Genomic DNA, 144,179 nt, shown 5'->3' on the forward strand with positions numbered 1-144,179 from the left:
CCGTCATACACTCACACACATTCTCTCTCAGGGCTGAGAATAGCATGCCTTCTCAAGACCTTCTGTAGCTTTCTGGGTCAACGATCATGCTCGGTTCAACACCAAATAAACATGCGAAATCTTCACTAATTTCTCCATATTATCCCAAATATTTTATAGAATTTATATCACTTATTGTTAGTAGTTGAGACAAATATATCGTGCGTATCGTCATAAAATAACATGGATCAGTAGGACATGGATTTCAGGGCCATTCCACCTCCTCTGGTGAAACTGCATACGCCTTGTGAGGTGCATATTCGGGGGGGAAAGCGGCAGGTCTAAGCAGCACTGTTCTGTGGAGGCGGAAAAGTGTAAACAGAGGCCTCATATGAAGAAACTAGGGACATGCGTGGTATAGCGCTATTGCAAATCATATTCTTTGTTATCGTTCAAATGATATGAATATCACAGGTCTAGAGACACTTTTAAACATGGCACGCTACAGATTTACGTGACTGCAGCATACATCTTAGGGATAATGAATGTAGGACAAAAGGAAGCGGGGGAAAAAAAAAAAACCCCCCGTTTTTAGGATCAGACAGCTGCAGATACTTAAAATAAAGAGGGCGACGAAAGAAAAAAAAAGCCACGTCCAGTCATGCCTCGTACACCCTGAGCTAGCGAGCTTGCCTGTACACTTGCTGTGTGTGTTGACACAGAGCCAGTGAATGCTAGGTAATTAACTGGCTGGCACTTGCATTTGGGCTGCTTTCAGCTCTGCTTGTGCTCATAGCTATCAAGGAAGGAAGGAACTGGTTAGCTCGCTGATATTTCCCTCGTTTTATTCAACACATTTATTTAAGTATGTGTTTGTTTGTTTGTTTCTTCATGCGGGGTGAGGTGAAGGGTGTGGGGCATACAGTAGTGGGGTATAGTGGCCCAGCTCCAGGGTTCTGGGTTCGATCCAGAGCTCATATTACTGTCTATATAGAGTTCCGCGTGTTCTTCATGTGTTTGTGTGAGTCCCCTCCGGAGTGAAACGTTTCCTTTAAAGGTAATTTTATCTACAAAGTTTATTCTATTTCCTTCGATTGTGCAAGAGCTCAGCAGATGAAAGTGAACAGGAGACTGCTCAGCGCAACACTTGACCTTCTCTCTGCTAGCCCTGTGCCTCCTCAGGAGAGGAATAATTTTCCAGTTTAAAAAAGGAAAGGAAAAAAAAAAAGGTCCCATGGTTAGCACGTAGCATCCAGAGTTCGATGAATTTCCGAGAACGTCCAGCAGGACAGTGTTTGGTATTATAACGTAAACTGTGAGCCATTAATGGAATAATTTAGGCCATTTGAGGAGAAATGTTTTCATTGCACGTTCTGCTCGTTACGTATGCTGCCAGATTAATGGAACATTTCCTCCCAAATGGTGGTTAACAGTGAAAAAACACACGTGAATCATCTGATTGTTTGCAGAAAGACGATCAGTATGCCAGACTGAATGCATTATTAACATGCTTAGATGTTTGTTGTTGTTTTTTATGTTTCAGCTATTGGGTGTAACTACTTGTTAAACCCTAAATCCTACCAAGGACTCTGCCATAACTGCAGATAATTTGATTAATGGACTTAATTAGGTTAGAGACAGTGTGATGTATCACACTGGGTGCAGAGGGCTTCCTGAAATATAGGCAATGGGATGAACTGAATTATTCAAAAGAAACATTTGGAAATTTATATTCAAGTGCACCTATTATGGTTTTGAAACGTGCCTAATTTTGTTTTAATGGTCTCGTACAATAGATTTACAAGCATCCGAGGTCAAAAAATACTCAAACGTGCTCATTATTTAAACTGCAGTGTTACCTTTTTTCCCCCCAGTGTCACAAACGACTCGTTCAATGATCCGTTCTAAACGATTCATTCGCAACAATTCATCCTCTGTTCTGATCGGTCAGATGTCCCAGTCTGTTGTGATTGGTCTACCGCTGTCAGCATGTTTCGAAAAGGAAACGCCCACTACCGTAACGAGTTTCAGCTCCGTCTGTCAGCGAGCAGCCGATGAAGACCAGAGGCGGGGCTTTATGTTATAAACCTACGTAGGTTAGGACAGGAAGTAAAGTCTGGAATCACTAACGAGTCGATTCAGCTGTTCAGAATCGGTTCCTTCTTTTGGGAGTCAATGACTCCGTTTGTCGCGCGCTTTGATTTGTGAAACTTTGCAGACTTTTTGCATTCACAAACAGCTACGTATATAACACACTACATGAAAGGGAATATTTGAAAAACCATAATAGGTGCACTTTAATCATTACTGGTTGATTAAATAATTAAATTTATTATTTAATTTTGTCCAAATATGCTCAATATGCATTGACCAAAGAATTAGCATCACCAGCCTGTTTGCCCAAAGCTCCATAAACGACATACATCCTTAATTATTGTGTGTTGCATTAAGTGCCAGAAATCTAGAATGTTTTGTCTACAATAAACACTGTTAATGAGCATAATTAAAATGGTATGCCAAATTTCCAGTCCTGCAAAAACCCTCAACACTGGCAGGAAATGTGGATAAGTCTGATATGCTGGAATAATTTGTGAATTGACTCAATGATGTGGCCGCTAACCAAAAGTGATTCGTTTTCTCTAACGTTAATGTCGCCTCAGAGATCACAAAAATCACTTTGTACGTTCAGTACAGGAACATTAATTCGTTAACCGTTAGTGACTGAGACGGATCCGGAGGCTTTTCCAGGAACACGCTCTCAATAGGACGCCGGTATAGTGAGGCAACAACTGCACGACTATGCTGTCCCTACTCCAATTCAAATGAAATAATGACTCTTTCATTGACTATACAGGTTAATTAATTTCTTTACCAGGGCTGGGTAATCTGCTTCGAAGGAGCCCGTTTATCCGTTCGCCCTCATTTCAATTCTGGCCGTTCCTTCATTCTGCCTTTGAAGAAAGAAATGATAAGGCGAGAGAAGAGGGATAAGCAGGAGAAAGCTTGAGAAGCGCTGAGCAAAGAGGAGACACATGCTCAGGAGAGATGTGCAAGTTAATCCAGTTTAATGCTTCCATCTCCACCATTAACTACATACATAGCATCATCATCATCATCATCATCATCATCATCATCAAGGCAAATTTAGAGATTTTCATACGTGACTGTATTTCACCTGTTGAAGACTCCTAAGTTATTAACCAAATTGTTTATTTTCCTTTTAACAATTTTACAGTGATTAGATACTGAGAACCGTGATTCCAAAGAGTAATACACAACTGATTGGTACTTGAATTCACCACACATTACACAAATTGCTGATTTTATTCATGCTGCTTTTTAGCACTTCTTTTTTTTTCGTTTTTTTTTTTTTTCCTAACTCGCTGCTAACAACACAAAGTCTTCACAAGAAAATTAACAGGATAATAGGATATCCTAGATAATTATATGAGCGGCTCAATGTAAACGTTTTCCTGTCAGGCGACATGATAGCACATGTGTGGCAAGAATCTGCCTAATGAAAGCATTTAGTGAAAAGAGTTGTACTCATAAAGCCATTTCATTGTTTATGCCTTAAATACTTTCTACAGATCTGAGGTAAGAACTGCTGTGCAAATCCAGAATTATCCTGAGGGTGGACCTGAAAATGTATTCTCCCTAATCTAATTCTAATCTCAGGTTTGTTGGTTTGTTTGTTTGTTTTTCACACCCTTTTATACTCCTTAGAATCTGCCCTGTTGCTGACACGCGTCTTCACTTAACCTAAACTTCTCGGACTTTGCTTTCTTACGTAAATCTGTACGTTCTGTCAATGGAATTAAAGCGCTAAATAATCGACTCAAGCTAACCGTTAAAAAAGAAAGAAAGAAAGAGAGAAAGAAAAGAAAATATGCTGATACAACTGCAGTATCTGTTCCTCACGAAGAAAAGAAAGAATTCGAAATGGTGTAACGTTACATACACATGGTAGGGAAATTATTATTATTTTTTAAATCCCTTAAAAGGCATAATAAAAGTGTGTGGCTGGAGACCAGACACAGAAATTGCCTCATGTCGCTATCAATACATCTCATCAGGCTTTACTGAGCAGATTTCAGGCAACACCTTAATCCTTTTTTTGTCTGTGTTCCATAGCCTCCTGCTCAGAGTTCAGCCCTTGATGTGCTTTGGCAAGAAGGCAAATCCCCCTTCTGGTGTGACACTTTGTGCTTAGTTAGAATTACAACAGCGTGACGCGAACGTCTTGTCTTATGAACGCACGTGGACTGCTGTGGATTGACAGAAACGAAAAGCACTGCAGATCGTTCGATCTTCTTGCGCCGTAGTGGCAACTGTTGCTTATTTACATGCAGTGGCATTGCAGATTCAGAACGACGTGCTTGTCTAACAATCAAACAGATTTGCTTTAGGGTTCATACGCCTAGCCTGTCTACCTGCTGGTTTCCTAATGGCTTGGTCCAAAAATATTTAGCTTAAGATTACAACGACTTGTCATTACAGAGAACCAACATTCAAGCAAGCCGTGAACGTCCACTTATGTGATGGACTGATGAGAGGAATGCCATTGTTATAGTTTGGTGCAAAGGCTACTTGGAGATACAGAGAGGCCCGTTCCAAGCCCTTTCTGCCGGCCTTGTGCCAGTTTAAAAGCAACAGAACGCCACGAAATTGAAACCCGACAGCATGACAGAGTACTTCACGAAGGCCAGAAATGATTAGACATGTATCAGGAGCTGTTTCTAGCTGAAGGGACAGAGTTGGTTTGAAGAGAGGGGAAGTGACATGAAGTATCAAGGGCAAGTCTGGTTGGAGGTTTGGTTTGGGATGGTGATCTAGAAGCATCTGCATCTAAGGGAGCACGTTCTCAGAGAGAGGCAAGTAGGTTTGGGAGGAGAAGGGTCAGGAACACAGGTCTGGTCTCACTCACGGTAGAAAACGTATTCCGTGTAGCTGGTCCAGATCTTGTCATCAGTTTGGTCATGTGTGAATGCGCACGTGCCTGTCGAGTTGCAGGCCACCATGTGAAAGCCAGCATCAGCCAACTTGTCGAAAGCTTGTTCGAGGAACGTGAATTTCAAATAGTAGCGGCAGGTGTACCGCTCCGGCGGCCGGTCGGGGTCACGGCTTTCGTTCAGGGTTTCCCCAAAAACCTCTTTGGCCAACGACGTCTTCCCGCATACCATGATCCGGGCCACACGGCGGAACTTAGCGTCGGTTTGGCTATCACGGCCCAGCGTGTAGGAGCCTCGGTAGCCAATTGTGATGAACCCGGTGCGCTTGCCGTCGCCGGCTACTAGACTGCTGCAGGTCGCGGTTCCCAACGCCGCCAGGTTTCGGCTAGCGTCAGCACTCGGTGACGACTCCTCCGTGTCACTCTGGCATCCGTCGTCACCCAGCGAGTTCTGCTTGCTGATCTTCGGAGCCAGAAGCTTGGCTAGCTCAGGAAGGTTGAAGTACTCGGCCTCTCGCTGTAGTCTCCCTCGCTCCGGGAAATGGTCAGGCAGAACAAGTTGCTGGTCTCGCATGTAGTCCAGGATATAGCGAAACAGGAAGCCGTCGCGGTCGACAAAAAAGCGGCCCTTGGTGTCACGCGCCAGGCTCTTGACGCTTTTCTGGCTGAACATCTCCCATAACAGTGACTCAGGGACGCTAGTGAGAGTCGAGTAACGAGTTATGTATACCTGACCCCCTACGTTGAGTTCAATAATCTCTGGAAAAGCCAGCTCGTCTGAAATGCCACTGGAGTTATCCGGTAAAGCCATGCTGATGATGACACGATGAGCTGAGGCAAGAATTCAGGAGGAAACAACAACAAAAAAAAAAACACAAAACTTTGCAGTGATGGGTATGAAAGCCAAAGCCTCTCCACTCCCAACACTCCAGTCACAAAGTGGCGCAGAATCTCACACTGAGCCGAGGAATAAACGATAACAGGGGTGTTCTTTCTCCTTGGGTTGCAATGCAGAAATGAAATTAGGATGGTGCACTTCACAACAGCAGATTTGACAGTATCTGAATTCAGTAGTCCTTTTGAGAGGAGAGATGAAAAACAGACGCGTTTCCTCCGTCCTTCTGTCACACAGTTTCAATCAACCGACAAGAAGAAAGAGATGGTTACATACGGCTCTCTCAGAAGTCCATTACTATTCCCTCGTTTTCACAGGTCTCTTCTCATAACTGTTTTCAACTGTGTCCATAGCACAGCCTTCTCAGCCTAAACCCACTTAATTTGTGGTCGCACTTCAATTGTGGACAACATGGCGAGAAAGGCAAACCTAGTGCTGAAAAACATTCTGAACGGAAACCGTAAATAAACAAATGTATAAACAAATACGTCGGGATACACACCTTCCATAACTGATACTAAAGCGCTGTTTGCTTTTCCTTTCTCTCTCTCTCTGTCTCTGTCTCTCTCTTTCTCTGCTACAACATTCATGTGATTAGCCCCGCCCACGTAGCTTTACGTCACGCACATAGTGTACATCTTAATTTGACTTCTTTAAGCTTTTAGAATAAATGTTAATAAATGTAAGGTTTACTTCATTGGATATGTGGATTATATATATATACATTTATTTATTTGTTATTTAATTCATAATAACAAATAAAAATTATTACTACCCGGTTTTTTTTTCAGGTGGGGGGCTTTCAAAGCCCATATGCATAGGCCTACAAGAAAGTGATAGCGATCACAATGTGATCATTCAATTTAGACTCTTTAATTATCACATACGTATTTCAAATAAACATCTAAAGACAAATGGTTTGCTGTGTGTGTGTGTGTGTGTGTGTGTGTGTGTGTGTGTGTGTGTGTGTGTGTGTGTGTGTATTCTATATTGGTTTATTTCTCTTCGCGTTTTTCTGTGTAACACTGACATCTAGTGGCCAAACAGAGTGGTGCGTGACTGGTTATTACTAGGCAGTACTGTCTGTGGACGTTGAGGAGTGTGTGGATGGATGTTGTAGAGTAAGTGTGAGAGGTGTTGTTAATTCATTCATTCATTCAGGTACTGAATCTGTATCTTGCGAAGGGTTGCTGTGAATCTTGGGAACCCTCGGCGTGAAACGGGAATATGAACACGGGATGGGACGCCGGTCTCAGAAGTGGCATGCACAGACATTCACACCTAGGGAAAGTCAACATAGCCAGTCCACCTGCTGGAATGATTTTGGAAGGTGGAAGGAAACCGGACATCCCGGAGGAAACCAAGGCAAACACAGACAGAATCTCGAGCTCAGGATCGAATCAGGGCCAGTGGATTCCTACCTGTGTACACGGATACAGAAGGGACTTGTTTATAATTGTTTACAATCTGTTGTCACCCAGATGAGGACGGGTTGCCTTTTGAGTCTGGTTCCTCTCAAGGTTTCTTCTTCATATCGTCTCAAGGAGTTTTTGTACACATACAACAAATAACTCCCTGTAGCCATATTAGCACGACTTTTTTCTTGAAAAAATGCTACAAAACTGCAGGTGTGGAAATAATAATCAGCACTTTGTAACAGTCAGAGTTAAAGCTGTTCTTTTAAGAAGAAAAAAAAAAACTTCAGGATGGAGGAATGCGTTTTGCGGTTTTCCACAATAGGAATAGGTTAAAAGTATGACGTCACTAATTACCAAATAAAAATAATGTAATCATTGGCAAATTGCTGTAGTGTAAGAGGAATAAAAACACGTCGGGATGCTGTAATTGGGAAAACAGTCAATGTTTGGGGTGATAACAGTAATAATGCTTTGCATTGGGCCGCATCACACCACTCCATCAACGATTATTTTCCCGTAACAGCACGTCCTGTCGTGTTTTTTAATCCCTACGTGTCATATTTTCCTCAGCATGAACAGCCATTGCAGTAGAGGGCAGATACCGGGGTAGATAACAGTGCAAAGGATTGACTGCTTGATTGAGTTTGTCTTGTATGAAAAAAGTGTTGAGATATTGTTATCACTGTCCTTGGGCTTAACTGGTGGGGACATCTTAGAGATAGAGAAAATGCATGAGGGGAAAGCTTGAAAGCTGCTGACACTAATCTAGATAGCACCGTTAATTATTCATTATACATTATACATTATATGCACTGTTTCTGTAATCTAATCACATTGTAATCACATTCGTACAATCTAATTGAAAATAATTTCTTGATGAATGGCTTAGCCATTGCTAAGAAGCCAAACCTCTTGACTATATATGGTATATCTGGACTCATGAGCTGCACACTTTGCTTAGCAAATGAGCATGAATGTGAAGATTGACCACCTATTTGTTTCATTCTTCTGTTTCTCAACCTACAAAGTCCATCCATCTATCCATTTTCTATACCGCTTATCCTACAGGGTCACGGGGAACCTGGAGCCTATCCCAGGGAGAATCGGGCACAAGGCGGGGTACACCATGGAGAGGATGGCAATCCATCGCAGGGCACACTCACACACCCATCCATACACTACAGATACTTTGGACATGCTAATCAGCCTACCGTACACGTCTTTGGACTGGGGGAGGAAACCGGAGTACCTGGAGGAAATCGAATGTGAATCGGCAGGAATCGAACCCCCAACCCTGGGGTTGTGAGGCGAACGTGCTAAACACTGCGCCCACCTACAGAGTGAAACGGGGGTGGAATGGAGATGTCTTCTTAGTGCTTACACATTAAAGATGGCACAGATGGCATTTGAATTTCTCATTATTTTCAGTCTTTATATTGCATTTTGATTTATCCGGAAAAGGAATTACCCTAAAGAGGCTGTAATCTTCCTATTGTTGATTCCTCATGTCGAACATTTCTCATCTCGCCTTACATTTAATATCCAGCACAAAACAATACAAAATACATTTTTGGGACCTTTGGTTTTTTATTCGTCAGTTCAAATACAAATCCATTGTCTCGAAAAGTATTCTGCTATTTAAAACGTAGTCCTGTGTGTGTATAATGTTATGTCTAGTGGATACCATTAAGGACCAATAATAGTAATGGAATAGTAATGGTAATAGTAGTAGTAATGGTTTTAAAGGATAGCTGATGGTTTGTAACAGTATTTTGAAGTTGTTTTTTTCCTTTTCAGCGGGGGTGGGCGGATCTTATAACTTTAGAGGCGGGGTTATCTGCTGACAGACAGGTGACAGAGGTCGTCGCATGATTCATAGCCAATCACATGCCACGTTTTTTTTTAAGCTCCTAAATAAAATGTCCCGACAGTCAGATATCCTGGTGCATTTGATGCTGGAGTCAGTAACACCACTGTCCGGTGCAAATCTGGTCCTGTGTTGTCGTGGGAGAAGCGCGCGAGAAGGGAACCCAGTGGGAGGTCGCGTGACGTCATCGCGCAGCCTCAGCAGCACCGCGCGCGCATGTGTTTGTGTGTATGTGATCCCGCGCGCCATCGGAGCCCCGAGAGATCAACTATGGCGGAAAGGTAGGGAAGACGTCCACTTAACAAGGGGATTCAGCATCAGCTAGCTACAATCTCACCGACACACCAGCCTCCATCCTGCTCAACCGGAAGTCGTTGTTGTAGAGCAAAAGGCTTTCTGTCCTGACGCTGTTTGATTGTACGCAACGCCAGGCCCCGGAACACGAGAAGATGCCGAATATTAAGATTTTCAGCGGGAGCTCTCACCAGGATTTGTCTCAGAGGATCGCCGACCGGCTCGGACTTGAGCTGGGGAAAGTCGTCACGAAAAAGTTCAGCAACCAAGAAACATGGTAGGAAGAAAAGAAAAAAATTCAACCACCTCGCTGTTTTCTAGAATTATCGCACGTTACTTTTTCGTGCGTTGGCTGTCGTTAACTGGGTGCTCTTGGGGGTTGTAGTTCCGATCCTGACATTGGTGCTTCCATGTTTGACTACGGATACTACAACTCCCAGAATGCTCAGCAGCACAGCCGCTCAATATGGGAAATAATAAACGCAAACCGTTTAGTAAGCGCGTGCGCTTTAAATCTCTGTATTATTGTCGTATATTAACCTGGTCTCATGGTTGGGAGTTCTTAAGCGATTTCTGCCGTGAATTCACACGAAAAAATAACCCCTTAGTGAATAAAAATTCGGTTTTAACGTCTGCGGCGTGCTACGTTCAGCTCGCGCAGGAAGTGCTATGAATGTCACGCGCAGCCGGTGACGTGTTTTAAAGCAATTAAAGCTCAAATTTTCCACAAATATGATACCAACCTTTTAATAATAATAATAAAGACCCCAGTGAACAATGCTCTTATTGTAAGTGCACACTCCTGTGTGTACTGACTCTGATCTCATCCTCACACTCAGCATGTCCACATGTTTATGGCATAAAATGTCAGTTTCAAACCAGTTTTGGATAGAGACATGCCCAACTATTTAAAAACAAAAAAAAAACTTGCAATGCTCAAATGAGAGAAATGTTTTATGCATACAACGCAAAGCCCTTTTACAGAGATTTAAAAGTGCCCATGATCGTTTAAGATTCTTCTTCTTGGTTGACGCTGATAGGAGTGGAACCTCATGTGGTCTTCTACTGTTGTAGTTCATCCACCTCAAGGTTCAATTCAATTCAATTCAATTTTATTTGTATAGCGCTTTTTACAATAGACATTGTCTCAAAGCAGCTTTACAGAAATATCAACATGGTATACAGATATTAAAGGTGCGAATTTATCCCAACTGAGCAAGCCACTGAGTGGCGACGGTGGCAAGGAAAAACTCCCTAAGATGTTTTAAGAGGAAGAAACCTTGAGAGGAACCCGACTCAGAAGGGAACCCGTCCTCATCTGGGTAACAACAGATAGTGTGAAAAAGTTCATTATGGATTTATACGAAGTCTGTATGGCCTTAGGAGCAGCCGTAGTCCCAGCAGTCTGGAATTAGAGAAGATTTGAGCTCCATCCAGAGGCAGAAAGGATCTGGATCTCTAGTATCTCCATAAATTCATGTGGGGCTCGGCGAAAGGAGAGAGGGAGAAAAAAGATTATTATGACTGCGAAGTAGTAGAACAGAATCTAGTCAGGGTAGGCTTGAGTAAACAAATACGTTTTAAGCCTAGACTTAAACACTGAGACTGTGTCTGAGTCCCGAACACTAATAGGAAGACTGTTCCATAACTGTGGGGCTGGGGCTGAAGACTGTTCCATAACTATAAGAGAAAGCTCTTCCCCCTGCTGTAGCCTTCACTATTCGAGGTACCGTCAGATAGCCTGCATCTTTTGATCTAAGTAGGCGTGGCGGATTATATAAAACCAAAAGGTCGCTTAGATATTGTGGCGCGAGACCATTTAGTGCTTTATAGGTTAATAAAAGTATTTTATAGTTAATGCGAGATTTTACTGGGAGCCAAGGTTCACTGCTCTGTGCATGCTGAGATGCTTTTCTGCTCACCGCTATTATAAAGAGTGACTACAGATGTCCTGTCTGGTCATTCTCCTCTGACCTCTCTCTTATCAACAAGGTGTTTCAGCTTACAGGATTTCCTCCCCCCCCACACCATTCTGTGTAAACTCATGACTGCTGTGTGTGTGTGTGTGTGTGTGTGTGTGTGTGTGTGAAAATCCCAGGAAATCGTCAGTTTCTGAAACACTCAGACCAGCCCATCTCGTACCAATATCTGTGTGTGTGTGCGTGTGGAGTTTTTGTCTGGATGATTTGCATCTTGCCATCGTTCTCCGATTCCACTTGAGATTACGCAGTCCCGAAACGGACGATTTCGATAGTTTTCCCATGCTCAAACGTGCAACTTTTGTTACTACTGCTGCTAAATACTGTAATCTTAAGCTTTTTGACGCTGTGTTTTGCGCAGCGTGGAGATCGGAGAGAGCGTACGTGGCGAGGACGTGTACATCGTACAGAGCGGCTGCGGAGAGATCAACGACAACTTGATGGAGTTGCTGATCATGATCAACGCCTGTAAAATAGCCTCAGCGTCCCGTGTCACCGCAGTCATCCCCTGTTTTCCTTACGCCCGTCAAGACAAAAAGGACAAGGTGAGGCTGCTCGTATCGCGTGTAGAAAAGCCCTATGCAAATCCACTCGCGCATCCTGCTGTTTGAGCAGCGTGTCCATTTTGGGTGTTGAAAAGCTTTCATTAGGACTGTCTAATCCATACGTACAGCGGTTATTGGAAAATAATCAACGACTTAAGTAATTTGGAGTTAGTTTTACCACTCGAATTGATTTAGTTTCCAATAACGGTACATCCTGAAGTGTTGGATTTCTCTTGAACCAGGGGTCCCCAAACTGTTCCAGGGCAAGGCCCCCCAAATGGCATTAACATTTGACCGAGGCCCCCCTTTTGCAAGATGTCTTTAAAACACATTAAAAATACAGACTTCTGAATATATCCCCCTTTTTTTTATTAATAATTACATCTTACATCTTTACATTAGGAATTGAGTGTGTGTGTGTGTGTGTGTGTGTGGTTGTCAGAGTGAGAAAGAGAAAATATACTAGTGAGAGGTATGGGCTTGGTGGCTCTGACTAAATTGTTGAGGCCCCCCGGCGCCCCCTGGTGGCCCTCACTTTGAAAACCATTGTCTTAAACCACACCAATTTGCCAATGATAAAGTTGTAGAACGTATGCGGAACATGTCGATTCCTGTTCTCCAGCTATAAACAGTAGTTCCCCTTACTTTGTCTTGAAGTGAGTGAAAACAAACCGTCCTCGAGACTTTCCCGTGTCTGAAAACTTTACCTCTGACTGTTACGAAGCACGGATACTGGAGACTCCTTCCAGAAATATTATCTGTAATAACCGTCTTCATACAGAAAAGCATCACTATATAAGATTTTCATCGGTATGTTATTTTTTTCTTCGTTTAATAACGATCCATTTGTTATGCGTCGGCTTAGGTTACGTGGCGCCGTACAAGTCCGTATAAATGTTATTATAGATGCTACGCTAACATAATCGCACATTAATATTAACCTTGCGGTTGGAACGATCGTCCGAGCACGTTACGAGCTACGGAATCGCTGATGTCAGACGGATAGCTTATTAGTCAGTAACTATCCTCATGAGCAAGGCTGTATATTTGGATTCAATCTAGTTGTGCTTTGACGTCTTTCGTCTAAGCCGCTTTGAACGTATAGCACATACCAAGAAGTAGAAAGTGAAAGTATAAACTGGTGACCGTGGACAACCAAAATAACTCAAACGATCAGAGGGATTTACAGGAACCGGGCGCTTGGAGTGTTGCGCCACTCAGGCCTGGGTCATTTGCATAAAATTAAACGCATTTGTCTCTTGTTGCTGTTGGTAGAATCACAGCTGCACTTCAAGAGGAAATAAAAAAAGCTTGCTGTACGGACCGTATATGGACGGTAGACGGATCAGCCGTTATATTGTGTAGGTCCCCCATTGTGCCAGCAAAACAGCTCTGACCCATCGAGGCATGGACTCCACAAGATCTCTGAAGGTGTGCTGTGGTATCTGTCTCCAAGACATTACCAGCAGACGCTTTAAGCTCTGTAAGTTGCAAGGTGGGGCCTCCATGGATCGGATTTGTTTGTCCGGCACATCCTACAGTGGTCAGGATGCAGATTCGCAGGCCCGTACGCAGCAAGCTGGGATGTTCTGACACCTTTCTATCATACCCTGCGTCAACTTTTCCAGCAATCTGTGCTACAGATCGGACCAGACGGGCTATCCTGCGCTCTACGAGTGCGTCAACAAGCCTTGAGTGCCCAGGACCCTGTCTAACCACTGCGTACAGGGAATACCCCACAAGGCCTGCTGTTTCGGACATGCTCCGATCCAGTCGTCTAGCCACCACAATTTGTCCCATCTCGGAGTCGCTCAGATCCTGTACACTTGCCCGTTTTTCCTACTTCCATCACATCAACTTCATGAACTGACTGTTCGCTTGCTGCCTAATACAGTATATCCCACCCCTCCATAGGTGCCATTGTAATGAAATAATCAGTGGTTTTAATGTTCTGGCTGATCAGTGTATATCATATTGCAATTATTATTATTAGCAGTATGTTGATGATAAAGTAAAAATTCAAAGTATTTTTTTAATAGGTTTGTATTTTCACTGGTTCTACCACAGCGCTGTGGAATGGTGGACTCTGATTGGTCAGATGGCGTTTCTATAACAGCAGGTCTGACAGTAATGCAGTGTAATTCAGTTCACAGGACTATAGTAACCTTGCTGTGGTGTAAGAGAAATAAAACACTTCAGGATTTGTAGTTATCGGAAAATACTGTTTTTATTAACCCGAACATGCCGTGAACCTTGGAAACCTAGTAATGATGCCCCCTTCTTTTTTGCTCTGCACTTTTGTACAGAGAAAGGCATTTTATTCATTGAAAGTATTTATCGTTATTAGAGCCGAGCGCCAATCTCTGCCAAGCTGGTGGCCAACATGCTGTCGGTTGCTGGAGCAGATCATATCATTACCATGGATCTGCATGCCTCTCAGATACAGGTGAGCCGGAACCGATTCCACCGGATCCGATCTCCGTGCGACCTTTAATCTCTTTGACCGGATCTGTTCAATCCGGTGCTCTAAATCCGGTGTTTTTAGGGTTTCTTCGACATCCCCGTGGACAACCTGTATGCCGAGCCCGCTGTGCTGAAGTGGATTAAGGAAAACATCCCCGAATGGAAGAACTGCACCATCGTCTCGCCAGACGCCGGAGGAGCGAAAAGGTCTGCGCAGCTTTTCCGTCTCGCCATGACACTAAATTCAAGAAGGTTTACTCCACGTTACATTTGCATTCGTTTTTATTTATCTACATCTCAGGACATGCAGTGAGGTCCAGCTCTTCCCTGAATAACCGCAGTAAACGTGTTAGAAACGTTCCCCGTCACGTCTATTTCGAGGCTAGGTCGTGAAAAAATATTTGTCTGAGAGCTTTTAAAAGTAATATAGATGAACGTGTCATTTTGTGGAAGTTTACTTTGCTCCTTTACTCGGTGTTGCAAGTCATAGAAGGCAGGTATCAAAACCTTAACGGAAGCAAAGACTCCAGTGCAACCGTTAAATAACACACGCTCATTTGCACGCAGATGGATTCCGCATTATTTTCTGTTCATTCACCCGTGTGCTCTTTTTGCTACGTCAGTGTGGTCGTTTTGTTTTTCTTCTTGCTTTGACGTAATACTTAACTTTTAAAGTGTTTTTCCACCGGCAGGGTCACGTCTATAGCAGACCGGCTGAATGTTGACTTTGCCCTCATTCACAAGGAGAGGAAGAAGGCTAATGAGGTGGATCGTATGGTGTTGGTGGGAGACGTGACGGACCGTGTGGCTATCTTGGTTGACGACATGGCTGACACATGTGGCACCGTCTGCCATGCGGTTGACAAGTAACTCACTCTTTTCTGTGATTTTATATATATGATTCATTACACATAAAGTGAAATATTTCAAGCCTTTTTTTTGTTTTTATCTTGATTACAGCTTACAGCTCATGGAAGTCAAAAATCCAGTATCTCAAAATATTGGAATCAAGAATTTATAATACAGAAATGTCGACCTGATGAAAAGTGTGTTCATTTATGCGCTGATACTCGGTCTGGGTTTTAATCCTTTTGCACCAATTACCGCATCAATGCGGCGTGGCATGCAGGCGATCAGCCTGTGGCGCTGCCGAGGTGTTCTGGAAGCCCGGGTTGCTTTGATAGCCACCTTCAGCTGTAAAATAGCGTGCCGTAAATTCAAACTGATCGACGTACTAAGTTTTCTTTCTCTCCCTCTGATGTTTCTGTTTCTAGGCTAATATCAGCTGGTGCTACCAAGGTGTATGCTATCCTTACCCACGGCATTTTCTCAGGACCTGCCATATCGCGCATCAACAACGCCTGCTTTGAAGCTGTAGTTGTGACCAACACCATTCCACAGGAAGAGAAGATGAAGCATTGTCCTAAAATTCAGGTTGGATGCCACACGCGTATTAAACGAGGCTGCAGGAGGAACGCTCAAAATTAGTTGTATGATTATGTGGAAACAAATGAACCAACCATAAAAACAAATTAAAATAAATAAATAAAAACAGAAAAGCAAAGTTAAAGAGATGGAGGCTGTTGCACGCTTGTCTCTACTGGGTTACAACCAGCGACTGTATAGACCACTTCAATGAGAAAAACAGTAACGAGTGTTATGTTACTGCGCGTTTCCTTTCCTAAAACATTTCTATTGAAAACAAAATGCTTAGCTTGTAATCACCCGAGAAACGAACAAGATATATACAGAAATCCGGATCCTTTATACGATGTGAGAAAACAGCTTTTTTTTTCCTCCATGGGCGTTTATTGCTGGTAGGAATGGGAAATTGCCAGCGGACACTGTACGTGTATAGCTGGGCGAGTTAGCTAGCTAATTGTTTTCTTGTTTGGTAAACGAATCCATTACACATTTCAGTATTCACCCGTTTAGGGTTGAAGATGCAGCTTGTATTGTGCTCTGGTTTGAAATGTCTGATTTTATCAGATTAGACTAGGTTTGTCATAATATTGCAGTTCTTTTGGCTGTGCAACAATATGTAAGGGAAGGCTTAAACGTCTTGTTGATCAATGACCTGGGGGAATTTCTGACAACTGTACAACATGGTCCTAATTAATATTTTGAATTATAGCTATCAGTTTGAACGCCAATTGAATGTCCTAGGGCTGAATAGGTCTCCGAGGCCCTCTAGTGGCTGGTTGCAGTAAACGTCTTAACCCCTCCCAGTCCCGTGTTGGTGAAAGGACCCCAGCCAAACTTGGTTTTTAAGTTCCATTTCCACAGATTTTGTTTTTGGGAATAGTGTTCAGTCATATTTACAATTTCAGTTTCCGTGACGTCTCCCCAGTACGTTTCCGTACGATAAAGGAGTTTTCTGAGTTATTTGATGATGACTAAAAAGGCGTGATCGATGAGGTGATGCGTTTTTTTCTAACGTACATCTGAAGCTCCTGGGCAGATCTGTAGCAAAGCCATGTCCTGTTCTGCTGTAAACTGTTCTAACAGACCCTTAGAGGGGAGTTCTGGTACGTTGCTCATTAATTAACGACCCTTGCTCATTGTACCGACGTGAGCGAACGAACAGATGACCAAAAAAAAAAACGAAGGCAGCTAACACTAACTAAATTGAATCATTTATTGACTGTACAACGTAGCTTGGTACGGTTACTCAGTCTGTCTCTTTTTAAAAAATTTTTAAACAAACTCCACCAACAGAAGGACTGGAGCATAAACGAGCACGTCTCCATTCAGATTGGTAATTTACTGGAGGTGTCGGAACTAGATGAAAATCATGGAGAGTAGCATGGGCATACTAACCTAGCAATGCCTTTATCTCAGCCTGCTTTAACTTTATAGACTAAAGAAACCTGACAATTACTAGGCTTTGTTTAATAAAAATGCTTGCTTCTGATCTCGGATGATAACAACGTTTTCCACTTTTCAGGTCATCGACATTTCAATGATCCTCGCAGAGGCTATTCGGAGGACCCACAATGGCGAGTCTGTCTCGTATCTCTTCAGCCATGTCCCCTTGTAACCCCTCCTCAGTGTGTGTCCCTTTAATGTGCTTTACTACCAAAAAAAAAACAAGGGAGACTGACCCCAAGTCCTCAAGAAGTTGTATCTGAGACCCCAAAGGAATTTAACCGTCTGTGAAACCATGGCAACCAAGACACCTGTTGGAGCTGTTCACTTCTAGTTGAGGATTCTAGCAAGACTTTAAATTCTTTCCCTCGAGGTTAAGTTCCTAGTCTTAAACGCCACCTTTTTATTACCTTACACGGATTGCGACTAGATGCTCAGCCATTCGAGTGACAATCTGTTACACTTTAATTTATTTGGGCTTTATTTGTATAAGTAACTTGCGAGATGTGTATCCACACAGGAGGAAAATGTGAGGTAGTTGAGTGAGTTTATTTTCCTTCTTCTGTCCTTTTAGTAGATGCTGGGGGATCGTAACTCGGACAGTCTGTCTGTTTTTTCATTTTGTTTCCCCCCCACTTCCGTTCCTTTTTTTTTTTGTTTTGTTTTTTTTTTTAAATTTGAATGTGTTTTCTGAAATGATTTAGCCACACTTTCTTAGGATCAATCACGAAAGTGCTAATTCTGTTTCTCTTTTATATATGTTCGTTTTCCATTGTTCATTTTCACATCGCTAAATTTGTTCTTATTAAAGAATTGTGACAAAAGAGCAAGGAAATGGACTTGGGTTACTTTTCCTTAAACATAGTCTTCATGAATTTGGATGTAAATTTGAATGTTTTGTCATGCACAGCTTTTTTAAACAAAATTTTTTTTTTTTTTCGAGTGAAGATTCTGGAAAGCTTTAGCTCATTTTTGTATTTAGTAGAGATGCGGCGATACCGATAACCGATTATTCGGAGTGATGTTGGCCGATACCGACAGTTCTGCCTTTTGTGCCTTCTTTTAAATTAATAATAATGAATTCCAGGAGTTCTGAAAGAAATGCAGATAAAAACTTTATTCTCTCCATTTCAACGTTGTTTCACAGTAACTGGTCTCATACAGAGAAAACACATCACTCTAATTAACATTAACACATGAACTAAATTCTGAAGATTAAAGTAAGATTTATTAACCTTTTGAATCTTATTAATTCATATTAACATTAACGGGCCAGAACATCGTCGGTGTACTGGCGCTTTAATTCGGCTCGAGCAGCGCAGCAAAAAAAAAAAAATGTTAGACTCGGCGCTGAAACTCCCGCTTCACTGCCGCAGCGTCCGGTGTAAAATGTTATCGGTGCAGAGCTTACAGAGATCACAGACTGCAGTTTTGTCGTCATTCCACACAAGAGACATCATCTTTACATACAGCATGAAATCGATGTGTTTTCCCGCCCTCTTTTGATTGACGGGATATAATCGGCCCTGATCATCGGACGTTTTTGAGGTGGATTGGGGTACAACAGCAGAAGACCACATCAGGTTCCACTCCTGGGATGCAGACAGGCTCCAGCCGCTCTGTTGCATATGTTCTGGTCGTGTCCAAAGCTGTACACATTCTGGCAATCTATATTTGAGACTTTCACCAAGTTATTGGGAAGAGTGGTACAGCCGTGCCCTCTTACTGCGATGTTTGGGGTGACCCCGGAGAATGCTCCTTTTAGAGGGTGTGAGATCAGCATGATGTCCTTCTGCACTCTTCTGGCCAGGAGATTAATATTGATGAAATGGAAGGATCCTGCTCCACCGGTGTATAGTCATTGGGTCAGGGAAGTCATGTGTCATCTTGAGTTGGAGAAGATTAGATACACTGTAAGGGGAGCGACTGGGAAATTTTACAGAATCTGGCAACCTTTTCTGTTCTTTGTCAGAGACATGGATGCTGACAGTATTATGTGATCATTATCTATAATTTTATTTCTTTTGCTCTCTTCTTTTCTATGGTGGTCTGGCTTTGTAGTATGTAGTATATATGTTCTATGTCTGGCACTGGGTGGAGGGGGGTGGGGGGGGGGTTTGTTCTATTTGTTTGGTTGGTGTTGTATGTTTAATTTGAAAAATGCTAATACAGAAAATATATATATATAGTGTAAGATCCATAAGTCAAAATGAATCTATAAACAATTCATTATTTTACTATTAGTTATAAAATTACTAGTAGCAAAGTAGAAAAGCCTACAGTTTAGTTAAAAAAAAAAAAAAAAAAAGGTGATAAGGAGTATTATTTCACATTATTTTTTAATATACATTATTGATAAATAATTTGTGAGGGAAAAACATTTATTAATACACACTCACCTATGAAGCATAGGAGAAAGAGATATGCCTTCATAATGGACTAGTAGCTAGGGAGCAAGAAGAACATTTTAAGTGATCGATTTACCGTATCCGCACATAACTTTACATTTTCATAAAGAATAACATTAAATACCACATAATACTACAGCAGTTTCAGTTAATGGACTATTATTTAAAACACGATGATTGGCTTTAAGTACTCTATTTAACCAACGCTGAAATACTGTCTTCTGTGGGGGAAAAGAATACCATTAGAAACAGAATTATTTCAGATTTTTTCAAAAATTACGGTATATCTACATTCAGATATGCATGTGCCTTTCAGGAAGCTTTAACATACATATAAAAATGGTCAAAAGAATATGGAGACATCCTGCCATAACCAGAAAAGCTGTACAAATATTAAAGACCGTCATGAAACATCGAGACGTACCTGTAATCGAATAATTTCGGAAAAAAAAAAAATCGCAAAATGATTGACAGGAAGCCTATCCAAACACAAGCATTCCGCATCGGATGTTCAATTTCCAAACGGGTTTTCACACCAGCTTCATACATCCTGCTATGTTTTATTTATTTATTTATTTATTCACTTACTTACTTACCTACTTAATATCGTGTTCTACGTATCTTCCATGTTATTTGTACAAGTGAGGAATAAAAGTAATCGACTTCTGCATTATTGAGTATTGTGCAACTTGTTCGCTCATTAAAGTAAAGTTCAATAAGGAAATCTGTAAGAGAAGTAAATCTGCTGGGGGGGAAAAAAAGGCTTAATTTTGGTGTTGGGCCACACTGTGGCGCTGTTTACCCAATACCTAAACATTCCTCAGGTCCTCGGGTTTCACACCAAATTTGGGATTTTTACTTAAAGCTCACATCATTTACTGTGTGTTTAGTGTTTTTATTCTGTGTCATTCTCCTTTTTTAGTGTTTTTGTCCAAAAGTGTTTAATTTTCTGTAAACCAAACATGTAAAAGGTACGAAAACAGTAATGAAGACCAAATACTTTAATAAATACAATAAACACGTTAACTAGCTGAACAGTTCAGTCGATTTGATTTTTATTTATTTATTTTTTTCTTTTCAAATGTTGCGTAAGTATTCACCCCCTGAACTTTTCCCCATGTTACGAAATGAAATGGCCTCAGCTGGGATTTTATGCTGATTTTTCATAATGTTCTGTCCATGAACAGGTGTAGCGTAGTGTAGCAGTGTGCTTTAGCCCCATGTCTGGGTGGTACACGTACAGTTGAACATCTGTTTGAGTGGCAGATAAAAGCCTAAGAGTCTTAGACAGATGGCTGTCAATCAAACATACTCATTAGAATATTAGGCCACACCCTACCAGACAGGTCACAGGTCACAGTTCACCCAGCTGGGGTTTGATCAGCATTTTACCATGAACAGCAGGATCCAAAAGTCTGAGCGCATTAGTGAAAACTGATTTATCTCGAGCGTTGTCTGATCACACGCTTCAGTAGACGAGATTAGACGAGAGGAAAATCTGACCTTTTGTACAAAGCAGTTAGTATGGCCAATATCACACATCTGCTCACGTTTAAATATGGAGGTAGAAATGGTGTTGAATATATAAGATAATGCACGTTACTTTCTTTGTATTAAATGTTTCAGAATTCTATTTCTAATTTTAAATGAAAAAAAAAAAATGTTCAATGTGGTCTTGGCCGTTTGCGATCTGCTGTATCTGTATTAGGGCTGCAACTAATGATTATTTTCGTAATCGATTAGTTGGCCGATTATTTTTTTTTCTTCTTTCCATTAATCGTATGGGGTCAGGGCAAACTTTCAGTACCCTTTAAAAACAAACAAACAAACAAACAAACAAACAAACAAAAAAAAAACCTCAAACTGAGTGTTACAAATATAAATTTCAGACAAAAACTTTACACAACTGTTTGTCCAAAACAGAAAAGAACCCAATACACACACAAGAATATATGATTAATTTAGAACTGTAGTTTAATTGGGTGCTTTTTGTGCATCCATAAAAATAATGCATAAATACTATCAAATAAATTATATATATACAGTGGCAAGAAAAAGTATGTGAACCTTTTGGAATTTCATGGTTTTCTGAATACATTTGTCATAAAATGTGATCTTCATCTAAGTCAAGGGTATTGACAAATGTAATGTGTCTAAAATAATAACACACAAAAAAAATAAATTCTGATCTTTCATGTCTTTATTGAGAACAACCAAAAAAAACCTCATAGTGCTTGTGGAAAAAGTATGTGAACCCTTGAGTTAATGACCTCAAAAAAGCTCATTGGAGTCAGGTTTTAGCGCACCTGGAGTCTCGTTAAGAAAATGAGTTTGGAGGTGTCGACTACAGCTACTTTGACTGATAAAAAACCCCTCAAATGTTTGGAGTTTGCACTGCACAAGAAACACACGCTTACATGAGCCATGCCTCGCCAAGAAGAGCTTTCAGAGGATCTACGATCAAGAATTGTTGATTTACATAAAGCTGGCAAGGGTTACAAAGTGATAGAAAATAAATAAATAAATAAATAAATAAATAAATAAATAAAAGAGCAGCTCAACCCCAGTTTGTGAGGGATTGCGCAATCCGGGAGGAAGCTCAGAGTCTCCCTTCGTGTCTTTCCCCCGTATTTGAACAGGAAAATACACCAATTCAGCGATATTGACTATAAAAATTATTGGAATGATTGGAATCATACCATAATTACAGTTCTATCACAGATGAGTGGACATATATATTTAATCATTATTTGTTTTTTTACGTTCCATGATGACACAGGGGAGACAGCGCCTCCCCTGGCCGCACGTCACTGGTAGGTACTGTATTTGTCTGTGTTTGAGCGGTGGACAGACGCCATTTTTAATTGAAACTCGCGCCATTTTCTAACACGTCAAAGAGAAAAAGTAGTGCCAATGTTCATCTCACTACCCAAATTGAACTATTCTTCCACTGAAAATAGTACCTTGTCTTATGTTGAAAAAGATTATTTGACTTTTTTAAAATATTTGATATTTTTTAATATTTGAGATTTGATATTTTTTAATATTTGAGATTTGATCTTTTTTAAATATCAGCGCGGATTGATACATGCTGTAGTGGTCAGCCCGACGGAGTTTTTTTTTCTTCAAAGAGAGCTTTTGACAGAAGAGTACAGTCACTAAGTCAGTAAGGATGTCTATGAGAAATTTTATTTTATTTTAATAGTTATGTTTAGAATTGTGTTCTGGTTTGTAAACTAATGTTAGTTAACTTTTTAAAGTTTGTAGTAAGTAAGAGAATTTTTGTTCAACAAGTTTTGTACAGAAAAACAAGTATTAAAAGTGCTTTGAGTATGGAAATTCTATGAATTACGTTTTAAAAAAAAAAACACTTTTGGTCGTAAATGCCTCGTTTTTTTTTTTTGCTCCATCATGTTTTTGTTTTTTTTATCTTTCACACACAAAATTTGTATTCAGTCTTCTTAATGTATTCCCAGTACAATGTTTTTGTTAACAAGAAAAAGCGCTAACAGTCAGGTGTGGAGCACCTGTTTTCACCTGTATTCATTGTTGTTGTTTTTTTAGTGTATATATTTATGGATATATTTTTTGTATTCATTCATAGTTTCGTTGAATGAAAAAGTTTTTAGACCTGTCTAGACAATCCAGAGGGCGCGGCCAACACGGCACATCTCCGTCACGTGGCAGAGGGCGCGGCCAACACGGCACAGCCCCGTCCCTAGCTATTTATTCCGCACCAGCTATTTATTCTTATTCATATTAATTATTAAACTACTGGGGCTGACAAGTGAGTAATAATAATAATAATAATAATAATAATAATAATAATAATACATCTGCTCACACACATTGTAAATTGTCATGTCCACCACCACACCACCAGAGGGCACCCTCACTCAACTTCTTTTTGTCTGGCTGATTTACTGTGTTTGTACTCACCTGAATTGTATTTCTCCTGTTTCTACTTACATTCTATAGTTTCTCTCATTGGTTGCTTAGGATTTGTTTCCCTTAGAAGTCTGTATCTCGTATGTTTTTCCTGTCATAGATTTTCTTGATTTTGGTTGGTTTTGCTAGATTTTAATTCTTTCCCTGCCTTTTGGTTGGTTGTCAGTTGTTTATTTAATAGAGCTTATCTGCACTTGCATCCACCTCCCTGGATTTGTTACAGAAATAAAAGCACACAGAAAACATCAAATATAAAATAACTGCTACTAAAGTGTAAAGTTTCAATGAATTTCATGCCACTGCTAAAAATGGCATTAGCAAATATGAAATTAAACAAAGCAGTCTAATTTCAGGATGAAATGGTCACATGGTAAGCTATACACACCAATGTCTTTTGCTCATGCTGCCACAGGCCTCCGGATCTCTGCTACGAACTTTTTAGCATCAAGACGGATTTCAATGACGTTGTTGAGCAGAGCAAAAAGTGGCACCAATGGAAATGACGCCACAAACAGTGTCACAAAACCAAACTGGATAACTGCACACAATAACAATACACATTACACACAGTTACAAATGACAGCAGTTTATGGTCGCTGAACCACTGGATGTCTGTGCTGTGGATGTGGTGTTCCGAAAACAATGTGGGCTTTAGAAACAATTGAAGTCATTTTGAGTGCAAGGCTGTCCTTTACGGGCAGGGCAGTATCCATCCCACTCTGGAAGGTGCTACTCTGATCTCTCAGAACAGGCTTAGTTAATCAGTGACAATCCAGAGCCAAGGCCATGGAGCAGACAAACAGGCTAATCTGACCCTCTGCTAGCTGCCTTGAGTCATCACTCAGGTTCCAAAATAGTGAGACTGTCTGTTCCCCAGGCTAAACAAAAATGTACCTTTGATCTGAAGTTAGGTTTGCTAAATATTAGATCTCTTACATATAAAGTATTACTGTTCAGAGATGTTATATATGTCTGTGCTTAATGGAAACTAGGATGAGACCAAATTGATACGTAGCATTAAATGAAGCTAGTGTTCCCTAATACAGTTTTATACATCACCCTCGTCTAACTGGCAGAGGAGGAGGCATCAAAGTTATATATAATGATAGTCTAAGCATTCCACAAAAACATGGATATGAATTTAACTCAGTGGAACTAACATAACATATATAGCCACACAAATTACATCTACTCAATCACGTCACCTAATTATTATTATTTACAGACTGTATTCTGAATACGGTTAATCAGATCGTAACAGGACCCACTCATAATGCTTGATTTAACACTAACGTTTGGATTACATATAGAAAACAGTCACACTTCCACAGGCTGGAGCAGATCATTATCTCATCTCATTTAAAATAAATCTTACTCATAATATATGCATCACACCATGCTACCACATCAAACAGGTCAGGTCAGTGACTGTACAGTTTTACAGGTACACTCAGGTTGATGGTGGAGTGGCTGCTTGTTTTATGTCTCAGGACACCCTCATCTCTGTCTTACCTTCTGGCTCTCGCTTTTAGTTTTACTGTCAAAGCTAGTCCTGGGTCACTGTAGAGTACATACCCTTAAACCACTACAGGACAAGAGCGTATATAATATTCTGTTCTCCCTCTCTCTCTCTCCATCTCATGATACAGGATGTTCCTCCTGCAGCCTAATGAGATGCTGGTGATCCTGACTCCTTCTGCCCTTCTGACCAGCCTGATCCATTTTGATTCTCTACTTCCACTTGGAGCCTCCTTCATGTGAGAATCACTCATCGTTGCTGAGGATGGCCCACATGGCTAGTCTAAATGCCTGAATGCTGTGAGATCGCTGTGAGGTTGCTGTGGATGGTACCGAACTGATACCCTGAATATTCTTGTTGATGGTCTCACTTGGATAGCCAAAATTAACAGAAAATAAATAGATTATAGCCAAGTCTCATTCATTGTTCAGTGAATAACTTCACTTGGATACTACACACACACACACACACACACACACACACACACACACTCATCTCCATGTACTCTGGTGTGAGGCCTGAAAATGGTTCAAGGAAAAAATCGGTCTCGTAGTGCTGCAGTGTTTTTTTCTCGCTCCTCCTCCTGAAATGTACTGCATTTTAACTTAATGTAGCGAATCAGCTCTACTGTGATTTACTCCGATTTACTGTGGACAAACACACGCACGCACGCGCACACGCACACAACTGTGTATTTTTCTTTTTTTAATTAAACAGAAAATCAGCTGGAAGCTGATGGGAGACTGAGGAGATGTAACATCAGAATTCTGAGGGTGGCGGAAGCTAATGGATCCAGCTCTACAACATCAGTCTCGGAACTACTGAGAGAAATATTACAGCTGGATAGAGATGTGCTTGTGGACCGCTCTCATAGAAGGCTGGGTCCTGTGAGGAAGGATGGGAAACCACGCGCCATCATAGCCAAACTCCACTACTACCAGGACTGCGTTGAGGTACTGAGCCGGGCGCGCTCTCGAACGCCGCTCCCGCGTAACGGTGAGACGATTGCTATCTTTCCGGATTATACCGCAAGTGTCGCTAAGGCCAGGGCGGCCTTCAATGAGGTCAGGAAGTTGCTCCGTAACCGGCAGGGAGTTCGGTATGGCATCCTGTTTCCAGCCCGTCTCTGTATTACGTTCAACGGAGAGGAAAAGGAGTTCATATGTACAAGCAAAGCCATGAGCTACGTCAGGAAGAATATCATTACTACTGTAGAGGGCTGAGTGAGTAACATTGCCCTGGCTAATTCATCGTCTCTGAACTTTGACTGGATGATAACTGTTTGATCAGACTTTTACTGTAATAAGGAGGATGATCGTCACCGCTGTCTTATTTTCTGTTATATACGCTATGATAGGGTGTATGCTTCTACACTACCTTTTTTTTTTTTTTTTTTAAGTTTACTTTTCATACCAGGGGTTCGGTGGGAGCTTGAGCAGTAGGCTCTATAGAGTTCCTCCACACAAGCACTGAATGTGCGGATTTGTTTCGGGTGGGTACGGTGAGCGCCATGTTCCTGCTGGTGCTGCGGGGGGTGTGGGGGGGTGTGGGGTTGGGGTTGGGGTTACGGGGAGGGTGTGCCAGACTTTGTTGTTTAGTTTGTTTAATTTGCCAGACATCTGTGTTGTGGTCTATCTGCTGTCATTCTAGGTTCCCTGTAGGGCTCAGATACCTGACCTTTTTTTTTCTCTTGTAATGACTGACTTCAGTATTCCCCGAGGGCAGGATGGTAGTATGGTTAATTTCGTGAGCTGGAACGTTAAGGCACTTAATCATCCTTTAAAGTGAAAGAAGGTATTTACACATCTGAAACGGCTTAATATAAATATTGCATTTCTTCAGGAGACACATCTACGGTCATCAGACCATTCTGGACTGGGAGGGGAGTGGTCAGGACAGATATTTCATTCAAATTTCCATTCGAAGGCTAGGGGGGCAGCTATATTAATTGATAGAAATACACCATTTACGATGACGAGTGTGGAAGCTGACCCCGCTGGGCGCTATGTTATTGTCATAGGGCAAATTTATACTTTTCCGGTATATTTTGGCCATTTCAGAGCTGAAATGGGCTTCATGTTCACTGACTTGAACTGTAGTGAGTGACAGGGTCAAATCTGTCTGTGACTTGCTTGCCAAGCGTGATGAAAAACTATAGCTGGGACACCAACTACAGCCTACAAAACAGTCAACAACAACAAAAAAAGATTTCAGTTAAACAGAAAGCTTATTTGGAAGGTTATTTGGAAGTTGTCTGACAGGACTGGCCTAATCTTAGCCTTATATTGGGCTTAACAATTACACAGTGTATGCTAATTTACACCACAAACCCAATTTGCTAGAAAACTAGGCTATTAAGAAAACCACTCCTGATTGAATAAAAACAGGATTAAAAAAAAAAGGATAAAAATGCGAAGACAGGGGAAATATTTACCAAAAATAAATAAATAAACAAAATAAAAATATTTTATGATGGTTTTGGAGTCACACACTTATCTGCTGTGTTGTTAGGGGGGGGTGTGCAACCATACAGCCTCAGGAGCATAGTATAACGGAAATATAGGCTACGTGCTCGGTTTACGGTAAGCGACGGTTCATTTATTTTGAATTTTTTATTATTATTATTATTATTATTATTATTATTATTATTATTATTATTATTATTATTTTGTAATCTGTTGACGGTGATGTAATTTTTTTTTTTAACAACCCTTATAAGGAAATCGAAAGTAGTGATGCTGAATCAGTGCACGCGATCAGAGGAAGACGGCGGAAATCTATAGGTGCACCCTTTTATTTCCTCCGGTGGATAAAATCCGAACGACCATCCACCCTTTCATCTCATCCATCACCCACCTTTCCATCATCCATCCTTCCATCATCCACCCAGTTGTCCGTTGTTTCAAGGTAGGAATATTATGAAATAATATTCAGTATATTTCTATTCTTCCATATGCAAATAAATAATAATAACAATAATCACTGAACCGCTTACAGTTTCTCCTGCACACATTATGATACTCGAGTAGAAATAAAAACCCCGTTATATTGCGTTTTATCACGTAAAATTACTTTTTTATCATTATTATTATTATTATTATTATTATTATTATTATTATTATTATTTATTCTTTTTTTTTTTTTGCACAGACACTGCAGCAACTGTGATTCATTCACATATCTAATCCAGAAGTCCTTGTTGAGGCACTGTCTTTTGACTCCTCAAATAAGAATATGTACAGTGTCCTCCACTAATATTAGCACCCTTGGTAAATATGAAAGCTGTGAAAATTTGTCTTTATACTAACCCTAAGGTTAGAATAGCTTTTGAGTTTTTGTTTAAAAAAATAAATAAATCACAAAGCATGTTCGGCTCACACCTCCAGGGTCGGGGGTTCGATTCCCACCGGGGCCCTGTGTGTGCGGAGTTTGCATGTTCTCCCCGTGCTGCGGGGGTTTCCTCCGGGTACTCCGGTTTCCTCCCCCAGTCCAAAGACATGCATGGTAGGTTGATTGGCATGTCTAAAGTGTCCGTAGTGTATGAATGGGTGTGTGAGTGTGTATGTGATTGTGCCCTGCGATGGATTGGCACCCTGTCCAGGGTGTACCCCGCCTTGTGCCCGATGCTCCCTGGGATAGGCTCCAGGTTTCCCCGTGACCCTTATAAGGATAAGCGGTATAGAAGATGGATGGATGGATGGATGGATGGTTGACATGCACTGACATCTGTAGGGGTTCCAAATCATGTTCAGTCAGCTGAATTGACCACAGATAAACCTTAATCAACGTGTAGAAACATTTTTTTTTGTACATAACTTTGTGAAAACCTGAAAAGCAAGACAGGAAATAAGGGGGGGATGCTGGGATCTGAAGATTAAATGTTTTATTAAATAAAGCAAATAAAGCTAAATGTTAACCTATACATGATATAACGATGGTTTTAAAACTTATTTCATCTCGTGTTTTTTTTTCTTCTGCCCCAGCAACGTGCTATTCACCAAAGAGAGAAATGAAGCAAAATCTTGCAGACAGCAGTGGAAAGCATGATGTCTCTGAGCCAGGTATTTCTTTCCAAAGTTATATGCATGGTGGGATGTCCAGCCTGACCTGCACCGTCATCACTTTCCCCGTGTACAAAACTGTGTTTCGCCAGCAGTTGCACAGCACACTGATCCGTGAGGCTGTGGTGCAGCTATATGAGGAAGGGCTACTGAAACTTTACCGTGGAGTTGTGCCACCCTTGCTGATGAAGACTCTTCAGGGAACCATTTTGTTTGGCTTCCAGAACACTCTCCTGCAGAAGCTATCCCCACGGGCTGAATCATATTTTCCCAGGGCAATGCTTCCCGCCCTGGCCGGGCTCGGGACAGGGTTAGTGGAGTGTTTGTTTTTTACCCCCTTCGAGCGCGTACAGAGTATCTTACAAAACAGTGGCAACGACCGCAACCTTCCCACTCTCAGCAAAATTGTGGGCCGGATGAGGTCTGAAACGTTAGCGAATGGATGGTACAGAGCTTTTTTACCTACTCTTACTCGTAACGCATTAGGGAGCAGTCTTTACTTTGGCCTGAAGGATCCGCTGTCCAGATTGTTACATGAGCAAGATTGTCCCCCCGTAGCCTCATCTTTTGTCTCAGGGATGGTCAGTTCCTTTGTGATCAGCTTGCCCTTGTATCCACTGTCAGTGTTGGTGGCCAACATGCAAGCCCAGGTCGGTGGAGACAACTTGGGGGTGAGGGCCAGCTGGCATCAGCTGTGGCAGAAACGACAGCGAAGTCTGGTATTGCTGTACCGTGGAGGATCGCTGGTCATCCTGCGCTCCTGCATCTCCTGGGGCATCACCACTGCCATATACGACCAGCTGACAAAACGCTCAGGCTGAGGAACACTATCAGCACTTCTCCTCTGGAAGGTGGATATATCGCATCTGTGAAAAGATTTATTTAACCACTAAAACCATTCCTGGCAGCATTTTCTCTTTTTTTTTTCCGAAAGTGTCATTGCTAACGATAGCTGAATTCTACTCTTAAATGAGTAACAGAGCTGATTGTTAGCATAGAATTTGCAAATACTCAACACGTGTTGAACTAGCATCCATACTAAGGACATTAAGGACATCCCAATGATTAACTTAAAGTGTATTTTTTATTATTATTTTTATTAATCATTCACTTTCACTTTGTAATTTGAGTAACAGAGTTGCACCTTCAAAGTGACCTTGCCAGTCAATATCACAAGATCATTTAAAATGAATTTTTAAAAAAAAATAGAACATACTGTTTTTCAAGATCTTAAGGAGATTTGGATGACGCAACTTCCTGCTGAACATGAGACTTGTGGAATATTTCTCATGCATGAGGTGTTAAATGTATTCACATATTATGCATTACAGTATTTTGATGTGTGGTTAAGAGACGTTACAGTGGACTGGGACAAGCAATAGTGCTGTTTTCTAAACTCTGTAGAGAGGTTTGAATTTATTTATCTGAAACATGCACATAAGCTGTTATGAAGGACACTTTACTTCTGGTTAAAATGTATTTTACCTTTGTTTTATAACCCCAATTATGAAGAAATTGGGACAGTATGGGCTCGGGAATACTTTGGTAAACCTTTGTCAGTCGACACTATTCGCCGCTGCATCCACAGATGCAAGTTAAGGCTTTACCACGCAGAGCAGAAGCCGTACATCAACACTGTCCAGAAGCACCGCCGACTTCTCTGGGCTCGGTCTCATCTGAGATGGACGGTAGCACAGTGGAATCGTGTTTTGTCGTCCGACGAGTCGACATTTCAAATAGTTTTTGGACAAAACAGCCGTCGTGGTCTCCGGGCCAAAGAGGAAAAGGACCATCCGAGCTGTTAGCGTCAGGTCCAAAAGCCAGCATCTGTCATGGAATGTGGGTGTGTCAGTGCACATGGGATGGGTAACTTGCACATCTGTGAGGGCAGCGTTAATGCAGAAAGATACGTACACAGTTTGGACCAACATAATCTGCCATCCAGAGCAGGACAACGTCAAACCACATTCTGCCCGGATTACAAGCAAATGATCGTGTAAGCAGAGAGTTCGGGTGCTAGCATGTCCTGCTGCAGTCCTGACCCGTCTCCCATTGAGAACGTACGGCGCATTATGAAGCGCAAAAAAAAGACGACGAAGGCCCCGTACACTCGCGCAGCTGAAGAAACGCATAATGGATGAACGGTGGAAATTTCCACTTGCTAAACTTAACCAACTGGTGTCTTCACTCCCTGTCCAAACGCTTAATAAGTGTGATTAAAATACAAGGTGATGTTACACAGCGGTAAACAGTAAATCAATTCACAAAGTAACACATCAAATAATGTCTTTTCAATATAGTGTAGGGTGAATTGAATTTTCAAATGACACTTTTTTTTTTTTTTTTTTGCGCATTTTCCATACTGTCCCAACGTTTTCGTAATTGTGGTTGGACATTGATATTTGGAAATTATTATTATCAGTATGACACAAATGCCCCAGATTGTGTAATCATCCTATCATTGATGATATTGATGATTAACTATTTTGCTTAACCACCAAATTACAGTGCATTGGACCAACATGCTCAGGTGTTCCTGATGTTATAAGGTGAAGTAAATTTATAAAACGGTGCCTAATAGGCAACGGTGCAGTCAGTATTTGTGTGCACAATATTTTATATGCTTTACATGATTCCCTGCTCACCTGTATGTATTAAGTCTTCTATCTCAGGGTTGCAAACTGTTGTACTATTGTACTTTACTTAGAGGACCAGAATATAATCTCATACACTATTACTCTAATTATAATCATGTAAGAATTGTGGCTTGGTGGTTAAGTCTCTGGGTTACTGATCGGAAGGTTGTGAGTTCAAGCCCCAGCACTGCCAAGCTGGCACTATTGGGCCCTTGAGCAAGGCCCTTAACCCTCTCTGCTCCAGGGGCGCTGTATCATGGCTGACCCTGCACTCTGACCTCAACTTCCTGACATGCTGGGGTATGTGAAGAAATGAAATTCACTCTGCTGCAATGTATATGTGACCAATAAAGACTCATTATCATTATCTACTGTAGGCTTTGCAAAAGAAGAGAGGGATAGACAGACAGACAGGGAGAGAGACACAGAGAGAAGAAAGAAGAAGAAAAAAAAGAGTGTATCACGATTATATTAAGCGAATAATCACCTAATGCCCATCTGACTGATTTCAGGTGCTCACTTCTGGTCAATCTTGGATAATCTTGCTCAAATAAAAGATAGAAATGTATTTTTTGTGTTTAGCTTCGTCTTATCTAGCTGAGATGAGCTGTTAGCTTTGAATCACTGTTTTCTTTTTCAATTAGAATAGGTGCATCACAATTTCCCTTGAAGCTCCACACCAGCCACTGAAACAAAAATCTCTGGTCTTAGTGACATCCGATGTTTTTCTGTGCTCTCCTGTGGTATGTCCTGTTCTCTCTCTCTGTGTGTGTCTCTCTCTCTCTGTCTGTCTGTTTGTCTCTGTCTCTTTCTCTCGCTGTCTCACCCTCTCTTTCTCTGTCTCTCTCTCTCCCTCCCTTTCTGTCTCTCTCTGTCTCTCTCCCTCCCTATCTTTCTCTCTCTCTCTCCCTCTCTCCCTCTCTCAATCTCTCTCCCTCACTCTCTCTCTCTCTCTCGCCACAAGAGTGCGCTGTTGCGCCTTTAGTCACACTTCATCCCGCCTACAGAACTGAAATGATCATCAGTGACCTACAGCATATATAACATGGTGGCTGTAACATCACATGGTTTCGTATAATCAAATAATCACTGTTAGACATCTAGTGCACTATATGGGACAAGTTGGACAAGCACTGTTTCATACAAGGAGAGTCTGGATCTGTTTGGGATTCAGTGTCTGAGGATTTAAGGCTGAATCCTAAACCACTTCCTATATAAACGCGCTACAAACCGGACTCTATGTAATGTATGCAGAACTGAGCTGTTTGGGACTTAACCTACAGGTGCAGGTTTATCCGATGAGGAGGGGAGAGAGGGGGGGGGGGGGCCTCGCTCGACCAATCAGAGTGAGGGATTTAGAGCACAACGCTCACGCAGAGCGGGGCGTGATTTCCTACTTAAACCTCTAGGTTTCGAAGGATTAAACACACACTCACACACACACACTCACACACATAGAGAGACACAGCTTCCTTAAAAGGCAACGCAAGGTAAGCAGATATATTTCTGAATAATTTGACTGCAACCCTAAATTAAGGGCCAGAGACGCAGGATAGGACTTAATACAGCCGTCAGTGATATTATATATATATATTATATATGTGTTTGTGTGTGTGTGTGTGTATATGCATTTTTATATTTATTTATTTATTTATTTATTTATATAATGCATACACACACACACACACACACACATACGCATATATGTGTGTGTATATATATATATTATATATGTGTATGTGTATATATATATATATATATATAAATGCATGCACACACACACACACACACACACACACATTTTTCAGTGCCATCCATCTAGTGTGCTGGGAGCCAGGACTGTCCTGTATTCAGCTCCATTAGCCCCATCAGTGTGACTTCTTCAGCTACCTGCCTTTAAGTCTCAGTGTGTTACTAAACGTTTTACAAACGTTATAACCGTTCTATGTAGTGAATAATGGAAGCACACGGCACGTCCACGTCATTTGGAGCGGTTCCGTTTGTTAATTGCGTAATAGCAGGGCGTAAACGGTGCACTAACATGGAGATAGCATGAAGGAATCATGAAATGAAAAAAGCACTGTATGCATGTTGTAGTGGTACAGATGAAGTGGAAAGATTATAATGTAATATTGCACTTTTTAAAAAAAAAATATATTTAAAAAAAATTATTATTACAGGTGAGATTATTTAATCTCAGTGTTGTATGTCATTTAGTGTCATTGTTTTTTTTGTTGTTGTTGATGTACTGGGATAAAGTGATGCACATGCAATCATATGGTTATCATACTTTTCCTAGCTCAGGTAAATGCCAGTTAGATGTAGCGACGAATCGCCAGGCACTTAAGAACAGGTGAATGCACTTGTTGGGTGGAGTACAGCTTTTTAAAGCAGATCAACAACCTCTACATGCAGTGAATGCAACTCAAGACTGTGTAATTATCGTGCAAGGTGATGAATGGCTTTCTTATGATGTTTACCTTAGCCTTCTTTGACATGGAAAGACACACACAATCCATTGTGTGTGTGGTTTTTTTCCACACCCACATCTTGTGTAAGAGCACCTGCAGATAAGGAACTCTATCAGTAACATTGTTTTATGTTCCTCAAGAGTTTAGTTGCATGCCAGTCAAGCTGGCATGCAACATATCTGCATAGATTTAAAACAGTGGCCTTTTTGTAATGCGTCGCAAACGTGTGGGCCGAGTTGTCACATGACCGTCGATGAAACAAGGAGCTTTCTGAAAACATATTCAGCATGGCTTTTATAGAAAGCCGAATATATATATATATATATATTCCATTAGGAGTCTTTATTCACACATTTCCAATCTTAGTGCAATTCACAGTAACTGATCACACTAATAACAGTTTACGGGTTGTTGTTTTTTGTTTTTTTTGTCAGGACCATCTAATAATATGCCCAAACCTCTCGAAATGTTGTCGAAAGGTTACAAATCCCTTTAGCAATGTCTTGTGCTCGGTTTGTGGAACTTGTGGTAGAATTATTTGGAAATTCTGCTCCTTCTGTGTGTGTGTTTTTTAAAAACTAGTTCTCTATTCTAAAACTGTGCGTGATTGCACAAAAGGTCCGTTGTGTTTTTATTCACATCCCCTCTTCCACCGATAAGAGAAAGTTAATTTCATGGGTGGGGCTTGACGACGTGTCCAGACAGAAGAAAAGTGGCATTAGTTTAAGGCGTGTTGTAACAGAGAGAGAAAACGACCTGGTCTTCGGGACAAACCTGATTTGAAGCTGTAACAATAAGTAAAAAAGTACCCATAATAATAATAATAATAATAATAATAATAATAATAATAATAATAATAAATCAGTTACTCAATATGATTAGATTTGACACGTTAGGTTTGGTTTAAGACCAGCAGGTTTCCCAAAGAGGTTCCTACTAATTTGTTTAAAGACAATCCCTAAATGTGATTAGCTGTAGCTAACTACCAAATTAGCTCATTTCACACCGTTAGGTCAAAGACCCAGTGATTTCCTCAACAGTCATACCGGTGGCCTGAATTTACCTCGCAGTTTCTCCAGTCTGATGTATTGATTCGAATAAAATCATCTCTCTCCAACAGAACATCCAAAATGAGTGATCACCCAGTCAAGCAGGAGGTGCAGAACTTCGACAAGAGGTGTCTAAAAAAGACCAACACCGCAGAGAAAAACTCTCTTCCAACAAAGGAGGGTAAGCCGAGCAGAAGCCTTCATTTCGTTTCCACACGTCCGCCGTGTCCCAGCACGTGTCAGGCATGTTCACTCGCACCTTTTGCGATAATTGACAAGCGGAAACAGAAACGGCAGACTGCGAGAGCAGATATGCGATTCGTGTTGCACTCGGACAAAATGAGAGGAAATGCTGGAAATGGGATGTTTGTCCTCGCTTCACCTTTAGTCCAATCTACTGCCAAGTAAAGGATCCAAAATATAGAAAGGCATGTCCTTTAATTCTGTGATCGTCGAACATCCCTCCAGCTAGGTCTACCTCAGAGCCAGAAAATTCCTCAAATATTTACACATACGGTTTCAGTCCAGCTCTCGATACTCTTTCTGTAGCATGGTGCATTATTATAATACCGTAATAATGATTTGATAACATAACACAATATAATACTAACACTGGGACTTTCCCAGCCAGAGGAAATATCGTAACATACAACAGAAAGAAAATCTAAAAAAAGAAAGCTTGTTATGTTGTGGTATTTCATCAGCGACCACAGATGTCATCTACATTAACAAAATGGTGTCATGTATCAGTGACTGCACTTGTTAGACTAAATAACGCCTTACTGTTGTTTATTCAGCTGAGCACCGATCTCCAGAAAGTGATTGACAGCTCTTTGAGTAGATTTATATTCATATTACGTTTAATGCTGTGGATCTCCATCTCCAGATGATAATTATCTCCTTCAGAGAGTGTGCAGGTTCATTAATATACTAGTATGTTTATAGCATCAGGTGTATATGCAACACTCAAAAAAAAACAACAAAAAAAAAAACCACATGACTGGATTGGGGTATTTGTGTATGCATTATTATACGAATAAACGAGGCTCGTGAAAGCGCTTCCCCAAGTGCAGAAATTCCACAAGAATACCAGAGTTTGGCTTTAGCTAGCGATAATCTGCTTGTGAGGAATTTATCTGATATGGAAAGCTCTGATAAGGACAAGGAAGCAAAGACTGTATCTAGTTTAAAAATAAAAAACAGACCAGACGAACATTCTTTCATTTCTTCATGCAGGTGATCCAAAGTTATCTTTGATTTCATTTGTCCAGCACTTATTATTATTATTATTATTATTATTATGCGAGTGACAGTCATTCGTAGCAATTCGGTAATTCTATATTATATTTATATATCCAGAGGAAGACAGCCTAAACATTCACAGTTTACAACAGTGACACAATACAATGTTTATATCTATATGTATATATTTTCCTGGAATTCTAAATACTGTTTGATTTGCTGTAATAGTAGTAATACCCACTAGCAGTAATAATAGAGCAATAAATGTAACCTCGAGGTCATCAGAAACCTCAGAATGTAACGGCATTTCCAAAAGAGAACACATGACATTGACGTCTCCAGTTCCATGCAGATGTTTGCTCGCTTGGATAAATGTTTTAAAAAAAAACAAACAAAAAAAAACCTTGAAGAAATTACAGTGACGACGGTAACTGTCAGATTAACAGAACTGTAAAGGTCGGCTTCTGCTTTTGTGACATCGATATCTGCTTTTTAAAAAAAATTTATAACACTTGTTGCATCACCGTCATTCTTACATGCACTTCCCTTTTTCTTTAACAGACATCGAACAAGAAAAGAAGGCTGCCGAGGGTGGAAAATGAAGCCCGTCGAGCATGATTCTTCATGTATCTCTCTATCTAACACCCCCACCCTTTCCCTTCTCCTTTTAAGACATTTTACTCGATCACCCTCTTCACCTCCTGCACTCCAAATCCTTGTTTAAATAATATCGCAGTCTCTTCACAGGCAAGGAGACATGCAACCGAAAGGGGCAGATGAGTGGTAAAATCCTGTGTAATTGCACCTATGCATATTTGTAAACTTTTTTTTTTTTTTTTCTTTTCTATTTTGCATACCTGAGAGTGGACTAAGGTTGTATTGGAGCAGCTGAGCAATCAAACACAAGTGTGTATGTCTTATCATCAGCCAGTAACTCTGTCATCTATGCCCATGTCTCTGTATCTGGTAACATTCGTTATGAGTTAACCAGCAAATGACATGTAAAAATATTTTTGTTAAAAAAAAATGTAAAAAAAATAAATAAAATAAATGATGTTTAAAACATACCTTGGAGAGTTGTTACTTCCTTGTTTGCAGCATGGATTGTAATTTTATGTTTTAGGCTTATGAACGTGTTTACAAAAGGCTTTGGTGTTCTTGACTATAATCAGCAATATCATTCATTCATTCTTCTTCAGTAGCTGCTTTATCCTGGTCAGGGTAGTGGTGGATTCAGAGGGGCTTCTGAGCGTGCGGCATGAATACAGCCTAGATGTGACGCAAGTGATGAGTGGCACCATGCACTCACATGAACACACTCATTCACACCTAGTGGCAATTTAGCATAGCCAACCCACCTACCGGCTCCTCCAACTGGTGTCTACAGAGAATAATGTTGCTAGTTGTCTGACTACTAATTTGTTTATGATTTGATTTTTATCATGCAGCTACAGTGCCGATGAAACACTACTGGAATATTTTAGAAACTCTAACTGATATATTTGCTACATTTATTACTGATACTTAAAGGTCTTTGTTTAAAGCTTGCCCAAAGCTTATACCCAATGACCGATCACTGATCACCATTATACCCAATGACCGATCACTGATCACCATTATACCCAACCACCGATCACTCATCACCACAACTGCCAATGACCAATCACTGATCACCATTATACCCAACCACCGATCACTGATCACCATTATACCCAACCACCGATCACTGATCACCATTATACCCAACCACTGATCAATCATCACCACAATTGCCAATGACCAATCACTGATCACCATTATACCCAACCAAAGATCACTGATCACCATTATACCCAACCACTGATCACTGATCACCATTATACCCAACCTCCGATCACTCATCACCACAATTGCCAATGACCAATCACTGATCACCATTATACCGAACCACCGATCACTGATCACCATTATACCCAACCACCGATCACTGATCACCATTATACCCAACCACTGATCAATCATCACCACAATTGCCAATGACCAATCACTGATCACCATTATACCCAACCAAAGATCACTGATCACCATTATACCCAACCTCCGATCACTCATCACCACAATTGCCAATGACCAATCACTGATCACCATTACACCCAACCTCCGATCACTGATCACCATTATACCCAACCACCGATCACTGATCACCATTATACCAAACCTCTGATCACTGATCACCATAATTATTATTATATCTATGCCCTGACTACTCACCACCAGTGTGTCTTTTTGTCTGCATTCTTTTAAAATAATATAATATAATATAATATAATAGTATAGTATAGTATAGTATAGTATAGTATAGTATAGTATAGTTAGTGGATTGGCACCCTGTCCAGGGTGTACCCCGCCTTGTGCCAGATGCTCCCTGGGATAGGCTCCAGATTTCCCTGTGACCCTGTGACCCTGTGACCCTGAAAAGGATTAAGCGGTATAGAAGATGGATGGATGGATGGATAATAGTTGTTTCCACGCTATGTATTGAATATGCAAAAGGTTGATTTGAATATATTTTGTATATATATAAATAGTTTGGGGTGGCGTAACCAAATACTTCCCTAAAAATAACCGTTCATTCTAATACAACTATTCTATTTTATATGCCTTTACAAAATCTTCCTTCTTCATGTAACATGATTTGATGACCATTATCATATCAAATAACCATTATGTTTGAACATTTGCCTATGATGTCATCTGGTAAGTTCTAATGACTTTCTGAAGCTATGTTAGCTGCTTTCCACATGGAAGGATTTGGCAACACAGGGTACTGTCTGATTCTGAAACTCTAACTGCAATACTTCCTGCCGCAGCTATGCCAGACCAGTGAAACATTTTTACTACAACCCTGACATTTTTTCTAAACAGTTTATAGATCTTTATATCGATTACCTGACTTTTGTAGGTCAACAGCCATTGTGTTAATGCATTAATGTTGAAAGTGACTTATTTAAATTTCCTGTATATGCCACTGCAACAAATAATGATTAACTCGAATCTACTAGAATGATTAACGTGAAACTTCATTCATCTGTCCTTTACACATCACAGAACACTCCGAACACTATCACATCACCATCCTGAACTGGATTTATTTGACCAATACAATAATATGAAGTTTTTATGATGTTACTGTTATAAATCCTGCAGGTTTTTTCCGTGGGATCTTTGAATTGCTTGCATTGATTAATGGGTTTAGTTGTTTTTAGACTCACACTGCCAGCACATGAAATTTTCTTTGTTTATCGTTATATAGTTAGGCCGATAAGAGTCTAACCCACACCTTCTTTTCATGCTTCCGTTATCAAATGAAGTCATTTTGACCAAAAGGTGTGGCTAGAGTAAACTTGTGCACTAAAGCGATGATTTCCCAGCTCACAAGAAGAAACAGGTTTCTAGAGACTGAACTGAACTACTCTTTGGGTATTGGGAAATTCTACATAGTTCATGCACCATTAATTCAAGCTCATTAGTAGTATTAGTAGTAGTAGTAATTTTTAACTTCCGGTAAAGGTGATTAACATAAAATATACCTGCGGTTTACCCGCCATTGTAAAATGAGATGAAATGAATCAACAAAATGAATAAGATGGCATGAAAGGAATGAAATAATAACTACCCTCAACTCAGCTAAAAGTACATACATAAAAGAGGTTATGTTGTTTTAGAAGATATTTTTTTAAAAAAAGAGGGAGAGAGGTGTTTATGTTTTAAAATAGCTGTGAAATCTGGGTAAAAACGTAAAAGAGTGAATATTTCCTGTAGATCTAGATGTAGGCTCTGAGCCCAGCAAATGTACTAGCTGCAGAAGCGAGAGAACTGGCTCTAGATCACCTATCTAAAGGAAAGTATTTCATCTGGAAGGCGAGGTAAATCTGAACCTCACGCAGAACACTATTTTTACCCCGCTGCAAACACTTCTCAACACGTCTCAACAAGAAAGACTTGACATTCCTACCCAAGAAGGATCTCTACAAGTATGCTCAAATAACCTCAAGCTGCTTGGTGAAAGTCTCCTATCAAACCAAATGTGTCAATAGGATCAGAACATTTGGCCTAGCCTGAAGGGAGCTGGTGAAGAGAATTCTGTAGGGAGATCAACAATCGCAAGCACTAATACGTCTGTGGGTGCTGAAGAATGTAATGCTCCAACTAAGAATGTCTTCCAGCGCTTCACTGGCTTGAGCATGACGGCAAGGCGTGTTTTTGCATGTAGGCTGCGTTCAGAACTACAAACCATGAGGCATTCATTCATATTCGTCCTTATTCTTCTGAAAATAACAAATATATATCTCATCTCTTGTTAGATGTTAAATGTCTAACGTGTCTAGTTCACTGTTTTTAGGCATTTTTCATAAGCATTGAACATTAAACTGACCGCCTCTTTAGCTATTCCTGAAACAAACTTTTTTTTTTTTTGCTTCACGCTCAGCTAATTATCATGATGCCGTGAAGCCACTGACATCACTGTGGCTTGAATAACACTGAATAGAGTTCATAATCTTCCATTTGCTCCTCCAGTGAGCTTATATGATGTTGTGTCTATCCAGAAAGACAGATAAAGAAGACTGCGGTGTGTAGAAGCACTCAGGGGTCTCTTTACTACAGCCGCAGACCCTTTGCAAAACACACAGTGCAACACAGTCAGTACGTTTACATGGACAACAAAATTCCGATATGAACCCGATTAAGACGATACTCTGATTAAGGAACTAGCATGTAAACAGCGAATATTCATGACCTTAATCCGATTAAAGTCGTACTCGAAGTAAACACAAACGGAATTAAGACGTGTGGAGTATTCCTGTTTTGGTCGCATTATGGACGTGCGTTACAGACATATACACTCCTTAATCACACTGTTAACGTCGTGTGAGAGTTTCCACCGCATTTTGCGACAGGACACGTACACACACGGCAGCGCTCAAGCGTTTGACGGCAAACAAGAGAACGAGGCTGCGTCCCAAACCGCGTACTTACCTGCTATATAGTAGGTGAAATACACGTATTTTGGCTACTATGTAGACGGTAAGTACGCGGTTTGGGACGCAGCTCACGGCTTCAAGCAGTCGTCTATTAGCACGTACAGCACGACAAATAATTAACCGCACTTTCGTAAAATTAAAAATGAAACATCCGAAACTGTATACGGTACCATAACGAAGACCAACCGTATGTCGATACATGAAATCCTGGAGGGAACGTCGGACGGCGTGGCGCGGTGACGTAACGATGTGTGCTGTTAATCGATCTATGTTCTATAACATGTAAAACGGGTACATGAAAGGTTTTCAGACTAAAATATGACCAAATCCCCCACCCCCCCCATGTTTATGGGTTTTATATTATACATGTTTATGGGATTTATATTACACATGTTTATGTACAAGCCTCTTTTGTAAAATGAAGAGTTGCAGAATTTTGGGACACACCCAGGCTTGAACACACCGCAACATCCGAGTGTGTCTGGAGAATGGATAGCTCTCTTGCATTTTCTCTTCACCTTTATCATGCGGCATAGGTAGGTGTGTGTGTGTGTGTGTGTGTGTGTGTGTGTGTGTGTGTGAATCATGTGGCTCAAATTTCTTGCTCAGATAGTATCAGAGCAGCTCTACGCAAATACTTACACAGACAAACACTATTACTAAATCCATAAAGGCTTTCTTTTTTTTATTCTTGTGAATATTCTTGTGAAGTTCTCCATAGGATTTATTTATTTATTTATTATTATTATTTTTACAATGAATTGGGATTGTATGTTATCCTGAGCTATAACCCGTTTTACCAGAGTTATGATTTTCACATGGACTTATAGGCTACATTTGACTTACCTCTGCCGTTTTTTTTTTTTTTCTTGCACTGCAGGTTGGAGGTTGAGATTTTCAGATATATTAGCGCGCTGTATTTATAGTCCTCAGTGTTTAACATGGCATAGTGTATTGTATTTTACAGAATGAAAGTCCTTGTTGTGCTCAGTGAAGTCATTTACTTGTTTTCATAGGGCCATATCCACAGTTGGTGTCACATGTTCAATTGTAACATTATTTACACAGGGAAAGTTAAGCTACACTGTGTACAAAAAGACCATGTAAACAAGATTTATTAATACTGAAAGTCGTGGTATTAATTAACAGAACAAGATAACGAGATGTTAATACTTAACTACAACCTTTATGAAGAGCAAATCATGACTCAGAGGCTGTTCACGTCTACACTTCATTATTTCCCGATGTGCTCGAGCATTAATAGTAAAGTGTTCCTAATGTACGTATTGTATGATGCTTCTTTGTAATTATTACAATATACAGTGGGATCCAAAAGTCTGAGGGCACACTGAAAATCCGGGATTTAAAACAAAAAAAAAAAATTCAAATTGGAAATAAACAGAAAGGTTTTTTTAGAATTTTTAAAAATATTTTAAACAAAGAAAGTAAATGTTCAGTATCTTGAATACTGTGTTTAATATTCCAGATTCTGCGCTATTTTTAAAAGTGTGCAAATGTGTGATATCGACCATGTTAATATACCTTTATACAAAAATTTTCCTCATGTCTAATCTCTTCTATTGACGTATGTGCTCAGAAGACACTGATGGATTTGCTCTAAAATAGATCAGGAGGGGTTTTTTTCCCCACAATCTTGTAGAGTCCATGGCAGCTCAAATGCACACTGTCAGTAAAGTTAAAAAAATAAATAAATAAATAAAAATATTGGGGGGACGTACCAGATACTAAGAAACTCTGTAAATACTGTATTTCAAAGATTCTCAATAATATTGTTGTATTAAATTAGCAAAGAATGCAAAATAGTGGACTCAGACATTTGGCAATGATTTTGGACTTTAATGGAAAGTTTGGGGGGGGGGGGGGGTCAGATTTTAAGTTCTGTTTTATTGGCTATTGAGGTCATGAAGACTTTACAACACAATGACGACTTTTTTTTTTTTTTTTTTTTACTAAAAGCACATCACTGTACAGTACAATTCATATAAAGTGCTTTATCTTGTGAATCTCATGAATGAAAATTTGATGACCACTTTAGTCTGAGGGCATTCGGTTCATTCATTTGACTGGTATTTGGGTTTCGGAAAAGGAAACTACACCGAAGTCCGCCTCGTGCCGCCAAAACAGTTCTGACCCATCAGGGCATGGACTCCACAAGACCTCTGAAGGTGTGCTGTGGTATCTGGCACCAAGATGTTAGCAGCAGATCCTTTAAGTCCTGCAAGTTTCGAGGTGGGGTCTCCATGGATCAGACTTGTTTGTCCAGAACATCTCAGAGACGCTCGATCGGATTGAGATCTGGGGAATTCTCTCTTTGTCATGTTCCTCAAACCGTTCCTGAACAATTTTTGCAGTGTCTCAGGGCGCGTTATCCTGCTCAAAGACGCAACTGACGTTAGGGAATACCGTTGCCATGAAGCGGTGTACTCGGTCTGCAATAATGTTTAGGTAAGTGGGATGTGTCAAAGTAACATCCACATGAACGCAGGACCCGAGGTTTCCCAGCAGAACATCACACTACCTCTTCCGGCTCTTCCTCTATGGGCTTCTTCCCATAGTGCATCCTTATGCCATCTCTTCCCCAGGTAAGCGACGCACACACGCATCCGGCCGTCCACATGATGCAAAAGAAAACGTCATTCATCAGACCAGTCCACCTTCTTCCATTTCTCCATGGTCCAGTTCTGATGCTCACCTGCCCAAGGCTTATTATCGTGTTATGAATACCGAGTACAGCTATCCTCAATGTTGTAATCATTACCAAAAAAAGAAGAACCTTGTGACCAAAATACCTTTAATAAGGATAAACTGTGTGCTAAATTTATATGTAGCAAAGGATGAACAGGAAGTATTTGACATTACTATTCTCCTCTGAACATACCGCTATTCAGATGTGTTTTTATGCTCATACTCTATCCTCGAATATCAGATAAATGAGTTAGGCATGCATTTTCTGGCATATTAAAGGAAACATTTGCCGAGCAAGTCTCGAATGGAAGACTTTTTACCTGTCGCAGCCTGTTAACACTTGCCCATGAAGAAAACAAAGCCCAGATTTTAAGTAAGCCATACAAAGTTTCCTAAGATCATTGCGCAATGCTAAGAGAGTAACATTTAAGGTTTTCTTTGAAGGTTATGATTAGGATTTCCCTCAGAAGTCAGTAACTTTCCATAATCATAGTTCTTGGCGTTGCAGATGTGAATCAGGTATTACCAGGACAATCATAAACAGCCTCTTTATAGAACAGAAGACTTGTTTTCTCTTAGGGTGTGAGTCGAAAGACCTTTTGACCTTGTTAAGGGTGCGCAGCAATCTTCCTGCTGATCGTTAGAAACTCTCTCGTACACAACCACCCAGCATTCTTTGGCTCGCATAACTGAACTGGGTGCTTGCCAACGTCCTCTTGCTTATCTGTAGACACTGGCGACGCGTTATTAACGCTAACGTTCGGGCTGCGTCTAAAGAAAATCCAGACTGTTCTGAGACTCAAAAGGTGAAGCATGAAAATGGCTGTGCATGAGGGTGTGTACTATCGTCAACGTGTACGGAGGTGGAACTAATCGTAAAAAAAATAAAAAAAATAAAATTTATGGGTTGGGTGTAAACTCACAGCCTGAGACTCAAGGTTTCTGGAACATGGTGAAGAAACTCACAAGCACAGACATGAGAAGGCTAAACACATTCATGTGCAACTCCTTACATTCCAAGACAATAGGTCATGTATAATTACCAGGGGCGTTTTCAATTCTTTACAGAACGTGCTAAGGATGTATATTTTATCAGTGGTAAAGTTTTATTTTTGATAAAGGTGGAGTATCGGTTAACTATAGTCACTAAACAGTTCTTACTTCTTACACTAGGCTCTCCAGTCTCTCTTTCTCTGCATTGTTTGGTCTCTAATTCAAAGTTTACTTCCCAGTTTCTCACACTTTGGCCCACTAAACACTGTCACTAATGACAGTAAAGGCATGAGGTAATATGATTCCCTCCTTCCAACACAAACATCCCACCCATACTCGGACATTTGTTTATAAGTTTTTTTTAATTTTTTAAAAAAATTTTCTTTAGACTGCACTCTAACTGAAACTGGAGTATCTACTGCCATCTCCTGGATACATTCGGGCATTTCAGATACCCAGGTTGCCGCTTGCATTCTGGCATCCTGACCTTCTCATATCAACTCAGCTTGGATCATCACTTAAATCTGAATCGAAATGAAACTGAAATGTGCCACCGTATATACCTAGAAACAAATCCTTTTGTCTTTCAGGATACACCTAATCTGTGTTGGATGATCATCATTCTCTGTGCATGTTGCAAACCATACTTGGTCATGTGTGTTCACCTGTACATCAGTAGTGATTTCTCCAAGGAGGTCCATCCTAGCTGGGCTTCCTGGATGTTCTGATAGATCCTTACACCCATGTTCAGTCATATCTCACTCTACTGGAGTAGAGTGCCACCACTGGGTTCATGCTGTTGCCTACATTACATTCAAACCACTAAAAAGGGGGCTTGGCGGTTAAAGCGCTGGGTTACTGATCGGAAGGTTCAAGCTTCCTGACATGCTGGGTTGTGCGAAGATCTAATGTACTACTATAATACTGTAATGTATATGTGATTAATAAAGACTCATTATCAAAATCAAAAATCCCCCCCCTCCCCCCCAAAATGCCCACATCGTACTGTCCACCAAGCCGCAACATCAGCTGGGTTTGACATGCCACCTACGGAAGACAAACATCTGTGCACTGGTGATACAGTATGGCGATATTTTCTAACCAACTTAGTTCATCCTGTTACACACACACACACACACAAACCTCGGAAAAATTCTGTACGGACTGCCGAAATATAAATTTAGTCATTTAAACCACTTTGACACTGATGGTGGTCAGGAGCCTGGAGCCTATTCCAAGAAAGTCAGGGCACAATGTGGGGGACACCCTGGATGGGGTGCCAACCCTTCACACACATTCACACACTCCGGACAATTTGGAAATGCTAATCAGCCTACAATGCATAGCTATGGACTGAGGGAGGAAACCGGAGTACCCGGAGGAAACCCCGAAGCACATGCAACCAGGGCATAGGCGGGATTCAAACCCCCAACGCTGGAGGAGCGAGGCAAGCATGCTAACCAATAAATACAACCTCCATTGCATAACATGACATTTGTCATCGCTGGCTGTTGTATGAGAGGAATACCAAAATCAAAAACAAACAAAAATGATTTGTTTATTTGTTATTTGCTTTATTGACTATATATTATGTTAGGAGTTGGAGTTAATGTTATCCTGAAAATTGGAGGTCTTGCAGGAGCCTCAGCACTAATTCCTGAATTGCCCCTCTGTGTGTGTGTGTGTGTAGGTATGTATATGTGTGTGTATATATGTCTGTGTGTGTGTGTGTGTGTGTGTGTGTGTGTCTATATGGTGCCCTGCGATGCACTGCAGTTAATTCTCCTGTCTTGCGCCCATTATAACCGAGACTGGCTTCCTATCCATCGCGACCCTGTCCAGAATAAAGCTTTTACTTCAGATTATATTTTTTTAAAAAGATCAAAATGAACCTTTTTACAGTTTTTTCGATCAACCCTGACTGCGTAACTTTAAATCATCCAGCAAGGAGCGCTAAATCCCAAAGCACAACAGCGTGTCTTCTTCCGTGTTCAGACACGTCCCGCCTCCTCGCTAGGATTGGCTAGTACAGGAAGACTGCTCGTGATTGGAAACTACTGGCCAATGATATTGCAGGAGGCGGGCTCTGTTCAAATGCGTATAAAAGGCCGCATTTACTAAGGAGCTGTAATCTGGTTCGCGCTCAGGCAAGTGGGCGGGATTTTTCATTTTATTGGTCCACCTAGATTCGGGTTATTCAGTGCTTCATAACAAACTGGCTAATCATTGAAACAGCTAGTTAGCTAACTAGCGACGGTTGCAGTGAGATAATTGAACAAGTAGCGCGGAAAGTAGTTATTCAGTAAATCGATTTAGATGTAAATGTTGCAACTAGGCGCTCGGTGATTCAAGATCTGGACGTATTTGGTGAGGTAAGTTGTTTAACGTTGGCTGTAGGATGGGAAATGTATACTCGACAACCACACTCTTCACCCGGCAACAGTGCCAGCTAGCTAGCTAGCTATCAAGCTAAGCTTTAGCTTGGTTGCTAGGTAGCAGTGTACACCGACTCGATGTTTATCTGGGCAGAAATCTCCACAATATAAAACTACAGTCCTGTATCAATGCGGTGCAATATACATCTTATTAGAATAGAATAGAATAGAATAGATCATTTGCGGCTTCACTACCGGTCTACAGCAGTATTTACAGGCTTCACCCGGTTAGCTTAGCTGCGTTAACGTTAGAGAGAGACAGGTCAAGCGTTATACTTGACCTAAGTGCAGAGTTTAGGAGTTTGGGAGAGCCGTCCTACATTAATCTGCTCTTTCCAGTCGTTTCTATAGTAACAGCTTCACGACAGCTTTTTTTTCCCGGCGTCTCGGTCACATGACAAGCTATATTATTATTATTATTATTATTATTATTATTATTGGATTACTGACTTCATGCGAGAGAGAAGGACTGTTTATAGCTCCTGTAGCATAAGTGATGACAATTTCCACTTGTCTCCAAGCTTTCATCTCTCCTGTAGTTTGTTATAAAGTCAAATTTCCAAGTTAAATCTCTCTGCTTTGCTTGTATTTCCTCGTTTATAAGCCGCTTTGGATAAAAAGCATCTGCTAAATGAATAAATGTAAATATGGTAAGGATAATGGTCAAAAAACAACTTTCCATTATTATGTGTATGGCCGAACCCTTTACCTGGGGTTTGTTTTCAGTCTGTTTCGTGTTGGGGTGCATTCTAAAGCTAAGTAGTTAAACACAAACGAAATAACGCACCCATTCAGGAGAATATTGGTTGTTTGGATTTGATTTAGGATTTGTACTTAGCTTCATTGACAGATTAGCGAAGCAAGCTAACTCTACTAGCTATGGACACTCGCCAGCGACGCCAACGACTTCTGCTACTTCTTTCCAAGCTTTATTTTTGTTCCTGCCCACATGTAATGAGAGGTTGTGTATGACCGGGTGAGGTGGAACCATGCTTATTTGCAAGTCTTTCTTTAGTTGGTAGAGAGATTTGACTCGAGAGAGAGTCAGAAGGGAACTACAGGAGAGCTGAAAGACGTCGGGGTGAGTGGAATAAAATATGACGTCCAGATCATATGCAGAAGGATAGTTTTGATTGGTTCACTAATATGTTAGTGTTGCTGTAGTGGTGGTAGTAGTGCTGGTGGTGGTGGTAGTAGTAATGCTGTTGGTGGTGGTAGTAATGGTGGTGGTGGTAGTACTAGTGGTGGTAGTAATGCTGTTTATAGTGGTGGTGGTGGTAGTAGTAGTAGTAGTGGTGGTGGTGGTGGTAGTGGTGGTGGTGGTAGTGCTAGTGGTGGTAGTAATGCTGTTTATAGTGGTGGTGGTGGTAGTAATGCTGTTGGTGGTGGTGGCGGTAGTAGGAGTAGTGGTGGTAGTAGTGGTGGTGGTGGTAGTAATGCTGTTTGTGGCGGTAGTAATGCTGTTGGTGGTAGTAGTAGTGGTGGTGGTAGTAATGCTGCTGGTGGTGGTAGTAGTAGTGGTGCTAGTAATGCTGGTGGTGATAGTAATGCTGGTGGTGGTGGTAGTAGTAATGCTGGTAGTAGTGGTGGTGGTAGTAATGGTGCTGGTGGTAGTAGTAATGCTGGTGGTGGTGGTAGTAGTAATGCTGGTGGTGGTAGTAATGCTGTTGGTGGTGGTAGTAGTATTCTGTCGATATAAGATTTATAAGGATTTTTGTGTACATCCTGCTTCTTGTACTAGCTTGTATTGTGGAAATGTGGTGTAGTATTTGTTCAATTTATGGCAAGCAGCTTTTGTACACACAGAAAACCTGCATGAGCTTGTTGTTTCTGCCCCACAGAGCGGGAGAATGGTGGTTCCGGACAGCGGAAGCGGGGCTCAGCAGGCAGACAGCGGCACGGTGCCGGGGTTCGAAGACGAGCAGAATGGAGCGGAGCTGGAGGAGGTCCGCAAGTTGCGCGAACTCGTGCGGCGCCTTGAAGTACAGAACGAAAGCCTGCGCAGCCGGGGCACCACGCGTCACCACAGCACGAACGCTAACGAGAGAACGCTCTGCGAGGACACCGGCACCAGCTCAGGCAGGGACTTCCAGACTTTGTCTCCTCCTCAGGACAGTGTCAGCAAGGACATGTCTCCTCTTCCCGAAACCACAAGGCTGGAGGACGAAGAAGAGACGGAAGAGCACGGCCCAGTGTTTCGTCTTCCTTGTGCCGCTCCACCGGGGCACCCTCAAGAACACACGCACGCCAGTTCTTCTCCCGATAGCTACGATTCAGAGACACTCGGCGGGAGCGTTGCCGGCGTGGACCAGTCTGCTCTGGATGAGGTGGACGTGCTCGACTTGGACGACTGCGCCGATATCGACGGTGAAGACTGCTGGTACGTTTCGAACACGATTTTGCAGTACCAGATTCATCTTAGCAAACATTAACCCAGCTACTCTAGAATAGCCGTGTAACGTTTCAAGCAAACAATATGTAGATAAATGCCACATTTATTACACAGCACAAAGGCAGGGGGCCAAATCTTGGAAAATTGAGCTTAATGACATCAAGTAAAAACGTGCGCTAGGATCCGGATGTTACGGATTAAATACTTTTTAAAATATATTATGTATTGGCATCTGCATTTCATTGAGTAAAATCAGTACTGGACTTGTATGGAAATACATGTATGCATGTGAAGCTGATGATGCTGGCTGTGTGGTTTTTCTCTCTTGTTGACATTGAGCGTTATGTTTGAACACTTGTTCTGCATGACCGATTAAATTCTCCAGACTGGAAAGGGCATACAGTAACATCAGCAGCAGGTGTATTAACGTCACTACTGAAAACATGGGTCGTTTCTTTTTTCTACTGTACTTTCCGAAAGAAGAACTGGCTTAAACAGGAACTGCAAGGACATCAATGGGTTAAAACAACGTCAAATCATTGTTCGTGCCACAACTGAGAGAAGGTTTAAAAAACTGCACGGTGGCAGGTTTGCTGGTAAACAGAAGCAACAAACTAGAATATTCTGTGAATTAAGCCTTGGTGTGGTTGGGTTTTTCTGAGTGTTCACACATGCGTATTTGATTATATTTATAGACCAGTTGTCACCAACCCTCTTCCTTGAGATCTACCTTCTTGCACGTTTCATCTCCAGCCAAAATCGAACACGTGCTTTAGTTGAACTTCTTAAGGCGGTGATTAGACCGTCACGTGGACACGATTTCTGGTTGGAGCTGAAGCCTTCAGGAAGGTAGATCTCCGGGAACAGAGTTGGTGAGCGCTGTCGTAGGACATATCGCAATGGATCCTTTCAGACCTGGGAATAACGCACCGTTCGTAACAGGAACTCTCGTTTGTTAGTGTAAAGATGCGTGCAGTCTTTTAAGGAAACCGGTCGTGTAGTCTGACACCATGCAAATTCTTGACTCGTAATATCAATATATTTATAGTATGGATGAGTACTCCGTAGCTGTCGACTATATGATGTGATCTCTTCTCTTCACTTGGAGAAGTGTCTCTATAAATAATGTGAGAAGTTCATACAAAGCTAATTGCTGTAGTAACTGTCTAGAATGACATTTGTGGAACGTTCCTGCAATCGATTCAGAATACAGAATCGATGTACGGCTTCTGCTTTGCGTAAAAGCCGCATCTTGCATCTGTGGATGCAGCGGCGAATGGTGTCGAGTGACAAAGGTTTACCAAAGTATTCCCGAGCCCATGTCAGGATGTCCATTACAGACTCACGACGGGTTTTTAAGACAGTCACGTCTGAGGGATCGGAGATCACGCGTGTTCAGAAGCGGTTTTCGGCCTCACCCTTTACGCACCGACATTTGACCGGATTCCTTGAATCTTTTAATTATATTGCGCGCTGTAGAAGATGAAATGCCCAAAATCCTCCCGATTTGTCTTTGAGGAATGAATGTTGTTCTCAGTGTTGGATTATTCGCTGACGTATCTGTTGGCAGATTGCAGAGCCTCGACCCATTCTTGCTCTTGAAGGACTGGGGCCTTTTTTTTTTTTTTTTGGAGGCTCCTTATATACTATGATTAGACGATCGCCTCACCTGTTTCACGTCACCTTATTTCAACTTGTCACGTCGCTATTAGTCCAAAATTGCTGCTGTCCCAACTTTTTGGGAACTTTTTATCCTTTTATATGTGAATGTATCACGTGTTAATTTCGTTTATCTTCGAAAAACTATGCAGTTGATTAGGTTAAACACCAAATACTTTGTCTTTATAAGTTTTGTTTGTTTGTTTGTTTAAATACACATCAGAGTACATTTACAAGCATTCTCCATACTGTCCCAATTACTTCGGAATAGGGGTTATACAAGTACAGTGAAATTTGGTTTGCGACTGGAAGTAGTGTAGAAAATTTCTTAAACACAAAACGAGAAATAAATGACTGGTTCGGTGGTACGTAGAGTGGTACATGAGTTTGTCGAGGTATTTATGGACAGTTCAATGCTGCAGTACAGGAAATAAGTGTAAATAAGTTCCAGTTGCTGTAGAGTACCTTGTTGTTTGTGTTGTATTGCAGGAACAAGGATGAAAGCAGGATATGTAAGATGTACTATAAAAGAGCTGATATTGAAGTGTAATTGTAGCAGTAGGATGGTGTATAACGCAGTGGTTCACAGGGGCAGTAATAAGGAAGTGTGGTGCACAGATCTGTTGCGGTGAGCTAATCCTCACTGGGGCTTATAGTGCAGAAGCTTGAGGGAGTGTGATGTGTGTGTGTGTAGGGCAAAGGGAGGGGGCTGGTGAAAGACTGATTCAGCAGAGTGATGGACCTGGGGGGGGAAAGCTGTTCCTCAGTCTGGAGGTGCAGGCGTCAATAACAGGTAATGATAGGGGCGAGGTGGGATCTCTGCAGATGCTGGTAGATTTCCTCAGACAGCACGAGTTACAATTTGCGTATTTTGTTTTGTGTGCTTTATTTGCTTAAAACGGCTCGAATCGGTGAATTTTGCAATCGCACGAAATTCTTTCACAGCGACGTTTGTTGGTAAACAAGACTTTTTCACTGTACTCCCTTTCGACACGCGTGAATTCGAAGAGGGCTTTGACGTCGCGTGTCTCGGCCCGAATCTGCAGAACATCTGCAGTAGTTTTGGGGGGAAAAATACCTACAAGCGCCTCTGCAGAATATCTATAGACATAACCGAGTCTAAAAACATCACGTTTTTCATGGTATCATGGGATTTACCGACCGTTTAAAACGCACAGAAGTACGTGGATTGTGTAAACTTTATGTAAGTAGTTTGCTAGTAATTGAAGTAATTACGATTCATTTGCTCTGCGTGTATAAAACACACACAGATGGGCGTGTCCTCGCAGTACGGTCGTCATGCGAACTAAAATCGAGTCAAAAACGACGTAAACAGGCCCAAAGAAAGCTCGTTAATGCTTTTTATTATTACGGAATCCGTATGCAGAAAGGACCGACGTCGTCATGTCGGCATGCCGATACACTAGATCGATCATAACCATTTTTTTTTTCTTCCCCCTAATATGTTGCAATCACAGTGTGTGGCATTGTGAGTGTTGTATGTCCATGTGATACTTTTGTCCATGTCAAACGTATGGCCTACTGACCACATCTGGTAAATCAGTGACATCTGGCCCATGTCAGAGTCGCTCAGATCCTTACCATCATGAGTTACATCATTAGTGAGCCTGTTCCCCAAGCAGCCATGCAGGCCCAAGCCATGGCACTACCTCCACCATGTTTCACAGATGAGCTTGTATGTTTTGGATCAAGAGCAGATCCTTTCATTGTCTACACTTTGGCCTTTCCATCACTTTGGTAGAGGTTCATCTTGGTTCCAGGACTTTTGCTTGCCCATTTTTCCAGCTTCCAACACATCAACTTCAAGAACTGACTGTTCACTTGCTGCCTAACATATCCCACCGCTTGAGATAACCCATGTTGTTCATGTCACCTGTCGGTGGATTTAATGTTAGGGCGGATCGGTGTAGGTAAATATCGCAATCTACTAGCTGCTGAATCCGGATAGAAGTTAGAAAGAGCGACACTGAGAGTATTGACGCCACTGAGTGATGTTTCCCTAACTGTTCCTGAGAACTCATGGTCATATCTCCATTATTTCCCATTGCCTTTGTGTGTCTCTTTCTCTCAAAGGAAGGACGAAGCTCCATCATTGTGTAATGGCACGCATTATTTACTCTCTCCATAGCTCTTAACATTTCATGAACTTTTCTCTGTGTAGCGATACAAAGGCTTACAATAGATTCCCTCAGTGTTTACATTTGAGCAGTAGTAATTGTGAAGCTCGGTGGAATTGCACTGCCTCGTCTACAGCCTGTAGGGTTTGTCTGATAAGATTAAAGTAACGTGATCGCCAAGAGAAAGTGCTGATTGTTAGGAAACTGGGCCACCCTGATTCATAGGCTGCTGGCGTTTTAACCACAACACTAGATCAGTTTGTCCTCTGAAAAGGGTGAGATGATTTTTTCTGACCGTGCTAGTACTGTAATTATGGCATTGTGTATGTGACATAATTGATGCTGTCTCACTGGCTGTGTTTATATGCAAAGATTTTCACCTATGAAAAGCTCCACTTGTGAGGACAAGTGTCTCTCTCCTCTCCCTCTGTCCTCTCTCTCTCCTCTCAATCCTCTCTCTCCTCTCCCTCTGTCCTCTCTCTCTCTCCTCTCAATCCTCTCTCTCTCATCGCGCTCTCTCTCTCTCCTCTCAATCCTCCCTCTCTCCTCTCAATCCTCCCTCTCTCCTCTCTCTCTCTCTGTACTCTCTCCTCTCAATCCTCTCTCTCCTCTCAATCCTCTCTCGCTCCTCTCTCTCCTCTCAATCCTCTCTCCCCTCTCCCTCTGTCCTCTCTCTCCCCTCTCAATCCTCTCTCGCTCCTCTCTCTCCTCTCTCTCTGTCTCTCTCTCTCTGTACTCTCTCTTCTCTCTCTCCTCTCAATCCTCTCTCTCTGTTCTCTCTCTCCTCTCAATCCTCTCTCTCTGTTCTCTCTCTCCTCTCAATCCTCTCTCTCTGTTCTCTCTCTCCTCTCAATCATCTCGCTCTCTCTCTCATTCATCTGTCTCTCTTCTCTCTCTCTCTCGTTCTCTTGCTGGGAGTGGGTGTGGTTAGCGTGAGAGCTGCGTGTGTGAGAGCGTTTGTTTTTCCTTAGAATCTTTAATCTATTTTCCCTATCATTTCTCTTATTTTGTGTGAGTGTTGGGAGTGAACGTGGTGAAATTTGTGTTTTCTGATCCTCTTTTTTCTTAAGGTGGTGGTTTATTTTTGCGTGTTTGGTGGAGTCGGCGTCTGCCGGCGTGGCCGGACAGCATGGCGGCAGGTGAACAGTTTAACTTTCACAAACTGACTCGCCGACACGCCATTAAACCGTCTCCACCTGACGGGTGCTCAGTAGAGGAGTGTACTTTAGCGGTCGGTGAGATTGTTGGTTATGAAAGTATTAAATCTGCATCTAGAATGAACAGCGCTGTTGTGATTTTTCTAGACAATATGGATAAAGTAAATCAGTTACTTGTGAACGGGAAGAACATGCAGACTCCGCACACACAGAGCCACGGGAATCGAACCCCGACCCTGGTGGTGTGAGGCGCACATGCTAACCACTAAGCCACCGTGCGCCCACGAGACAGGTTCATATGATTCTTTAAAAAGAGCGATGAAGAATTGAATTCGGTGTTTAAGTTTAAAATCGATGACTTTGATTATACCGTGCATGTAACATCAGAAATGATGCAATGTTTTGGGTGTGGCGCTTTAGGACATGTGATTCGCTCGTGCCCGGAGAGAGCAGGTGAGAGCCGGCCAGCTGCTAACGCAGAGGAACCGCCGTCCGTTAGAGCCGAAAGCGGAGCCTCGGTACCAGACCAATCGCAGGAGGAAACCCCGAGACGATAGCGATCAGGAGAATGAGGTGACGGGAAACTTAGAGGGTGAACAAAACGAACAAGTTGGTTTAGAAGCGGATGTGAACGTTAGTCACGCCGCGACTAGAGTAGCAGAGTCGGTGTTGGCTAATGAGGAAGGTGTTTTAATGGATGCTGATCATTCCAAATTATCCACCAAGAGGAAAAACCCAGAAAATAAATCAAACACTGAACAAATTGCAAAAGTGTCAAAGACTAATCCAATGGGCTGTTCATCTCAGTCAGAGGATGGTTTTACAAATACGCAAGAGGGTCAAAGTGAGGAAAGTGATGTAAGTGGAGACTCTCAGATGGAGGTCGAGGGTGTTTACTCTTTCACTGGAATTCAGTCGTTTTTATATAGGACAAAAGGCATGAGATCAGTTCAAGTTGATGAGTTGTTTTTTTTTTTCTCCCCAGATTTAAAATGGTTCCTTAACTCTGTTAGACTGTTTATGAAAAACACAGAACACACCGGCCAACCAACTTTTACCGACCAAGAAGTGTTTCGTCTTAAAAAAAGGTGACAAAAATTACCGAGCAAATAGCGAAAGATGGTCAAGCGTCTCACATTTTGCTTTCCCCTATTTTGTGTCAACCTCACGTTTTTGTCCGAATGCAGCTTTGCACATTTGCTATGTGTGACACAAAGCTGGGATCCTTAAATATTAATGGTGCTAGAGAGGATGTGAAGAGAGTGTCCCTTTTCAACTTGTTTAAGGTCAAGAAGCTAAACGTCGTCTTCTTACAAGAAACACATAGTACAGCTGATAATGGAACTGCATGGACGAAGGACTGGGATGGGGAAATATGTCTCAGTGATAAGAGCAGTGACGGCGGTGGAGTCGGCATCTTGTTTTCTAGAGACTTTTTACCCATCTCTTGTGTAACTGAGGAAATCATTGAGGGTCGTTTTGTTAAAAATACAAGCTGTTTGTGAAAATGTCAAATTGATTGTTATAAATGTATATGCTCCAACTGTAGGCCCAGAAAGGGTGGTTTTCTTAAACACTCTAAATACTGTTATTAGTAATTGTGGTGATGGCGGATACACGTTCCTGGGTGGTGACGTTAATTCCACTGCAAACGCAATGTTAAATAGAAACCACCCAGAGCCACATGGAGCTAGTAAGGGATGTCTGGTTAAATTAATCGAGGAGAATGATCTATGTGAGGCTCTTCCACACCACTCAGCGTCAATATACTTGGGCTCATGTAAAAGATAATTCATTGTCTTTGGCAAGGCTTGATAGATTTTACTGCTTCACATATCAAAGCAACATATTTAAAAGCTGTTTAATACACCCAGTTGGTATTTCAGACCATTCCCTTGTACAAGTTTCCATCTTTGTCCAAGATGTGAAATGCAGTAGCGCCTACTGGCATTTTAATGCGTCTGTGCTGTCTGATGATGTTTTTTTAAGGATGTTCTCGTGTATTTTTGGGGGAGTTGTACAAAAACAAGGTAGGAATATAGTTCTTTACAGCAGTGGGGGGACACAGGGAAGGGCAAGATCAAACAGCTGTGCCTACAGTATACTCTGAATATCACAAGGGACATGATGAGGTCTATGAAAGATTTGGAGAGTGGAATAGTGAAGCTGCAGGATTTGGTAGACTCCACAAGAAAAGGAGAACATTTTAAAGTTCTCAAAAGGAAAAAAAAAAAGTCAGCTCTATGTAACCTGTTTGGGTTTTTCTACCCAAAGTGCTCTGGTTCGCTCTCGCCATCAAAACATCGTCAAAATGGACACACCCTCTGACGACTTCTTCGGCCTTGAACGCAGGAATGGAGAGAGAAGCTCATGCACTCTCTGCGGTCCAGCACCGGGCAGCTGCTACAGGAGTCTGCGGAGATCCGTAAATGCTTTTTATGAGAAGCTTTTCGGGAAAGAGTTCCAAGAGAAACCAGAGGTGGTGCAGTCCTTTTATGAGGGCTTACCCAAGGTCTACAAGGAGGTTAATGCAGAGCTGGAAGCTCAGATCTCTGCTGACGAGCCACTTTCTGTGTTGCAGAGCCTAGAGAGCGGTAAGGCACCTGGCATTCATGGGCTTCCTGTGGACTTTTATAAAGTGTTCTGGCCTGTGATTGGAAAAGATCTACTGCTTGTTCTCAGAGACGGTTTGAACAAAGGACAACTACCATCGAGCTGCAGGGGCGCTATCCTTACTCTTCTCCCTTAAAAAGGGGGTTTACAGGAGATCAAAAACTGCCGACCAGTGGCTCTTCTCAGTACTGACTACAAACTTTTATCAAAGGTGTCGGCCATGAGGCTGAGAAACGTTATGGAGCATGTCGTTCACGTCGATCAGACTTATTGCATACCCGACAGGTTGATATCTGATAACATCATCCTAATTCGTGATGTTTTGGACCTCTCCAATTCACTGGGCTGTGAAATCTGTTTGATTTCACTAGATCAGGAAAAGGCCTTTGACAGGATTGAACATCAGTATCTGTGGCAAACGCTAGACGCGTTCGGGTTCAGCTCGGGTTTTATAAACGTGATTCGAGTCTTGTACAGTGACCTCGAGAGTATTTTAAAGATCAAAGGTGGTTTAAGCGCTCCATTTAAGGTTCAGAGAGGAGTCAGACAAGGCCGTTCATTATCTGGCATGCTGTCCTCCTTGGCCATAGAGCCTCTCCTACACAGATTAAGCCGGTCTCGTTCAGGTGTAAACCTTCCTGGTTGTGAAGCAGTTTTTAAATCATCTGCTTATGCCGATGATGTCATTGTCATCACCGAGAAACAAGAAGATTTTGACACCCTTGTAGAAAACATTAATGATTTTGGTGTAGCGTCCTCTGCAAAAAATTACCTCAGGGGGGAAAATGTGAAGCCATAACAATCGGTGATGAGTTAAGCAAGAAACTGGTTTTACCTGCTGGGCTAAGTTGGAACAAGGGTGGTTTTAAATACCTTGGTGGTGATACTTTTGTGAGCAAAAATTGGGACAATGTTTTAGAGAAGGTTGAAGGATGTCTAAAAAAAAAAAATGGAAATGGATCTTGCCACACATGTCTTTCAGGGGTCGTACACTTGTGATTAACAACTTGGTGTCATCTATGCTGTGGCACCGTTTAGCATGTGTAGACCCTCCAGCACAACTGCTGGCTAAAATACAGGCAGAATTGGTGGACTTTTTCTGGGACCGTTTGCACTGGGTCCTGCAGAGCGTACTATTTCTACCCAAAGAGGAAGGAGGGCAGGGACTCCTTCATCTCCCCAGCATGGGTGCTGCCTTCCGACTCCAGTTCATTCAGAGGCACCTCGTTGGGCCCAGAGACCTTGTCTGTAGACCCTTAGCCTGAACCATATTGACTCGAGGCTGGAATTTGGGTCTTGCTGAGTCTTTGTGGTTCATGGATTTGAGTTCTGACAAACTGTACAATCTCCCAAAGTTCTACGAAGGACTATTTACTGTGTGGGGGATGTTCCATAAACAGAGAAGACCAGGCTGTGAGACTCTATCGTGGCTGCTGAAGGAACCAGTGGTGCATGGGACTCGTTTCAACGTGGAGCGCATTTCAGGACCCTTCGTGACGCAGTTGTTCTGTTCAGCTGGGACTGTAACGCTAGGACATGTGGTCGAGTGATGTGGACCTGGTTTGATTGACGCTGCAGGTTTAGCCTCTGAAGTGAGAGTTACATCCACCAGGGTCATAACCCAACTGCTCAACACGTGGAAGTGCGAACTCACAAAAACGGAACTTTCTCTGCTGAACAACTACTGTAACGGACACTGTCAAACACCTGCTGACGGACCCTTTCCTGATGTGACCCTTCCTGATTTTTAAAGACTGTACGGGACAGCTGTTCGAGTCCAGAGAGACTCTCACAAACAGGTTGGACGTCATGGGGGGAAAGCTTATGTATTCTTTGTTTGTAAAAAGTGTTAAACAAAAGCAAACTAAGTGGTAGGGCTGACACTCCTTAGAGAGCTCATCTAGGGCTGGACAGTGAGGTCAGACCTGCGTGGAGAGCGCTATATAAAGCACCGTTGACAGAAAGGGTTGGACATTTACAGTGGAGAATCTCACACGGTATTTTTTGTTTACAGAGGGAAACAGTTGATCACTGCTTTTTAGAGTGCAACAGATTGTGCGCCTTGTTTCACGATGTTGGGAGAAAAGTTTTCCAGGCATTTGTTTATTTTTGGTTTTAGATACAGTCAGAAGGGGAGAGGGAAATGTCAACTATTTAATTTTGTACTAGGACAAGCAAAAATGGCAGTTTACCTTAGCAGAAGAAACGAAATAGAAGAGTGAGTAGATTGCGACGTAGACACGGTTTTTTGCTAGAATGCTAAAGGCCAGATTAAATATCCACTTTGCGTTCTACAGAACTACAAATAATGTAGAGGAGTTCACAGGTATATGGCGTATCAAAGACGTTTTCTGTTCAGTTGTGGAGAATGCTCTTCTTTTCGGGACTGTGTCGGGTTAAATCATGTTTATGCTTTTATTTTTATTTATTTTTAATTTTATCTTTTATTTTACTTTCTTCTGTGTTTTTGGAAACAGAGCATCAAGCTGTAGATAACTCTGTTTTGTTTAAATAAAAAGGTATTGAAATCTCAGAAAAATCTCTCCTCTCTCTTCTCTCTCTGTCCTCTCTCTCTCTCTCTCTCTTCTCTCTCTGTCCTCTCTCTCTCTCTCTCTTCTCTCTCTGTCCTCTCTCTCTCTCTCTTCTCTCTCTGTCCTCTCTCTCTCTCTCTTCTCTCTCGGTCCTCTCTCTGTCCTCTCTCTCTCTCTTCTCTCTCGGTCCTCTCTCTTTCTCTTCTCGGTCCTCTCTCTCAATCCTCTCTCTTTCTCTTCTTGGTCCTCTCTCCCAATCCTCTCTCTTTCTCTTTCTTCTCTTTCTCTTCTCTCTCTCTCTCTTTCACTCTCTCTCAATCCTCTCTCTTTCTCCCAATCTTCTCTCTCTCTCAATCCTCTCCTCTCAATCTTCTCTTTCTCTCCTCTCAATCTTCTCTCTCCTCTCAATCCTCTCTCCTCTCAATCCTCTCTCTCCTCTCAATCCTCTCTCCTCCCTCTTAATCCTCTCTCTCGCTCCTCTCAATCCTTTCTCTCTCCTCCCCTCTCTCTCTCTCAATCCCCTCTCTCTCTCTCATTCCTCTCTCTTTCTCTCCTCTTTTCTCTCTCTCTGTCCTCTTTCTTCTGTCTCTCTCTATCTCCTCTCAATCTTCTCTCTCTGTCCTCTCAATCTTCTCGCTCTCTCTCTCTTCTCTCTCTCTCTCCTCTCAATCCTCTCTCCTCTCTCTCAATCCTCTCTCTCGCTCCTCTCAATCCTTTTTCTCTCCTCCTCCCCTCTCTCTCTCTCTCTCTCTCTCTCTCTCTCTCTCTCTCTCTCTCTCTCTCTTTTTCTCGGTCTCTCAAAGTCAATAAGACAAGCTTCTTTTGTTACTGAGAAACTGCAATTTTTAAACATTTTTTCCGTAGGTTGTACGTGTCTCCGAAGAAGCACGTACAGACGGCGCAGGGTCCCGAGTCTCCACTGAAATGGTGTCGGAAAGTGCTCGATCACCCGAGTCCTGAGACCGAGGTGGCTTGCAGGACACTCCTGAGCCGCCTGGACCAAAGTATGCATCACGCACCTGAGAACGTGTACACAGTCGCTCTATCCTGTGCATTATTATTATTATTATTATTATTGTAATATACGTGTCTAAAAGTAAATAAAGTATGAAGAGATTTAGAATGGGGGCTTCTCGTTGCATATTCACGAAGAAATAGATGTTCCTGTTAAAGTGACCGTATACTTAACCACGTAATGCTAATTCAGATGCGGCGTTTTCACACCGCCTCGCTCTTTTGTTTCTCCCATAGGCTCGAGATGGAGGAACGTGTACAGCAGCCCATCGCAAACCCCCGCGGGCTCGTCAGCCGAGGCTGGCCCAGCTCATTCTCCTGGGTACCACAAATCAACTAACAAAACCCTACTAACCTGTGGCAGCTCAGGTACGGCATGTGTTCAACACGACGCTGCTCCTGCTTTCGTTAAACCTTGTTTGTGTGTATTTACGGGATGTCATGCATAGGGTGTGCCTGCCAGCACTTCAGTCAGTGAGTGGAGTGCAGATTAATTGCCTTTGCATGGATCTCGTGGTAGTGAATTTGTGTTTACCGAGTAAATATCACACTCGAGAAAGAACAGCAAATAAGAGTCAGCGTTTGAAGGGAAGGGCTTGTCTCTTAAACGATAAGGAGGTCTGGGCGGTTTGGACTTTTCTCGCACCTTTTGAGCTTAGCGGTTCTTTACACCGTTGTTCACTCGCACGCAACGTGTCAGTGGACAACCCGCTCTAGCACCTGAGCCACAGCCGCCCCGAGACACCATTCTGTTATCGTTTGCTTCAGCAAGTCCCACTTCTCATAGGGACGGTGCTGTGATGTCTCACTGCACATGAAAGCCATCGACATTAACCCCCCGAGGCAGGGAACTCGCATGTGAAGACTTCACGAGGGTTTTCGTCAGCCTGTGTCTCGCTCGCTCAGCCGAGTAAAGGGGAAACCTCCCTTGTTATTGTGTCTGACGCAGCCACTCTACACATCTGCACTGCCCTACAGGTTCATCGTCTACACCACTGCTCTGGATTACATTCTGTCCTTTTTTCCATTTTTTTCTTTTTTCGCTTTCTTTCCTTTTGCTATGTCTGTCTGTCTCTTTCTTTTCTTTCTTTCCTTCTGTTTTTCTTTCTCTCCTTCATTCTGTCTTTCTCTCCTTCCTTCTGTATTTCTTTCTTTTCATTCTTTCCTTCTGTTTTTCTTTCTCTCCTTCATTCTGTCCTTCTCACCTTCCTTCTGTATTTCTTTTCTTTCCGTCTGTATTTCTTTCTTTTCTTTCTTTCCGTCTGTATTTCTTTTTCTTTCTTTCTTTCTGTCTTTATCTCCTTCTGTCTTTCTCTCCTTCCTTCTGTCTTTCTTTCTTTCCTTGTCTTTCTCTCCTTCCTTCTGTATTTCTTTCTTTTCGTTCTTTCCTTCTGTCTTTCTCTCCTTCTGTCTTTCTTTTTTTTCTTTCTTTCCTTCTATTTTTCTTTCCCTCCTTCGGTCTGTCTTTCTTTCTTTTCTTTCTTTCCTTCGGTCTTTCTCTCCTTCCTTCTGTATTTCTTTTCTTTCTTTCCGTCTGTCTTTCTTTCTTTTCTTTCTTTCCTTCTGTCTTTATCTCCTTCTGTCTTTCTCTCCTTCCTTCTGTCTTTCTTTCTTTTCTTTCTTTCCTTCTGTCTTTCTCTCCTTCCTGCTGTATTTCTTTTCTTTCCGTCTGTATTTCTTTCTTTTCTTTCTATTTTTCTCTCTCCTTCGTTCTGTCTTTCTTTCTTTTCTTTCTTTCCTTCTGTCTTTCTCTCCTTCTTTCTTTCTTTCTTTTCTTTCTTTCCTTCTGTATTTCTTTCTCTCCTTCCTTCTTTCTTTCTTTTCTTTCTTTCTTTCCTTCTGTCTTTCTCTCCTTCCTTCTGTCTTTCTTTCTTTCTCTCCTTCTTTCATTCTTTCACAAGGACCACAGAAATACTTGCCTATATACACTCACCAGCCACTTTATTAGGAATACCGCACTAATATTGGGCAGGACTCCTCTTTTCCCCGTCTTAGGAAAGCTTCAGTTCTTCATAGCATGGATTCCACACGATGTTAGAAACATTCCTAGTCGACGTGGAGAGATCCTGCTCCATTTCGACACCATCGCATCGCAATGCATAATTGCTGCAGATTTGTCAGCTGCACATCGTGCTGCGAATCTCCTGTTCCACCACACCCCAGATGTGTTCTTCTGGATTCATATCATGTGACTGAGAAGGCAGTGAAATCGCACTAAACCCATTGTCACGTTTATGAAACCAGTTTGAGACGACATTGTGACGATCATCATTCTGGGAGTAGCCATTACAGAACTCTGGGGTGTGTGTGAAGCAAATCTAGAGGGAATGTGAAATATGTTACGTATGTAACAAGGAGCTCATTAATATAAACCATATAAATTCACAAGGATTTGGAATCTAAGACGTAATAAACTCAGCCAGTCGATTTTCTTCTACCAAGGAAAAGGTACCGCTAAAAGTACCTAAAAAATTATTATTATTATTTTTTTTTTTAACTTCCTGAATTTTTAATTAACATCTTGGGCATTGGTGTGCATTTTTGTTTTATTTTCAGTGTCTCCACTTAAATATGAGCTTCAAATCAGGTCAGTGTTGGCCATTTCGTGCCAGAAACCAGCTAAGCTGCTTGCTGAAGAAGGACGTTTCTAGCTAGACTTATTTTTATTAAAAAAATAATAATAATAATTTCAGAAATGAATGCAATTCATGAAAGAGAATTGTATAGATAGTACTGGGCGATTATATGGATATAATATCAATATTGTGTATCGCACAATCATGATTGCACCGATGCGCAAGAAGGCAACACGATACATTAAGAGCCGGGGGGTGTGTAAACTTTTGAACAGGAATGATCTGTGTAAATTGTTACTATTTTGTCTTCTGGGAAACACGTAAATATCTTGTGTAGCTTCTGAAGAGATGGTACTAAATGAAATAAGAATTTACACCGATCAGCCTGTTCAAAAGTTTGCACACCCCCCCGGCTCTTAACGTATCGTGTCGCCTTCTTGAGCATCGGTGAACGTTTGCGCCTTTTTGTAACAGTTGTGTACGGGTCCCTCGGTTCTCCTGAGCATGTATATCGCAAAACGTATATAAAAAGTCGTTGATCATCCAGGTAACACCACAGCGTATTACGAATCGAGCGTATGCAAGCTCGAACACGGGTTCTTTGGTTATTAAATTCGGTTATTATCGTGTCTTGTGGACTATATGTAAACATCTGTTATGTGAAATGGCTTATTCCGGGCGGCACTAAATAAATAATAAATAAAACAAAACGTCATTTTTATGATCCCTTTCAACTGTAGGTGAGGGCTAAGCATGGTGCTGTGGTTTCTGCAGTGTTCTCCGGGGTTGACTGAATCCTCATCATGGTTTGTTCGATTGTCTTATCTGTTGTTACGGTGTCATGATCGGTGTGTATGCACTTCTAATCTGAATCCACACACCAGACGTGTCGCATCAAGACCTTAGTCAGTCCAATCCGCTCGTGTCTCAGCATGCGGTTCTGCACACTTTACTGGCAATAAAATTGAGCAATGGTGCGCTTTGATTTTAATCTTTTTTTTTTTTTTTTCTTTTTTCTTGGCAAGTCTGTATTCCAATGATCAGTTATGAGTTGGTGAATTTTTACATTTCTTGTGTTTTTTTTTTTTTTTTTTTTTTTTTTTTTTTAAGATCTAGACATATTAACCATTTAATAATGAACGGCTTATTCCAATCTTTATGGAGTAGAATTACAGGCTGTCTTTTTCTGCCTTTTATGTATTTATTTATTTATTTTTTTATTGGACTGTAGGTTACATGAGCATGCACTCGGCGCTGAGCTCCCAGTCCTCCATCGACAGCGAGCTGAGCACGTCGGACGATTCCATCTCGATGGGCTACAAGCTGCAGGACCTGACGGACGTGCAGATCATGGCTCGGCTACAAGAGGAGAGTGAGTGCTCCTGAAAGATGGTGACGCTTTTTCTAAAGCGCTTATTCGTACAGTGTATAAACCTAAAGCTAAAGACTTCAAAGTAAATAAACGGTCTATTAACGTGCGAGAGAGCAGATTCTCGTTCCTAAACCCACAGGTACCAGCATCACTGCATGACCGGCGTCAACGCCGTGCGGTTATTTAAATCTTATTTTCATTTTAGAAGCACTGTCTTGGGAGTATATTTCTGTATATTTTGCATTCCAGTGAAAGGGATGCGAGGGGGGGGGGGATTTCTGACTCGTTTTCTCTCAAGACTCAAAATCATTTCAGTCCACACAGCGTTCATGAGACACGCTAAAACTCCACCTTCATCCATCCTGCTGTAGCGGCTCGGGAAATATTTTTAATGGTGTTAATGGCGTTAATCTGATCGTGCAGCTGCTTCGTCGTTTTCTAAAAAGTTCTCCCTTCACTGGCTTCATGTAGCTGCCTGCGTCAGACCTAGTTTGTTTGTTTTTGTTTATTTATTTATTTTAGACTGATCACACTCTTAGTCCCCGAGTTGGTGAATTTGCATGAGCGTGGTTTCGGTTGAGACTAAAGATCTTCTGTATGTTTCTCTGGATAAGTGCGTCTGCAGGGTTGGGGGTTCGACGACTCTTGCCCCCGCGCCCCTGTGTGCGAGGCGTTTTCACGTTCTCCCCGTGCTCGAGGGGTTTCCTCCGGGTACTCCGGTTTCCTCAAAGGTCCGAAGACACGCGTCGTACGTTCGGCTTTCCAAAATCGTCCGTAGCATGTGGATAAATTGCGCATTCGTAAAAAAAATATATATATTTTTTTTAAATAGCATCATGGCTAATTGTGCACCAATTACAAGCACGCGACTACATTACGTTACAAGTTCCGATCAATAATTCTGCTTTGTGTTTATAATACAGTGTAGTTGTGTACTTGTAATTGATACACAATTACATCTGATGTTTGATAGACGCCTTTTTATTTATTTATTTATTTATTTATTTATTTATTTATTTATTTATTTGTACTTTCACAGGTTCATGCTTTTGTATTTTGCAATTTTTTTTGCAAATTTTTTTCATAATGAACATTGCATTTATTTTATCTGTAGTAAATGAATATACAGTATCTCACAAAAGTGAGTACCCCCCCTCACACTGTTGTAAATATTTGATTCTATCTTTTCATGTGACAACACTGAAGAAATGACACTTTGCTACAATGTAAAGTAGTGAGTGTACAGCTTGTGTAACAGTGTAAATTTGCCGTCCCCTCAAAATAACTCAACACACAGCCGTTAATGTCTAAACCGCTGGCAACAAAAGTGAGTACACCCCTAAGGGAAATGTCCAAATTGGGCCCAAATAGCCATTTTCCCTCAGTGTTGTCACATGAAAAGATATAATCAAATATTTACAAAAATGTGAGGGGTGTACTCACTTTTGTGAGATACTGTGTGTGTGTGTGTGTGTATGTATATATATATATATATATATATATATATAAAAATATAATATTTAAATAAATAGTAGAACTGTTTAAACATCCCCATGGGGCGTGTGTGAGCGTCTGTGTGTGTGTGAGATTAATTTCCATACCCTCAGCTTTTAGGTCTAAAAACAGTTCATGAAAATTCAAATAACCGTTTTGTTTAATATGCGTGTGTGTGTGTGTGTGTGTGTGTGTGTAGGGGAATAATTTGCATGCCCATATTCAGCTCTGTGACCAAGTTGCGCCTCCAGTTGAGCGTTTTTTTTTTCCTACCCGTAGTGTGTTTTGGCTAACGTCCACAACGTCGTGTTTGTAGGTCTGAGGCAAGACTACGCTTCGAGCTCGGCCTCGGCATCGCGGCGGAGCTCTGCGGCTTCGCTGCACTCGTTGAGGCGAGGCACCTACAGCGACCAGGAGCTGGACTCCTACAGTTTGGAGGACGAAGAGGCAGACAGCATGCCTTTCACGCACCTCCACCGCCGTCACTCGCCTTCTCCTGGCACCTCACCTCGCTGTCCATCACCTGCCGCTGGAACAAGTGTGCCCAGGCGCTCCCTTCAAGGCACGGCCCCAGAGCTCCTCAAATTTACTAGGAGTGAGGGTAGGATGCAACACGACCTTCATTTATATATCACCTGCCTTGTATATTTAAGCCTGGCGGATATTTTGCGTACCACGACATGCACAATATCTCAGATGTTATTACGTGGGGTGTAGAAGACGGGAAACTGTGGGTGTGTCTCAATCAGCTCCCCAGATGTTGAATCAGCGTATCGTTTGCATGAGTTCGGACCCTGGCTCGGACCCTGTAGCTCACTATGCATATTAGGACACCAATGACTACATACTCGCATTGTAAAACATCACCAAAAATAAATATTTAAGTTTGATATGTCATATGAATTTGTTAGCTTAATCACGTGCATTTCTGTCATGGTATGTCAAGCAGGCTCGTAGGCAAGCTAGTGGATTAAAAATTTTTTAACATTTAAAGGGATAGCTCACCTAAAAAATTAAAAATCTGTCATTAATTACTCATCCTGATGTCTTTCCAAACCCATAAGACTTTCATTCATCTTCGGAACACAAACGAAGACGTATTTTTTTAATGAAAACTGGTCTTCCATTTACAATCCAGTAAACGAAACTTTCAAGCTCCAAAAAAGTTCATAAAGGCATCGCAAAAGTAATCCATGCGACTCCAGGGGTTTAATCCCAATTTTATGAAGCGATACGAAGGCTTCGTGTGCCCAAGAGAGCTAAAATGAAGTCTTTATGCGAAAGCTGTGCCGTGTGCATGTAGAAATCGCAGAAGTCACCCGATCACAGAGAACACTCGAGTCTGCGCTTAAGAAATGAGTAGATAAATAGATAAATTACTAGTTTAAAAACGTTTTACGTACCGCATCCACCATTCATTTTTACTTTTTTTTTTTTTTTTTTTTTTTTTTTGGTTCTCTGCCTAAACAAAATGCTCCGAGAAGGGAAAACGGACCAGGGTTTGATTCAGGTGGACTTAACGCTGCATATATGAAAGCTTTCTAAGAAAATCCCGAATGCACATCAGCCCTTTACAGTCCAGTGGCACCATGGGAGAAAATTACAGCTAGCATTCCACACTGCACTCTCATGAAAGGAAAGGTGACTGCATGTAGCCATTTTCCTTTTACAGGAAGTCTGAGTGGTGACAGCTGGTGTGTGTGTGTGTGTGTGTGTGTGTGTGTGTGTGTGGGTTTCAGAGGAGTTAAGACACAGCATGCCTAACTTGGCCCCACGCACCAGCCTGCGCTCGCTGGAGGCAGTGAGAAACAGCCGTAGCATGGAGGCTAATCTGCACAGTTCAGGCAGCCGCATGTCCCGCCTGCCCCAGTCCCCCACAGGTCGGTACCCAGCACCCCCTGCTTCCTCACCCTCATCCACAAACCACCATCCCTCCACTTCTGTCCTTCAGACACGCCCTCGAACAGGTCGAGGCAATCTTTTTTGGGGTTTTTTAGTTAGTTATTTATATAAAGTGCTTATGAAAGGTTTTGGTCATTCACATCATTTTGATGTCAGTGACTCGAGTTATTACTATATTCCGGAAAGTCCGTCGGTCCTTATTCCTCAAACTTGTGTACGATCATGTCTCAACACCTCTAAGGTTTTCCTTTTCTGTCACCCTATCTACGTATCTATCTATCTGCTTGAAAGTTTGTGAACCCTTTAGAATTTCCTATATATCTGCATAAATATGTCATCATGATCAGATTTTCACACAAGTCTTAAAAGTAGACAAAGAAGACCCAATTAAGCAAATGAGACAAAAAATATTATATTTGGTCCTTTTATTTATTGAGGAAAATGATCAAATATTACATATCTGTGAGTGGCAAAAGTATGTGAACGTCTAGGATTAGCAGTTCATTTGAAGGTGAAATTAGAGTCAGGTGTTTTCAGTCAATGGGATGACGATCAGGTGTGAGCGAGGGCCGTGTTTTATTTAAAGAACAGGGATCTATCCAAGTCTGATCTTCACAACACATGTTTGTGGAAGTGTGTCATGGCACCAACAAATGAGATTTCTGAGGACCTCAGAAAAAGAGATGTTGATGCTCATCAAGCTGGAAAAGGTTACAAAACCACCTCTAAAGAATTTGGACTCCACCAATCTACAGTCAGACAGATTGTGTACAAATGGAGGAAATTCGAAACCACTGTTACCCTCCACAGGAGTGGTTCTCTACCGTCCTTCCTTTTTTTTTTTTAGGCCCTAATTGAGCTTACATAAAAATGTTCGTTATGATGATTTGATGACGAAAAGGAAAAACCTCATCCTCGAGATCTATCTTTCAGGTTTCATCTCCATCCAAAATCTAACGTGTTTTAGTTGATCAAGAACTTCTTAAGTCATTTTTGACTACTATGTTTGGAAAATTGTGCAGGTGTCTATATTTACTGGTAATGTGTCGCCCTCTACTGGTGAATTTTGAAACAGAGTTTACTGATTGTAATGGTTTAGTTGCATGCACTGCGTTCTGTATGTAGAGGCCAAAGAGAATATTTTTAAAAGGTTTGAATTAGGAATTGAAATTATTCTTGCTATTAAACCGTATGATCTCCCTAAAAGTGCCGGCTGTCGCTTGCTCCTGTAGGTGTGTCCACCACCCGATTAAGAGGCAGCGGGCAGTCACCGCTCTTGTTGCGGGCTCCTGTGAAAGCTCTCAGCCCCGTGGGCAGCATGGCTGCGGTGCGACAGTCCGCAAGACCGAGTGCTGGAGCTCAGGGACACACTCCAGCAGCACGGCGGGTGCAGTCACCAGGGCCTGCCAATGGAGCAGCTTATTCTGCAGGCAGGACTGCTACGACAGGGCCAAAACAAGCAGCGGGCAGAAGCATGGCACCAGCGTCCTCAAAAAGCAGACTTGCCCAGACCCCTAGAAGGTAATACTTAACCCTTGTATTCAGTGCACTATTCGGCAGAAGATGTACCCAGGCCTTTTTTTTTTTTTTTAGGAACGTATTACAAACGTACAGCAAAATATATCAACTTATATCACAATACTTGATCTTTCTATGATACATGATATCTAACAATATAAAGGTTTGCTCCTAAACTGCCAGGAAAAAGCAATAAGAAGAAAAAAAAAACGTGTATAGAAATAAATTACCGAGAGGGGAAAAAATGTTAATTAAATTAACAACAATTGCTTCCAATAATAATAAAATATATATATATATATATATATATATTCATCTCAGGAAAACATGAGCACAATTTATAACCATGTCAGTATATTATTGTCCTATTGCCCACACTCAAAACCCCTATCATTTTTGTCAAGAACACAAATCCTTGTTCCGTTTCAGACATATTAATACTACTAACTGTATAGCTTTATTTTCCCCCTGTGACTGAAACGATAACATAAACATGATCTCTCCAGCCATTTTTTTTTTCTTCTGACTCAACATCAACAGCACTTGATTTTGTAAACTCATTTTCCTGTTCTTATCACATCTTCTTACAGCAGGTCTCTGGGAATGACAAAAACCTGCGGTCCTATAGCAGACGATTCCTGGAAGGATGGCTGTTACTAAAGCTTTTGTCATTCTCCTTTACACACTCCTAGAAAACATCCATGAAACACCGCTGCCTTTACAAACATCACAGGGACACCGGACACACCGAGGCCAGAGGCAGAAAGGCACAAAAAAAAAAAACCACCACCACAGCAACCCTGGAAAGTTTTACTCCAGCATGAATCTTCTTACCCCCTCTGCCACACTAGAAAGAGAAACGCTAATGGGAAACCTTTGAGACGACATGATTTGTTTCATCAGACTTTAAAATGGGCTTTTTTTTCCCGGTTGTGTTTTGTTTTTTTTGTTGTTGTTTTTTTTAAAATATATGACAAGCTGCTTTATTTTTATGATAACTGGAGAAGTTGCTGGGGGAAGAAAATTGTCGTAGTGTATAAAATACCTGGAACATATGTATATGTTGTTTTAACGATTACATTTCGGAAGTAAGTTCTTAGATCCTTATTCAGAACAAGTGGATGTCCTCTGTTTTGTTCTTCCAGAAATGATGGAAAATATGTATGAGCTGTTTCACTGGAATTTTATCTGACCTAAAAAAAAAAAAAAAACAAGAAAAAAAAAAACCCACCACGGTCTATGCAGTCTTCCATCTTCTCAAAAAGTAAAAAAAAAAAAAAAAAAAAAAAAGCTATAATAAAATTGACGTCACTGGGTTCTGCTTTACCACCGTCTCCAAAATCCCGTCTTGTCTTTTTCTCTTCATCACTATTCTGACATGGAGTCTCTTAAAATGTTCACCAACCAAATCAAATTGTTGGAAGCCAGAAACGTGAATAACGTGAGGTTTAGTATGAGGCTGGTTACAAACGGTACGCATTGTTTAACTAGAATTTGACCTTCCAAAAATAAATCTGACCCACTACATTTAAATAAAAAATAAATAAATAAAATAAATTTTAAAAAATTCTTTTTTTTTTTTTTTTTTTAAGCCTGACAAATCTCTAGGACCATATACTAATATGATAACCACTCATACTTCATTACAAATATGAGCTGCAAAATGCAATTTTATTTCAGGAATCTCATGTTATGGTTATGGTGTGAAGCTAAATTCCAAAATGATCATTATATAAAAATTCTATAATGTTTTATTTTATTATTATAGCCTATATAATTACATGATAATTATAGAAACATTTTCAAAGATTGATTCTTCGGTATTTTTTTCTTTTCTTCTTTTTTCCACAGTACCACCATCACCATTATCTCTACATGGAACACGCTTTCTCTTCCAGTTATTTGTCTCCATTCCACCGCCATTTACTCAATTGATAAACGATTCATATCAAAATTGCAAATGTATAAACTTAATCAGTAGTTTTCTCACTAAATTGGGCTTACTCTCAGCAGGTAGGTCACAGGTAGAAGGTTAGGTGTTCTGCGTACATTTTGATTAAAAATGGCGAGGTTATCTCTCCTCATATCCGTGCTTCTTGATCCTGTTCCCAACAACTCTGTAGGCTATGTTACGCTTCTATACCACATCTATTCTGTATTTACATCTATATACACGCACTAAGAGAGTTTTAGGGCTGTAGTGGAATCTAAACTGCATGTTGTAAACGTACAGCTTTAATTGTAAACATTTCTACAATCTTTTTCAGTGTTAGCCAGGATGTTGGTCTTTCAAAGCAGTTTAAGATCTGGGAAGTTTAGGTAAGGGTGGAATGGTTCTGTCACTAGGATCTGATTAATTTACCACTAGCTACATGTAGGCCCCATAGGCCAATACAAAACACCCAACCAGCAGTCTAAGAATAGTTGGTGTCTTTTTAAGCATCTTTAACAGGTGTTTTTTATTTGAATGATCGTCTAGGGGCCAGTCTTAATAAATAATTCACTTAAGCATTTCTGGGATTTCATGTAAAAAGACCCCTAGAGAATTGCTTCACAGGCCTCATTACAAATCGCACACTTCTGTTTTTAACAAGACCAGCAGTACGGCACGTCATAATAGTGTAGTATGTCATGATGGTTCATTGTTTAGTGCTCTATTGTGCTGTTTTTTGTATCTAACAGATGCTTTAATCGAGTTAATAACATAATAGCTTCGGCTATGTTTCTCTATGGGGTGACGTAAATGGCCCAGGCTCGGCGGTGAGCGAGGCCTCGCGCGCGTTGTCTGCCCCCTCCCGCCCCTGTTGGCGGCGCGCAGCCTGATTGGCCCGGGCCTGCGAAAGCTTGCTCGGGGATTCTGGATGTACAGGCCGCAGACGCACTACGCCTGGAAAATAAAGCTAAAACCGGATTATGATCTCTTCGGTGCAATAAGAAGGGCGTCGGCGTGCCAACGACGAATCAACGGACCAGGTAAATGCGTCTCTATTAACACCGGATGTTAGCAAAATTTGAGCCGCGGCCTGTTTGGGCCTCGTCGGACAGCACAACAAACAAAAGCTCGAGGAAGGGCCTTGCTAGCTGGCTTAGCAACCGGTCGGAGATTCGTACGAGTAAAGATAATCATCGCGCAGATAATTTCCGAGACTCAAAAGAGTACACAAAGTGTCAGTTTATACACTATATACATACTATATACATGTATAACGCGTGTGTGCAGTTGACTCGTTTGTTTTCCTCTATCTTCTTGCTGGGTAAATAATGCTAACTAACTAGCATGAACTAAAATGGCGGAATACAAGATGGCGGATCGCCGACTAGAGCCATGTAGAGAAATTGCGAATATTAAACCATTAGTTAGCAATGTGTATAGTTTTCAACACGTTAAGACCAAAGTCCTTTATTGGCGTTTGGTTTTCTGTTGGTTAGTAATATTGTCGCGGGGAAGAAGGGAGGAAAAAAAAGATGTTTAGATTTCAAGGTTTGACGCAACGGGGCGAAGCAGCGTACGTAATAGCAAGATGGCGGGCAATGGCCATGATTTCAGCTGCTGCAAAGGGCTATGGGTAGACACGGGCAGCAGAGGAGGCAACGCGCAGGGGGAGGGTCTGGAATATAAAACAAAAACAACATTAAATCTTCTAGACATACAACGACAATAAACACGACAACACGTCAGGTTGAAGATATTGTGCTTTTTTTAAATGGTATGTGAGCGCTGGGAAAGACTTCCTGTGTTTATTATGGGCGGCGCCATGACGTCATTTTGGAAATTCCCTCCACAGCGTTAAAACAAGTTTGCAGAGCATATAACATCACACAGATACCCCGAAAGTGTGTCTTGTTCTTATGACACGAAAATCCCAGTCGATTCTAGACAAACCAGTGAAGGTTAAACAGCCCCCATCCCCTATAATAAGGTCTGAGCGTTTGTACTTTTAACTCTGTAAAGTGTGCTGCAGTTTTGTGTTGAGTATTCTTGGTGCTGTCGTTGGTGCGTTATTAATAACACGTTATTTTATTTCCAGGTGTTTTCCTCCCTGATGATACACAAACACACACACACATGCTGTGTTGCTTAATATTTGACACTTTTTATGTGTATTAAATATACAGTCAACAAATGTGAAGGTACGTCTACATTTCCTTTTATAAGGGATAATAAGATAATAACATTTACATTTAAATTACCCATCGCAGTTACTGCCACTCATGACTAGCATATTTCTTCTGCTTATTTTGTTTGTTTGTTTTTTTTTGGTTTGTTTTTATATATATATTTATTTTATGTTTATTTCCACTTTTGGTTAATTTTAGCATTGTTAAAAAAAATAATCCAAGAAAATGGATCGAGGAGGAGGGGTCTTAGAGCTTCACTCCCAGGATTTGAAAATGCCCCACACAATGATAATGCAAGACTTTGGTAAGGGCAAGTATGATCTGTCTGTAATTTGGAAAATACTATAGGATCTGTCTGTCTGTCTGTTAGTTTGTTTGTCTGTCTGTCTGTCTGTCTGTTTGTCTGTCTGCCTGTCTGTTTGTTTGTCTGTCTGCCTGCCTGCCTGTCTGTTTGTTTGTCTGCCTGTCTGTTTGTTTGTCTGTCTGCCTGTCTGTTTGTTTACCTGTCTGTCTGTTTACGTGTCTGTCTGTTTATGTGTCTGTCTGTTTACCTGACTGCGTTTGTTTACCTGTCAATCCAGCCATCCGTCTACAGATGTGTGTGTGTGTGTGTGTGTGTGTGTGTATATGTATGTGTGTATATATATATATATATATATATATATATATATATATATATATATATATATATATATGTATGTATGTGTGTGTGTGTATGTGTGTATATATATATATATATATATATATATATATATATATATATATATATATATATATACACACATACATACACACACACACACACATAGACCATGGTGTGTGTGTATGTGTGTGTGTATATATATATATATATATATAATATAATATAATATAATGTGTTTCATATGTCATTTGGGATTCAGCTTGACTCTGTATAATGTGTATATGCCATTGTTTTTGGACTCTGCGTTCACAGGCATGGGGGGCATGGCCCACATAGACGGCGAGCACATTGTGGTATCGGTACCCGAAGCCGTGCTGATATCGGATGTGAATACCGACGAGGGCATCCTGCTGGAGCATGGGCTGGAGGCTGAAGTGGTGGAAGGGCCTGGTATTGGCAGGGAGGATGTCATCATGTCTGAATCTATCCTGGGAGCAGAGGTGGCCATTGAAGAGGCTCTGGACGCTGACCACCATGTCCTGGCTGCCGAACTTATCGAAGAAACGGTGCCTGAACAGGTGTTTGTGACCGATCTAATGTCCACACACGAGGACAGTCCACTGAGCCCTGAGCTGGTGTCGGAGGAGGTGATGGTCGCAGACACGGAGTCCATAGTTCACGCACACGAGACGACGCCACCCTGTGCGACCCTTAAGACCGATGACGAAGAAGATGGCAAGAGCGCCTCGGAAGACTACCTCATGATCTCATGTTAGTCAGTAGTGATTTTAATAGGTGAAATGTTATATTTGTAGTGTTTTATGGCATTCTTATAAATAAATAAAAATACGCAAAGGTATAAGCCGATACTGTCACTTTTCGTATGCTGAAATATAGTAGATCTGACACGCACTGGAATTTACAGTCATTGATGCTTGATGTTTTTTTCTTCTTTCCCCTTCGCATTGCAGTGGATGATGTTGGGGAGAAGTTGGATATCGGTGACACACCATTAAAAATCAGCACAGAGGTGGGCCAGGACGACGAATCCAAAGAGGATGAGTTTGGCTCTGAGGTTATCAAAGTGTACATCTTTAAGGCCGAAGGGGATGAAGATGTGGAAATAGGTGAGGATGTGTGACGATATCCGAAGATGCGTTGATACTTTTAGGAATCTATTTTTTCACCATAAAATGATGTGTACTGAGAGAGTATATTCTCTCTCTCTCTCTCTCTCTCTCTCTCTCTCTCTCTCTCTCTCTTTTAACAATCCTAAGATTAAAAATCTTTAAAAGAAAACAAGAAGGTTTTGGGAAGATTTCAACTTTTTTTTCTGGTCATGTTGTAGGTGGAACAGAGGTTGTTGAGGAGAGTGATTTCCCCAACGGGCACGCAGTGTTGGAGCCAACAACAGCAAGCACGGGTCGTTTGCCCAGGGAGAAAATGGTCTACATGGCAGTGAAGGATACCAGCCAAGGACAGGAAGATCTGAGTGAGCAAACCTTGTTCTTAAAGCATGGTAATGTTAAACCATTAAGCAGCACGTTTCCTACGTAGCGCTGTCTTAAACGCATTTCTATTTAAGAATGGCGCGTTCATGGGTTCAGTTCGTAGAGTCAGCCAATCATGTGGCAGCAGAACATTGCATACAATCATGCATATACTGGTCAAGAGCTTCCTCTAGTGTTCGTATCAAACATGGGAATTGGGGGAAAATCTTGGTGACCCGTTGCACGGTTGTCGGTTGGGTGTTGGTCAGATCTCCTGGGATCTATAACACAGAGTCTATGGAGTTTACACGGAACTGTGCGGAAAAACAAAACGTGCACGAGAATGGCCAGACTGGTTTGACCCGAGGGAAAGGCTAAGATAAGATTGCATCAGTGCCCTCCATTAATATTAGCACCCTTGGTAAATATGCGCAAAGGCGGCTGTGAAAAATGGTCTTTATTGTTTGATGTTTTGTTCTAAAAATTCACAAAAATACTCTCCTCTCATAGATATCAAACAATTGAAAACACTACACAGGTTTATCAAAAAAGATAGATTTATATCTTTGTTAAATATAGGTGTGCAACAATTATTTGCAGCCTTTTAGTCAATACTTTGTGCTACCTCCCTTTGCCAAGATAACAGGTCTGAGTCTTCTCCTATAATGCCTGATGAGGTTGGAGAATACATGGTAAGGGATCTGAGACCGTTCCTCCATACAGAATCTCTCCAGATCCTTCACATTTCGAGGTCCACGCTGGTGGACTCTCCTCTTCAGTTCACCCCACAGGTTTTCTATGGGGTTCAGGTCAGGGGACTGGGAGGGTCATGGCAGAGCCTTGATTTTGTGGTCAGTAAACCATTTTTGTGTTGATTTTAATGTATGTTTTGAATCATTGTCCTGCTGGAAGATCCAACCACGGCCCATTGGAAGCTTTCTGGCAGAAGCAGTCAGGTTGTTGTTTTTGGCTGAGAGTAGAGGCCTTTTTCTTGAAACCCTTCCAAACAGCTTGTGGTGGTGTAGGTGACTTCGGATTGTAGTTTTGGAGACTTTCTGACCCCAAGACACAACTAACTTCTGCAATTCTCCAGCTGTGATCCTTGGAGATTTTTTGTCCACTCGAACCGTCTTCTTCACAGTGCGTTGAGACGATATAGACACACGTCCAATTCCAGCTCGATTCATAACATTTCCAGTTGACTGGAACTTCTTAATCAGTGCCCTGATGGTGGAAATGGGCATTTTCAATGCTTGTGCTATTTTCTTATAGACACGCCCCATTTTGTGAAGCTCAACAACCTTTTGCCGCACATCACAGCTATATTCCTTGGTCCTTACCCATTGTTATGAATGACTAAGGGAATTTAATCTATGTGTTACCTCATATTTATACCCCTGTGAAGCAGGAAGTCATGGTTAAACAAGTTCCTGGGAATATACTTCAAATATATTTTCCTCATATGAAGTCATAGGGTGCCAGTAATTGGTGCACACCTATATTTAAAAGTGTTGTTTGTTTTTCCCCAGATAAACGTGTTTTGTTTGCATTCGTTTGATGTCCATGAGAGCAGAGTATTTTTGTGAATTTTGGTTTGAACAAAAGATCAAAAAGTTAAACAATAAAGACAAAATTTCAGAGCCTTCTTTGCTCAAATTTAACATGGGTGCCAATATTAGAGAAGTACATCCAGTTTATTAAGAACACCAAACTAACAATGGCTAGTAACCCCTCCTTCTGCTCTCAGAACAGCCTCAATTAAGCTACACGTTAATGTAGTGGACATCTCTGGTTGTTATAAATTGCATAATACTATGCAATAACTGTGATACTAACCTATTTCATCAATACTGTATCATACTCTACAAGGTCAAAGTGTCAAAATACGTCTAATCGTTCCATGTGTCGTGTGAATAGACGTTTCTGAGATGACTGACCAAGTGTACATGGAGGTGATCGTTGGGGAAGATGAGGCTCCTGCCATACAGGAAGCGCAACTGGAGGATTCGCCATCTAATAAGACCTTTGTTCCTGTTGCATGGGCAGCTGCCTATGGTTTGTCATTTCTTCTTTTGAATGTTAAACATCTTATAGTTGCTTCTATGCAATTGTCCCACACCCATCGATTTACAGTAATGCAAGGTTGAAGAATCTGATCAACCCGGGGGCCCAGATGGTGCCTGGAATAGTCGCCAGTGCACCCAACCTTTTTTTATTTTTTTTTTATTTTGCAACTAGTTTCTTTCCTGCCAGTGGTGATGGAAGCCTCCCAAGTAATACAAAAGACACACAAAGGGTTAAGACTTTTGCTCACTCCATCTCACTCGATCAGTGAAAGATCTCGGGTACAGTCATCCTAGCTGGACTCGGTCAGTATTCAGTCATTGCCAGGTGATGATGGCGAAGCGCATCTAATTGAGTTACCTATGCCCTGCCTTCAGTGTGGCTACAGGAGTTATCCAGTTTACGTTCTAAAAACGGGAAAATGCACTGAACCTTTTGTGTTCAAGAAGTGCGGGAGATTTCATAAGTGGTTTAAGTCATTTTAAAAAGAGAAATCGTGAAGCATGGTGACACCCCCCCCCCCCCCCCAAAAAAAAACACAACAAAACACAAGAATGTCCAGGGATTGTCTCATCGCCAGGCCTGCCTCTCATGCCACCCCGATAGCAAGAATACTTCAGTGTACCAATGATAAAGATACAAAAAATAAAGGAGTTGAAAGAATTGAAAATAAACCGCATAATATAAATATAATATTAAACGGCCATTTCCCCGAGATGCTTTTTAAACAGTATTAAAGGAGTTCCCACCGACGCCGGACTCTTATCGGCTGCTTTTCGGAACATTTCGCCCCGAGCCGTCAAATTTTCTGTAAATAAAATGTTAGTATTCTAATGAAAGAAATGAATACGTCGGCACAGTTATATTTTTGTCTACAACACCCGATTTCAAACATTTAATCATACACCTTCAGATCAGAAGGGTTTTAAGATCACGGGAAACATTTCAGTCAAGTGTCCACAAACTTTTGACCGGTGGAGTGTATATATACTTGCAACTCAATTGGGTAGACGTACTGCTCAACAGTTTTTGATTAGCTCATTATCTAATCCATTCCTACTGAAGGAATTCCAACGGTTACCGATGCTTTCCAGTTTCCCGTAGTCCTCCCTTTGTCTCTCGTAAACGCAACTTGACCACAGACTGTCTTTTGTTTCGGGGTCCCTCCGCTGTGGGTCGTAATGCAGCCGTCTCATTGTTATGTTTTGCAAGTCTCCAAGACCGGGTGAGAAATGTGCGAGAGAGAGAGAGAGAATTCCCATCAGAGCTTAATTTCCAGTCCATTAAGTTGCTGGACTGGGAAGATTTTTTCTCTTTTTACTGGGAAGAATTTTCTCTTTACTCATAAGATTGTTGAGGTGATTGATTTATTTATTTAGAAAGTGCTTCATACCACTTGGGTTGATGTACTGATTTTTTTTTTCAAAGTCAGTGTTAATGTTAGTTTGAATTATTAAGTATCATTTTGATTCACTATTTTGGATTTTATTATTACTAGTGATGCACTTGGTTTTGCTTGTATTTCGCCCACATGCTGGCTTTTTAGTTTTTGGCGTACCCTACGGGCGGGGCATGTGTGCGAGGGATTTCCTCCTTTGTGTTCTGTGCTAATCATTATAATAAGCGAGTGTAACAATACTACAAATACTATCTTTCCTACATACTAGTCAAGTTTGTGCACTCATATGCTTCCAGTCGAATCATCTTCTAGATGCTGTCTTTCTGGCGATGAACAAACAACAGAATGTTATCGGTACATAATTAATAGCCAATAAGCCAAAAGTGTGTTCACACCCAAGTCGGCCAACCAGCGACCGCAAAGCCTAAAAATACAAAAAGCTAAAACACTTGCATGTGCTCAGGTGGAGATTTACATCAAACCTGCAGGGCACAGGTAAGTTAGCAAATAGTGGAGTTCCATCAGCGTTGCCGAGTCTTTCATCTGTCCAACTAACTCGCGCCAAATTCACACGGATCGTTAGAGCGGCGCACTACGACCTTCCTGTCAGTCCACCCCAGACAGCATGCTTGTTTTTATCAGGAAAAGTAATGCCCAAATCTACAACCGAGTCAATGAGACTCTGTGGATAAGGGCAGCCAAAGTTGGGGCCAACTGTGATTTAGAACGCAACCCGATATAAACATTGCACGAGGCCATGGGGCAGAGGATAAGAATCATTTTTTCATCAGTGTGATCGTGGATACGGGCTCCATCATGGCTCTTCTCAGAGGGTACTGTCGCTAGTCTCGAATTCTTGCTTTGCGCTTCTCAAATAGCTCTTCTGTTCTTAATTTACGTTCCCGCTGAAGTAATTCTAGCGTTTCCCAAAGTTTTTAAGCACCTGCTTATCTACACTGCGCACTTAAATGCGTCTTGTCCCAACTTTGTGCATAATGAATCAAACTGCTGGCTAGTTCAAATGTTGCGCTCCTATTTTTTCACTCTAGGTAACAATCTGGAGTCTCATTTAGAGAGTAAACACGGTGCAAGCACTCCATACCTGCAAATCAGCGACAGCATCAGTACAAGCCGCGCTCTCAAACAGAGGATCAAGAAGAAGAAGAAGGGCGAGACCCGGCAGTGCCAGACCGGTATGACAGAACAAGCTGGTATCAGTGAACGAGCTGTAGAAACCACATTTAAGTGTGCACACTTAAGTAAATCATCCTCTCTGTTGCAGCTGTAATAATCGGCCCTGACGGCCTGCCGCTGACGGTCTATCCTTGCCACATCTGCGGCAAAAAGTTCAAGTCGCGCGGGTTCCTGAAGCGGCACATGAAGAACCACCCGGACCACATGTTTAAGAAGAAGTACCAGTGTACAGACTGCGATTTCACTACTAATAAGAAGGTCAGCTTTCACAACCACCTGGAGAGCCACAAGCTCATCGTCAAGAACGAGAAAGTCCCGGAGTACACGGAGTACACGCGGCACTACCGGGAGGCGAGCCCGCTCAGCCCCAACAAGCTGATCTTGCGTGATAAGGAACCCAAGCTGCACAAGTGCAAGTACTGCGAATACGAGACGGCTGAGCAGGGCCTGCTCAACCGCCACTTGCTGGCCGTGCACAGCAAAAACTTTGCACACGTTTGCGCAGAGTGCGCTAAGGGCTTTCGCCACCCGTCCGAGCTCAAGAAGCACATGCGGACACACACGGGCGAGAAGCCGTACGGCTGCCAACGCTGCGACTTCCGCTGTGCCGACCCTTCCAACTTAAAGACTCACGTAAAGACCAAGCACGGCGCCGAGCTGCCGTTCAAGTGCGCTCACTGCCCGCAGGCATTTGCCGACGACAAGGACCTGCAGCGGCACATGGAGGTTTTCCAGGGCCACAAGACTCACCAGTGCCCACACTGTGAGCACAAGAGCACCAATTCGAGCGACCTGAAGCGCCACGTCATCTCCGTGCACACCAAGGACTTTCCGCACAAGTGCGACGTGTGCGAAAAAGGCTTCCACCGGCCGTCCGAGCTCAAAAAGCACGCGGAAACGCACCGGGGCAACAAGGTGCACCAGTGTCGGCACTGCGACTTTAAGATCTCGGACCCTTTCACTCTGAGTCGGCATATCCTGTCCGTGCACACGAAAGAGCTGCCTTTTAAGTGCAAACGCTGCAAGCGTGGCTTCAGGCAGCAGAACGAACTCAAGAAACACGTGAAGACTCACAGCGGCCGCAAAGTCTACCAGTGCCAGTACTGTGAGTATAACACGGCGGACGCCTCGGGTTTCAAACGCCACGTAATCTCCATCCACACTAAGGACTACCCACATAGGTGCGACTACTGCAAGAAGGGCTTTAGACGGCCCTCTGAAAAGAACCAGCACATAATGCGCCATCACAAAGACACACTGATATAGCCCTCCTCGGTCCCCTCCACCTCATAAACCAGAACCTACTTTACACAACAGGAGATGAGAACAGAATGGTACCCCCTATCCCCCCCTCCTCCTCCACCTGCAGGTTTTTGTAAAGGCTTTTCAATTAGTACTTCTTAAAGTACTATCCCCATTATTGGAGCAGGATTGCTAGTGTCAGCCAGGGTCTCAAATCAGTATATTTTTATATCTACCTGGCTGAAATGCTGCAAGTGAATCATGTCCTCAATGTTAATTGGGTAATTAAAGCTTTTAATATATGCTGCGATTGAAAAGAAATGCCCGTTATGACCCTTGGGATTCTTTGTAGCCATGTTGGTGTGGGCTGCAGCGTACTCCATCAGGGAGTACTAACTAGTGTGCCTAGCTTATATGCTAACATATTTTTAATGCCAATCTAAATCATGTCACTGGTTCCAGTAGGTCATTTGTGGTATAAATTATCTCCATTTTTTGAAAATAATGTTTACTTACATACCACTCGTAAGTAAACACGTCTATTTGTGCATATGGGTATAGTTACATGCTCATTTATACTTAAGTATACCCCTATTACACCAACCAGTAAATTTTCTTACCCAAGATTTTTGGAGATTGGAATCACATCAGTTTGAATAAAACTTTTTATCTTCCCCCCCCCCCCCCTTTTTTTTATTAAAAGCTGTCTCCCTTGTGAATGCCGCTGCAAGTAATGTATAATATGTATAATCACATGTAACTGGCAAATGTGCACATATTGTCATTTTGAATTCCAATTTGCAAGTCATGCCTTACCTGTATTGTATTTTTCTTGCACTGAAATTCAGTAAATTGAATGTGATTTATTATTTTTTAACACGTCTCAATTGTGCAGTTAATAGTTCAATTTAGTGACCGCCATAGTAAAGTCAGAGTATCTGATCTGTCTTCTTTTTTTTTTTTTTTTAAAAATTTAAAAAAAATTATTTATTATTAGGAGGACACTGATGACTCGAAGACTCCTTTATTTAAATAGGTTGTTATAAAACGTGTGAAAATTAGCACCAGTTGAACCAGGTTTTTATTTATTTATTTATTTATTTATTTATTTATTTATTTTTTGCGAAAGTATTAGAGGCGGACACAATTACAGATATTATATTAGTGTTGTCTATATTTATACTTAAATCACAGTCCTGATAGTTTACATGCTTTTTAAATAAAAAAATATATATATATATATTAATATATTTCCTTATAGCTCTTAGCTGGACTCGGCCAGAATGTTAGAAAAAGGGAAAGCAGAAATGGTGGGGGGAAGATCATCTACATGAGTTCCCAGGACAGAGGTTAGTAAAGACCTGACATGTTGCTGCTAGGAGTCTTTGCTTAAATCAGACATTGGTTGGAAACACATGTATACTACTTGAATATAATAGAATATGTTGTCTTATAAATGCACACTATGTTTTGGAATAATAATAATAATAATAATCACAATCACTACGGGACATGGTATTCAATCCAACTCCAGGGCTTCTAAACATCCTCGATTCGTTTTCCCCTGCTGTTCGATCTGCATAACCGAAGGTCTCCATAATAACATGATTATCTCAAATAGGATATTTACTACCAAAGAAAACAAAAATACCTGGCATGTGTGAGTAGCGCATAGGACTGAGAGCTAGTGTCTTTGAGAAAAGGACTTTGCTAGTGAAATTCTTGCAATTAATCTAATTAATTTAAATCTTTTTCTTTCTTATGTCTGTTACTAATGGCTTTCTTATATGAAAGCACCAAGTGAACCGTTGTTTGTCTTTTTTTCCCCCCCCCAAAATGGCCAGAAAGTCCATTATAAAGGAATACGTTTGGATGATGATTAGTATTTAAACGATTTTGTTCTCCGTACAAACATCTAAATTTCTGCTCGCAATGCTTTTGAAGCCCTCCGTGCAATGCTTCAAAGACTTATTTTTATATTAAAAATTAGAAAAAGCGCCTCTCGCTTTCCCAATGCTGTTTACGCCGTGTTATTAAACTTTAAAGTTGAATGTTCTGATCAATTTTAAAATGGAAACCTAAGATGCATTCAGGCAAGGATTTTTTTTTCTGTATCAGAGTTGGATTGTGTGTATTGTTACACCCCTATTATATTATAGGACCATTCGTAATCCATCTTTAAGCTATTTGCCTCCATATTAGCAATCAATCCTTACAGTATTAAATTCTCAAACATCCCCCCCCTCCCCCACCCAACATATCTAATAATTTGTCTGAGAATATACATGAAGACTGAAATATTATTCTAGCGACTCAATGGATAGAACTATCTAGAATCGCTCCGAGACATAACCTTTTAATCACCTACAGATCGGTGACTGCTGTAGTCCAGTATATTTACATGTTCAGTCCTTGCTCCACCGTGTCCAAAGGATAGAAATGAGAGTGGTACTACAAGAAATTACTTTTTTGAGACTCTGACCTGTTTTATCCTCAAAAAAAAATTAAAAAAAAAAATATATATATAATTTTTTAATTTTTTTAATTTTATTTTTTTTTAAATATGCAGTTTTAAAGAGAGACCTCTATTACAAGTCAAATATATTTAAAGCTATGAAGAAATTAATAGTTCAAATATCGCTGGCAAAACTTGGATGAAAGAATTTAATTTTACTATTCTTTATTGCTTTTAAACATGACCTTGAACATAGACAGAACACAGTGAGGGCAGACGCATTGACAGAGACCCGTAAGAACTTAAGATGGCTACATATACATAAGGAAAAAAAAAAAATTTAACACGTGGACAAGCCATATTTGGCGATGCAACCAATCCATAACTTCAAAAATATTTCCGAACCATGAGGGCATATCACTGTAATGTGTTTTTAAAATTTTTTTTATAAAAATAAACATGTCACATGCTGTTTAAATAGATATAGAGATATATAATATTTGTTAAAATATAGGTACTATGTAACTATGATACATTACTGCTATAAATGATCAACTATACTTTACACTCACGTGATTTTTTTTTTTTTTTTTTGCTTTAAAAAAAAAACTAAATCTGTAGCAGTGTTAGAATAATTTCAATGGTTTTCAAGCTGCACAATCTCGTGTCTTTTACAACCTTTTTTTTACAAGTTAAATAAGAGACCACTTTCATAAGAAAGTCTACCTTCAAATGTTTGGTTTGGATTTCCTTTGACTAGCATTTATATCGTATACTCGGGTCTTATCCAATAACAGTCATCCAGCAAATTATTGACTTTATAGTAGCCACTTCGTGTAAATTTACACTAAATGATTTGAAGTGTTTAACATGCAAGACACCGACCGGAACAATGATATACGAAAAGTATGATTCGATTATTCAGATTAGATTCAGATGCAAGAGCAGGAGACAGAAGTTTTCAGACAGAAAAAGGCTGTTGATTTTATTAAAATATATAAAAGCTCTTATTTGGGCTTCTTTAATATACTCTGGAGTGCACAATGACCACATGGAAATTCAAAGTGAGTTCAGGTTTGATGTAGAGGAGAGGATTAAACGTCAAGAAACTTTTTTTTTTTCTTTTCTTTTTTTTTTTTAGCCATAATAACACCTATACATGTATAGATAATTTTTCAATACAAGCATGAATCGTGGAGCTGATCGAATAAATAAATTGCCCATGAATCTCATCACACTGTTCCTTCTGAAAGTATCAAATGTGTGAAAGTACAGTGTTCTTGTGCATGCCGACGTGAGTATTTCTTTTCATCTTTAATTTTTGGTGTGAGTTCAAACTCAGTGATGTATGATGCATGAAAACAGAAAGGAATTTGTATTAGCGAATTTTGAATATCTGCTACATTGTCTGCCCTGAGCAGGTGTTCCCTTCCACCACCTCGTGACTGGGCCATGTGTGTTCATGTACGTTCGTTTCAAATGTGTAAATTTAGACTTTTAGACTCGAAAATAGCTCAAAATGTGATCTTGCGACAAGGGAATACTTAAATTTCATATCACAACAATCAAAATTGTACAAACAAGCACATCAAATAACCATCGCTTTCACTATCTAATTCACAGAATCTGCTACTTAACATTTCTCTGCAATAGTTTTGCCCCAGGCATATATTCATTTGAGATATTATTCCTCTGCAATATTTGTTTTTACATGTTAATGTATTACTGCATGTATTTTCAACATAGGAACAATTATAATGGTTGGTAAAAAAAAAAACAACAAAAAAAACCCCAACAACTTCAGTCTATTGACAATGACGACAATCGCTAATGTAAGTTTTTAGAGTGTAGCCCTGTTGATCATCCATACAGCAGAGGGCAAAGGATGGTACTATTGTTCTCTCTCTTTGGCACAAAGTGCAAGGTAGTCAGAGGTCCTTTGTCTTCCGGACAGTTAAGCAACTTAGTGCCGAAACAATTCTGTAAACGTGTCATGGAGTTGTATGTAATTTGGTAGACGTGGATGTAAAAAAAAAGAAATATAACAGATCATCCAAGAGTGTTGTACCTTACGTGATGTATTGTGCAAAAAGAATGCGTTACTTGCTGGGCAAGGTTTTGATGGAGCGAGTAAGAGAGCCCATGTTGGTGGAGGTGGGGAGACTTGCACTCTTTGTTGGCAAGCTGCAAGAATGTCCCATTGCCTCCTCGGCAGCCCGTAGAAGCAGAGTGTAGTTCACTGCAACCTCTTCTACCTTTCGTAAGAGCTGTAGCCTTTGGGTTTCAGATCGTACACCTCGGACCAACCGAATGAATGTCTGAGTTAGGCTGCACAACACCTCAAAGCTGGCTGTGACGGCACTTAACATTCGTGAAGGACTTTTCTCGACGCTCGCCACTCTTCTACACGAGGCCCTGAACTCTTTGAAGCGGACCGCAAGTTCTTGCTTGTACTCTACCAGCTTTGCTGGAGGCATTCGCGGTTCACCCTCGATCTGGGGAACGTTGGCACACTGCCGTAAAATAGAAAGCAATTCGTTAGCATCAAGTTGTGCGTTTAGGAAGCCATCGGGTAACGAGAAAGTTTTTCCCTGCAGTGTCTGCACTCGTGCCATGCTTGTTTCGAAATTGCCACAGGCCCGCAGGTCGATCTCTTGCGTTTGTGGTTCTTCCTCTTCTTCTTCTTCCTCTCCACTGCAGTCCTCAGCATCAAGTACCTGCAACGTCTTGCTGACAACGGGCATAGCTCTTGAATCTAGCTGCATCCCAGGCAAGACCTGTAGGGGAATGGAATATGAAAGTTCATCTTTTTCACTGCTCTCATCGGCAGCCTCACACTTGCGATAACAGAAGCAAAAGGAGCAACATTTTTCCCTGTCCTCATTCTCTTCACTTAAACCAAGTAGAACCTCAGTGGTTCCCTCTCGACCCTGACGAAGAAGTTCTTCGCCCTGGATAAAGAATACTCCTTTCTTTTTGGAATCTGCACTTTGAGTATGAACGGGTTCTACTGGAGTAGGAAGTCGAAGACCTGTAGCCCTAACTCTTTCCATTTCCTTCTCCAGACTTTTTGTTTTGGTTGGTTTAACCTCAGCATAAAGGGGTGTGCTGTCATTATCAATTTCCCCTATGCTATATCGTCTTTGTAGTTTTTTGTACTGCGGGGCTCCGGTGCATTCTGAATGGGAGGTGCATGTAGGTAAACAGGACGTATGTGTATCGCTGAGGTCTCTCGACTCCAGGCTTGTGGAACGGATTCGTGTGGTTTTGATCTCCAAAGATTGAGGTTGTGTAGCAGTCCCTTGAATGTGTGGAGATTTGGGTTTTGCAGGGGGAGTTTTGGAGATGGTTCTCTCTCTTCCTCTATGCTCCACCGCAGAACCTACTGGAGTGTCAGGGAGACGCATTGCCCTACACATCCTCTTACAGTCACAGCTACGTCTCTGCTCTCGTGAGATGCCAGGGACTTTCTGCACTGGGCTTGTGCGCAGTTGGCATGAACATGGAGTACCTGATGGGATGGGAGATGACCCTTGGGACAGGAACTCTCCCTGTGATGTCTTGGGCTTTAGAAGCTCCTCAAGGAACTCTAGTTCATACTGCCTCACTTTCTGGAGCTGTGCACGACGTTCGTCTGTCTCCCGACGCAGGCGGGCAGGAAACGTGGCTGAAATTAGATTTCGAATGCTTAGAAATGGAGCACTACGCTGGGATTTGGCTTTGCTGTTTGCTTGCTTCTTATATTCCGCTCCAGGAATAGTAGCCCCTTTTTCTCCACAGCTCAAATCATGTGTTGTGTTTACTAGGACTGGAACACTTTTAGTGTTTTTCTGTGGCTCAGCAAGGACTGTACATTTGGAGCTGTCTGTAGTGACCTCGGGTACATCTTTCCCTTCCGTTTTCACAGGCACGACTGGGGAGTACTTTGCTGGGGGCAGGACTTTCGGCTTAGCTAAGTTTATGTCCGCGGTCCTAACTGTGCTGTCTTTGGTGCTGGACAACTGTAGTCCTTTTGCACAGAGTCGCTCATCATCAGTGGGAGAGGATGAGTTCAACACTACCTTTTGGGTCGGTGGGTCCTTCAGTCGCAGTTGTTGCCCTGGTTCTGATCGAACTGGACATGTGCAGAACAAATCATCAACTGGCAGTAGACTCGTTGAACTTGAAGGCTTATCGGTCTCACTTGAGGCAGCCTCAGCATCGTGGCATATCTTTGTTGGGGAAATCTTGGCAGAAGCATTTTTGTCCACAGGCAAGGGAATAGGTAAGGCTTTACTGGTAGTTTCTGGTATTGCGTGGCTAGGGCTTTTCTCCATGACATTTTCAGAGATATTAGCGCTTAGCTTAGCTTCTTTAGAATATAATAATCTCTCCTCTTTCTTGACCTCAAAAGTGTCCTCCTGTTCAGGAGTTTTTAACTCCTCTCCTGTCTGTGGAGCACATTCTACAGAGCACTCTCTAGCGCTCTCTGAATCTTGTTCATTCTTTAACACATCTTCAGTTTTACCTTGCTCCATAGGAGCTCTAGAGGGTACAGTCCCTTGACTAGGACTGACCTTCAAGGGCACAGTTTTACTCAGGATCACAGACCTAGGTGGACAGCCACTACGGATTTGACCCATAGCAAAAGCCCCTCTTCCAATTGCTTGTGTTGTGCAGCCTGGAATTGTCAAAGGGAAGTCACGTCGACTAAATATGCGCTCCTTGTTAATATGGTGGGCCAAAAGGTAGGCCTGGTTTTGATGGTGCTTCATGGCAGAAACCATTTCTGACACATCGGTTAGCTCTGATGAGTTGGTCTCATGTCCAGAGTCGAGTGAAGACTCTGGAGTGATGGCTGCCAGGACAATCAACCCTGTGGGAGAACACGAACAGGACACAATCAGGGTCGTGTTTGATATACTTTGTGTTCGTAAAGTCAGGGCTAATTCTTAAATATCTAATGGAACTTGTACAAATTAGACCAGTTTTCTCAGATTGCACAGTTAAATAATGAAATTCCATGAATTTCTATCCTTACATTTAATAACTTAAAGCATTTGTATGCTTACGTATAACCAAACATCAGTGTTCATCCTGTTTCTCTGGCAGCTTTTGCTATGTCCGCCATAGGTCTAGTTACATTTTATAGCAATTAATTATTGAATTATCAAAATATGTCCACTTGTTGGTTAACTTCTGGTCAAATTTTGTTTTGATCAAACTTATGAGAGTGTGACAAGCATCAGTCTTGCATCGTAAACAGAAAGGTACCAATTTTTCTTAATTTGTTAATTTGGACAGTTAGTACTTGTAGATGGATACTAAGTGTGTACAAGATAAAATGGTATATACAGTGTGTGTATATATATACACACACACTTTATTTCTGAACTTGATTGCTTTTAGGCAAAAATGGGACTTTTTAAACATAATGCCAGTACAACCAAACTGTAGATGGTGCCATTTTGCTTTTTTTCACGTACTTTCATGTTTTAGATTTAAAAATGTTTTAAATGAAACCATAAAACCAGTAACAAGTAGTTTGTGGACATCTTGCACTTGTTAAGAAGTACTTGGTATGTCCACCTGCTGTCTGTGGAGTCTGCGGCTGCTGATGAGGGTAGTCCTCTGATGCAGCTAGTGCTTCCAGTGCCTGCAGAGTAGACACTAAAGCATCATCTAGCTCCTGAGCATGGTCTCGCACCGTCCTTGGGGCAACATTATCAATTAATGTCACAGGTACTTTCTCTTGAGTATCTACCAGAGGTGCTGCAGCTGCGGTCGCACCGGTGCTGGGGGCAGCCTTACGATTCTTTTTAGCGTCGTCCTCATCCGAGCTATTATCTCGAAACCCTGGAGGTGGTGCTGCTATTGCAGGAGGAGGAGGTTGCAGCTTCCCTCCTCCATCCTCAATTTCTTCATCCTCCTCACTTCCGGGAGGAGGAAGCGCTGTGAGATCAACAGCTCCAACTTCGCAGGAGGCACAGGCATTTAGGCATTGCAAGGCATGTTTCCCGGACGTGCCTTTCTCGGTCATCATGCCCCCAGCCTTAAGCTTTGCCTTGCAAGCATCACAGAAGAATCTCCCTGTACGCTTTGAGTTCTCCATTGTTTTAGCCCTGCCTCTGAAGCCTGAGCTGTCCTCAGTTGCGCTCTCTGGATCAGCCACTGATTCGATGCTTTTGAGGGTCGGATCGGACTTGGCACGTGAGCGATTCTGTGACTTGGATATGAAGTTCTCGTTAATATCCAGCTGCTCCTCTGCCTGCATTTGGAGCTCCTGCAGATGCTGCTGCTCTTTCAAATGTATGTGACAGAGGCCAAGGTGTTGTGACGGTGGTGGTGGTGGTGCTGATATCTTCTGTGACGCCTCTCTGGACGAACCCTCTCTCTCTTCACGCCGACTGCTACTTGACACGGCGGCCCCAGAGCGGGAATGAGGATGGGGGCTTCTGAAATCTGAAGAACAGAACCATCAGAAGAGTTGAAAAGGCAAGAGTTAAATGGTTGATGGGTGTGAGTCCAGATGGGAAAAGCAGAGGCTGAGGGAGACCACAGATATGGAGGCTGAAGAAAAGTCTTTTGAAATGTCATGTGATGTGGTCATCCTCACTAGCAGACCAGAGTAGATGGTGATGGCATCCAATGTATGGTTGAATATTATGGATGTATGCTCTTGGGTCAGAGTAATGAACAAATCCATAATGTAGTTTCAGTTTGGAACAGATAAATGGATCAAACATCCGTGGATTCGTTTGAAATGAAGATGGAAGGCTCAAGAACAGCAAGAAAAAAAATGAGTGATTCTTATGAATAATGCATGTCCCAGACAACTTAAAGAAACATAAATGTAATTTCAGGCAATATTGTATGATAACTTACTGAGGAGCATATTTTTTCCATTATTAAAGCTGCTGTAGGTAGTCACCGCTAGCTTCAAGGGTTTTTTTGTTTGTTTGTTTGTTTGTCTGTCTAGCTAGCTATGTAGCTGACGGCACAATTAAGGTTATTAACTAATGGCACCTATCTAACTATACCATGCACACTGTTACAGTTTGGAAGAGTAAAAAAAAAAACCTTCCACAGTGAAATACAGATCTTTGGTGTCCTTCATAAAATTTAACACATAAAGTGACGCATGCAATAATGGATTTTTCCTAATTTATAATTTTGGATTTTTAGCTTTTGGGCTGTTTTAAGACCATCTGATTCAAAGAGAAAATTCTTGGTGGTGCAGATCCCTAGGTCATGCAAAACACTAGTTTTCAAAACGATGACGCAATTAATGTTTGATGAAGCCTCCTTAAGAGAGAATAATGGAAAACAGCCTTTATCTTATCCCCTTTTTCACCAAACTTGCTGCTACTGTTCATGACCAAACAGTGTGCTTAAAGTCTGACTATCTAACGAGTTCCAGTGAGGATCGGTGGTGTTGAGGATCAGCTGCAGCTTTCTGTGCACTCCTCTCAGCAAGTTCTTTTTCCATGCCACCTTACAAAACAGCTTCTAGTTGTTGTTATTCAAATGATTTTCCTAAACCGACACTTTCTGAAAAATGTTAATCATCATTTGTTTATTTTACGCAGTCACCTTTGCACGTTTTCTTGAACGATGCTAATATTTATGGAGTTGAGACCGCCTGTTATCTAGAAGCAAAGCACGTCAGCAGACGTTTTCAAGCCCTTCAGATCTCTTAAGTCTCACCCTCACTGAAAAGTGGCACTGCGGTTCAGTCTTGTTTGGCTCAGATCCCTGCCCCGGTATTTTCTAGACACGTCCGTTTAATTAGGCCGTTTTGTAGCATGACCTGTTGTCAGCAATGGTGGAACTAGAGCATGCTCTCTGCTACTCTGCCATCATTATGTATACTGATCAGCCATAACATTAAAACCACTGACAGGTGACGTGAATAACATTGTTTATCTCGTTATAATGGCACCTGTCAAGGAGTGGGATATATTCGGCAGCAAGTGAACAGTCAGTTCTCGAAGTTCATGGGCAAGCATAAGGATCTGACCGTCTTTGACAAGGGCTAAATTGGGATGGATAGACGACTGGCTCGGAGCATCTCCAAAACGGCAGGTGTTGTGGGGTGTTCCCGGTATGCAGTGGTTAGTACCTACCAAAAGTGGTCCAAGGAAGGACAACTGGCGATAGGGTCACGGGTGCCCAAATCTCATTGATGAGTGTGAGGAGCAAAGGCTAGCCCGTCTAGTCCGATCCCACAGAAGAGCTATTGTAGCACAAATTGCTGAAAACGTTAATACTGGCTATGATAGAAAGGTGTCAGAACACACAGTGCATCACAGCTTGATGCATATGGAGTTGCTTAGCCAGAGACCGGGCCGAGTGTCCATGCTGACCCCTGTCCACCGCCAATTGGCATGTGAGCATCAGAACTAGACCATGGAGCAAGGGAAGAAGGTGGCCTGGTCCCATGAATCACGTTTTCTTTTACATCATGTGGACGACCGGGACTGTGTGTGCTGCTTACCTGGGGAAGAGATGGCACCAGGATGCACTATGGGAAGAAGGCGAGCCGGCAGAGGGACTGTGATGTTCTGGGCAACGTTCTGCTGGGAAACCTTAGATCCTGGCATTCATCTCGATGTTACATTGACATGCACCACCTACCTAAACATAGTCGCAAACCAAGTACACCCCTTCATGGCAGTGGTATTTCCTAATCAAAGTGGCCTCTTTCAAAGGGATAATCCACCCTGCCACACTGCAAAAAATTGTTCAGGAACGGTTTGAGGAACATGACAAAAAGTTCAAGGTGTTGACTTGGCCTCCAAATTCCCCAGATCTCAGTCCGATGGGATGTGCAGGACAAACAAGTCTGATCCATGTAGGCCCCACCTCGCAACTTACAGGACTTAAAGGATCTGCTGCTAACGTCTTGGTGCCAGATACCACAGCACACCTTCAGAGGTCTTGTGGAGTCCACGCCTCGACGGCTCAGAGCTGTTTTGGCTGCACAAGCAGACCTACATAATATTAAGCAAGTGGTTTTCATGTCATGGCTGATCAGTATAGTTTTAGTTCTTACACAAGAAATGTGGTATTCATTAAAATTCCGTTAGTTTGGGGAAAACAAGTCCTATCAGAGCGCCTGACTTTGTGTAAATATGCCTGTAAAGAGACGTACTAATGTAAACCTCAATGGATCAGTTTCATATCGAATTATTGTTGATGAGTGAGTTACTACAAGTTTAAATTACTCATTTATTCCAATAACACGCACTAATGGAAATTTTGTGAAAGCCGGTCATTTCATATTAATGGCATTAATTTAAATAAATAAGGAAATGCATACATAAAGAATGCAAGCCAACACAAATCCATAAATGAATCTATTTAGACAATGCCACTTAATTCACACATCATGACCTTTTCTGTAATTCGTCTCCAGATTTGAGGGTTTTCAGGTGCTGCTACGCTGCTATATAATATATACTTCTTTTTTTTTTTTTTTTTATTCTATAATACTACTGGCATAGACGTGAGTCAAAATAACTTCCACTTCCACCTCGGAGAAATGATTTTGCTTTTGTCGTTTGGTTCTCGTGTCACGCGTTCAGCTGTACTTCCTTTTATGGAGTTTTGTGGGCGTGACTAAATGCAAGTCAGCTGTAGCATGAACATGCTGTGCACTTTACCATGTGATTGGCATTTACTGTATCAACACAAACGTAAGTATGAAGAAAATCAGCATCATCGGTAAACCCGGCGGGCATTTTTATTTCAGTGCAGCTTACTAAACTTTTACACACAACTTCTCTTATTACTTTACAACTTTTCAACTTTTTTTTAATTAAAAGATTAGTAAATGAAGCCTATTTTCTTTCTTGCACGTCTGTTTTAGTGACGGTTATCGGGTTAGACCAGTCGTCCTTAAGGATGCTTACAGCAGCTTTAATACTCTTGGATGACAAGAAATTGAATACAATAATTGAAAGGGAAAGGCTGCTCCTCTTTAACATGTCCACATAAAGGCCCCAATCATTTTACTTTTTTGCTGGTTTAAATGATATTTTTAAAAAGATCATTTTGTAAGTAGAAAGAAAATACAGGTGGGTGAAGGTGAATATCCTGCCCTAATTTCAATCAAAAAAAAAACTAAACAAAGCAACGCACACACAAAAAAACAAAAACAAAAAACAAGGATGTGACTACTACCATACCTGCCTTGATCATATGAGACTGACCAGGTGTCCTGTAGTAGATGGTCCTTTTGGGATCCACAAACAGCTTGTAATACCCAGAAATCAAACAGGCAAAGTTTGATGCATCTGGCCACTCCATCAGCAAGACCAAGGGCTAAACAGTTAAGCAACAAATAACTCGAGTGCCTAAATATTCTAAATCCTGCAACAAAAACAAACAACTAATTTGTGTTTAGTGCCATACCTTAGCCTCAAGAATAGCCACTTCAACACGGGCTACTCCCTGGTGTTCCCGGAACAGCTGCACCTTTGCTACACGGCTGAATTCGGCCAAGACTGTCGTGAGGTTATTTTTCAGATCAATGACATGACTGATGCCATGCCTAGGTCCTACCAACAGTGTTGTGGCTGTGTGTTTTTCATCCTTGGAGACAGAAAAAGGCACGATTGTAAATATAAGAAGTGAAGATGAAGCGATTTGTTATTCGGTCCTTTCTTACCAGTCCAACCGTATGAAACAACAAGCATCCAAATGGTGGAAGGTCATTTAGCACGCGTATGTACTGTAACTTTCCTTGAAGAGGGGGCACCTGCAAACAAAAAAAACAAAAACAAAAACTAAATAATCAATGGCAATAAAACAATCACACCAGCAGGGGGCAATGTGTTTCTACTCCAACTTTACTAAAGATTCAAGTAGCATGCACTTCTCCTTTAAAATGACATATACTGCACATGTGTGTGTGTGTGTGTGTGTGTGTGTGTATATATATATATATATATATACATATGACATATGTAATATGAAATAAAATATTTAAAGTAAATACAACTTTGATCTTAAGAAATGAATCTGAACAGGCAAACGTTACAAAAAGAGAGCGTGCAAGAGTTGTCTCGAGGCTGTGTTTCTGACGAGCGTTTGAACATCGTTAAGGATGAAAGTAAAAGCGTGTCTTTGAATCAAATCTTCAGGCCTTGTACTCAAAACGCGAGTTCTGCACGAGCTTAATGGAATGCTAATAAATATTTTATCCAAATCCGCTGAATGAATTGGTTTCATCTACAAAGCTAGGCTCTTAAATATAACATAAACTTGATTGCAGGGTGAAAAATGTAAATTTGTACAGGTATATGTAACTGTCAATACTGGTGCCTTTTCAGTAGATAAACGTGGTTTATCTCATCTCTGAAGGACATCATGGTTTCAGTAATACTAATATCACATTTAATGTACATTTTCATGAGGGCTAAACATGCTTAAATGTTCGTGTTACTGTCTTTTCACATTCGGCACCTTGTTGCCAGCAGGTGGAGGGTGCTGATAAGTCTTGAGAAGTTGGGAAAGGGTCTTGCAGACGTTCTTCTCCTTGACAGTTGGCAACAAGGTAAGAGGAAGGAAAGGTTCCAAACCCCATTCTTTCCTGGAAAAAGAAAAGGCAAGGCAGTTGAGCTGTCATGGCTTTCACGAACATGTATTTTTGGAAACGCTGTGTTCTTTAAAAGTGGCATGTTGGCACAGCAGGTAGCATTGCCACCTCACAGCTTCAGGGTCCACAGTTTTATTCTGTGAGGAGCTTTGCATGCTCTCCCTGTGTCCAAAAACATGCCAGCAGGTGGATTAGCTACTCTAAATTTCCCCTACACTCTCAGAAAAAGGGTACGAAACTACCTTTTGTAGTCACTAAGCAACCCGTGCATGTAGTGTACTTTCAGTGCAGCACTCCAAAAATGAATTATGGTCCATACCTTAAAGTATTTTTAAAGGTACACTTTATGCACATCTCCAGGTGAAAAATACATATTAAAGGTACAAAATATGTACTGATGAGGGTACCCTAACATCCATCCATCCAACCATCCATCCATGTAGTTTTGCTGTACTGCTTATCATGCGCAGGGTTGCAGGGAGCTTTGAGCCTATCTCAGGGGACACCCTGGACGGTCCATCACTGGGCACACACACACACACATTCACACACTATGAACAATTTAGATATGCAAGTCAGACAGTGTCTTTGGTCTGCGGGGAGAAAACCCCCGAAGCACAGGGAGAACAAGCCAACTCCGTGCACACAAGAGCGGAGGCGGGGATCAAACCACCGACCCCGGAGGTGCGAAGCAAAAGTGCTAAGCCCCCAGTACCACAACAGCAACAAGGAGATATTTTTCTGAGAATGTACAGTGCTGTGAAAAAAGTATTTGCCTGATTTCTTCCGTTTTTGTGTACGTCTCATACTAAATAGTTTTAGATATTCAAACGAAATACAACATAATATAAAGGCAACCTGAGTAAACACACAATACAGTTTTTATTTGTTTATTTTTTGTACTGAAGCAAAAAAAAAAAAAAAGTTATCCAACACGTGTCATCCATTTGCCCCTTTAAAATTAAAATCTGGTTGTGGTAACTTTAGCAGCAATAACTGCAACCAAACGCTTCAGATAACTGCAGATCAGTCTTTCACTTACTTCTAGGACTTACTCCTTTGGATCATTTCATTGTCTTACTGCAGAACGCAGTCGCGCAGTCGGACATTCTCATTTAGGATTTTCTGGTAGAGAGCGGAATTCATGTTTCTCTCAATTATTGCAAGTTGCCCAGACCCTGAAGCAGCAAAGCATCCCCACACCATCACACCTCCACCACCATGCTTGACCGTAGGTATGATGATCTTTTTGTGGAATTCACTGTTTGGTTTGGAGTCCCACAGCCCTTGAGATAGCTTTGTAACCCTTCCCAGACTGATTTATTTCAATCACCTTCTTCCTCATCGTTTCTGGAATTTCTTTCAACTTTGCCATAGTGTGTTACTGGGTAAGACCTTTTAACCAACTTAACCAACATGCTGTTAAAAAGTTCTATTTAAGCGTTGATTTGATTGAACGGGGTTTGCAGTAATCAGTCCTGGTCTCGTCTAGTCCAGCCGAACCACATCATGAATGCAGTTTCATAGATTTGAGGAATTAGTAACTATGGGTGCAAATACATTTTCACACAGGCCCAGTTGGTATTGGATAACTTTTTTTGCTTCAATAATTACATGATCATTTATAAACTGTATGTTCTGTCATTCACGATGAATATTACTCGAGTTTGATTCAGGACTTACTCCACATGCTTGAGGGAGATCTTCTGATTCGGTCTCGCTACTGACACTGTGATGTAAATGTGGAGGGCTGCCAGCTTAAGTGTTACATCAGACTTCCAGTCCATTCCAAATCGTTCCTTGATGACATCATTGCGACTCTGTTCAATATTATACGTGAGACGTTTTAGACAAACGGTATCCCCCCCCCCCAAAAAGAAAACATATCAAAGTATAATTATTTCTTGTTAAGTAGTAAAGGACCTCAACCTGTATGTACAGGTACTCAAATGCAGCAGGATCCCTCCTCAATAAGTCAGCAGGGTCTTTGGGGAAGAAGCAGATCCGGAATAGACAACGCATCCCCTGGAAATAGGTTCTATGTACCACCTGAAGTAATAGAACAAAATGCATCGTCTAGAACACAAAAATCTAGATCTTTCTGTATTAGCGATATGAAGTAAAAGAGTCTTCCTGCTCAACTACGGAATATTTAATAAATGGTCAAATAGTTATTTTATTAGTTGTGAGTAAAGAGTAACGCAGATGACCGAAGGGAAGAAAGTGTGAAAGGCATGACATTTCCGACACAAAGGCAGACTCACATGAGAGAGAGGTTGGGTTTCCTGCAGCAGGTGCAGTCTCTGTTTGTGCTCGAGTCCTCCAGACTCCAGAACCAGAGCAAAATGCTCGATGTAGCGTAGAGAGAGGCGGTCTTGTAGTGAGGATATGACATCCTGTCACAAGGCACGAAGAAATAGTCACTGTTTTATTGACTTTTTAATCTTGCCTAGGCCTGCACCGATCATGCAGAGAGCCAGTTGAACAAACACGGTAGTAAAGATGTAGTCAGTCTTCACACAGTGAGTGTCAGACTTGCAGCGCCCTCCACTCATATTGGCATTCTTGATAAATATGAGCAGAGAAGGCTGTGAGAAATTGTCTTTATTGTTTAAGCTTTTGATCTTTTGTTCAGAAAATTCACAAGAATACTCTGCTGTCGTGAATATCAAACAATTTCAAACACAACACAGGTTTCTCCAAAAAAAAAAAAAAAAAAAAAAAAAAAACCTGTGTTAAATATAGGTGTACAATAATTATTGGCACCCCGTGACTTCATATGAGAGAATTATATTTGAAGTATTCCTATTGATATTTTACATTTTTTTTAGGACACCTGGGTGACTAGGAACAGGAAATTGTTCAATCATGACTTCCTGTTTCACAGGGGTATAAATATGAGGTAGCACATAGGCCAGATTCCCTTAGTCATTCATAACAATGGGTAAGATGAAGGAATATAGCTGTGATGTGCGGCAAAATGTTGTTGAGCTTCACAAAATGGGGCGTGTCTATAAGAAGATAGCACAAGCATTGAAAATGCCCGTTTCCACCATCAGGGCAATGATTAAGAAGTTCCAGTCAACTGGAAATGTTATGAATCGAGCTGGAATTGGACGTGTGTCTATATCGTCTCAACACACTGTGAAGAAGACGGTTCGAGTGGACAAAAAATCTCCAAGGATCACAGCTGGAGAATTGCAGAAGTTAGTCGTGTCTTGGGGTCAGAAAGTCTCCAAAACTACAATCCGAAGTCACCTACATCACCACAAGCTGTTTGGAAGGGTTTCAAGAAAAAAGCCTCTACTCTCATCCAAAAACAAACTCGAGCGTCTTCAGTTTGTCAGACTCTACTGGAACTTCAAATGGGATCGGGTTCTATGGTCAGATGAAACCAAAATAGAGCTTTTTGGTAATAAACACCAGAGGTGGTTTTGGTACACAGAGAGGTAGTCATATGGAAAAGTACCTCATGCCCACGGTTAAATATGGAGGTGGATCTTTAATGTTTTGCGGCTGTTTTTCTGCCAGAGGACCTGGACATTTTGTTAGGATACATGGCATCATGGACTCTATCAAATATGAACAGATGTTAAATGAAAACCTGACTGCTTCTGCCAGAAAGCTTCAAATGGGCCGTGGTTGGATCTTCCAGCAGGACAATGATCCAAAACATACATCAAAATCAACACAAAAATGGTTTACTGACCACAAAATCAAGGTCCTGCCATGACCATCCCAGTCCCCTGACCTGATCCCCATAGAAAACCTGTGGGGTGAACTGAAGAGGAGAGTCCACCAGCATGGACTTCGAAATGTGAAGGATCTGGAGAGATTCTGTATGGAGGAACGGTCTCAGATCCCTTGCCATGTATTCTCCAACCTCATCAGGCATTATAGGAGAAGACTCAGAGCTGTTATCTTGGCAAAGTGAGGTCGCACAAAGTATCAACTAAATGTGTGCCAAGAATTGTTGCACACCTATATTTAACGAAGAGATTTTTTTCCTGATAAACCCATGTTGTCTTTGCAATTGTTTGATATCCATGACAGCAGAGATTTTTTGTGTTTTTTTTTTTTTTCTTTCCTTTTCACAGCCTTCTTTGCTCATATTTCCCAAGGGTGCCGATATTCGTGGAGGGCACTGTAGATCAAGTTATTGGATAGCTACCGTGCCATACAGAAATAGATATCCACCTAATCAATTCGGTTCGCGATCAGATAACAGGTGCTCCTGCGCCACAGTCAGAATTGAACTTTTAAATACGAGCAATTTGCATGTAAGCAGACATTAAAAGCCTATTACTTTGCTCGTGATTGAGATCCATGCAAAAGAAAACACATTTCATGTCTAATCGAAAGCGTCAAAATATTCACCATGTGAAATGTTTTCCAGTCCACCACACAGATCTAGTGTAAAATATGGAGGCAGAAATGTGTATGTATCTAGTAAACATCTTTGGCATTTACTCCACTAACGCAACAGTGGAATCGATTAAACCGAGTTGAGCATTCATTTTTAGAAACAGATCTGTTGGCTCTCAGCATCTCATGGCTGCGCTTGGTAAAAGAAGATAGAATATAAATGAGGGAATGTCTTGTATGCAAACACTGCATCCTCAGTGCTCCTGAGCACTTCCTGCTGAGGCTTATGCAGAGTTGCTTTGCTCTTACAGATCTCATCATGGATCCATATTAATGTCGAGCAAATAATTACACACGTGCTTGGGTGGACTTTTGTCCACAGCATATCATTTCAGCTCTAATCACGCATTTACTGATACATACAGGTCTGCTAAAGCAGCATTCTCCCCCTCAAATTAGGATCATCTGTTTTGGTAATATTGACTGAAGGCTAAATCAATGAAAATGCTATTGGGTTCACTCACTGGAATTGAATTTTGCCTAATTGAGCATCACATCTAAACATTCACCTCTGTGTGTTTTCCTAAAGGCAAATGTTTATTGCTTGTTAGCTATTGCATTATACAACAATTAATTGAATGTGAATTTTGTTGCCTTGATGACATTTTTGTCTTTATTTATTAACCATTTATTTATTTATTTATTTTCAATTCACAGTTTATTTGAAACTAATCTGGAACCATTACAGACAGATGCAAGGCTTTTATTCTTATTCTAAGATGGAGGTCTATATCTAATCTCTCCCTTTTTGTTTTAAGAAAGGATTTTGAAATATCCAATAATGTAGCCTAGTGAGTCAGCTATGAGATGTCTGTGTCCTCCTGATGTGTCAGTTGAAAGACACTAATGGGTTGGGTTTTTTTTTCTTCCTTACTTTCAGTCGTGTGTCATTGACGAGACTGATTCGGTTAAATACCGGTAATTAATTGCGTTACTATGCCGAGAATTAGGCGCATGGTGAATTTAATGCGTTTGAGATTTTTTAGTTCAGAAACGCTGGATGTAAACGCTGTGCTATTCATCATGTGTCATCTATGAAGCTCTGGCACATTATAGCAGCTCAGAGTTTCTCTTTATGTAGCCTGGTATGGCATTAATCATCAATCACACACACTGAATGCCCTGATGGTAACAAAAAGCAGCTTTGAAACCTGATGTAGTCCAGAAACACACTCACCCTGACTGTGGTACGGCTGTCAAAAGTAAAGGACTTGATTTGCCCATTCTCCAGGAACACCTTCAACACATTGGGTATGAGTAGCAACGAGTCGTCCTTAAGCATGGTCTGACAGAGAGCAGGAAAAAATAGAAAGAAAGGAGAAATTGTTTTTGTTGTTGTTGTTGTTGTTGTTTTTAACAAACGCTTGGTAGTTGGTGACTCCTGGACCAGAGAGGCTTTTTGCATAAACAATATCACATAAAGTACTTTATATGCTCAGTGAGGATATTACATATGTGGTAAGGGAGGGGGGGAAATAAAAAGGTTATGAGGATTATAACTTGGGAATGAGAAGGGAGAAGAACACAATCTCCAATCTGACAAGAGTTAAAAGGACAAGGACAAGGTCTGGAGATGCAAATTCATTAAAGCAGTGATGCCAGAATGAGGACAAAACAATACTTTCGGAGTCTACGGGAGTACACTCTGTAACAATCAAAGAGCAATTTATTTAATTTCTACAGTGCATCTTTTTACTATGGACGCACATTCGGACACCGGTTCTGGATTTATTCATGCTGAAGACTTCTGGTTCAAGTTTATTTCTGTTTCCACGACTTCCACATCAATATTACAAAAAGAACCTCCTGAATGGGATATATATATATATATATATATATCTGTAGATTGATAGTTAGATAGATATAGATATTGTGTGTGTGTGTATGTGTGTGTGTGTGTGTATATATGTGTGTATATATATATATATATATATATATATATATATATATATATATATATATGTATGTATATGTATGTGTGTATATATATATATATATATATATATATATATATATATATATATATGTATATGTGTGTGTGTGTGTTATATATATATATATATATATATATATATATATATATATATATATATATATATATATATATTACACACACATACATATATATATATATATATATATATATACATATATATATATATATATATATATATATATATATATATATATATATATATATATATATATATATATATATATATATAGCAGTGCTGAGGGCTGTTAATATGGATGTTAACCAGTTCACTTTTCATGAGCAAACAGAATGCGGTTGTGATAATAAACTTTATGTGAAGTGTAATGACACTGGGACATAGTATAAGTTTCTTGTAACAAATGTCAAAGAACTGTTTAAAATAGTTTCAAATAAAATTTCCTCCCCTACACCTTGGGGCTATAAGGTTAATATATAATTAAATGCAAAGTCAAAATTCTCTGTATAACACTTTCTACTCGGGTGATCTATAATAAAGCATCATACACATTATTATACAGTGCGTGTATTCCAATAATATTGGCACCCTTGGTAAATATGAGCAAAGAAGGCTGTGAAAAATTGTCTTTACTGTTTAACCTTTTGATCTTCTGTTCAAAAAATACATCACAAAAATACTCTGCTGTCAATGAGCTCAAACAATTGCAAACACAACATATAAAAATATATAATAAAGAAAAAAATCTTTGTTAAATATAGGTGTGCAACAATTATTGGCACCCGTATGAATTCATATGAATAAATATATCTGAAGTGCATTCCCACTGATATTTTACATTTGTTTTAGTACACCTGGGTGAGACGGAAAAGGAAATTGTTCAACCATGACTTCCTGTTTCACAGGGGTATAAATATGAGGTAACACATAGGCCAAATTCCCTTAGTCAGTCATAACAATGGGTAAGACCGAGGCATATAGTTGTGATGTGCGGCAAACGGTTGTTGGGCTTCAAAAAATTGGAAGTGGCTATAAGAAAATGGCACTAGCATTGAAATTTGAAGGATCTGGAGAGATTCTGTATGGAGGAACGGTCTCAGATCCCTTACCATGTATACTCCAACCTCATCAGGCATTGTAGAAGAAGGCTCGGAGATGTTATCTTACCAAAGTTAGGCAGCAAAAAGTATTGACTAAAAGGGTACCAATAATTGTGGCACATGTATGTTTAACAAAGATATATATTTTTTTTGATAAATCTGTGTTTTGTTTGCAATTGCTTGATATCCATGAGAGCAGAGTATTGTTGTGATTTTTTTTTTTAATTTACCAAGGGTGTCGATATTAGTGGAGGGCACTGTATATCATTACAGTACACATATTATTAAAAAATATATATATATGAAGATGCATTATATATGTTTTGGCTCATGAGCAGATCCTTTCTTTCTCCACAATTTAGCCTTTACATCGCGTTGGTACAGGTTAATACTGGTTTCAGAACGTTCTGTGGCTCATCTCTGTATTTCTTTCCGAATTCCAATCTGGCTTTCCGATTCTTGCTGCAGATGAGTGGTTTGCATGATGTATAGCAAAAACAAAAGAACACTTTCGGTGCCAATAGTTCCAGTACTTTCAGAGGGGACTGTAGGTTTGTTTAGAAAAAAAATCAGTCTGTAACTAAACAAAATACACTAAGCAAACAGGTGATGAATTTCCTTAGTATTGGCAATAGAAGTAGTGTTTATAACATTTCACATTATGTTAAGAATTTATAAGGTAGCTCATTAATGCGTTAAGCTTTTGAGGCTAATTTATTCATGCAAATGTAATTCAACGGCTCAATGAGATGCGAAATTTGTTTTATATGTAGGTACCATGTATACGTATATACAGAACTAACTATACAATACATACAGGTGACAAATTAAAGGAAAAACCGGCATAAAGTGCGTTAGAAAGCTGTTGGGCCACTATGAGGTGCCAGAACATCTCCAAGGTGCCTTGGTATCGATTCTACAAGTCTCTGGAACTGTACTGGTGAGATAAACACCATTCTTCCAGTAGATTTTCCCATCAGTTGGGATTTTTTGGTCATAGTGGTATAGAGCGCTGTCTAACTTTTTGCTCCAAAATCTCCCATACCATAGGTGTTTGTTTGGGTTGAGATCTGGTGACTGAGATTGATTTACTAGCGTATGATTTACATTATTTTCATACTCCTCACGGCATTCATTGACCCTCATGCCCTGTGGCTGAGGGTGGAGTCATCCTTGAAGAGACCACTACTATGAGGATAGATAGGATCAAGATGATCAGTTAGACGACTAGCTAGGACAGTTAGAGATTGTTATCTCTTTAACCACATGAAGCTTTGACGCTCTGGATTGCCGAGTTGAGATTTTCAATTTTCTTCCTCATTTTTTAAAAAGTTTTCTTCCTTTTGGTCTGCTTCTTCATTGCTGCCTTCTTTTCACATTTAATTCTGTTAAGGTGCCTGGTATTGGTCGCCTGTCGACGTGACCGGGCCACCATCATACAGCAGATCTGCAAGGGTCATCTGATGAATGCAGGTGATGGAAGCAGGTGAGCTGATTCCTACTAACACTACAGGACTCGAGAGCATCAAAATGAACTGATGAGAAAAGTGAGGATTGTAAGATGAAATGATGTGAATATGAAGCCTGACCGACTCCTTTATAGTTTCTTTGTTTTCTAACAGAAAGGACTTCTGGCAAGTCTGCCATTTTCCAATTGCTCAAGATGGACTGAAATGATTTGGGAGGCTCAGGTGAGGTGGTTTGATCTTTACCGATTTGGGCCCTCTAGGCCTGATCAGCGAGCTTCTTCTTCCAGGAGAGCTGCACACCCCTCCCATTCTTCCTCTTTTTTAATATGGTGTTCGCAGCACCCCGAGGGTGTTGTGTTCACTCTTCCTTGCTCGCAAGGCAGATATGAGACTGTATAGAACATAACCCATGGAAGGAAGGAAATGTTAACATGGGCACTTATCGACCCATGTCCATGTCCAGCTAGAGGGGATGGCAGCTTTAGCGCAAATGAAAAGCTACAAATGAATGGACTCCTAGAAACAACATTAGGTGTTATTGGAAAACTAAGTCGTGGCTGGATGCAGTGCTTCTCTATTCATCATCTAATTACACCTAATATGGTTCTGGTGTAGAACCGTTACCATACTGGGATTTTCTTGAGCATAGTCCATCAATTTGCATCTTTTGTTACAGTTTTTCCTCTTTACCCATTTTGCCCTTATAATTCCATTGTTTAATTAATAGACATCACAAGCCGCTGCTCAATTTTGGTGCCAGGTACATTAAAGGTGTGGTGAACGTTTTGTGTCAGTTTGGTCTCATTTCACCTTCTGGACAACAGAAGGAAGGTACACGTTTTTTATTCATGAATTAGTATAATCTCCCTGTCTGGCTTCAGTCCTAATCTATTTGGATGGAATTTGTGTAGAGCAACTCTGGAACCACACCCTAATCCAAGCCATTTCCAAAGCCTAAGTTTGAATGTAACCTGAAGAAAATATCCTCTGTGTTTACTTCAAGCTATGAACTGTGAGAGCTCACAGTCAAAGGTGCACTTAGGTGAGAATGAGTAAGTCAAGACAGCTTAGAGGGTATAGCTTGTATATCATTTCCCTTATCACCTCAGTATGGTGGAATGGGTGTACGCTGAGACGGAATTTATGCTTGGTCCCCTGGATAATGGGATCTATTGTATGATGCAATGGGATGAGGAGGGTCTGAAATGACAGCAGAGTGGCACCATGAAGGCCACCCACTGAGGAACGTATTAACATTCAAATTTGAATAATTCTGCCAAGGGCCACATGACAGTCATAACTAGTCAATGTACAAAACTGATGGTCGCTTTCTTTGGTGTTCCCCAGTATCCCATTGCTGTGTTACTTGTAAATATTGTATGATTCTCATTTCAGAAACCACCCCAAGCACATTACCACTGATATGAATTGAGGAAAAGATGAGCGTGACAGGCAGCAGGACATACTGAGTCTGGGTCACTGATGGACACTTGCTCAGAAAAGCGCACTTTGGGGGGATTGGTTCGCAGGCGAGCTTTCTTGGCTGCACTTATGAAGGCGGATTTAGGCGACTAAGGGAACAAAACAAGACAGAGAGAGAGAGAAAAAGAAGTGAATTACTTCATTTCATGTGATCATAAAGATTTTTACATAAAGCATTGTGTGCGATTTTAATTTGTAAGATGTTCTCTGGACAGCAGAGGACCGTAACAGCATGCAACGTTCATGTTACACGAGTAACTTTGAACAAATTCTACTTTTACTCCAGTAACACTTATACTAATACCAGTGACACACAATGTGACAAGTGAGCATTTTCATTATCCTTTCGTTAAACGTGTATAGAGACGTTACAAAGATATAGCAGAGATTCTTGGCGTCTCTGGTGAATGTTAGCTTGCTGTGCTAATCTGCCAACAGAGCTAGTATGAAGCCTAGCATCTAACGTGTAAATCAAACAACCAAGTCAAATCAGTTTTCACACCGATTTGTGGATTATTTAATTTGGGTTTAACCAGTTAGCTTTAAACGCTATGTAGCTACTATCTTTTCTCATCAGAACTTTTATAAACAAACAAACCAACCACTTGTCTAGTGCATGGCCACAACCAACAACAGTAACGGTCGCGCCATGACTGCAAGAGACAAACTACAAACGACCCAAGGGACTTATCGCATGCTAGTTTGAACATAAGGTAAAGTAGTATAGAGAAAAAAGTATCCCGAATGCCTCAGCATTCCCAGTATTAAAAACATTGTGTACTAGCATTAACGATGACAACGTTAGCTAGCAAAGAATGCTATGCATATTTTTTTCTTCACAGACAGGTGTTCTTTATATGATATTATACATATGTTTATGCATTTATTTGTCATTTTTATCTATATTTATTTACACTGATTGGTTTTGATCTCATCAACATCATCATCATCATCATCATCATTGCATGTTTACAAATGTGAAACCGAGCCTTATTTCAAGTAATACGCTACTTAAATTGTTTTTCACTAGACACTTTCGCACCTACTCTAGTAGTTATTCCAATTACTACTTATACTTTCACTCAAACGCACCTATTATGGTTTTGAAACGTGCCTCCTTGTGTTTTAAAGGTCTCATACAATAGATTTAAAACACTTTAACGTGCTCATAATTTAAATCGCAGCATATCCTTGTTTGCCCCAGTGTCAAAAAAACGACCCTTTCGATGATCCGTTCTAAAGGATTCGTTCTAAACTCCTCCTTTCAGAAAGCATACTCTGCTCTGATTGGTCAGATGTCCTAGTCTGTTGTGATTGGTCTACCGCTGTCAGGGTGTCGAAAAGGAAACGCCCGCTACCGTAACGAGTTTCAGCTACGTCTGAGTAAAATGAAGACCAGCGGCGGGGCTTTTTGTTACAAACGTGCGTTGGTTGGTACAGGAAGTAAAGTCTGGAATCACTAACGACTCGATTCAGCTGTTCAGAATCACTTCCTTCTTTTGGGAGTCGATGACTCTGTTTGTCGTGCGCTTTGATTTTTGAAACTTTGCCGACTTTTTACATTCATAAACAGTGACATAACACGCTACACGGAAGGTAATATTTGAAAAACCATAATAGGTGCACTTTAAGTGTTATTATTTTTCGAAACGTAATGGAGCGTTCTCACGAAGATCTTTGGCTAACGGTCATATGAAACAAATCGCAATTCTGCTTAAAAAAAAAAAAAAAAAATTCACATTAACGTTTCATTACATGCATGAATGCACAAGACTCCATAATTAGGCAAAGATGGCAATTCATGATGTTATTGTATTGTACATAGAGCAGTCCGCCCCTCCCCCCCCCCGCCCCCAAATTACAGATAAATAAAGTAATTCCAAATAATGTCTGAAGAGATGGCTTAGCAATAAAAGTCACTGTTGTGTGAAAAAAACATATTGTATCATAGATGAAATGGATGATGCTGTCACCTGTAGAGGCTGTAACACAGTGAGAAAAATTGAATCGTTGCAATTCCTGTAAAGAGAGAGATAGGAGGAAGTCAGTGAGGGGCAATAAATCAAAATGAACCTAGCTGAAATAAACTATCTTGTCTGATGCAGACACAGAGAATATGCAATGCATAAAACATAGTCAGTTATGTATCATGACAGTGCCCTTCCATGTTTGGTGACAATAAAGGATGTTACCTTACAAGGTCTATGACTCTCTCCCTGGGTGCGTCACTGACGTTCTCCTCGTTGATGACTAGGATCTGATCGCCAGCAAAAAGCTTGCTCTCAGATGGTCCGTCTGCAAGTCAACATACAGAAGGTGTGTATTTTATTAAATTTTTTATTTTTGGCATCGTGGCTGTGGAAGATTATTTGTTCTCAATACCTGCTCATGAAGCCACCAATTGGATCACCTCTACCTTAATGGTATAGCAATTCAATTAGAATTGTAATGATATACTTTGGGTGATTGAGTGTAAGTGCGATGCACAGTGCACCTGAGACATTCAAATACGAGTATACAATAAAACAAGCAGTCACTTTTAGCGTAGATGAGATTGGGTGGCCTGGTGGAGCAGACGACTGCTGTGTCCCAGTGGGCTGCAGACGTCTGGTCCCCAGGTCCTGCTAGAGACACGTGTCCTACCCGCTGAGACAGAGCGTACAATGACCGGCCGTTCGCTGCCGGCAATGAAGCCAAAGCCGTGGATCGGGTGGCGCTGGATGCAGACCTGTCGAGCTATGCCAGACGTCAGGCTACCACTGTCCATGCCATCCTGACACTCTTCTAACATTGGAGGACTGGGACAAAACAGCATAAGAGTTAACTCTTACTTAACAATGTCCCGTTGACCCAGGCATTTGATTCTGTAGCAAAATAGTTATAAAAAAAAAATCTTGCTTTTAAATCTTAATTATTAGCAAATCTTAATTATGTACACTACCCTGATGTGTATGGCTGCAAAATCCAAACATGCACAAGCATCCTCCTAAAGGCGTGCGTGCTCAAGGGTCAAATTTCATGTACAAAATCTTTCAAATGTAAATAGTATTAAGTATCATAACGTAACACAGTAACATAAATAAAATAGTGCCTAAATCTCAATAAATATAACTGATAACGAATCCAAATTGAAGTCATTTTGTACTGGGGACAGACATGACACTTTAAATCCACATCAGCGTTTTAAACACGTATGGTAATCGAGGGATAATCAGAAGCATTGGGAGTTTTTTATTTTATTTTATTTTATTTTTGTTGATATATATGTTTTTACACCATTTACGAGCTGTCTTCACTGAGTGTGTTAGGATTAGGATTAGTGTTAGTAATGACAGCTACAGCCGGTAAATGTTCTAAAATCTCACAACATAATTAGAGTTTTATATAAGTAATGTTACGCTACAATAATCTGGTCATATCGGTGTGTGTGTGTGTGTGTGTGTGTGTGAGACAGACATCCAGCTTCGCAGGAAAGGAAACCTGCTGGACACTCTGTTGTGCCGTGTTAAAGCCATCGTGATGCAATAGTTTTATCATTACAGACACCACCATGAGAGATTAACACCAGATATAAGCGATATTTTGTTTTTTAGAAAGCATTTGGATTAGTTTCTTACTAGTGAGCTATTATATGAAACAGACTACACGTTCAAAAAGTAGTGAAGGCATGTCCCCAGCATAATTTACACCTATGTTGGTTATAATAAATAATAAATAATCGGTTTTTGTTCATGTTATTCATTACCAAAATAATACTAAGTGTATTTCAGCCTTTTCATATTCTGCCAATGACTAAACTTCCCAGGTAGTGCTAATGTGGCTACTATGAAATGATAGTTAGTAGTGTTGTTAGCAGTATGCTAGCTAGCAGAACTAGCCTACGGTGTAATGCTTGCTAGTGTTTTCTTGTTAAACATCACAGCATAGATGGTTTCATAAACACGCGAATGTGACTTGAATGTGAATGAAAGCTATTAGTAGTGGTGGCGATATCATACGAGAGCATTCTGTTCGATCCTAATTGTCAGTTTTATTTGAAAGTTAGCACTTTTGATTTGCTAAATAAACCATGCTGGATAATCATCATTTGGAGCTAGGTTTTTCAGTCCTAAATGAGGTTAGCATTACATGGTCGCTCAAAGAATCCATTTGCTTAAATCACAGCTGTTGTTGGGTTTGTATAGAGAGGATTTTTCTTTTGCCGTCCTCTGCTTTATTAGGTATGATAATGAAGTTATTTACAATGCTTATTTTCTGCCCACACTGTGAGAATGTAAGAGTACGATATAACGCTTCCTCGCATACTGTAATTAGGCTCTTCTAACCCACTTTGCATTTAATATGAACTAAGCTGCTCACCTGTCACATTCTTTTGGGTGTCCATCCTGGACCTGGGCCATGCCCTGACAGGAGAGGACAGGATGGAGTAGTGTTCCTTTGCCACAGGATCTCTCTGTTTCGCACTCATTCACCTGCAGAGGAGAATCGCAAAGAAAACGGATCAACACGGTTAAATGAAGAGGTTTATTTCTGAAATAATGCCATAGTTTAAGGCAAGAAAGCCATGGAAGGTTCTAGGAGGTGTCTTCGGAAAAGCATTTACATTTAACTAAGGGTGGGTGTTGGGATAAAATAAAATAAATCACATACTTGAAGACATTTCTATGATATAGGTGTTAATTATATATATATATATATATATATATATATATATATATATATATATATATATATATATATATACTGTATATTATTGAGCCAGTGTCACCGTTTGTGGATTTCTTTATTAATCCTCTTGCCCAACTTCTAGAACCTTCTCACATTCCAGACAGCAATCATATCCTGAACGCTTATACAAGAGATAACGGTTCCAGACAATTGGTATTTGGTGACAAGGACTACAGGCTCTTCGATATTTAATTTTTTTTGAATGGTAGACCATTTGAAAGCTCATCGTCTTGCGGAAATTCATTCTTCAGTTAACAGAATGGACATTAAACAATAATGTGTTTCTTTTTCAGGATCAACTGTACATTCAAGTACATGGCACAGTGATGGGAGCATGCTATGCACCGAATTAGGCTAATTTATTTCTTGGTTTATGGGAGAATAAATGTCTATCGATCTGTGTAAACCAATAAAATGTTATTCTGGGGGCGGTATGTAGATGACGTTTTATGTTTTTGGATAAGCACGAAGGATTAATTGCTTCTTTTTCTTTTTCATTTTTTTTTTATAAACCACATTAATCACAATAATAGAAACGTTAAATGAAGTATTGATTACTCACAAAACCAAATTGTTTTTTTTTTAGACTTAATGATTTCAAGGTGGAGAGATGGGAGATGGTAGTTGTCTGTACATCACTGTATATAGAAAGCCAACCGATAGAAATACCCTATATTAAGAGCTGATAGTTTCCACCTGAAATGGCTAAAAGACAATATCCCTTTTGGACCATTTCAAGGTCTTAGACACATTTGTGCTACAGGTAGTGAATTTTAAGTACAGGTCAATGTATTCATGGAGTGTTTTATATGGAGGGGATATCAGAAAAAGGTTGTTCAAGGTGGTCGTGATAGAGCCTTTTTAACGTCTAGAACTGAATGCCTATGAACTGCACAAATAAAAGAAAAAAACAGCAAAAAAAAAAAAAATTCCAATGTCATGCCAAGTGACCTCATTTTAAAGGACGTTTTTTTTTCCAGCCTATGATAATCCTATGAAATTACAGTAAGTCGTTGAGCAATTTTAATACACAATATGTAATTTATTGGTTATTGTGTAGTTGTGGTTGCTTCTACATTGGCAGAACTAAGAGGCCCTTGAAGGACAGGGTCTCGGAACACATCAGAAAACAGACTATGGATTACCCCATGGCACGACATTTTGAGGTAGCGCATAACAGCAACCCAGACAGTCTTGTAGTGGAAGCATTAGGAACAATAAATAAAAATGTACAAGGTGGAGATTGTTTGAAATTATTATTACAAAGGGAAACGTTTTATATACATCAGATGAAGGTTACGGACTTTCGTGGTCTGAATGAAGAAATTGATTCTTTTCTCTGAAGCAACTCATTAATTTTTCCAATGCATGGTGTTGAATTTCCATCCATTTTCTGTACCGCTTATCCTTAATGTGTCGTGGAGAACTCGAGGCATAGGCGACACCCTGGACAGGGTGCCAATCCATCGCAGGGCACATTCACACACCCATTCATACACTACGGACTCTTTTGGACATGCCAATCAGCCTACAGCATGTCTTTGGACTGGAGGAGGAAACCGGAGTACCCAGAGAAATTACATTACGTCCCCGGTTTTTAATATCGCTATTATGAAATAGCCATTTAAATAAAGGCTTTTTCATCATTTCCGTTGGACACGTGCCTTGGATCACCTTTTTTGGATTTGAATTTTTCCCCAACCAAAGAGCATCTTCAAACATTCTCCATAGAACTTCTGAGCAAGTTTGAGTTCAGTGAAACTCTTGAAAGTGAATGTCGACAGAAATCAAGTATTTAACACTGAAATGGAAGAAAATAAGTGTGTTACAAGATGATTCGGAAGATCCGGCACAAAATTTGAACATCACCTGCTTCCACTCAGTGTTGATAGAAAAACTTGGACATATAGTAGCGTTGGGTCGGAGTCCACCTTTGTTGAGTTCGAGTCGAGACCAAGTCCTTAATGGCTGAGTCCGAGTCGAGTTAGACCGGGTTCAGAAATTTACATTGCAATTGTAAACTCTGAGCTGTTAAATTAATATTTTAACCTTCACAAACCAATGGCAACATAAATGTAACAAAAAATACCACTATTACATCTTACCATATTTTTATTTGAATATGTCTTCAGAACCTCATCTAGTTTCCTATCAATAAAATGGTTTTGAAGGAAAAAAAAAGGGATATAGAGGTATATATGTAGAACTTTTATTATATTACAAGTGTATGAAAATACAAATGAAGCTGTTTGGTTATTGTATCACACTATATCGTGTCCTCCAGTTGGAGTTGGACATTTCAGTGATTTGATGCGTCTTCACCGCAGTTATATAGTCTGAGAGGGAGAGAGAGTACAGGGTAGACTTATATTTAGCAGCAGGTCATAACAACAAACTTCATGCTTTATTACTGTTTTTAATCTGTCTATGAATGACAACAAACTCATTTCTGAACACAGCTCTGATCTTCTAACTTTTTTTCATTTTAATTCCTAAAAAAAATAAAATCCCTATCAGCAGGGTTTATGATATTTACTACATTAAGAAGTACATTTCACATTTTATATGAAATTCAAGACTGGAATCGCCAAATGCTAATGTTTAGGGGTGGACGATACGATGATACGATACTACGATCTTATTTCACGATAACGATGCGTTTTCTCAGGTAGGTCTATCAGTAGTCTTCAAGTAAGGTTTAAAGTGCGTGCATACAGAAAGCCCCCTGGTCAGGCAGGGAGACATTCATTCATTCATTTCTTGTTATATTAATTTTATGTTGTTATTGATTTTTTTGATGTTACACACGTTATACATGGTATCTAGACTGTTAATCATCCAGGGCTGAGCCCAGATTCTTGTCCATCAAAAAACTTTTAAAAACATACGTCTAAATAGACTGTTTCCACGCATTCTTTTCTTGCATGTGAGGTCTAATTGCTTTAAAAGTGTTAAAATTGGACAAAAGGTTATCATAAAACTGGCCTCAGGTGATAGAGATCACTGTTTGCAGGACTGCTAGACGGATAAAATATCAAACTTTTTGGCTATCTAACACGAGACTAGTGTCGCTAGCCAATGGGAAGCACAGCTAAGCTATTAGTGTATGTGTTTAGCTGCTACAGCGCCATGCAAAGTACATTATCGTTCCTTATGCGCTGCTCATAACATGTTCACGTAACGTCGAACTCATATAGACATCTACACACCTTGTTTTCCTGCTCAGCATCACAGGATGTTAGTGTTTCAGTTTTAACTCCTTTAAGATACAAAATCACAACACTGCCGTCTTCTTGGACTGACGTTCAGTGGTGTAGTGCCAAACTGCTCCAAGCGGAGAATTATTCTGGGCTAAATCTACAACCCCGATTACAAAGAAGTTGGGACAGTATTGAAAATGTTAATAAAAACAATGAGGATTGACTTGTATTTAAACAACAACAAAAAAAAGTATAAAGACAAGGTATTTGATGTTTTACCTAATCAACAGCATCATTTTTTTTGAAGATAAACGATTATTTTAAATTGATGCACGCAACACGTTCCAAAAAAGGTGGGACAGGGGTATGGGCGTAGAATCTGCGGGGGATATTTTTTAATAAAACGTAAATTCGTCCCTCGCACTTTTTCACTGGCCATGGCCAAGTTGTGTATCTTTGATTTCTATACATGTACATGTCTATAAGTCTTTATGTGACCTGACGTTGCCATGACAATTTGTCACTCACGTCACGCGTCACGTCCGTGCTCACACCCGCGCTGAGCGCTCAGAGGTCGCGATGAGCGAAAAGCGGCAAAAAAACAGCGTAAGTTCTTTTGGCACGTGGTATTCGTGTTGCTCAATTATGAATAATTTGCTACATATTTCTTTTTAAACGCTGCCCATTTCCATTGATGAATAATTAGCTAGATTTTCTGGTTATATTAGCCTACCCGCAGTCCCCCACACAAAAAATAGAAAAAAAACATCTTTGTTTACACTCATTTTTTTTTTTAAACTAACTAAACAAGAAAATCAATAACATGTAGAACTTGTGGAATTCTGCAACGATTTCACGACATAAGCACAACCCTCCAGACTGTTGATCTTGATCTGTGTGTGGCTGAAGATTTGTTAAGATCGTTGAGGGATTTTGTGGCAGAGAACCAAAATCAGTTGGACAGTTCTGAGGCAATGGCAAAACATCAGTTTCTGTTGTGTACAAAGCAGATTCTCAACGCCAAAGAGAGTCTGGCGTTGCAAAAAGCACAGTGACAAAGCCACAGAGCCAGACCAAAACATGTCAGGCCAGGATCTGTGTTCATCTAGTTTATTTATACTGGTGATTGACCAGACTGGAGGCGGATCTGAACCGGCAATTCAGTTCATATGACAATGTAAACCAGCACTTTGGCTTTTTAAATAACGTTCTCTCCCTGACTCCAGAAGTGCTGCGTGTGTCTGCGACAAAATTGTAAAATAAATACTGCAGTGATTTGGAAATGAACTTGTTAGATGAACTACTACATTATAAAGCACTCATCCGTAATAAATCCGACACCACTGCAAGAATGCTCATCAAGATAACAAATGCAAACAGTGAGTGGTCATTCTCAAAACTGGCCTTGGTAAAAATCAGGCTGGGATTTGTCATGGTACAGGAGCGTCTCTGCCATCTAACTCTAATGTCTATCGAGAGTGACATTCTCCAAAAATTGGATTTTACTGACATTATTAAGGACTTCTCAGGAAGAAAAACAAGGAAGAACAAATTCTGAAGGTAGGCAATTTGAATTTGTTTGTTCATGAGCACATGAGGATATTTGCCTAGTGGACTAATGCCCTAGTGACATTTTTATTAGGGGTAGGGGAGCCTACTCTAATGCTGTCGCCCAGGGGCCTCTGGTTATCTAAAGGCGCCCCTGGTTAACACATAGGCCAAATTCCCTAAGTCATTCATAACAATGGGTAAGACCAAGGAATATAGCTGTGATGTGCGGCAAAAGGTTGTTGAGCTTCACAAAATGGGAAGAGGCTATTAGAAAATAGCACAAGCATTGAAAATGCCCATTTCCACCATCAGGGCAATGATTAAGAAGTTCCAGTCGACTGGAAATGTTATGAATCGAGCTGGAATTGGACGTGTGTCTGTATTGTCTCAACGCACTGTGAAGAGGACTGTTCGAGTGGATAAAAAATCTCCAAGGATCACAGCTGGAGAATTGCAGAAGTTAGATGCGTCTTGGGGTCAGAAAGTCTCCAAAACTACAAGCCGAAGTCACCTACATCACCACAAGTTGTTTGGAAGGGTTTCAGGAAAAAAGCCTCTACTCTCATCCAAAAACAAACTCGAGCGGCTTCAGTTTGTCAGACTCTACTGGAACTTCAAATGGGATCGGGTTCTATGGTCAGATGAAACCAAAATAGAGCTTTTTGGTAATAAACACCAGAGGTGGTTTTGGTACACAGAGAGGTAGCCATATGGAAAAGTACCTCATGCCCACGGTTAAATATGGAGGAGGATCTTTAATGTTTTGGGGCTGTTTTTCTGCCAGAGGACCTGGACATTTTGTTAGGATACATGGCATCATGGACTCTATCAAATATCAACAGATATTAAATGAAAACCTGACTGCCTCTGCCAGAAAGCTTCAAATGGGCCGTGGTTGGATCTTCCAGCAGGACAACGATCCAAAACATACATCAAAATCAACACAAAAATGGTTTACTGACCACAAAATCAAGGTCCTGCCATGACCCTCCCAGTCCCCTGACCTGAACCCCATAGAAAACCTGTGGGGTGAACTGAAGAGGAGAGTCCACCAGCGTGGACCTCGAAATGTGAAGGATCTGGAGAGATTCTGTATGGAGGAACGGTCTCAGATCCCTCACCATGTATTCTCCAACCTCATCAGGCATTATAGGAGAAGATTTATTTTTGGATAAAGCTGTGTTTTGTTTGCAATTGTTTAATTTCCATGAGAGCAGAGTATTTTGTAAATTTGTGAACAAAAGATTAAAAGGTTAAACAATAAAGACACTTTTTCATAGCCTTCTTTGCTCATATTTACCAAGTGTGCCAATATTAGTGGCGGGGGCTGTATATCTCTCTATAATACTTTATATTCAAACATACTGCTGTATAAATATCAGTCTATCAATATTCTGCTACTGACTCATGGTTGGCTTGCAGAGCAAAACAAAAAAAACAAAAACACAGAGGAGATTCACACAGACACCTTGCCATCCATCAAGTGCCTGCAATGTCTGTAAGCTATTAGCCATGTCAATATGCTCCTTAAAATCATACTGATGAGACTACATAAATATCTGTTATAAGAAGCCAACCCTGGACAGTTCTACAGAAACAGTAAATCTGATAACAACAAATCTGGTATGCAGTAGGGGTGTAATGTAAAGCCACTATCTGTGTATGTATTCTCCAAGTGTACTTCAACAATGTTCTGTCCTGAAATTGGACACTCAAGTAAACACATCACATCATGTGAATAGTATGTGATAAAAACCACATGTGAAAAATGAAAACAATGAATTGTGTGGGGGGGAAATCACATGAAAATGAAAGTGAAAAATGAATCGTGAAAATAAAAGCACACGCTACATATAGTGAATGGTGAATAACGAAGAATTAGTGATGAAGTACATACTAGACGCAGCTGTATACTGTTTATACTGAGCATAATAAGTAACAGATGAGGTCAATCAGAATGCCTGTGGGATAGAGCGATTGTAGTTAGATCAGACTGGGGGAACTGGGTGTGGTTGCGAACTGGGGATTCTCATTTCCTTAATTGTACCTCCTTATTTCATTTCCTTGCTTATTTTAGCTCCTCCCTCCAAAGGACAGGCGGAATCATGAAGAAACATTTAGCGGTTAAGGCTCGGGGTTCAACCCCAGCACTGCCAAGCTGCCACTGTTGGGCCCTTGAGCAAGGCCCGTAACCCTCTCTGCTCCAGGGGGCGCTGTATCATGGCTGACCCTGCGCTCTGACCCCAACTTCCTGACATACTGGGGTATGTGAAGAAAAGAATTTCACTGTGCTGTAACGTATATATGAATAACAAATGCTGTTGTTTTAGCCTAAACAAGGTTCTACTCCTTACATCTCGGTTATGAAAATTTTATATCATTTATTGTCATCTTTTGGAGCGTATATAGATCACACTCTTACATCACTTGCCGAAATGAAAAGCACCCGTGTATCGTATTTTACGGATGGTGGACGCCAATCGATTTCTGGGCCACGGGCTGAAAGATGTAGGATTGAGGAATCAAGGAGGCATCAGTTTTAGGATGCAAACTGGGTTCTGGGTAGAGACCCTGAGCATACAGAGAAAGCTTTACATAATAAGCTGTATTCAAGAAAGAAAGAAAGAAAAAAAAACTTGCACGAAGGTCTGAAATAAACATTTCAGTCACAGGCCAATTACTGCGGTAAGAGACCACATCCCAAGGGCACTGGCAAGCCAGATTGTTGCCATGGTTACCACCACACAGGCTTGATAGGAAGTGAGGGATGATGAATTGACCACATCAAATGATGGCTTCAGTTTCCCTTACAGACACAGAGATCACTAAAGAGAGTCTTTTAAGAACGGTTTGCCCCATTGTACTCTGAAGAGATGAAACTCAACATCTCTGACTTTTTGTTACAACCCAACCCTTGATGCCTCTATTCTTCACCAGAGCAGAAGACTTTTTTTTGTTGTTGTAAAACATGGGTAACTGAGTCTACAGAGACGCCATTGTGTGATTTTCTCTCTTGCACACTGTTATACTTTAGGCTTAAAAGAGACTCAACAAATATTTCTTCTAGAATACAAATGCAGTCATGCTTTCGGCAGTCGACGTTACGCAAGCTGTTCATTCTTCTCTAGACATAAATTTTTGCACGGCCAGATGCTGTCCAATTTGTTGCGAGTCATTGACCGCCTGGGATCTTCTGTTTTGTGTGCCATGCAGTGAAATCACATAGCTCCCCCAAAACATTATACATTTACATTTTTACCAGCGTAAGTAGATCCAACTTCTTTTACAAATCTCTCTATGTTCCACCCACAATGATTACCTCGTACAATTCAGAAGAGCACTCTTTAAGGAACAGCTTCAAATGGAAAAACGCATTTCCGAAACATCCGCATCAATGATTGAGGACATAAAGCCCGAAACACAGACAGCTTGCATGTCATTACTCGTTTGCTGTCAGTCAGAATTGGCCATGGAGCTAGAAACCATTCTACGCTTGAAAGAATTCTGCATAGAAGACTCCTAGAATATTAAACCCGAAATCTGCCATATTTGACACCACATACGGTCAATTAGAGCATCGTTTCTTTTCGGAATAGCATTTATTCATTTGAACAGGTTTTCAGCCAGTAAACCGGACTTCAAAATTTGTTCATATTCAGCTGCTTAGAGACCGTCATATCTTATTGAAAGTTCCCCGGGTGACTCGACACGTTAAATACCTTTAATTTGATGAGCACACAAAGAAGTGAATCTACTGGATCGCATAGTATTTTGACTGAGGGATTCCCCAGGACATAAAATAATAATAAAATGGGTCAAGCCCAAAATGGCGATAAATATTAAGCTTAACAACAAATCATTGGTCAGGAAATCTGCAAGAATGAAACAAATAGATAAAGTAACCTAGTATGTAGTTTCCCCTTTGATTTCTTTAAATGTTTCAGCCTTGTGGGGAAACTTGCATACGAGTATTTTATTTTACTTTCGTTTGTTATTTTATTTTCACTTTATTTTCATGTGCTAGTTTGAATTTTACATCAAACCTTTGAATCATTCTCATGATTTCAACTTTTGCGTACAAGAAGACTATATACGGGAATTTCCCTGTTCTGTTTCTAGCTTTTCCCTCAAACGGTTCACTGCAGCAAAAGTAAACCAGCATATGCTGGCACAGGAGGTCTCAGTACTGCATTTGTTTAATTCTTTTTTCTAATTTCATTCATTTTCTGACCAAAAACGTAATATTTTTTGCCGTTTGTTTGCCCAGGAGTGTACATAAATCTATCCAATTTGCAGACTTGTATATTAAAGACATGCGTGCAGTGCACAAAAATGAGAGAGACAGACACGACGTGGACATATTTACAAGATGTATTCAATTACAGTTACATAAAAATCCAGTTACATAAAAATCCTTGCTTACAAATGTCCAGATAGTCAAATAACAAGGCTGAATAGTGGCAGCAATTACCTTTTAATTAGGGTTATTTAGGGTTAGGGGGTTAGGGGTTAGGGGGGTTAGGGGTTAGGGTTAGGGTGTTAACCCTAACCCTAACCCTTTCCTCCTAACCTTTTTGGTCAACTGGATTGCTGTATCACATGTTAATATGCTAATCATCTTATTCCATTTGGCCAACAACTTCATGTGTTATTCCTTGTTTTCATTTTCATAAAAAAAAAATTGTCCTCACATCAAAAATGGCAATTTTGCACCATGTGACCGCACCATGTTCAATGACATACAATACTGTCAGATGATTTAGTGTACTGTAGTTTAATTAGTTGAGCTTGGAGAGCTGGCTGGATTTATGCATATATTAAATGAAGTCCTTTGAGTAATCAGATGTAAATCTGTTTGTTTTAAAACCATCCTGGGTGAATAACCCTACTACTCATGATGCATGCAACCAGGTGCAACCCTGCAGGAAACAGTTTAACACTCTGTGCTTTGCGAGATTCAGTATTTGGCTTTGCTCCATTTTAGACCAAAATGGTAATTCTACAACCAACTCAAACATAAAGCAAACTAGTTTATGGAGTTGCCTTCTGTGTGTGTGTGTGTGTGTGTGTGTGTGTGTGTGTCCTTTGATACTCCTTCGACACTCCTTCATCTTAAAAAATTTTTCATCTGTATTATTCCCTTATCTCTATACCTCCTCCAGTGGAGGTTTAGAAACCATCCTGTGGTTGGCATTTCACTCTTGGCTAAGCAGAAATGAGAGCAGTAGATTGCAGTAGGTGGTTTTATAATACATCAGTACAGAGGACAAACAAAAGCTGATAGGAATAAAATTTCAAGCCACATGCCTGGATCCTGCTAGAAGATGGCAGTCATTCACCTTCTCCACTGTACTGCATAAATGGCTCCCCTGCTAATGCCAGATGGTGTCCATTTAGCCTGAGCCATCGGAGTTCTCACTTCCGAGAGATGGCAGCTTAACACCAGTGATTGATGTTTTCGACGGAGGGGGTTTGGTCTGACTAGAAGTTGCACAGTTCATGATGATGTTTGCCAGGACAATAATGCAAGGCTTACGGTATACAGGTGCATCTAAAAAAATTTGAATATCGTGGAACTTTTCATATATTGTAGATTCATTACACATAAAGTGAAATATTTCAAGCTTTTTTTTTTTTTTTAAATCTTGATGATTACAGCTTACAGAAATCAAAAATCCAGTATCTCTAAATATTCGAATAAAGAATTTATAATACAGAAATGTCGACCTGATAAAGTGTGTTAATTTATGCGCTGATACTCGGTCTGGGTTTTAATCCTTTTGCAGGGATTACTGCATCAGTGCGGCGTGGCATGGAGGCGATCAGCCTGTGGCACTGCTGAGGTGTTCTGGAAGCCCAGGTTGCTTTGATAGCGGACTTCAGCTCGTCTGTATTGTCGGGTCTGGCGTCTCTCGTAGGTTCTCTATGGGGTTCGGGTCAGGCGAGTCGGCTGCCAATCAAGCACAGTAACACCATGGTCAGAAACCAGTTACTAGAAGTTTTGGCACTGTGGGCAGGTGTCGAGTCCTGCTGGAAAAGGAAATCAGCATCCTGTCAGCAGATGGCTCTAAAATCTCCTGGTAGACACTGCATTGACTCTCGACTTGAGAAAACACAGTGGACCAACACCAGCAATTATTTAGTGTTTATAAATAACGTGTTTAAACATTGCATGTTTAAAAAGTTAGCTAAACAAAATTTCGCAACTAGCTAACTTGAATGTTGTTGAGCTAGTTTTTAAAATGGGCAAATAAAACTCACGAATAATACAAAATAATTAGGCATAAGATCGATGCCTATGTTCCTGAGGCCATTTTGCCCGATGTCTAACTATACGAGACGTGAAACCTGACATAGTTTTTCCTGAGTCCTGAAGGCTTTTAGTCTGAGGCGCGATGCCATTTTGTCGTATGGCTGAGAACTGACACTGAAGTCTGAGGATATACACCATACGGGGCGGATGACTCGTAACTTGACATCAACATGATCCGAATAAGTAATATTTCCATAAACACTGGTGTGCCATGAAAGCAGTCAAGAGGAAACCGACGTTACACTGCTGGAGATGATGTTCATTTAATATGAAATTGAGGTTACGGCTTCTGGCTCGAACTGTGCTGTCACTCTTTCAACCACAACGACAACAACAACAACAACAACAGGTGAGGAAACTCCATACCTCCACCAGCTCAACCCAAAATGCAGAGATTTTGAAACCTGTTTAATCAGAGAAAATATATAGTCTATAATGGTCTACCTTGCCTCAAATGATGGAATAAAGCAGTATTTTAAGACGATGTGTGACTCTGAATACATCTAAGGCCATACATTTGCTGGTATAACTATCACGCAAGCTTCCCACTGCTTGAGTGTGTTTGTGCCACCAGCACTGAAAAGAGAAAAAGCTGGCATCCTGGTCTTTCAAATATTGAAGATATACCTTACATTGGCATTTAAATGTTTATTTATTTATTTTATTTCATGATTTAGGATAATAGCTCTATGGTAGTCCCCATTCGTCCCTGAGTTCAGGTTACCCATTAAGGTTACTCATTATATGCTGTTATTATTATGTATTATTATTATGTTCTCTGTTCCTTGCTAATGAATGTGCTTTATACATTTTATAGTTGCATAATAAGTCAACCAACCACACTCTTTTGAAGATATTTACATTTACATTTACCACATACAACGAAAACATTCCACAATATTAGGAACAACTGGAACCAAGACAGCTTCTGGTGGTTTGGGAAAATGTCCAATTCATGTTTCCTAACAGCGTTTCCTACAGCATATTCTCCCTTTCTGGATCCTGTTGAAGATTTCATCTCTTCAAGGAAATAGGAAGTATTTGAAAGAAATCTCATGGAGACATCCAGGCAAATGCATGTCAGACAGATTCAAGACTAGCCCCCCCCCCCTTCCCCTTCCTCCCCCAAGGTGCGGTGCTAGAGAAGCATTATGTGATGTGGATGAAAGTCTCTCGCCTTGGAGAAATGTCATATTGATTGAGGAAAAACTGTATTAAGGTGTTATTTATAGAAACCGTATTCTTTTTTCAGTCAGGGTTTCATCATTCCATTTCCAGCTCTCGCTTCCTGTCATACAGTAATACACCATTTCAGCACCAACTAGAACATTAGAAGCATCAAATCTCACCAATATGTCAAATGTAAATACTACAACATGTAAATATGCATATAGAAACTATGTATCTTTTACAAAATGTAACGAATCTTTCCAGAATCGAACTATTCACACCTTTATGTCGAATTTGTGTTCCATCCTTGAATTAGTGTCTTAAATCTAATATAGTCCATTTCACTGTATCCTCTTATTGGGTTTCACTGAGCTATAGATCTTTTTATGTGTATATTTACAGTAGATTATACCGCTGGACGTTTAGAAGTGCATGTGAATGAAATATCTGAATGACAACGATAAACTCTTAGATGCTTTACCCACGGGACACAAAGCATTTGATATATTCTGTACACTTTTCTGGTAACAAGCTTCAGAATCTTGAAGGCTGGCTCTCTGCACTTCTGTGCATTTCCATGTGCTGTTTTTTTTTTTAATGTAAAAAGATATACAATATGGCCAAAAAGGTATGTGAACACTTCACTATTAAACCCATATGTGGGCATCTTGGGATGGTTAATGGTGCTAGCATTTAAATAGGTTCTACTTGTAACGTTTTTTTGAACCCAATCAAACTCTAGCACCTTTTACGGTCCTAGATTTTTTATTTTTTTTTCTAAGAGTGTATGCATATAAATATAAATGTAAATATTTTAAATATGTAGAAACGATGATGGGAAAATCAACAATTTATAAATGACGTAGAGGCTTGTTAAAACATTTTCGAGGGTGGGCTCTTGATCGGCATGATCGATAAGAGAAAAAATGCTGAGTCGCAGTTACTCAGAATGTCAGAGATATTGAAAAAAGTGGCCTAGTTTAAAAGTTTAAAAAAAAAAACAGCAACAGAAAAAAATGTGGATATAGCAGGTTCAGTTCTAACTAAGTAACTAACTAACTAACTTTAACTAAGTAAAAAACTTGATTAAATTTCCCCAATTTTATACAGACAGCATTTTACACATAAATTGTTTGTTTAATGTCTAGACAGATTGTGGAATATCTGAGAATCCAGTCCTGAGAGGAAAGAAGGTAATAAGGGGGAGGCATTCAGTTCAGTGAGAGTCTCCGGTGAAGGCCAATCATGACGTGTTTTAAATGAGCAAGTGCTGCTGACAAAAAGAACAATTATACTGACTGTAAATAACATCTACACTGAGCTTAGAGTAATCAAAAGCATAATGTCCGAGAATTTTTTTTATTTTTATTTTTTAATATTTGCACCATGTATGAGCTTACCATTTTTTTTTTTTCGCATTCAACTTATCACATTAACACATTGCTGAACTGCTTCTACACTTGAAACCATGGGCGTAGGAGCCACTGTGGGCGTAGGAGCCACTGTGGGCGTAGGAGCCTCTGTGGGCGTAGGAGCCACTGTGGGCGTAGGAGCCTCTGTGGGCGTAGGAGCCACTGTGGGCGTAGGAGCCTCTGTGGGCGTAGGAGCCACTGTGGGCGTAGGAGCCACTGTGGGCGTAGGAGCCTCTGTGGGCGTAGGAGCCACTGTGGGCGTAGGAGCCTCTGTGGGCGTAGGAGCCACTGTGGGCGTAGGAGCCTCTGTGGGCGTAGGAGCCACTGTGGGCGTAGGAGCCACTGTGGGCGTAGGCCCGACCCTCATACACACATTTCAAAATCTAGGTTTTGTCCCGCCCATTTTTTTCCCCAATCTTTTAGGAATCTGAAGACTGGAAAAAGACCAAGTGATTAGTTTTCTAATCTTCAACTGTCCAGTTACGATGATTCTGTGCCCGTGATAGCCTCAGATTCTTGTTCTTAGTTGACAGGAGTGGAACCTGATGTGGTCTTCTGCTGTTGTAGCTCATCCACCTCGAGGTTAGATGTTTTGTGCATGCTGAGATGCTTTTCTGCTCACCACGGTTGTAAAGCATGATTATTGGAGTTACTTTTATCCTTATGAACTCTTATCAAGAAGGCATTTCCACCCACAGAACTGTTGCTCACTCGATGTGTTTTTTGTTTTTCGCACCACTCTGTGTCATTGATTGAATACTAACAATTTAGAAACAATTAGTTAATTTCACTTCCATGTGAACTTGACTTTTTATCAATTCCAATGAGCACAGTCATTTAAGGCCCGCTTTATTTATAACGCTTATACGCCAGCTTCCACATCGGAATTTATTTTCTTATATCGCTAATTTGCATTGCGGTTTTAATAAAGACCAATTTCACCCTGTCCTTTACACACAATACGGAGCACACATTTCCTGCCAAGTCGCTAGTACTCTGACTCATCCAGACATTATTAATGTGACTGCACTTCCCCACGACCTTCACGAGCAAGTTAATATAGTGATCCAGGATTACTTTGAACCTACACTCCTCAACTCAGTTTATATTTTATTTATTTTATATTACTTTTATATAGCACATTTAAAAACAACAGAGTTGACCAAAGGGCTTCACAACCAAAAAATTCGAAACACACACACACACACACACAGTAAAGGAAATACGGTAATAAACTGTGACATTTTCCCACATTTTGGGGACAATTTCTGCTTGTCCAAACTTGTGAGGACCAGCAGACACACACACACACACACACACACACACACACACACACACACACACTTCTGGTATTTCTACAATGTAGGTACTTGTGAACAATCCGGGGACGAATTTTACAAACACTTGGGATGCTGCTATAATGCATATATGTAAGATAATTGATTAAGTCACATGAATAACAACAGGCCTTTTATTTATTTCTATTTAAACTTGTTTTTTTTTTTCCATTTGCAATGCAGTATTTTTGCACAGATCATATTAGTAATTGCCTTGAAACTAAATACTTAACACTCAAAAGTTCAGTCACAAATTGATAAAAAAAGGATTTAAAAAAAAAAAAAAAACAACAACATTTTTTCTGCCATAACTCTCAATGAAAATAATACAAAACAAGAACTGGCGTTGATCCGTGCAAATAAAACCAAATGAACGTGTAGAATGCAGAAAAAAAAAATGCATTTACATCTTCCTTTTAAGAGCAGTGATTCTGTTCTTTATAAATAACTTAGACAAGCAGTCCCTGTCTTTCAATGCAACCGGTTCAGCTTTTTATACAGGCCTCACAATGTTTCCTTCCTGGCACTGTGCAAGTTTTGATGGACCTCTACAGATGTTTTTCAACCGCTTTCACTTCACTTCACTTCACTGGTCTCCCGTTTCTTTTTCTTAACCACCTTAACACCTGAACAAACGCAAGACAACGTTAATCAAAACATACAACGTCTTTCAATTTGATAAAAGCTTGCCAACATGTTTGTTTACCAGACAGTACCTTTGGGAGCTGATGTGGTACTGTTAGGTTCTGTTGCATGCTCAGCTGAGGTTTCCTGGGCTGGCTTTCTTAGAACTCCAGTTCTGCTCCAAGATCTGCTTAAACACAGACCAAATGCACTCCTTTTGAACACCTTCTAAACGACTAAGGACACCCCATAATAATAATAACAACAATAACAACAACAACAACTAGAAAAGTGCATTTTCTGAAGACAATACAGAGTGACTGCAGAGCTTAAAATGTAGTCACGATGGTGTTGCTAGATGGTAGCTTATAAAAATACTTAAATTAAATGATTAAACAGACAGTGTAGCTGAGGTGTAGCAATTCGTCGGTGTCACTGTTGAGTAATTAGACTAATAATTAGAGAGTGTATATTGCAGCAGTGCTGAGGTGGATCTGAAAAAGAAACATTTACAGCACACAAAACCAAGAATATGGCACGCATAGCACAGACATATCACCATGTTGCAGTGAAGCAGTGGCTGAGAAGGTAGAAGAGAGGGCATCTTGGGACAGTTCTGAGGTGGCCGTGGTAGAAGTACATGAAATTAGGTTTGGAAAATAATGAGCACAGCTGGGGTGGATGGGTCAGGCGAGCATGGTCTGCATGAGAGAAGCTCAAGAGGTTAGCCTGGTTGAGGTGTGGCATCTCATAGAGATGAAGTAAAGTAGATGAGCTAGGTGAGCATAGTCAACATGAGAAAAGCAGAAGGGGTTATTCCGTGCGTAGCAAGTTTAAGGAGCAGCACTGCATAAAGGTCACGACTGAGGTATATGAGAAAAGAACACATTCCCTAGCCTATATCGCGCAGACGTAGCATTTACTGTTTGGAACGTGCATGAGTTGAAGCAGTTTAATTACCTGGATGTGAGAAGCAGATTTGTGCCGTGAATGTTGGGTGCACTGGGTAACATCTCCAGAGGTACCACCTGACTGAAACAATCACAACAGTCACTATTCAATATATATATATAAAAAAAAAAATCGACGGTAAGTCTTGTTATGGAAATGACATTGTAGCATGTGAGCAGTGCCATATAGTGACTGATTGGCACTGTTCGGATCATCCTCAGACACTCTGTATAAGCTCAGCTTGTAATAAGAGGTTATTCTTTAATATCTAATGTTATGTAATGGACGTGATGCTGTAAAAATACATATACGTTCACTATGCATGATCCAGCATTGCTATAAGAAGTAACTTTCTTACTTTACTCCTCCAGGGACGATCAGCATCTCCGTAATTATGCGTGATCTCCTCTGTACGTGTTATGTCTCTTAAAGCAAAAAGGCACAAATAGGGCTTTCCTTTCACAGTGATTCTCTTCATTTTGCAGTTGGGGTTAATGTGGTCATCATTAACCAGACTTCCAAGAGTGCCATCATCCCTTGCAGCATCAATACTGAATTTGGACAAAAAAGAAGACGGTTATTGAGTGACCGGAAAAATAAATAAATCATATTTTTAGTTGTGTAGTTGAAGAATTAAAAACCCTCATAAAACCAAACATGAAATTCTGTGTAGAATCCCCCCCCCCGTCATTCTCCAAACCCCCTCCCCCCCCGTCATTCTCCAAACCCCCCCCCCCCCCCGCACCCTATGCCATCATGTTTTTTCCCCATTACTACAAAATGTTAATTTAACTTGATTAACCTTTTTTTTTTTTTTTTTGAAGCGACATTGACTAAAAATTTTACGGCAGCCAGGATTTTAAAAGTGTATTTATTTATTTATTTATCTGTATGTTTATTAATTTATTTATTTATATATATATATTTTTTGTGCAGTAATTTGTTCAGTAATTTATTTACAGTAACACACCCACCCATTATTTGGGGTGATGAACAATTTTGCCTACTCTATATGGTAAAATGGAAAAAAAAAAAACAAAAAAAAAAAAACACAAGACACCATTACATTGCTAACAAATAATTAGCGTCCAGAACACTTCCTGGACACCACTTCAGTAGATAAACATCAGTGCCTTTATCGTTTTTTTCCTAGCTGGGTATAGACAGGATTTCCCCCTCCTACTGAACCAATATAGACTATAGATATAGTCGTATTATGTATTGTAGTGCAGTAATTTAAATAAGCACGACATACACAAATCAACTGCTCGTGGAAGTGAAGGAGACAAACTACTAAGCAGAAAGAAACGTTCATTTCTTCATAAAACTGTACGCTTATTTTTCAATATATATATAAGAAGAGTATTTATGATTTGAAAACTAAAATAAGTATTATGTGAGAGCAGTCATGTAAACATCGGAGTATATACCAACAGTTGAGGTACTTTTTGGGAAACATTAAAAAAAAATGCTCTAGTTGTTCTTGTGCTCTTTGACGTTGAATACAAACTTTTTTACTTTTACTTTAGTATTTTGCTAGTGAGTTCCCGACGCAATGTCATCGTACGTGCGCATTCAAAGTGCCTGACGGTCTCGACGCGTCGACAGTGCTCACGCTCTTTTGAACCGTCCAATGATCTATTCTATCCGACATGACGCTGATCGACAGAACAAGGCCCGGTTTATTTTTAGAATACATTAAAATCACTCCAAAGTAGATGATGACATCTCACATACCTGCATCACGAGCTGCGCTTTCTGTGCGTGCCTGTTAACCTTTCGCTCAGCAGCCCCCGAAGGATGTGTTCGTTTCGGCGCCATGACTTAAAGTCAGTCAGCTACAGAAAAGTTGCATCTTTGCATTTTGTTCATCGTACGTTATCTCTTCATACATTCAGAGGGCGGGGCCCACTTTGAAACGGTGACATTAATTGGTTTCACTACAGGTGAGTGACAATTCAATATTTAATAAACAAAGCGTGTAATCTTTTGCTGCCCGTCTTGATTGGTGGACCAGTGTATAGAGATGTTACAGTTATGGAGGCCCCGCCTCCAAGCCCGAGGCCCTAGGCAATTGCCTACTTTGCCGATAGGTAGCGCCGGCTCTGGCTGGGGATATATAATGTTAGCTTCCTGAGGATGTAAATATTAAGGAGTCACAGTAATAAACTGTTAATAGACTAATCCACCTACTGTAACATCAGTCTAATCGAGCAGATTTCTCCTCAGACCATCTTTTAGTGTAGTGAAAAGTTTTTTTCACAGCAAAACTTTAAAAAAAAAAAAAAAAAAATACACACCTCAAACCGTATACACTATCGAAATGGATAAAGGAAAAAAAAAAAAAAAAGTATATATATAAATACTCACGTCCAGAATTGTCTGTGCCAGATGAAGTCGAACATAAATCCTTATAGGTTGTTGTGGTAAACTTTCCAAAGAGTTGATCAGGTCTCCTCTGTATTCCAGCACGAACTCTTCTTTAGAGAAGTGCACCATGGTAATCCCTCCCCTGCCTTGTTTTATCATAGCTAAGTCCAAGTTCATTTATATGGTTTCTCACCTTTAAATGCATCAATGTATTTCACATCAAGCCCTGCTTTGTCACGACCGGTGGTAATGTGAAAAATAGCATCATTTGTCGGGTTCTTCCGCCAACTCATTTCCGAAACCACGTTTTCACCCTTATTAAAAGTTTCACGACTTCCCCAATTCTGAAAGCATCTCTATGGAAGGTGCATTAAATGTACATAGACAATTTAGCATTAGCAAAATAAATGGACTGATATATGGAGACAGATCAAATGCCTCATCAGGGCTGAACTAGCTAACAAGCTAGAATAATTACTAGCTAACTAGCGCTAGCTAATTACTAAAAACACTACGCTATGGAAACGATCATTTAAAATTTTGAGTACTATCAATTGTTGATACCCTAACACTGTTCATTTAATAAAACCTTTTAGTGGCATAAGCTTTTAAAATGTTTCGTCTCATGGTGAATTTTAACTCACATTAACTTTGGATGGGGTTCAGCTCTTAATATTGTGGGGACTCGATTTTAGCTCCCCACAATAACACATGTCCCCACTTTACTGGTGTGCAAACAGGACAAGTCCCCGTATTGTAAGGTTTGCGAACACACGAATACACACACACACACACACACACACACACACACACACACACACACACACACACACACACACACACATCTCAGGTACTCACGGCTCCCCCAATTCAAATGCCAAAGTATAAAAATGTGGGGTTTTTTTCCTGCTCAAAAAATATCACTCCCTTCATGTCCTGTCTATCTCACCACTATATTTTCTTCTTATATCATCATAGCATGGTGATATTGTGTGAACTGTTAATGTCTGCGTGCATGATGGCAGCCTAACTCATTCTGCGTATGAGGACGTAGAACTGCCTACTCAGTTACACTATTCAGCAGGCTGAACTGTTTAAAATAATTCTCCTTCCTGCAACAAAAGTGGGAGATATACTGTCGCTATCCTTGTTCTATCATGAGTAAATCATCTTTTTATTTATGTCAGTCATCAGCAAAATAAGCAAATGAAAAAAATGATTGCATAATCATCTAATTCAATTATTTTAGCAGATCAGATTATTTTAGTAAACTTCTAAGTTTAATATGCACAAATAGATGTAGTTAAAATTTGTATGTTATTATTAACAATGGTAGCAGTGGTAACAATGGTAGCAAAGGGGCAGTGGTAGCTCAGAGGTTAAGGTGTTGGTCTACTGCTCAGAAGGTCATGAGCTTAAATCCATGCACCACCAAACTGCCATTGCAGGGCTCCTTGACCAAGGAGACCAACCCTCAATTGCTCAGATGTATGAATGAGATAAATGTAAGTCGCTCTGGATGAGGGTAAAATTAACATTCTTCATAAGATTTAAAGGCTAGGAACTAGGGCGCATGGTGGTTTAGTGGTTAGCACGTTCGCCTCACACCTCCAGGTTCGATTCCCACTGTGGCTCTGTGTGTGCAACTATATTTTTGCTGTAGAACTTTGTTTATTGTCTGGTTTATTGTTTAGCTTGTCATACCTCTCTCCCAGTGCAGACCCTTGCTAAACCTCCTGCTACATTCTCCCAGTAATAGATGTAGGCCAGGGAACCATCCAGAGTGTGACTGACTCTCCCTAACAAGAGCCTGTGAACCACAGTGAAGTCAAAAGGATGTAGCAAAAGTCAAGCAGTGTTCCCCCACAGAGATCTACATTAACATTCACAAAGGCTTGCTGGCATTGCTCTGACCAGATTTGGCACTCAATTTTAAGGTGAGATCAGTCAGCAGACTGGTGAGGTCATGAATAGTCTATAATATTATTACGGCAACCCCAGGAACTGTCTCACCTTTTCTGGTCTTGGTTTGCTGGTAGGCCACAACTGCAGCAACTTATCAATTTATTAACACACTTAAGTCATGACTGTAGGTTATCCATCCATCCATCCATCTTCTATACCGCTTATCCTTTTCAAAGTCACGGGGAACCTGGAGCCTATCCCAGGGAGCATCGGGCACAAGGCGGGGTACACCCTGGACAGGGTACCAATCCATCGCAGGGCACAATCACATACACACTCACACACCCATTCATACACTACGGACACTTTGGACATGCCAATCAGCCTACCATGCATGTCTTTGGACTGGGGGAGGAAACCGGAGTACCCGGAGGAAACCCCCGCATCACGGGGAGAACATGCAAGCTCTGCACACACAGGGCCACGGTGGGAATTGAACCCCCGACCGTGAGCCCGACTGTAGGTTATAATGTCATCTAAATAAACAGTTGCATATGCACTGTGGGTCCATAGCACGCAATCCATTGTCTGTTGAAATGTGCTCTGAAAAGCCCAGACAGAATATTATTGTGTAGTGCTAAATTGGTATAAACTAGGGTGGAGAAAATCCTAGTCAATCTCGGAGCTTGTCAGTACAAGGCATTGAATAGGCATAACAGTTTGAAACCGCATTCACCTTTTAGAAATGGACTCTTCAGCCACATTGGGTCACTATTACTCCCGTCTCTAGCATTTTACCCATTATGTCTGGCTGCAAACAACACCGGGAGGTAGCTCTATGTGGTGCTGTCTGAGGTCAGTGCACCTGAGCATGGGAGAAAAAAAAAACATCAGAAAATATGGCTTGCATCTTGGCAACCTGTGATCTCTGCTGAAAGATGGTCTCCAACTGGGATTGGATTGGGACTAGATTGTTGTTAAACACTTGCTACTCATCTCTCTCTCTGCCACCACTGTTGCCAGAGCAACAAGGACTGCCTCTCTCGACTGTTTCAAGAGATTGAGGAGGTAAATCTATCGGATGTTTCCCCTGTCCATTCACAATTCTGCATAGTTGACTTCCCCAATCTGCTTAGCTAGAGGTATGGAGTAATACAAACACTTTATGATGCAAATTGTCTCCTATTTCTGGGCTTGTAGAAAGTTCTCCCATGATAACTGACCATTGTGTTTTGCTCTCAAGTCCAGCCTATACAGAACATCATTTTTACTGGATGCCGTACCTTCCTGTAATTTAAACAGTCCAAACACCCCCTGGACTTCCATATAATAACTCATAAATGGAAAACCCCATGGATGCTTGGGACAGCTCCTGGAGAGCACATAATACACCTTCCACACATTTATACCATTTCCGTCTACCATCATTTATGAACATCTCTAGAGGGACTACTTTGGGATTTACATTTATCTTATATGGCTGAAGCTTTTATCCAAATTGGCTGAGATAGTGTCACATGGTCCATGAAGATCTCCGTGCTGGCTGGTCTCATGGCTTGATGAGATCCATACCAATTCTTTAAGATAAGGGAAAGAGGACACAACAGTAGGATTGTCGCTAGAGGATTCACCTGCTGGCATTTGCAGTATGACACACACTAGCGACATACATTTCCTTGAATGACTGACCAATAGAATTGAGCCATTAGCTGGTGTAGTTTAAAATTATTTTTATTTTTAATCTACCCTCAGATGTCCAGCTTTGGGATTATAATGAGCCAAGAGAAAAAGAGAGAGAGAGAGAGAGAGAGAGAGAGAAAGAGAGATGACATAATGTAAATATATGTGAGGAAATAGGGCTCAGGTGTACACCATTGGTCTTGTCCCCAAACACGTCCCTCCCAGTGCTAAACCATACCCACACCGGCTATGATTAGTTTAAACAAAAAGTAATTTTACTATCGTACCACTTTTGTAGAACATTTTTAATGGGTCACGTGGACCCTTACGTAAAGGTTAAATATGCATCCAGTAAGGTATACAGTCTTGGTAATTTATTTGAATAAACTATTTTCTTTTAAACCATTTCTGTACAGGTAGCTAGAGTGTTGGCTGTTTTCCATTGAAAAAAAAAAAAGCCTTTTAAAACTAATTAGCTCACGTTTCAGTTACTGACTGTAATCTGATTAGAGAATGGATTATCTATATCTATATAATGCACTCCTGATACTGTATATCTATTTCATTACAACCCTCTTCCTCCCCAAAAGCCTTGCCATGTCTCCATTTCACAGTTCACCTATCACAACTCACGTACGTTGTAAGCAAAAAAAAAAAAAAAAGCAAAAAGACGGTATTGGAAATAATTCATTTCTTAGTTCATGCAATATTCAGACAGGATTAAACTTGCACAGGAGACCTGGAGTAATTCCATAATTTGTAGGCAATTCTCCGTGAATTTATTTCCATTCAGATAATCAGTGTCTGTGTTTGCTCTCTTCTACCCTGAAAAAAAAAATTTCCCACCAATGTACGTACTATTTTTTGACCAAATTTTAGTCCCATTTAGATATCTTTCTACATGTTCTCCTCCCATCTGCCAATTCCCATCCATCCCTATTACATAACAGCTACCAACTCAGAGGATGAGGGCAAACACATTCTCCCTCAGAGGCACACGAAGCCTACTGCATCCTTTTGAACTTCTGCTCATTCTGCGTCACAGGGCAGTGTAACACTCGGAGGAAAACTGCCCTCTTCCTCATGCTGTATATGAGCTCACAGACGTCAGTGTCATTCTGATTTACTGGGGAAACACTACACCATCCCTCTCACCCGGAGAGTACGGCCAGTTTTCTTCTCTAGGACTCTCTAGGACTCCCAGCCCCGCATGGCTGTGACATCATCAGGATTTCTAATGATTTAATGAGTATACAGTAGAGCACAGTGAAATTGTTTTCTTCGCACTGTCCAGCCTGTCAGGACAGTGGGGTCAGAGCGCAGTCTCAGCTATGATACAGCGCCCCTGGAGCAGAGAGGGTTAAGGGCCTTGCTCAAGGGCCCAACAGTGGCAGCTTGGCAGTGCTGGGGCTTGAACCCCCGATCTTCTGATCAGTCACCCAGAGCCTTAACCGCTAAGCCACCACTGCCCCCCGGAATTGTTGGAATTTATACTCACCAACCTCCCGACAATAACATGAACTAACTTTGCAGGGATCATATAACTTGTACATGGGCAGCCCATTAACATGAAGGTAAAAATAAAATCAATCAGAAGAATGCGATCCAGAAGACTGATTAAAGGGGCTTATATGTATTATAATGTCAGTCACAGGTATGAAGCCTCTTTACATGCCACAATATCATGTAGTGTTTAGTTTTCCAAACTCTTCCAAGGAGAGTGTAAAAAACAAATGTCAGGTTTATTTCATATACATTGTTTTTAGGCAGCAGAATGAGCACTATATGTTTCACAAACAATGAAAAAATAAATATTATATGGTCTAATTATGCCAGTAATTGCCTTCGTTATATAGACCTGCTTTATATAGAACGCACAATCTTACATTATTTATGGAAAAGCTAGCAATCTACAGGTAGTAGGTTGGTAGTTTAACTTGTACTGCATTCAATGTGGATAAATCCAGCTGTTTGATGGACATGGAGAGGAGTATGATGAGACAGCTCTTGATATCACCTGTCATGAATGCTTACAATTATATATGGTAAGCTTATTTAACAGTTATTAGAATTAGTATGTTGTACGGTATAAAATCTGATGAGGAAGAGGCAGACATTCAAGCTCCTACCCTGTAAAGTTTTAGGTTTCATGTTTATGTACACCGTTGATGTTTTACACGAAAAGACACAATCTGGCACGCTGTCAACAAGGAGGATGCATTTCGCCAAGGAAAACCTCGAGGAACACTTCATCATAGCTTTCTTTCAGGCACTCACGCACATGGTAAAAAGGTATGTACACAAACACTGATACACACCACGTCGGTTCAATTCAATTTGATTTATATAGCACTTTTAACTATAGACATTTTCACAAAGCATCAAGAGTGGCAGGGACAAACTTACTGAGATGAGATAGAAACCTTGAGAAGAACCAAACTCAAAAGGGAAGCCATTGTTTTATGGGTGATTCTGGAAATAAATCTGGAACGAACTCTGCAACTCAGAGTGTGAGGATCCGTGTGCAAGAGATTTACGTATTTACACTATCTACAATCCAGAGACACAATGTTATAGAATCCAGGGTCAAACACAAATACCTGCCAGATTTCCAAGATTAAAGGGCAAATCCAAAGAGTAGTCGAAAAGCCATGGCAATGGTCAAACACAATAAGGCAATATCAGTACAACAACTCAGAACTTATACAAACTATAACAATTAGCAAGGCTACACAATGAACATAATGAACCATGTACTTTATATAACCAGTTTGAGACAGAGGTGTGTGTGATAACTGAGGAAGAATCTCTAGAATTCAGGGGAGGAGGCATGGCAGAGAAATTCCATATGGGCCCAACCACAGCAATCTTTAGACTATACACGTGGCACCATTAAAAGCAGCAGCCGTCAGCAAATAAACACACTGAGAAGTTTACAGCATGAAGTAAAAATCGTCTTGTGTCAGTCATATCTTTGATGCAAAGAAACAAGATTAAGACTGGTTGTAAATATGTGGTACCGTTTCTTTCCAACGAACAATAAACTCAAAAGTGATATCCTTCATTCATTCATCTTCGGTAGCCACTTTATCCGAGTCGTTGTTGCAGTGAATCCAGATCCTATCTTGAGTTCTCATTGGGCGTGAGGTGGGAATGCACCACCACGGAGCACCATGTACACTCTCATGTACACATAGTGGGAGAAAACCAGTAACCCAGGACAGTAACCTACACCAAGGACCCTAGTGCACTGCAGGGCACCACGTGGACACACATAGACATGCTCTTTGACACCTAGGGGCGATTTTAGACTTGCCAATTCACTGGCATTTTGGGAGGTGGGAGGAAATCCATGTGAAATCAGGGAGAACATGCAATACTCCACAGAGACTTGAGCGCAGGATCAAACTGAGGGCTCTGGAGTTGTGAGGCAGCAATGCTATATACTGCACCACCGTGCTTCCCCAACTCATTCAAGTGGGAAAAAAAAAAAAACCCTTGCTCGGTTTGAACAAATTTCTCATGTGATCAGGTTAAACAAAATTCAATTGCTGAATCCCTTTGCTCTTCTGTTTGTTCATATTCTCCAGTTCACAGACTTAAAAGCCCCATGGAAATTCTGCTTTAGCTTTTCCGTGCGTGTTCTACCTTACACACTTTTGTAGGAAATACTTGACAATATAATATTTAGATTGGACAGACTGACTTTCTGGCCTTTCTGCTTGTAATGCCTAACTCCAATCCAAAGCAGTTGATGAAACTGGAGCTAATCGTTCCTCTGACTCATGGAAGATGTACAGCGTACCGTAACCAGATCCCAGAGTCCATCAGTTTCCTTCCAGTCACCTTTACCCAGTACGAAAGCAGTGTTTAATTGGGTTAGCAGTGCTCCTGCATTAGTAAATCACATATAAAATGACAGATAGATATGGATTGCTTAATCACTCCAGGGTGTGGATGTACAGGAGCGGTGCCTTATTAGAATAGTGATGAGAGAAGCATAACTCACGGCGGTTTATGCCCACAGCAGAATCATGTCCATCTGATGAAACAGCAAATTAAATGCAGCGTCGACTACTATTAGCTCTCTGTTGTATCTTCAAAATCGAGGGCTGCAAACGAAATGTTTCCAAGAAGTGAGCAACCAAAGTAAGGACTCTGGATTTGTCACAGAAAACGAGTGGTGGTGTTTTTTTTTTTTTTCTACCAGCAAACGAGAGAGGAATGATACTAGAACAAATGCAAGGTGGCAGAAGGTGGGTGGGGGTGGGGGGGGGGGAAGGAGAAAAGGAGAAAGTAGCAAGAGCAGATTAGAAAAGAGTCAGGATAAATCTACCATCATTGACAGAGGCGGAATGCCCTCGTGATCGCCCATCTTGTTTCCCATACGATGACTCTGCGTGACAGAGTTGTAAAGCACTGATATAGAACAGATTAAAATGATACAGATTCTGTTTAGAGTGAGAATGCTATTGATGGTCTTTTTTCCCCATTCAGCTTTCACCACATTTCATGGCTCTTCTCCTTTGCAAAGGCATGACCAGCGTTCTTCATTAACTACGGCAGACTCTACTGTCAACTCCGGCCACACGTGACTATCAGACAACCGTCCACCGCTCGACACCGTGAGCACAACTCATGACAGGCTGACTTGTTGGGGTAGGGGTTATATGGTTACCCTGACCATGCAGTGGCACTGAGATGCAAGAAACAATAGACAATTTATCACTGTCATAAAATCTGCAGATATGGAGAGTTCATCTTCATCTGCAGCATCAGCTGTGTATAATTACACCTTTTATGCCTCAGTCAGAATGACTAGTTTGTCCTATGTAGTGTTTCATTTAATTTAATTTTGTCAACACTGAGTCAACATAACGTTATGTACTGTATGTGCTATAAATCATGTGTACTGGGGTGTGTGTCGTGGTTAAAACGTCACCCTTATTAACTACGTGGTTTTGGTCAGTCTTGCTACCTGTAAGCAGTTTGAGCTCGGGGTTATCTCTGTGTTATTGTGACAGTAAGTATGCTTTTGTTTTGTTTTATTCTTTTGCTCGTCTGCTTTGAGCATATCGTAATTGATTTTTTTTGTGTTTTTGTTTTCTCCTTGTAGGAGCTGAGTGCTTCCTGAGGCCGGGGGGAGTTCTTTGCTGCACCTTAGGCTTTACTTAACTAAGGCTCTACTTAACTATTGCTGCGTTTATTTGCAGTGAATTTTGTGGGTATGATTCTGATTGGTGGGCTTCTTTTCCCTTTTGTATAGCTGGTGCTGTCATACTAGCCAGCCCTTCATACAGGAAGCCTCAGCCCTCCTATCATTATTGTTAATTTCCTCTTGTGACTGTTTTATTTGACCAATGCCTGACCGTGTTGGTTGCTGTTTTTTTCTTTTTTTAATAATTCTTGGCCAGTCTTTTTAACTTTAAAATGAAATTCATTTTTTGTGTGGAAACCCACGCCTCTTGCCTGTTCTAAGTGGAACATATTTGTGTGTCATTCTTTGGGTTATTTTCCCCATTTTCTCAGGGCGGCGTAGTTGCTACGAAACGAGCCACCGGCTACACATGCACCTGCATGGAGCATTCGAAAGCCAGACTAGCATTATCGTAGATGCTGTATTTAAATGAGTGCTGCTCATAAATTTTAAACATTTATTTTTCATTATTTTCACCCTTGTGATTTCTATTCTGCCAGACATAATAAACCTCAAATAAAGTTGACAGTCTACATTTATTCTCTCAGTCGTTGTTTCGGTTCAAATGCATTTTGCACTAGTGCTATTTACTGGCTTATCCACCTTCCGAGGAAAAAGTTATTAGATTGTTGGAAAGTTCTTGCCTCCGTAGAACAGAACGACCGTGATTACAAACGATGTAGAGTTGCCTGCAGTCAGACATGTACGGAATACAAAGGCTTTTCCTCTATGGACCAATTTTTCAAGAAACAGACCAACCACCATGTCCTGATGGTAAAGAAACTACAATGTCATGTCAGCTTTATAAAACACAAGAAAATGTTCTCGAAGGGATTCCCAATCAGAACTTTTTGAATATTCAGAAAGTTGTGAATATTGCTGAAATGTCGGGCAAAAGCTGAACTTGTGGCTTGTTGTGGTCAGCGCTTGCGTTTGCATTTATGTAATTTATTACATTTTGCAGAGACTTTCATAGATTTTTATTTTTTTTTTAAATGTACACTTTCAGGTCTGATTAAAGTCTTGAAAAGTCTTCACATAATTACTTTTTTTTTTTTTTTATAAATCAATTACTTGCTTTGAACTAATATACTAATAAACTGATATACTAAGATCTAATGTGATCTTTAAGAGTTGTGGAATTATAGGCGAACAAATTTGCGGAGACTGTTTATCACATTTGTAGCCTTTTAGCTACTGGTGCTTTATTCCCCAAAACATTTCCAACAAGGTGCAGTCTTGAGCCGTGGTAATATCCATGCTGACATACCGTGGCTAAAGAATATCTCGGCTGATATATAATGCATACGGCAGGCCATCATACAACCTGCACGGCTCTGTAATTTCAGGTCATCTCCTCGGTACGTTCCAGAGCACTATGTGGGTTGTGTGACATTCTCTGGGTCCTGGCAAAGTCTCTTCTGTCTAGAGGAATGTTACAGCACAGAGGGTGATGGATGGCCTTTTTAAATGGCCTTATCTGGGCTGTATGTTTTCTCCCTGTGTGCTGAGAATACTAAGTACTCAGCCTGCCAGTGCACAATTATCTGGCAGGCTGAGCAGACTGGCTTGCCCCAGCGTTGATACACACACATACACCACACACCCTCGCACGTCTATACGCGTGCTAACATTAATGAGCTTGTGTGTGAGGCACAGGAAAACTCGGTACCCAGCCTTCTCCTGAAAATGGCACTGGCGCAGCATCTCATTAACGCATTTAGCTTGGCAAACAGAGAAGTGTGAGGCAATTGGATTTGTATTGTCATTACTGAGACTCAGGGACATATGATCTCATGCTTTGCTGTCACAGAAGAGAGATGCCACACAGTGCAAGTGTTCAGCCATAAAAGCAGTTTTAATTGATTTAGAAACCCAAGAAATGAAATGTAACTACAATATAATAGTTAAACGAGATAAATACAGAACACGAAGAAAATGTTGAAGCAGGGAAGTTTAGAGTCTAATTTCTTTCCCGAATTACAAAATGTCATTTGGCTGGATATGAACGTAGTCATGAGGAAAAACAGTAAAAGGTAACTTAATTTACTTTACCAACTTTAACCAACCGTAATATTTCATTTCAATTTTTGGCTCATTAGCATGCATCTATATCATAAATATAATGATCAATATGAAAAATGCCTAATCAATATCCATCTTACTGGTGCATTTTATTGGAACTTGTCTACTTCATGTTTTCTACACGAGTAGAAAACATCATACGTACAATAATAGAGTGCTCAGATTTGTGAGAACACTGTTGTCTAGCATAAACTAGCCAATGAGCGAGGCAGTTCAACAGTTTCCTCAGATTTCCTCAGTAGCTCAGAGGTAAACAAAATGGCATCGTAATTAGAAAAAACATCAACATTGTGTCACAAGTCATTAACAGGAAAATGTTGGCACTCAAAGTGGTAAATACCTACGTTCATGAGCCCCATCTGAACATTAGATGCTAGGATGCATAACTCATTATCGTAGATATCGTAAATCGCATTTCTAATATCTTATTCTTAAGCTCTTCTTATTTTGAGGGGAACAAAGCAGTACCTCTGTAGCTATTTCACGAGAACAATTTTAACCACTTTGTGTTCCCACGTCCCGATCTATTACTCAACTATCGGTATACAGGGTGTGTCCAAGAGGCGTCATGTTAACATACGCTATACGTAACAAAATACGAATTAATGTGCTACATTCTCAGTTTTTATTCATTTTCCAGATTTCCTTAATGCTGTGTGATGATGTACGACTTTTTATGGTTGACGTCACGAAATCCACTACCTTGATCGAAACAGGGCTCATGAGTCTGAAGATAAATAAACACATACATACATACATACATAAATAAATAAATAATTCTGTTAATCAAATCTGACTTGATGTTTACATAATGATGGAGAAGTGGTCTTGGGGCTCTGAGGATTCAGTGTGAGGGAAATAAATGAGTGCTTGGCTGCGCTCATCAATTTCATTTATTAAATGGACCTAACAACACAGAAGGTTATTTATCAGCCAATAGCAACGTGTACCTCGTCCAGGGATTTTGGGATTGAGCCTAAAATTGAGCCAGTGGTCTCTTCTATAGAGCTACAGCTGTTTGTTCACAGCATGATTATTATTTCTTGGGGTCTGTAAGGTACGTTTGAGGTACACCTACAATATTTAAGCATGTCTATAGCCACAAGAGTCTGAGTTTTCACTTGGTTTTAACGCTAGTTGACAATTTCCTCAGAGGGCTAGCATGATAGATCCGGAGAGAATCTGAACTAGTATGAAGTATGACATGTAGTTTTTGTATCTTTTTTTTTTTTTTTTTTAGCAATTACTGTAATTTAAGCAATTTTCAACAATCTGGGTATCAAGATGGTAGCATTGTAGCTTGCTTATGCATCATGCAAGTTGCTAAATGACACAGCATTAATATAAATACGCTAGCAAGACTTGTCTTTTACCAGGCTCTATGATAGGTCATGGTTGTTAAACTCCTGTGGACTATGGGACAAATACAGCCTGCTGCGTCATGTCATTTAGCCCACACAACAAAAAAAACTAAACAAAATGCAAACAAACAAACAAACAAAAAAATAACATTGAAATGACTAAAATCTCAAATTCACACCAGATCTGTAGAGTAGCGCATGAGGATAGATTAAAGCACAAGCATATGGCTAAATTTGTCACAATCTTCTGCATTTTGTACAAGTGTGGCCCGTTTTCTAAAACTGATTCAGAAACATTACTATGTAAAAGAATCGATGATATTTTTTTTTAAAGTAGGTGGCCTGGGCAGAATTGGGAGAAGTTTGATTTTGACATCCCTGGGGTAGGTGGAGGACTAAATAACGGACAGACATGTCAGATTTTACACACAACATACGGAATGTTGACGTCAGTCAGATCACTATGTGCGGTGTGGTTTGAAAGGAAAACCATAGCAACAACTAAAATAAGAAAAAAACCTGAAAGATCATCCACTTGCAAAACTGGCTTTTCCCCATCTGCTTGGTATTTATGTTATGTAATATCACTCTTACTGGTATTTTAATTACATCTTCATTTCAAATGTACTCAGCAAGTTTCCATGGATATATTGAGAGTTATTCACATCAAACCAAGATCTTGAGATCAGGGCCAAACATGTGTGTATCTGCTCAGGAGGTCCTTGGATGTGTTTTTATCAGTAATGACATTATTTCAACCAGTAGTATTACCAATGCTACCATACTGGGAAATTGTCTTAGTATTTAATTTCAATTTCATTTAATTATGTTCGATTACTTACTTAAGTACTACCTAGACATAATATTCAAGTCACTAATTTGGGACATACCCTATGTCTTTAGATTAAGATTCTGGAGCAGAAAAAAAAAAAGAAAAGAGATAAGGAGAAAAAGCTAATGGTAAAGCATTATATTATATAAATACTATTACTATATAATATTATGTTATTATAGCATCATGCTTTTTTTTTTTTTTGTAATTAGAGCGTCCTGCTCAGAGAACACAACAGATGCGGAGTGTAAATTCGTATTGTTTATAGTGCCTGTGCTGCTTTGGAAAGAGTTGAAAAGAAAACTCAAAACATGTGGATTATATAGTGCGCTCAACATCGGCGTTGCTTTGCGTCGATCTGTTAGCTCACATGGCCATTCACTGCACAACTGGAGAAAAAGTTGAGATCGGTGGAAGCTAACTAGCAGGCTACGACAACATTTAGTCACCCCAAAGGCATAAAGTCTTGCTACTAATTAGCCTTCTACGGAAGTGTTGCCAAAAGCCGAAAGAAACAATTGCACAATAGTACAGCACTATGATATTGTCTTAATATTTAATTTAGCTACAGTATGTTGCTTTACTATAATAAGCAGCTAGATTGTTTTCAGGATGTATCATAATCGCAATATGAGCCAAATTGGTTCTGACACGTTTTCAACCATAACAGCGCTCACCTCAGGGCTTCATCATCCATGCCTCATTCTCATAGCCATCATCTGTCAGCTAGATCT

The 144,179-nt window shown here is 40.7% G+C and overlaps 7 protein-coding genes and 1 long non-coding RNA gene across 17 annotated transcripts in view; 5 read left to right on the plus strand and 3 right to left on the minus strand.

The window, feature by feature from the left end:
* Positions 1-4,309: 4,309 nt before the first annotated feature.
* Positions 4,310-6,493, minus strand: kctd12b (potassium channel tetramerisation domain containing 12b). Its single transcript, XM_053630319.1, has one exon. The coding sequence runs from the start codon at positions 5,739-5,741 to the stop codon at positions 4,899-4,901; it is 843 nt and encodes a 280-aa protein (XP_053486294.1). The 5' UTR covers positions 5,742-6,493; the 3' UTR covers positions 4,310-4,898.
* Positions 6,494-8,914: 2,421 nt separating this feature from the next.
* prps1b (phosphoribosyl pyrophosphate synthetase 1B) lies at positions 8,915-18,083 on the plus strand. Its single transcript, XM_053630951.1, has 7 exons — positions 8,915-9,681; positions 11,745-11,928; positions 14,276-14,374; positions 14,474-14,598; positions 15,084-15,257; positions 15,666-15,825; positions 17,339-18,083. Exons 1-7 carry the CDS (start codon positions 9,560-9,562, stop codon positions 17,429-17,431), a joined length of 957 nt encoding a protein of 318 aa, XP_053486926.1. The 5' UTR covers positions 8,915-9,559; the 3' UTR covers positions 17,432-18,083.
* A 7,619-nt stretch (positions 18,084-25,702) lies between these two features.
* Positions 25,703-30,359, plus strand: LOC128611982 (solute carrier family 25 member 53-like). The gene has a single exon (XM_053631882.1). It carries the CDS (start codon positions 29,069-29,071, stop codon positions 30,014-30,016), a length of 948 nt encoding a protein of 315 aa, XP_053487857.1. The 5' UTR covers positions 25,703-29,068; the 3' UTR covers positions 30,017-30,359.
* Positions 30,360-33,237: 2,878 nt separating this feature from the next.
* On the plus strand, positions 33,238-37,660 carry tmsb1 (thymosin beta 1). Its single transcript, XM_053631477.1, has 3 exons — positions 33,238-33,321; positions 35,423-35,532; positions 37,155-37,660. The coding sequence occupies exons 2-3, from the start codon at positions 35,433-35,435 to the stop codon at positions 37,193-37,195; spliced, it is 141 nt and encodes a 46-aa protein (XP_053487452.1). The 5' UTR covers positions 33,238-33,321; positions 35,423-35,432; the 3' UTR covers positions 37,196-37,660.
* A 9,611-nt stretch (positions 37,661-47,271) lies between these two features.
* Positions 47,272-71,416, plus strand: zgc:66447 (SLAIN motif-containing protein-like). Of its 3 annotated transcripts, none has more exons than XM_053630316.1 (9): positions 47,272-47,685; positions 49,590-50,128; positions 61,103-61,242; positions 61,490-61,621; positions 65,060-65,200; positions 67,011-67,295; positions 68,434-68,574; positions 69,829-70,117; positions 70,807-71,416. In XM_053630316.1, the coding sequence occupies exons 2-9, from the start codon at positions 49,599-49,601 to the stop codon at positions 70,817-70,819; spliced, it is 1,671 nt and encodes a 556-aa protein (XP_053486291.1). In that variant the 5' UTR covers positions 47,272-47,685; positions 49,590-49,598; the 3' UTR covers positions 70,820-71,416. The 3 variants fall into 3 exon arrangements, with proteins under 3 accessions (XP_053486291.1, XP_053486289.1, XP_053486290.1); XM_053630314.1 differs by having other exon boundaries at positions 47,274-47,685; positions 70,705-71,416; XM_053630315.1 differs by lacking the exon at positions 47,272-47,685 and adding an exon at positions 47,712-48,829 and having other exon boundaries at positions 70,705-71,416.
* Positions 71,417-72,690: 1,274 nt separating this feature from the next.
* On the plus strand, positions 72,691-106,184 carry znf711 (zinc finger protein 711). 6 transcript variants are annotated; one of them, XM_053630312.1, is made up of 11 exons: positions 72,691-73,087; positions 74,143-74,245; positions 74,432-74,537; positions 75,189-75,647; positions 75,848-76,003; positions 76,225-76,395; positions 78,284-78,421; positions 80,879-81,022; positions 81,112-82,128; positions 105,172-105,264; positions 105,401-106,184. In XM_053630312.1, the coding sequence occupies exons 3-10, from the start codon at positions 74,459-74,461 to the stop codon at positions 105,240-105,242; spliced, it is 2,235 nt and encodes a 744-aa protein (XP_053486287.1). In that variant the 5' UTR covers positions 72,691-73,087; positions 74,143-74,245; positions 74,432-74,458; the 3' UTR covers positions 105,243-105,264; positions 105,401-106,184. The 6 variants fall into 6 exon arrangements, 4 of the variants coding, with proteins under 4 accessions (XP_053486287.1, XP_053486288.1, XP_053486285.1 ...); XR_008386491.1 differs by lacking the exon at positions 105,401-106,184 and adding an exon at positions 96,180-96,259 and having other exon boundaries at positions 72,692-73,087; positions 105,172-105,275; XR_008386492.1 differs by lacking the exon at positions 105,401-106,184 and adding an exon at positions 96,183-96,259 and having other exon boundaries at positions 72,692-73,087.
* frmpd3 (FERM and PDZ domain containing 3) lies at positions 86,256-109,005 on the minus strand. Of its 3 annotated transcripts, XM_053630308.1 has the most exons (13): positions 108,922-109,005; positions 108,703-108,748; positions 106,714-106,818; positions 101,904-102,011; positions 98,566-98,697; positions 98,231-98,350; positions 97,985-98,121; positions 96,169-96,295; positions 95,372-95,461; positions 95,116-95,295; positions 94,890-95,025; positions 90,289-91,161; positions 86,573-89,575 (listed from the first exon to the last, which is right to left on the minus strand). In XM_053630308.1, the coding sequence occupies exons 4-13, from the start codon at positions 102,006-102,008 to the stop codon at positions 86,820-86,822; spliced, it is 4,656 nt and encodes a 1,551-aa protein (XP_053486283.1). In that variant the 5' UTR covers positions 102,009-102,011; positions 106,714-106,818; positions 108,703-108,748; positions 108,922-109,005; the 3' UTR covers positions 86,573-86,819. The 3 variants fall into 3 exon arrangements, with proteins under 3 accessions (XP_053486282.1, XP_053486281.1, XP_053486283.1); XM_053630307.1 differs by lacking the exons at positions 90,289-91,161; positions 108,703-108,748; positions 108,922-109,005 and having other exon boundaries at positions 86,256-89,575; positions 106,714-106,776; XM_053630306.1 differs by lacking the exons at positions 90,289-91,161; positions 106,714-106,818; positions 108,703-108,748; positions 108,922-109,005 and having other exon boundaries at positions 86,256-89,575; positions 101,904-102,501.
* A 1,619-nt stretch (positions 109,006-110,624) lies between these two features.
* The window catches only part of LOC128611070 (uncharacterized), a 116,888-nt gene continuing 83,333 nt past the window's right edge, over positions 110,625-144,179 (minus strand). Inside the window, exon 3 of the long non-coding RNA XR_008386493.1 lies at positions 110,625-111,201. This is a non-coding gene — a long non-coding RNA (uncharacterized LOC128611070). The remainder of the gene's footprint in view (positions 111,202-144,179) is intronic.

Source organism: Ictalurus furcatus, chromosome 8 (genome assembly GCF_023375685.1).
Source record: "Ictalurus furcatus strain D&B chromosome 8, Billie_1.0, whole genome shotgun sequence".
NCBI lineage: Eukaryota > Metazoa > Chordata > Actinopteri > Siluriformes > Ictaluridae > Ictalurus > Ictalurus furcatus.

Coding starts and splice junctions, on each gene's coding strand:
- kctd12b (XM_053630319.1), bottom strand. CDS start 5,741: ATGGCTTTACCGGATAACTCCAGTGGCATTTCAGACGAGCTGGCTTTT.
- prps1b (XM_053630951.1), top strand. CDS start 9,560: ATGCCGAATATTAAGATTTTCAGCGGGAGCTCTCACCAGGATTTGTCT. Junction 9,682..11,744: donor TTCAGCAACCAAGAAACATG/GTAGGAAGAAAA, acceptor TGTTTTGCGCAG/CGTGGAGATCGGAGAGAGCG. Junction 11,929..14,275: donor GTCAAGACAAAAAGGACAAG/GTGAGGCTGCTC, acceptor TATCGTTATTAG/AGCCGAGCGCCAATCTCTGC.
- LOC128611982 (XM_053631882.1), top strand. CDS start 29,069: ATGGTTTTAAAACTTATTTCATCTCGTGTTTTTTTTTCTTCTGCCCCA.
- tmsb1 (XM_053631477.1), top strand. CDS start 35,433: ATGAGTGATCACCCAGTCAAGCAGGAGGTGCAGAACTTCGACAAGAGG. Junction 35,533..37,154: donor CTCTCTTCCAACAAAGGAGG/GTAAGCCGAGCA, acceptor TTTCTTTAACAG/ACATCGAACAAGAAAAGAAG.
- zgc:66447 (XM_053630314.1), top strand. CDS start 49,599: ATGGTGGTTCCGGACAGCGGAAGCGGGGCTCAGCAGGCAGACAGCGGC. Junction 50,129..61,102: donor ATCGACGGTGAAGACTGCTG/GTACGTTTCGAA, acceptor TTTTTTCCGTAG/GTTGTACGTGTCTCCGAAGA. Junction 68,575..69,828: donor CCTGCCCCAGTCCCCCACAG/GTCGGTACCCAG, acceptor TTGCTCCTGTAG/GTGTGTCCACCACCCGATTA.
- znf711 (XM_053630310.1), top strand. CDS start 74,459: ATGGATCGAGGAGGAGGGGTCTTAGAGCTTCACTCCCAGGATTTGAAA. Junction 74,538..75,188: donor AATGATAATGCAAGACTTTG/GTAAGGGCAAGT, acceptor CTGCGTTCACAG/GCATGGGGGGCATGGCCCAC. Junction 76,004..76,224: donor GGATGAAGATGTGGAAATAG/GTGAGGATGTGT, acceptor GTCATGTTGTAG/GTGGAACAGAGGTTGTTGAG.
- frmpd3 (XM_053630308.1), bottom strand. CDS start 102,008: ATGCTTAAGGACGACTCGTTGCTACTCATACCCAATGTGTTGAAGGTG. Junction 98,122..98,230: donor TTGAGTACCTGTACATACAG/GTTGAGGTCCTT, acceptor AATATTGAACAG/AGTCGCAATGATGTCATCAA. Junction 95,296..95,371: donor TGTTTCATACGGTTGGACTG/GTAAGAAAGGAC, acceptor TCTGTCTCCAAG/GATGAAAAACACACAGCCAC.